General features: G+C 37.5%; 6 protein-coding genes and 1 long non-coding RNA gene across 19 annotated transcripts; 5 read left to right on the top strand and 2 right to left on the bottom strand.

The window, feature by feature from the left end:
• The first annotated feature begins 5467 nt into the window (after nt 1–5467).
• LOC139967286 (solute carrier family 49 member A3-like) lies at nt 5468–22216 on the top strand. Of its 2 annotated transcripts, none has more exons than XM_071970910.1 (10): nt 5468–5865; nt 10034–10197; nt 10554–10712; nt 13363–13656; nt 14282–14416; nt 15314–15430; nt 15613–15765; nt 18449–18606; nt 19292–19449; nt 20515–22216. In XM_071970910.1, the coding sequence occupies exons 2-10, from the start codon at nt 10087–10089 to the stop codon at nt 20688–20690; spliced, it is 1461 nt and encodes a 486-aa protein (XP_071827011.1). In that variant the 5' UTR covers nt 5468–5865; nt 10034–10086; the 3' UTR covers nt 20691–22216. The 2 variants fall into 2 exon arrangements, with proteins under 2 accessions (XP_071827011.1, XP_071827010.1); XM_071970909.1 differs by having other exon boundaries at nt 5469–5865; nt 9992–10197.
• A 3642-nt stretch (nt 22217–25858) lies between these two features.
• Nucleotides 25859–46074, top strand: LOC139967283 (solute carrier family 28 member 3-like). Its single transcript, XM_071970899.1, has 11 exons — nt 25859–26111; nt 35041–35130; nt 35460–35743; nt 36503–36659; nt 38687–38881; nt 39634–39795; nt 40441–40697; nt 41022–41190; nt 41424–41585; nt 42172–42352; nt 43334–46074. The coding sequence occupies exons 1-11, from the start codon at nt 26004–26006 to the stop codon at nt 43453–43455; spliced, it is 1887 nt and encodes a 628-aa protein (XP_071827000.1). The 5' UTR covers nt 25859–26003; the 3' UTR covers nt 43456–46074.
• Nucleotides 30313–35040, top strand: LOC139967285 (uncharacterized). The gene is made up of 2 exons (XR_011792960.1): nt 30313–31898; nt 32045–35040. It is a non-coding gene; the product is annotated as an uncharacterized lncRNA (long non-coding RNA).
• A 133-nt stretch (nt 46075–46207) lies between the features above and the next one.
• On the bottom strand, nt 46208–58978 carry LOC139967284 (sideroflexin-1-like). Of its 8 annotated transcripts, none has more exons than XM_071970905.1 (9): nt 58852–58978; nt 55573–55788; nt 54807–54977; nt 53296–53394; nt 52344–52419; nt 51834–52047; nt 49964–50063; nt 49583–49630; nt 46208–47122 (listed from the first exon to the last, which is right to left on the bottom strand). In XM_071970905.1, the coding sequence occupies exons 2-9, from the start codon at nt 55764–55766 to the stop codon at nt 47026–47028; spliced, it is 999 nt and encodes a 332-aa protein (XP_071827006.1). In that variant the 5' UTR covers nt 55767–55788; nt 58852–58978; the 3' UTR covers nt 46208–47025. The 8 variants fall into 8 exon arrangements, with proteins under 8 accessions (XP_071827006.1, XP_071827005.1, XP_071827007.1 ...); XM_071970904.1 differs by having other exon boundaries at nt 58782–58927; XM_071970906.1 differs by having other exon boundaries at nt 58778–58901.
• Nucleotides 58979–67232: 8254 nt separating this feature from the next.
• On the top strand, nt 67233–79159 carry LOC139967277 (RING finger protein 24-like). Of its 2 annotated transcripts, none has more exons than XM_071970894.1 (6): nt 67233–67502; nt 69921–70054; nt 71046–71085; nt 71780–71812; nt 73232–73311; nt 75133–79159. In XM_071970894.1, exons 2-6 carry the CDS (start codon nt 69963–69965, stop codon nt 75233–75235), a joined length of 348 nt encoding a protein of 115 aa, XP_071826995.1. In that variant the 5' UTR covers nt 67233–67502; nt 69921–69962; the 3' UTR covers nt 75236–79159. The 2 variants fall into 2 exon arrangements, with proteins under 2 accessions (XP_071826995.1, XP_071826994.1); XM_071970893.1 differs by lacking the exon at nt 67233–67502 and adding an exon at nt 67569–67718.
• Nucleotides 79160–87658: 8499 nt separating this feature from the next.
• LOC139967276 (3'-5' exoribonuclease 1-like) lies at nt 87659–95704 on the top strand. The gene is made up of 6 exons (XM_071970891.1): nt 87659–88451; nt 90469–90587; nt 90853–91069; nt 91590–91673; nt 92454–92563; nt 93230–95704. The coding sequence occupies exons 1-6, from the start codon at nt 88020–88022 to the stop codon at nt 93501–93503; spliced, it is 1236 nt and encodes a 411-aa protein (XP_071826992.1). The 5' UTR covers nt 87659–88019; the 3' UTR covers nt 93504–95704.
• Nucleotide 95705: 1 nt separating this feature from the next.
• LOC139967275 (probable E3 ubiquitin-protein ligase HECTD2) lies at nt 95706–130724 on the bottom strand. 4 transcript variants are annotated; one of them, XM_071970890.1, is made up of 19 exons: nt 130706–130724; nt 129224–129438; nt 126501–126745; nt 124263–124365; nt 121422–121567; nt 120946–120991; nt 118957–119066; nt 118000–118148; nt 114972–115095; nt 111976–112072; nt 109320–109427; nt 108108–108240; nt 107536–107624; nt 106822–106983; nt 105937–106011; nt 104451–104538; nt 103029–103251; nt 102385–102528; nt 95706–101530 (listed from the first exon to the last, which is right to left on the bottom strand). In XM_071970890.1, the coding sequence occupies exons 2-19, from the start codon at nt 129311–129313 to the stop codon at nt 101410–101412; spliced, it is 2253 nt and encodes a 750-aa protein (XP_071826991.1). In that variant the 5' UTR covers nt 129314–129438; nt 130706–130724; the 3' UTR covers nt 95706–101409. The 4 variants fall into 4 exon arrangements, with proteins under 4 accessions (XP_071826991.1, XP_071826990.1, XP_071826988.1 ...); XM_071970889.1 differs by lacking the exon at nt 130706–130724 and adding an exon at nt 130679–130694; XM_071970887.1 differs by lacking the exon at nt 130706–130724 and adding an exon at nt 130361–130658.
• Nucleotides 130725–144179: the final 13455 nt, after the last annotated feature.

The raw sequence follows: 144179 nt of genomic DNA, 5'->3' as shown, positions 1-144179 counted from the left end.
AAACTATGAAAAGCGCCGGTGAAGAGTAAAGCGATAAAACAGATTGACTACAAAATCTACAATTTGAATGCTAAAAAGTGAAAATTCCAATTGAAGTTACAACCTAAAAACCAACACGACAGAACATCATAAAATCTAAAAAAAATCCCAGAAACCATCTTTATAGTGCTCTTGGAAGAGATGCGTTTTCAGGTGTGACTTGAAGGAGGTTAAGTCCGTGATCATGCGAATGGTATCTTCTAGATACATCTAACACTCCCGATAAGCGCTTTTGCTTAGTGCCGCTTAGGCTTATGGATTACAACTTTCACGTCGTTATGGATCACAACTTTCACTTCCAATTTAACATTTTTAACTCAGATTTGGAATGTTTTGAATTTAGAAAAGTCATTGCAGATGAGAAAACCGTAGATTGCTCTTGGATGAAAAACCCACCTTCCTATGACCCGGCCGGATTTCGAACCCGGAACCTCCCGATTTGCTAACCCTCATTGCTTCATATGTCACCGCCTTTACCCACTCGGCCACAGCACCAGTTTAACCAGCGAGTACCTTTAAACATATTTGTCGAGGCCTGAGAATAAACCTGTTGTCTTTGGTAGAGATCAATCTGTATGCTGAACACAATTGATAAAAGTTTCATCTCAGTCATCAGCTGCTGGTTCGAGCGCGAGTACAACCATTACCTTTAACTTCACATCTGTCCAGCATGCAGTTTCAATATTCTCTTTCCTCCATGTGCATTGTCTGTCTGCAAGGGTCCACATCTAGGAATCGGATTCTTTCACCAATCACACAACCCAGCACTCGCATAAAACAAAGGGTTACATATCTTGCACCACCTCTATGGTTATTTACTTAATTTCTTGATGATTCTTGAGTATGCAATACGTTGGTTAAATCAAGATGTACTTACTTTCAAGAGACGTTTATCTCTCCTCGGGTCTTTAATCCTATAATCGCCTCAATCTCCCTTTCATCTTGGTACTATCCGTTGTTCTGACTGATGTGGGTTTTTTCATTGTTCAATGGTCTAATTTAGCTATCGATCTATCTGTCCCTTTTAATTGTGTCCATAGTCTGTTTTCGTTTCAGTTAGCAAGAATAAGATCCTGCTAGGATTGACTTGGTAGACCAAATATATTATACCCTCTGGAGACACGAAACAGTGAAAACACCCCCCTGACCAAAAGCAATGATTGCCTACAAAGCCGTTACGCTATGACGGCATCGCTCAATGTGACTGTAACGAACTGGGACCCAACAGGCGGAGTGTATAGCCTAGTGGTTAACGCCGGCGTCTCCCAGTCATGAGATCCCCGGTTCGATTCCCCGCCGACAGCAATGTGTGTCGTCTGGCAAGGGTGTTGTTCAATAACAACTTCCCGACATGGACGTTAAATGGATGTGTGCCGAGAGATTGGCTTCGGTCAGCTTGCGAGTCTACAAGCCTCCATGGCTTCTTTCGCGAGTTCCTGCTTGCGGGAAGATCACATATACATATACATATAACAGTTTTGTTTTCGATATCAGCATAAATGGTTTGTTGAATGATGATGAAATCGCTATTACGGTCAAATCAGAAATTCAAATGTCGTCTTCCCTTTAAACTAAAACAACTGATCCATTGGATGTGCCAGCCTGAACAAATATAAAGCTGCACCCAGAATATTCGTCTTATTTACTGCGCTATAGGCATATATACACGCACCAAGTTTACAGTCCATTGGTCTAACAGTCTAGGAGAAGTTTGCAACAGACTTTATCACACAATGGCCAATATATAACCTTGCGAAATTTGACGTTTCACATTTTTTAATATGAAGCAAACTTTAAGGTCAAATATCTACGCGTTTTTTGTATAAGACCTCTTCGCCAAATTGCAGGAAACTGCATAATGGCCAAAAAAAGCAGTGTTTCGGTTTTAATGACTAACGATTGTATGACCCTTAAACGTCGCCAACCACGGATGTTCAGCCCATGCCCAAACACGCCTACCAAGATTAAATCCACAGACCTCATATGCTGATTATATAGGAGTTTGCAAAACTATTGTATGCACACATTTTGACCTCCATTGATCTAAAGCCATTTAGAGGTTTATATTCATTAATCGATTTAGACTTAGTTTTATTTTTCTATATGAATTTGCGGGTTTGTCAGGTACTTGCAAAATGGCACGAAACTGAAAATTTCGGTTAAAATTACCTTTGACCTCTGACTCGATGACGTCATTGGACACGAATGCTCAACAACACATACCGAGGCACACATCCACCACCTTTTAAGTCAATCGAACTTAGTTTCGGAGTTCGTGTTTTGTTCATAAACATTTAACACACACATACACCTTCACCATCGCATGAGAGCATATTTTGTCTATATCCGTTTTTGGAAACTCATGCAATATGCTTTTGGTTTATATCCCATGTTTTATTCATCCCCTTCGATTCCACTTTCGCCGCTTGAATTATACAGTGAAAGAGAATAATTGTAAATATGATTGTTTAACGAAGATATTATGCCTGTATCCTTCACCGGATATATTATTTTGGAAAGGCAAAACTTAACGGTTTGCGCAACAACAATGTCCTTGAAGGAAGTGGTCGACATGACGGTAATCGTGTTATGCTTTGTACGGTGTGAATGGTACGCTTCTACTAATGACGTCATGTTATTGAAAGTGACGTAAAGCTGCGTCATGCATCGCTAAACAAATATGTACGGTAGCCGATACGTTCGTAGTAGTTGAATTCAGTTACGGTTAAGAACAAATGACCACATTTACCGAAGAATTAGAGAAATTCACACCAAAACCTATCATGCCACTTGGCGATAAGGGGACTAGGGTTGATAGTGGATCAAGTTTTCTGGTTTTCTTGCTCATAGTCTACTTTACATGACTCTTTCATGTATGCCAGGACTTTCTAGCCCCAACACATATATCAAGCAGCTTCTCGGCTTTTTGGCTAAGATCATGTGTAGTATCTGTTTCCTTTCGAGGGAGAATGGTGATGCACACCTGACGATGATCACACAGTCACAGTCCCGATGCAAGGGGACTAGGGTTGAGAGCGGATCAGACGATCGGTAGTTTGGATTTCGTGCCCAGGTTCTTTCCTGGGTGACTTTTCTTAAAAAGTATTGTATACCATTCTTGCATGCACTTACTGTGCAAATCGATATAGAGTACAATATCTCATCCCAGGACATAACATGAAGGGATGGGATAAAATAGGGATCACCTTACTTCCTTCTAGTTCCATGTTGGAGTGTGGTAATATAATGGATTTGGTATGGTTGATCGTGTTACCTGCTAGTATAATCCCGTAGGAACGATAATTGGATTGAATCAGAAGTAACGTGGATTCCCTAATAGAACACTGAAATTAGATGCATGTATTTGCACTACCAGTATAACAAATATCAGAACGGCTAGCAATAAGCGTATTTCGCATGTAAAATATACCAAGGTAACATTGCATCCAATGTATATACATGGTTTCATCAGTTTAGTTGAAGCCTACTGTGAATAAGAGACAACCGTTAATCAGTATAAACTGAAAGTGTGTTATACACCGTAACACATGTTAGACCTGTCAACAGATAATACTGTGGTAAAAGTACTAACAGACGAATTCATTTCTTGAAGGCTGTTTCAACTAATGACTGGTTAGGAGTCTAAACAACTGTCCCAATTTTCGACTAGTAAGTAGGCGTATAACTTGTTAACGGATGGTTCAAATTGCAGATTTTAAGCGTTTTGCAGTAAAGTGTCATCCACTCTCTGTTAAAATGTGGACAAAATTATTGGCGAAACCTTTAGAGTAGTCTGGTTAGTCCAGTCATTATGCATAGGATTGTGTGTTAAGTATTTTCTGTTTGTAAGTCATCAATAGCAGCTGTTCATAGATGTAACATATGCTAAGAAGTTATAACACACATCAGTTTTAACTGATTAACGGGTACTCACATTTTTGACTGATAAAGCCATGAGAATCCGGTGAACATTTCAATGCGAAATTTTAGTCCAAATTATTGGCGTATGTCAGGAGGGGCAGGCGCAGGGTAATATGATCGCCCAAGCTAGAACTGTTGTGTCCAACTTTCCCCTCACTTTTGAGATAGGCAAAATATCATAGTGGTGGAAACGGGCCGAGGGCTCAGCTTCCTCTGCTTATGAAAGTAGGACAGAATTCAAAAGGACCGTGTTATAACTGGACGTTGGCGATACTATTGCCTTATTACGTTTATTACGCTATGATGAGTGTATACAAGGAGTGTTAGCTCAGTGGTTAACGCCCGGTGCCTTCCAATCATAAGGTCCCCGGTTCGAGTCACCAAGTTTAATGTATGTCGTCCAGTTACAGAGTTGTTGACAATTGACAATTCATAACCATGGACGTTAAATATGAATGTAAGAGCTAGACTGACTTCGGTCAGCTTGCGGCTTTGAGAAGCCAGTGAGGCTTATTCGCGAGTTTCTGCTTGCAGGATGATCTAAAATACAGTACATACATGATAAGAAATAACCAGCATGAAATGAAATTACTTTACGACGCTAAGCAGCGACTTGTACGTGGGACACATGTAACTTACAATTCACGTTGGATGGCCAATGATTCAACTTACTGTTTCAGTGGGGTCATTTTGGAGTACTTTTGCAATTCGGAAGCCCATTTCAGATTGAAAAGCTGTGGATTTCTCCTGGATGAAAAACCCACCTTATTTTGGATGGCCATGGTACGAACCCATGACCTCCCAAATGCTACGTTGCATTGCTGCTAAAGCCCCGGCCTTCATATCAATCAATGAAAATGAAGCGCCATTTAAGTGATGAAAGTGGAAATCCAAGGTGGCTTTATTTAGTACATTTATTTCAGTGAAAATAAATTATGCAACCGGTTTATTTCTCCTGACCGTCCGAGTCCTTTACATCGAAGTCTAGGTCCTGCATATAGTCAAGTTCTAGGCTTGCTCCTCTTAGCGTAATTTGAGAAGCGAGATGTTGATGCAGTCCATTTACCTTTAGACACTATCATACTGTATACCAAAACGAATGACAAAAAAAAAATCATTATTTGATTTTGGTACTAGGGCCACTTTTTGTTTAGCTGTGTATAATATATAGTCCGATACACAATTACATCACATACATCACCAAATCAATGTAGATACATATCTGTATCAGTTGACGAGAAATTCAACTGATTTCTGGAACCAACACTTTGGAGATTTCGGGTCATCAGAAAAGTACACAGAACGAAAATTACAATAATTTGTATCAATTTTTCTGTAAACGCTTCCAATTTTAAAAATTATTTGCTTTTCTTCAATTCCCCTTACTCTGCTTATATGTTTGTTTTCCCCCTCCCTTATATTTTTTTGGCTCAGCACACAAAGGGTATACAAATCCAACAGGTATCATCAGTTCACTGTAATTGACGTATTTAGTGTTTATCGTATTCTAGGGCCAAGTATTATGCATGAGCAATCACATTGTCAAAAGTATAACCTTCACAGTGTAGCAAAATGCACGTTTTGCATGTATGAGTCGGCCTATATACACCAGAACGGACTTTCTGCACGTCAATGGGCGTTTAACAGTTGCTGTGGAGGCTATACCGGTATTACAGTATTTTCTCGGAGGATGCCGTGAACAGCTGAGTCGTTCCAAAGTGCATCGGCCTATTCAATGATATTGCATGCCAATTATATACATCAGCTTTATCTAGACAGTTACTACCCAATGATGTCGTGTAGTGAATAAACAAGTTAATATTCAATACCCTGTCCATAACTCCCGTGGTCAACAGCTTATTACGTAGTATTTACCAACAAGTTTCAACGACGTTGGGTTTTGCGGTAAGGTTAACTGCATATTATACTGCAACTCCTGGCAAAAAATACTTTAATTTCATGACTTTATTGACGGTTGTCATGAGCTTCTGATAGGTTTTAAGAATTAGCATATAGCTAACTTGAATTCTTATATATAGATTTAAGAGTACATAATGTTTTTCAACTGAATAGGAATAGTATGGAATATTGTTTTTGGTATACTATAGGTTTATACAATACATTAAGATGGGGGGATTCAAGTAGCAGTGTACAATATTTTTCTTTTCCATTTAAAATGTACAAGCCTATAATTATTGCGCACGCTGGTGGGGGGGGGGGGGGGTGGGGGTGGGGGTTTGCTGTTCGCGCTAATTTGTCATCTCATCGCTCCCATGATGAGAGAATGCGATATTTAAGTTCATTTGTCAGTTCCGCCCATATACAGCAATGTCAGTTGCCATAGCAACAGCTGCAATGGTAATAGTTAATTTTCCCATTAATTAATTTTTTATTAAAATAGTTAATTCACCCATGGTGGGGTACCTTAGGGTGACCGGAGGTCCATGACTGAGGGAGGGCCAAAACGTGTCGGTGTGTGGGTACGTGTGGGTACCCGCGATGTGCGCGTATCTGTGTATCATATGCCTATTGGTTCAATTCTGTGACAAAAACTCCTAAACGGCTGGCTCAATTTTCTTCGAACCTGGTGGGAAAGTACCCTTGTGTCTCCCAGACGTAGCCTATATTTTATACCAGTACCCAGTCCTAAGTTACAGGCCACAGAAATGTGTATAAATGTCTGTGTTATAGGTCTTTTGAAAATGAGGAGCATAAACCTCCTTGAGGGCTCCTCTGGAAAGCAGTGCTTCTGCACTGAGCAGTACTAACCTCATTAAAGAGGACAATAATAAAAAAAATATATAAAAAACCTAGCCTATGCCAAGCCTAGATCTAGCTTAGGCCGCACTGGCCTGAACCTTACTGTTACGTTTAGCATGGCAAATGGTTATTTCAACTAGGCTACAAAGTACAATCTTGTGCCTGGCCTGGTCAAGTAATGTTTGAAAACTTGCCTTAATTGCATGGCTGGCTTTGAAATTTCCAGAAATGTCTTCGTGCCACATAGGGTTAGAACGGCGGTGACGCGCGACGGGATGATAGCGCATTGAACATGGGAAAATCGCAGTTTTGTGACGCGGATCACCTTCGAGTCCGGGTCAACCCTATAACTTGTAAAAGCGTTCTGAGTGCGCGCGATATATATAGTGCATTGTGCGTAGGCGTGTAGCATTCCCTGCGTCTAAGCGCACAAGAGGGTAAAGTCGACCTACAGTCTAGTACTAGTCGACGTCGTCGACAAGCATGTATCAAATTATCTTCACACGGCATTTGAATTTCACTGGTTGACAATGTGTGGTAATCTGTCTAGTGTTAAAAGTTTGTATAAAATGAACAAACATTTTCCACAATAGTTCGATCACTGTTAAAAGGTTAAAAGTATGGTTCTGGAGTCAGGACTCCCAGCCTAGTATTGTTAACAAAATAGTATTGTTAACAAGAGTATTGTTAACAATAGTATTGTTAACAATAGTATTGTTAACAATAGTATTGTTAACAATAGTATTGTTAACAAGCCTAGTATTGTTAACAGAAATCATTTAGACGTGTTAACTGAAAAAATGGTATTGCCTTTTTGCATAGCTATAATATTAAATTTGTTAATTTGAAATCAGTGTTTTTTGTCTATGAGATATGCAACTCCGTGGATTGCCCTCTTGTTTCATCCTTGTGATGGTTTGATATATCTGGAAACGGAATTTGTAATTCAGGCGTTCCAGGCTCTTTGCGTCTCACAATGAACACTTCCTGCAGTGATCTTTGCTGAAGGTGGGAGCAATGATGACACAAAAAGTCACGATATGGGAATAGATCACTTGTTTGTTCCCAAAGTTCAATGGTTCCATACACAGACGTACTTAATAATAAAAAGTGTACATATATATGTACCAAGTACTAATTTTCTCGTAACTAATTAGTAACTGACATCAATTAACTTATCAAAGGTAAAGTCATATATTCTTATCTATGATTTATCAAAGATAATTCGATCTATATTCACCTACAGCACCGAGAAGGTGGTTTATTGACTTAACTATTGATGAATTAGTGCCGCAATGGCTTCTGCATTAACTCTAAACAGCACATGCATGCAATGTAGGAAATGGCAATTATGCTGTTTGAAGTTCAACGTTGAAAAACGTCATAGTGACCATACATACATAGTCAAGTAGTATAGACTGCTTGACTGTCACGTAGCATGGTGGGCTCATAATGGACGCACTTAAGGATTCGATTAACGACAAGGGCGTAGGAACCGGGGGGCTGGGGGGCGCCAGCCCCCCAGTGAAAAATATGGGGGCGGAGTCAGAAAACCCCTTTTTCATTTCCAAATGAGAAAAAAATCTCATTTGAAGCACCAAATTGCATCTAAGGCCAGATGAAAATGCAAAATTCTTTACAAAATGGAGTGGGTGTTGCAGTGTGCTATATTGCACCAAATTGCATCTGAGGCCACCTGGAAATGCAAAAAAAATCCAAAGGGGAGGGGGACACCCACTCCCCTTAGACCCCTCCCCAGGCCGGCCATCAGTCTTCAGCCCCCACTCAAAAGTACGGCTTCCTACGCCACTGATTAACGATGTCTATCAAAAGAAAAATCCAAATCACTCAACTGTATGCGTTTTTCATACGTGTAGTTCCTTATAAATGTAATGATCTTAAATATTAATTGTTCTGTGCCTACCGCAACGTACAATTGAGCAGAATTTGACCACAAAATGTCTGCCGTGTCAAGTTCTTTCATACCCCTAAATTGACACATTCGTCGATAAGCTAACTGTAGTTCAGGGTAAGTACACATCCATTGACTTTGGATGCTGTTTGCTATGCTCTGTACCTCTAAGCTCAGACGGGTCAGTAATTTTGGTTACTTTTAGGGAGTAAAATTTCCAAAAGCAGAAAACACGTGCAAAACTGGGGGAGGGTGTCAAAAGCTTTAACAAAAAAAGAATTTCATCAGCATATACCTGAAATGGATTTAAACTCATCAATACTGTAAATCTGCTTGACTGCAAATCGTTTAGGTTGCCTGCTGTATCGTTGCTAGTAATTTTTGAGGGTGCGTCAATTACGAAGGTGCGTCAATTATGACGCCTTTGCTATATACCGTTAATCGTAAAGGAATTTCGAATTGAAATTGGTGGCATGCATGTAGGGTTAATTCGTGTTTTAGACTAACCCTATAGATAACTTGTCTATGCCATGTCAAGAAATCTTGACTGTGAATAACAACGAACGCGTCACATTCAACAGACACCCACCGCAATACTATAGGCCTACGTTTACGCATATTCTACTTATCTTACTGAAAATTGCATATTAAGTTTGTTGTAGGCCTACTACAATCAACACAGAAGCGTAATGCACGTATCACAGCTAAGCGCTCTAGACACATACAAGGATGAATATTTCAGAAATAAAGGACCTTACACGTTTCTGGGTCACACGTTTATTCGAGTGCAGAGTGGAACCATTGTATACTGAGAGTTGTGGTCACATTAAAATGATACTAACTCATTATTCTTGTCGCTGGAAGCAAAAGTTATTGTTTTTTTTTAATTAAAAATGTTGTTGTTTATATTGCACTTGATATTTATGTAACCATATATAAATACGGAAAAGATGTATCTGTAGATGAAAGCAGAGAAATACAGTTATATAAGCTAAGACGTAAATAGTAGTTCAAGTAAATCTGAGCTAATAGAGAATAAACAAACAAATATTTGATACCATGGCAGCCTTTACCAGAAGCTTTCCAATATATATCTTTGAAACATAAAATCCTTGCATTATAGTTGTAATTATTTCTTTTCCTTTCTTCAAGTACTCAAATATCTTTTTACGTGTACTTGGCTTCCTATGTCCAATGGTTTATTTGTGGATTTCAATTTTCTTTGCTTTTTTTCAATTCTCGATTTGATTGCGTAGATCTTCATAATCACAGATACAATGCCAGCCAAGTCGTCGGTCTTAGGTAAACTGAAATTAAGAGGGTGATTTTACAAATTATTTATTTATTTTCGAATTGCAGATCGGAGGTTCATTTCTTTTTCTTGTGCTCTTGTATGTGCAGTCTCATATTAGTTATTTCAGTATTTACCAACAATACACCTGAAGACATACAAGATGGCGTCTGATCCTAAAAGCAACCATCAGATCGAGACGAACTACGTCACGTATCCACAGCGATGGTTTGTGCTTGCCACGGTAGCAGTCCTTAATTTTTCCAATGCTATGGTAAGTTCATTATAATAGTAATATCTTCGAGCTTAAGAATATTTTAAACAACTGAGTACAAGGGAATTGACTACCCAGGTAATCCTTAGATATCATCGCTTTCTATACTATACTCTGGACAGCAGTTTCAGCTATATATACTTGTCGAATTTGCTTTTCCATTGTTTCAGGGTGTGAGGATGAGAGGATTTGATTAACAAATGAGAAAACGAAAGGGAAGATGTACATTATAGAAAATAAAACATCTGAGTTAAAAATTCAGTCCACACAAAAGAGTATAAATTCCAAATAAAGAGCCTCGATTGGTCACTCATGCCTTCATGTTTAACAACTAAGTTTGTTGTTCCATTACACAGGCTTGGATCAATTTTGCTGCTATTACCAACTTCAGCGCAGAATATTTCAACGTCACCACAGACCAAATCAACTGGTTATCAATTGTCTATCTCGTTGTTACTATACCAATTGGATTTGTGTCTATCTGGGTAATGGATAATCTTGGAATACGATCTACGGTAATAATATATTGTACAAAATATGCATTCAATAGCAAAGATTGCCTGCCAAGGGTGTTGAAATCCAACGCAGTTTGGAACAGTCAAATGGCGGGGGGGGGGGGGGGGGAGAATGTTTTAAATGATACACGTCTTTACTCGACTTTAAATATCTTGCAGATTTTTAATTCTGAACAATAGTAACATTAGAAGGCATTGATTTTTTGAGGGACCATAATCGAAACGTGTTCATTGTCAGCTAATTATTTCTTATGAATTATCAACGACAGTATACCGTATAATATAACCACATATTAACTGCGTGGTTGTAGTCCTGCAGTCGTACAAAAGACCTAAGGCTTGTAAAGATCAAGCATCAACAGTGTACGTCCAGTGCTTGCTTTCAATGCAGGATTATGCAGGCACTATTTGTAAATCTTATACATGTAGCCACAGTATCGTACGCCCGTTTTGGACAAATATCCACCCATCTATCCTTTTATCTATCGATCCATCCATCTATCGATCCATTTATCTATCGATCGATCCACCCATCTATCGATCCATCCAGCTATCGATCCATCCAGCTATCGATCCATCCATGTATCCAGTGTTTGGTTTTAAAAGTAGGCCAGTGAAAGTCTCAAAATATTTAACATAAAAGACGGTCACCGTCTGTATGGAGACATTTGAATGTAGCTTTGATACGAAATGTGCATTTTACTTTTCGGGTCTTTTCATGAGGTTTCCCGATATATACTTCACAGAAGATAGACTTTTTAATCATTAGCTATAGACCTAATCTGTGGCTATACCTAGCATGTTTCATAGCCTTGTGGTAGGAATTGTCAAGACTACAAATATACAGAACAAACAGCAGTGTCATTTCTGTAATGTCACTTTCAGTTGAGGTTTATTTCATTTCACAATTTATAATCATAACTTCCTTTCAAGTTAATATTATTTTGTTGTGCTAACCAGTTTAGCGTTATATTCAATGACTCACGCAGAGTACCTACAAGCAATGTTCAAGGTCCACGTCCTTGTCACCAGTAGTATTCCAACCTTACACATTAACGTATATTAACACACTCAGATGCTGTGAGAGTAGTCAGATTTGACACAGACGTGTTGTCACGATGTATAGGCCATTCCTTTAATCTGTAGGTAACCTGTTCCTGTAATCTTAAAGGAGGCTGTATGGCTCAGGCATAGAGTAAAGAGAGCACCCACTAACAGAGTAAAAATATTTTTTTCTAAAATGAGAGGAAAAAAGAAGATGAAATGGCAAATGTATATCTGAAAAGTATTAAACTGCATTCTTAATTTTGGTTCTTTAATTGTTTGTTCCTGATCTGTATCAATTGGTATTAAGTGGACATACACTTCTTTTGTATCCTTTTATGGATTTGACCCCTGACATTCTGCAAAAAGTTAGATGATTTCAGAAACGTTATGCCTTTAACATTAATAAGATAGAAGCAACATATCCGCGTTTTCTGTCGCAATCATTTTACTGAACTACTGAGGGTAAAGTTGTCCCTCGCCGCAAACGAAACCTTTAGTGGGCTACAGCGTAACTCTTAGCTGCGCAGAGAGAAAGAATCTCCAAAATGCCGACGTTTGATAAATAGCCGCAGAAAAGGAAGGGTTATGAAGTTATAATACAATTGATAGGTCCACTAGGGGTTAGATAATGTTATATATTAAATATTAATATTTCCTTCATAAAGTTTATTTCCTGGTTACTTTGACGTTTGATGTTTTGATAGTGACGTATGTGTACCCTTCCATTAAGTATATTATGATATAGCATCAATATGATTGAAAAGTTTTGGTAATATATTCCGTCCTTGAGTATACTCAGTGGCACTTGACACTTGTTTCCTTTAAGGAAGACTCGAGTCCTTTGTTTTATATCTGAGTCATTGCTTTGTCTCGTAATCCTCGTTCAACTCGAGTTAAGTGATGTTCTAAACCGATACAAGTCAAGTCATTTTCGTTTTGACTAGACTCAACTTATTTAGAGAAGTTTGGAAATGATCGGTCAATGAAGTGTAACGAATTAAGTCGGCTTCAATTGTTTTTAAAAGCCTGGTAATGTAGTGTGGATGAAGTTGCGGAATCAAGGGTGATTGCACATATCCTTCACATATATGAAATCCAGACGGTTTACAAAACCCGCCAGTGCGATCTACTACAGTGACGTTCTTAGCTCACTAACATTGAGTAAAACTGTAGAACACCACTTGGCAGAGACTAATTTTTCCTACGATTCCTACATAGTACAAAGGTCTTTAAATATATACTGGTGATAGGAAGCTATATAAGTTCACCATGAAGATACAGACGAATTGTATAAGTTATGGCATGAAGGGGATGTGCTGTCAATTTTAATAGCTGCTCAAAACAATCTGATTTACAAAGTATGCAGCCTATTGCCTGCCATTAGCCTATACATTTCAGTTTGGAATCTCGCCACGTGTGCAAGATCACCGAATTATGTAGCAAACAGAAACGTCAAAGAAAAGACATTTTGGTGTAGCGTGTTTAGTTTGTGTTTATTGTTCATGCCAATATGTAATATACATTGAGTCGAACTTATGACATACGCAAATATTCAAGTGTGCTCAAAACTTGATTAATGGTTAACGTGATTTTGTCTTAATAGATCCTAATTGGAGCATGGTTCAATTTCGTAGGCATCGCGGTGCGATGCTTTAGTGGCCTTTCTGGCATATCCGATGATGCCAGATATCCCATCGTTATGACAGGACAAACCATTGCTGCTGTTGCACAGCCATTTCTGTTATTCGTACCAACAAAACTGGCAGCAGTGTGGTTCGCTGAAGATCAACGAGCGATTGCTAATGCTATTGGTTCCATGTCGAATCCATTTGGAATTCTGATGTCATTCCTCATATCGGCACTGCTTGTAAGCGAGCCAGACGATATACCACTTATGGTGAGTACAGGAAGAGACATATGCACGTCCTTGTAACTAAAGAATAAATACTACAAAAACAATTACCAAGGGTCACTTGTGGGGGTGGGGAGGGGCCGCGGGTATGCTATTACACCCAAGATGGCGGGGGTATGCTATAACACACCTTTTGAAGAATACCGCTGCTTTTGAATGCAGTCAATAAATCCAAATTTTGTACTGGATATATGCCGAATCCCACATAGGCCTATATATATATATATATATATATATATTCTAGAGATAATACTCATAATGAACATCCAACAATATCGACGATGTTGTCAAAGACCAAAGCAAATACTGGTTTAATGTGTCCTTAACCTGTCGTGATAGGCTGGTCTCTGGCGTTTTGTAGGCACGTACACTCCAATCGTTATGAGACACAAGTATAACAATTTTGCAAGGGTTTCAATCGGTTCGCGGCGTCGTGTTTATCTCACACCGATTATGATAACCCTCCACAAGTTAAGGATAGTGTTTTGATGTACATGGCCTTGAATTATTCCTCGTGTCTGTCTTTAGCTACTGGTATGAATTCGAAGGTAAACATCTTTGCCTTGATGTCATTAATTGATGTTCATTCTTGCTGTTTTTATATTCTCAGCTCTTAATTTACCTAATTCCTGCTGTGATTGGTGTTGCCATGGCGACATTTGGTGTGTGCAGTAATGAACCACCGACGCCACCATCTGCCAGTGCAGACGAAGAGGGGGAATCGTTTTACAAAGGTTTTCTACATGTAGGTACATGGATACTGCTACACGTATACTTCAAAGCATCAAAGGAATGTTGAATGTTCATTATACATTGTTTACTTTTAACAACATTTGATTAGTTCAATGACTCATATGCGAAGGTGTAAGGTAGCGATTAGAGAGTCCGCGCCACAACCTATACGTTCCCGGATGAAATCCTCACCAGGAACCAAATTCCTTAGATATTGTTGCTGTGCATCGATATCGAACCGCGTCTTCCCTTGATTTGGTAATTCTGGTTCGCAAAATTGGGAAATGAGGTTTCGAAACAACTTCGTTCACCGTGATGAGCTGAACTGCAAGATAAAATGGGATGTTTTTACCTCAGATGAGGGGGGGGGGGGGTGGGGTTCACTCTGGTCCGTCAAATGTTGACGTTAGATGGTGGAACTCGAATGGCAGGAATGCATATGTAATTTTCTGCACACTTATCGAAAAGAGAAAGCTAGGTGTAAGTCAGTGTTCACCTACAATTATCACATGGATAGAGAATATCACAAGGATAGTGATTATCACATGGATTGAGATGATCACATGGATAGTGATTATCACATGGATTGAGATGATCACATGGATAGAGATTATCATATGGGTAGAGATTATCACGTGGATAGAGATTAAAGCATGGGTAGAGATTATCCATGGATAGTGATTATCACATTACAAGACTTGGTAGTTGTTACAAATACAGTCCAAAAATATTCGAACAAATTCCTAAATGTATGTGTTAGTTATTTAATTATATATATATATATATATATATATATATATATAATTAAATAACTAACACATACATTAACTAACACATACATTATACATATATATATATGCTTATATATCGGCTTATGATAAACCATATACTTGTACCTCCATATTCACAGTGTATCAAGACTCCGTCTTTCATTATTTTGTGGATAGCTTTCGGCGGCGGGTACGGTGTCTTTAACGCAATTAGCACCTTTTTAGAGCAAATCGTATGTCCACTTGGGCATGGAGACGTAAGTATAAAATAAAACTATTATATTCGCAGTAACTATATTCACATTTTGTCGTTTCTTTTGACGATGTAATTTCACCATAGTCACTAAGCTGTATCGGTGGTCACAACACTTAACGCTACAAACTGGCATGTACGTATCAAACGAAACTGAGTTTCATTTTTCCTTCTCTCTCTCTTCAGGATTTTGCTGGTATTGTCGGCGCTCTGATGCTTGGTTGTGGACTAATAGGAGCCTTCGTAGCTGGTTTAATTGTAGATAAGACTCACAAATTTACTCCAATTATGAAGTTTAATTTTGTGTTTGGTGCAATCGGTGTGGTTTTTTTAGTAGTTGTAAGTAAACTTTTGTCTTTGATCCTTCATTTTTATTTTCGTAAAAATATTATAACCATTCGTTCTGCTTCAAAGTTTCGGAAGAACAGCTGTGAAATATGTGCAGTTTGAAAATGAGTATGTCAGTGGTATACATCGTAGTATATCAGTGGTATATACATTGTAGTATGTCAGTGATATACATCGTAGTATGTCAGTGGTATACATCGTAGTATGTCAGTGGTATACATCGTAGTATGTCAGTGGTATACATCGTAGTATGTCAGTGGTATACGTCGTAGTATGTCAGTGATATACATCGTAGTATTTCAGTGGTATACATCGTAGTATGTCAGTGGTATACATCGTAGTATGTCAGTGATATACATCGTAGTATGTCAGTGGTATACATCGTAGTATGTCAGTGATATACATCGTAGTATGTCAGTGGTATACATCGTAGTATGTCAGTTGTATACATCGTAGTATGTCAGTGATATACATCGTAGTATGTCAGTGGTATACATCGTAGTATGTCAGTGATATACATCGTAGTATGTCAGTGATATACATCGTAGTATGTCAGTGGTATACATCGTAGTATGTCAGTGGTATACATCGTAGTATGTCAGTGGTATACATCGTAGTATATCAGTGGTATACATCGTAGTATGTCAGTGGTATACATCGTAGTATGTCAGTGGTATACATCGTAGTATGTCAGTGGTATACATCGTAGTATATCAGTGGTATACATCGTAGTATGTCAGTGGTATACATCGTAGTATGTCAGTGATATACATCGTAGTATGTCAGTGGTATACATCGTAGTATGTCAGTGATATACATCGTAGTATGTCAGTGGTATACATCGTAGTATGTCAGTGGTATACATCGTAGTATGTCAGTGATATACATCGTAGTATGTCAGTGATATACATCGTAGTATGTCAGTGGTATACATCGTAGTATGTCAGTGGTATACATCGTAGTATGTCAGTGGTATACATCGTAGTATATCAGTGGTATACATCGTAGTATGTCAGTGGTATACATCGTAGTATGTCAGTGGTATACATCGTAGTATGTCAGTGGTATACATCGTAGTATATCAGTGGTATACATCGTAGTATGTCAGTGATATACATCGTATAGTATGCCAGTGATATACATCGTTGTATGTCAGTGGTATACATCGTTGTATGTCAGTGGTATACATCGTAGTATGTCAGTGGTATACATCGTAGTATGTCAGTGATATACATCGTAGTATGTCAGTGGTATACATCGTAGTATGTCAGTGGTATACATCGGTCCTTATATATGAAACTGAAATGATGAGTGATTGACCTGACATCTGATGGAGTACTTGCAATTAATAGATACGTCCAACTTGTGGGCAGATAGACATCGGTTTAGCAATGCTCATAAGATGAAATGTATTGCCACGCTAAGTCGGTCAAAGATTCCGGGGGCTGCCAAATATTCCCTTCCGAGGTCTGGTGGGTGGTATGGAAACAAATGCGGCTTGGATGGTTGTACTTTAGTAACGACGAGCCTTGAATCTCCTTATTACTTTAAAAAAAATAACACATTAGATAAACGAGTAAAGAACGAGCGGTGAGTATACTTCGTAATCTATGACTATATACAATGAGCCACGGTATACAGACAATACATCGGCACGAAACCCTCAATATCATTAAATAGAGAGACATGCACTAAAACGAAATTGATTACAGGCGTTTACAACAAGATATCAATACCGAAGTAGAGCCCTATAAAACGATACGTATATAAAAGTCTACAGAAGACAAATACAAAACAGATACACATACGACTACAATGGTCGGAGCCTGGAGCTACTACCGAACCGAACGAAAAGACTTCCTCACAAGTTCCGGGATCTGATTCAGCTGAGCTGGTGAGCAGACGTCACGTGACCTGTAATACTTACGTCACTGTCCACATGGAAAGCAAATGTGGCTAAAAACAGTGACGTAAGCCTAGGGCGACCTATATGATGACCAACGGCATCACAGTATATGATCCATTTTGTATAACCCACCGTCCCCTAACCATTTGCACGTAGCTAAGAACACGTGCTTTCAATATACATATGGCTATATAACTGACAGTTCAGGGAAGTAACAACTCCACAGGGGCTGTTTTACTATAATCGGTGCCTTCCAATCATAATGTCCCCGGTTCGAGACACTCCAAGTTTAATGTATGTCGTCCAGTTAAAGAGTTGTTAACAATTGACAATTCATATAATCATGGACGTTAAATATGAATGTAAGAGATTGACTTCGGTCAGCTTTGCGGCTTTGATGAACCAATGAGGCTTCTTCGCGAGTTTCTGCTTGCAGGAGGATCTAAAATACATACATAATAATACATGTATTATACCTTGCACCATCGTACAAACATGTGTTGACTGCAAACGATATTTACATTTTTAAGTTTTAATTTGTACCACGCATCACCTTGTGATTGACAAACGGTCGCTGCAAGACCAACCTCATCCCTATATTTTCCAAAGTGTAGGAAAGATCGACCATGCCAGAGGTTTGTGTTCCGGGAGGGTGTATACTACCCCCTCCCTCCCCTCTCATGTTGACGTCCTTGTATCTGTAAATCCACACAATACGTTTTGACATTTTATAGAAACCCATTCATGTGATTTATACCTTTCTTTCAGTTTTCAAATTTTCCAGAACAAGGTGGAGGACTCGCTTTCGGAGCCGTCTTGTTCGGCACCTTCGGTTTGGCTCTGTTTCCAGTTGCGCTGGAATTAGGAGTAGAATGTACATACCCCATAAGGGAAGGAACCAGCTCAGGACTTCTTCAAATATCTGGGTAAGAAACCTTGACACAGTCATCATTGGTATACCTTAAAGATCAGATGTCAATTCAGGAGGGGATGGGAACGCGGAGCCAATAGAGTTTAGTCTATGTAACAGACAATATCTAATTGGGTGCGGCAAGGAGGGAAAGTTTCTTCTGGGGAATTTTCATATTTAATTGCTTATACTTAGCAGCACCCCATATTTATTAACACGTTTGCCCCTGACTTAACCATTTAATGTATGGATTTATAGTATACGTTGCAGAGAAATTTCTGTCTTCATTTCTTTCCTGTCCAGTTCTTTCCCTCAGTTTCCCGAGTCCTCATGGGATATTATCGTTTGACTCATCTGTCCACTTATCTTCTAAATCTCTTGCTGTTAACTACATTCAAATGTATAAAATAGCAGTGATTATTTTTCTCACGGAAAAGATGGTAAATGCATATGTTGAAATTCCAAACTTTTACTTTGCAGTAGACAATAAATTTTGTTACCGCATCTCAAAGTCTTACGACCACGGGTTGGGTATTCAAACTTGTGCCCCCCCCCCCCCTCGAAAGATCAGTTTCGTGCAACCCTTCCAATTAATGGACTCTCCTTAATACTTCTTTTTCACAACTTTCATCGTTACTTATTAGAGTGTTGAATTGAAAGTACAATCGACATATTTATTTCTATGTTTGTTTAATTTGCAGTCAATTACAGGGTATCATTTTAATCTTGATCGCTCAAGTTGCTTCTGAGTCGGTTCCATTGAGCGAAGCACCCGATATACAAAAGTGCATCGTTGTCTCGGACACCCCAGGAGCAACCGTACCGCCAAACCAGTTAAGTGTTATCCAAGATATGACAGGTAAACAGATGAAAACCAACCAATTGTCTTCTTGGCAGCACGAGTTTTTAACGAAAATTATAAGTTGTAATAGACCGGTCCCTTTCAATCATAAGGTCCCGAGTTCGAATCACTCCAAAATTAATGTATGTCGTCCAGTTACAGAGTTGTTGACAATTCGTAGTCATGGACGTTAAATATGAATATAAGCAAGGGCGTAGGAACCGGGGGGCTGGGGGGGGGGGCGCCAGCCCCCAGTGAAAAATATGGGGGGGCGGAAGTATCGTTCCGCCCCCCCCCCCCGCTCCGCAAGTCAGAAAACCCCTTTTTCATTTCCAAATGAGACAAAAATCTCATTTGAAGCACCAAATTGCATCTAAGGCCAGGTGAAAATGCAAAATTCTTTACAAAATGGAGTGGGTGTTGAAGTGTGCTATATTGCACCAAATTGCATCTGAGGCCACCTGGAAATGCAAAAAAAATCCAAAGGGGAGGGGACACCCCCTCCCCTTAGACCCCCCCAGGCCGGCCATCAGTCTTCAGCCCCCCACTCAAAAGTACCTTCCTACGCCACTGAATATAAGAGACTGGTCAGCTTTGATAAGCCAATGATGGCTTCTTCGCGAGTTCCTGCTTGCAGGAGGATCTAAAATACATACATACATACATTGACACTTATTGAAAGAGTTATATGTATTTGCACCCACAGTATACAGTAAGGTAAATTTCATGAATCATTTAAGGTACAGTATACTTTCCTCAAATGTGTCTCATTAAATTATTCCAAGACATTAAGAATGGAGAAATTTATCAGTCCACCCTGCATTTGTTGAGTTTGATCCGTTGAGTTGATCCGTTGGGTTGATCCGTTGAGTTGATCCGTTGAGTTGATCCGTTGGGTTGATCCGTTGGGTTGATCCGTTAAGTCGATCCGTTGAGTTTGATCCGTTGAGTTGATCCGTTGAGTTGATCCGTTGGGTTGATCCGTTGGGTTGATCCGTTGGGTTGATCCGTTGAGTTTGATCCGTCTACCCTTGTGTTTCTATACATTTTCTTTCTACAATTGTTGCCCTCTATTTTTGACAGTGCCTTTGTATGTTATCGGAGGATACACCATTGTAGTGTGCTGTGGATTTGTCTTACTATTCCGAACGAAATACAAACGTCTGGCAGCCGAAGGTTATGCAGCTGGTAAAAAAGAGCCGTCTTCAGTAGCTAAGAAAGCTGGCGTGGATAACATGGCAATGGATGTCGTTACATGAAGAAGAGGCAAGAAAGCTTCAGATATACAGAAGGACATCGGTCTGTTTAATTAAGTGGTCCCCTTCTGATACCTCTTTAACCAATGTGGATCTTATCAATGCACTGTTTGAGAAAGAGCAGGTTGGTTTATATATATAAGAAGAACCCATTTTTTTATGTTATAGCTTATGCTACATTTCAAGTGAATAATGTCTGAAATATTACCAGGAAATACCAGTCCCACGACAAAGGTATGGAATAAGAGTATGAGGGGGTGGGGTGTCTCCTTGGTAACTTCAAGTTCTCCTTAAATCAGTGGCCTTGGAGGGAAACTTCAAAATTGTACGGTCGTAAGGAATGATTTCGTCACGGTAACATTATTAAAGCTTTCGTAAACATTCGACATATGTTTTCTTGAACAATAGATAACTGCAACGATTTAATCATTGCCTCTTCGGCATCGTCATACAATAACGCCGACACACGTGTGTTTGTGGGTGACAATCATTTTATTGTTTGTACATTACTGGTAAAGAATCTCATGAGAAAGAAATTTGGAACATTTTAATTTGTAAAGTGCCTGCAGGTCAGAGCTAGTGTTTCTACAAATTGTTTTGACGAATAATTATAATAATAATTATAATCAGATCAGAATATTGTTGTTCGGGCTTTCCTGTGTTCAATGAATAGGGATTTGTAATACTACATGAATGTTCAGCCATGATATAGCTATTTATAGGGTTAGCTTACGGTCTCAGCTAGACGCCATGTTTGTAGGAATACTGGTGTCGTTTATAGGTCAAAGGGAAGTTGCAGAAATTGTCGAATGGAATTTGAATACTTGTCGCATCTTGTCACAATTAAAAATTGCAAATAATTCATGAATTTATCAATTCTCTTGTACTATGCAATGTAAATATTAATAGACAACATATTAGCTCCTTCAATTCAACTAACTAAGCTCACGTTTAGGATTTTCTAGTCCACATTAATTGGACAGTTGCATGGAGTAGAGAATCTGGCACACACATTGGAAGGTACAGCAATAGATATGACTCGTAAACGTGGAATGAGAATATATAGGAATGTTTGAAAGTTTAAGGACGATGGAAATGTGACGAAGTGGATACCGTAGATTGAGCTTACATTTCATCATTGTGGGGTAAAGGTGGATGTCCGAGAAGAAATGCACAAAGTAGAACTGAGACGGAGATGCATAATTGAAGGAGTATCGAGACAAATATATAGTTTCAGAGGCACTAAGGAAAGATAGTTGCAGAGAGATAAGGAAAGGAATACAATTATAATATATTTGAAAGTCAAGTAAACAACGAAAGAAACGGAAGAGTTACCAGGTTTACACATTCTCTCAATGAAGGAGCCTTTTCATATATTTTGGTTTATGTTTTATTATTGGTTTTAAGTGTACGCCTTCCATTTAGATTTGAATGCTACGCATCTTTGTCGAATTTTATCTCATTTGAACAATTTATCCTACATTAATCATTATCGTTATTAAATAAACATCAAAAATTGTGTATAAAGAGCAGTTGTTAAGTGGTCTGTTCGTGAGTAATGAGGCGGGAGCCCAAAGGAACCTAGCCTAGCTAGAAAGTTAACCAATGTTCATTTTATATAGCAATGGTCCATGTGAATGTCCATATTAGGTAATGGACGCATATGTGTGGTCAATAGTGCCACAAGAAAGGGACCCAAAAATTGGGCTAGATCAGCCCGTGAGTTAAACTGATGAACCAACTGGGATATGTACGACATAGTCTTAGGTATCACGAATGACCATTACCAGATATATTTAGTGGTGGGGTATGCCCGCCAGACACCACCAGAATAATACCCCACCCTCAAGAATGAGCTAGATAAGCTCATGAGTTAACCTGATGAACCAACTGGGATATGTACGGCATAGTCTCAGGTATCAAGAATGACCATTGCCAGATATTTTGAGTGGTGGGTAATGCCCGCCAGACACCCCAGAATAATGCCCGTGCACCTTATAGAAAATGAGCTAGATAAGCTCATGAGTTAACCTGATGAACCAACTGGAATATGTACGGCATAGTCTCAGGTATCAAGAATGACCATTGCCAGATATTTTGAGTGGTGGGTGATGCCCGCAAGACATACCAGAATAATGCCCCGCCCTAAAAATGAGCTATATAAGCTCATGAGTTAAGCTGATTAAACCTACTAGAAAATGTTTGGAATTGCTTCAGGTGAAACTTCACTGAATATGCTCAGTATAACTCATGCACGTGAACGACCACCGACAGACTTTATATGTGCCACTGCATGCCCCGAGTGGGCCCCTCCACCCCCCCCCCCCCCCGCCCCGCTCATCCCAGTACTCGACTTCATCTGAGCTCATGAGTTGATAACCCTGGTATCTTATTGGTATGCACCAACGCATAGGGGGGGGGGGGGCAGCAACTGCCCTCATTATGATAGAAGTGAACTGTTTTTCAATATAACTTGGTATATCGGCCTGATTTTCGATTGATGAACTTGGTGTTTCAACCAATAAACCTTTTTCTTATTTCCGAAGGATACACTTGATTCTTCGTTTGATAAACTTGCTTTTCGAATTTTCTTGCTTTCGAAACACTTCATGTGCCATACGTTAGTATCATTCATCACACTGAGTTGAGAGACCAAAACCAATCGCCGTCTGGAATGAATCTTGGCACATAGGTTTACATTAATGTGGAAACTGCCAAGAGAGTTGCTCGCGCATATTAAACCGTCTTCAGTGGCTGTTATTGCAATTACATAGGCAAATTTTTCTAAATTATTATGAGCAGACGTCTCTCTTTATTTCGACCGAGCGGTGTTTTAAATAATCACATTTTCATTTATTGTTTTCGAACCCATAAAAATCATAGAGCTGTATGACAGGAAATCACATTTAAATATTGTCGGGGAGACCCCAATGCAAGATCCCGTCGCATGTTCGGGCTTCGCCTTCCCACGCCTGCCCACGCCTTCTTTATTCAAATCCTGGTTCCGCCTTAATTGGGACTACTACTTGTGTGATGGGAAACCCCCGTCATTTGTTATAGCCTATATACACAGGGCTGTGTATTGTGCTACCCTATATACTGGCCCTCACAAATGGCCTAAGCTGATTGTATAGATACCATACACTACATCGTACATAGGCTACCCCAATAACATTCCTTACAGTGAGGAAGTTATAATAGTTTTTAAAAAAAATTAGGGATGAATATACATTGCACATAAAGCCTGATATAGAAGTTTATTATACTAGTAAATGGGTTAAAAATACTTTACTTGTTGGCAAGCCTATATATCAAAAATAGAACATCTTCCATAAAAAACTTGTCTATGTTACTATCAGTAGTGAAATCAGTGAACGATTGATCAGACCATTGGTACATTGTGTAAGCTATATCCTATCATTAGGTCACATATGGGTAAATTATGATATTCCTGCTTCCACCCGTTTACACTTGGAACACTGTTCATCAGACTTCGACGCAACAATATATGTATTTGTATGTATTTTAGATCCTCCTGCAAGCAGGAACTCGCGAAGAAGCCTCATTGGCTTATCAAAGCCGCAAGCTGCAGCGAAGTCAGTCTCTTACATTCATATTTAACGTTTATGATTATGAATTGTCAATTGTCAACAACTCTGTATTTCTGTAACTGGACGACATACATTAATCTTAGAGTGACTAAAACCAGGGACCTTATGATTGGAAGGCACCGGCGTTAACCACTGAACTAACACTCCAGGAAGTGTGAACACTGTGTGCATGGGCGGCGATCATGGGGGGGACGGGGGGGGACATGTCCCCCCCCCCAATTTTTTTAGGAGGGGGGATATAGTATCTAATATCCCCCCCCCCCAATATTTGGAGGCATAGTTTTTTTTTTAAGCATATGTTTTGTATTTTTTTATGATATCGCTAGTAATTTCAATATAGGAAATGCTTAGATGCAACTTACAAGGCCTGGGAAGTGCCATTTCCAGCGATCTGGGAGGCATTTTCGACCAAAATTTTCTTTTGCGCTTCGCGCCAACTTATGGTGGCGCTACGCTTAGAAAGTCTGGGTACAAGCTTTGCCCCTCCCTTGGCAAATTCTTCGCAAGGCGCCTGTCTAACCGTGTCACAATTTGTTACTATATATGACCGAAAGTAGTTTTTCCTTTTTTTTCTCGAAATGAATAGCTAGACGGACCGCATCCGTAATGAAATTTGGTTTGCATCTTGTGTATGAGTGTAAGTACGTACAATCACATATATGATCCACATCGATATGGGTTCACTGGGTTTCCATTTGGCCTGTTTCCTATAAGATTTCTAACCGCAGGTGCGTAGCCAAGGAGGGGGGGGGGGTGGAGACCGCCCTCCCCCTCGAGCATACTTTTTGGGTATTTTCTATGATATCGAAGTTTTATAGTAGCCGTTATAAGAGGTTTTAATATTTTTACACCAATAATTTGTCTGAATTTTCGCAAATATCATACTTCCCTCTACTCGTTCAATTTTGACCGGTCTGTTAGGGGTTGAGGGGGGGTTTTCTATATTGGTTGTCCATAGATGAAATTTGTGCAACATTATGGGTATGTTTTGAAGTGAATTTATTATTCAAATTCTGAACAAATAATGGGCTTAAAACCTTGAAAAGTGGGACTGACGGGTATTGTGGGGCGTTACGTAGAATTACCTACAAAAGCAATGATCCACAGGAGATGCAATGAGGTCCAACATGATGTGTGACTGGTGACAATCTTGAAAAAAGGCTATGAATGAAAAAAAAAACTATTAGGAAAAACTTGGTTCTCAGGCAAAAGTGTACATCTGGTTGGTCATTTTCAAGCCCGAGAAGTGCCATTTCCGGTGATCTGGGGGGCTATCAAAACCAGAAATTTTCTTGTACGCTGCGCGCCAACCAATGGTGGCGCTCCGCTTTGATAGTAACTCCCCTGCATCCAAGCAAATGTCCCCCCCCCCCCAATATTTGAAACAGATCGCCGCCCCTGACTGTGTGAACCTTTTAGGTCAAATCAGGGAGTTGTTATATAAGAACGTGACGAAGACCGCTTGTGTGAAATATCTATTCAAAGCTTCCGTACACTGATTCATTCACACCTTTCCACGATTCAGTTATACGTTGATTACGCACAATGCGACGTAAATAAACATCAACATAACACTGTGTATAGCATGAATTAGAATGTGTACAAACTAGAAAGTGTCACACGTGGTCAGTTGGGTCAATATTGTTCGTTTAGAATTTTTAATCTGAATTGTAGTACCTTTGTGTGTCGTTTTACCCCCTTCAAGATGACATCAGGTGAAGAAAACTTTGAGAAAACCAAGTACGAAGAGCTTAGCATCGAAGATTCGGAAGAAGAAAAACGGTCGAAATGTAAATCCATTGAGAATAGTCAGGTTGGTAACACTACTAGTACTACTACGCTACTACTACTACTACTCGTGATAGTACTAGTACTTGGTAGTGGGTACTGGTAGCCTAACTGTTATGTTAGTGTTACAGTTATGTTAAGGTAGGCGCATTCTGCCTTAGTTATACTTAGGCCTAGTCATAGAGATTACCTGGGCTAAGCCTAAATTCTAAGTAATTATAGAATAGCTCGTACTTTCGAAAAGCATCATTTTGGCTGGGGACCACATTAATTCCAAATTTGAGTTTAAATGTTGAAGTGCATGAGTCTTCAAAGATGAAGTTAGCACTATACTGGAAGACGAAGAACGAATTGGGAGCCACCCAACGTGTAATCTGTAATCCATAACTTAGCGCTTGCAGGTTTCTCCCACATTTGTGGTCACCCTTAAAGGCATTGAAGACTCGCCCCAAACCGCGTGCGGCCATCTGAAAATGTTAACTTTCCGTTGCTTGCAAGTGACGTTTTGTCCGTGTCGCTACAAAATGCAGACAGTACAGCAATGAAATGTGATACCTTGTTATCTTTAGCTGGACCTTTGATGTCCATCGCTGTATCGTTGTACACTGTGCTGTGTGTGCGTATTAACCGCAGCTGTATGCAGTGACTGTACACTAGTGTCTAATTACCGATGGTTGCAAGCTGTGTGTGTGTAATTTTCTGGGATGGATGGTGGTGTCTAACACTTCTGTTACACCTCATTCGAAACTAGGTCAGATTACCGGCATTAGACGTTTGTTTTTGCGCGAGTCTTCACACCCTTTAAGGCTTAAGCGTTGTAAAAATAACAGGCGATTATTATTATTATTATTATATGATATATATTAGTTATATTCAGTGGCGTAGCCAGACTTTTCCATCTGGGGGGCAAAGGGGGGGGGCGAAGGGTCTGATTGGTGGGGCAGACTAAGCTAGTACAAAAGACTTACTGTACCAAACAGTTTGCATGACAAACTGTGGCAAATCAGGTATTGTGTCAGCAATGTAGGGTACAGATGGTCACTCTAGTTAGCTGACGTTTTATGTTATTTCCACATAGGTATTATTAACGATAAAACAGATCACTGAAAAAGTCATCAATAATTCTCTTTAAAAATCTGAATAGACTATGCTCTTTCTGTCAGTATTCAAAGATGATCAGCATGATAACTGACTTGCCTGGGAGTGTAACCACACCCCCCCCCCCAATCAACAAAAGATGTTATCATTCCCCCTTCGGGCCCTTCTTTTGCACTTTCTAGGGCTCACTCAAACAGTCTTGCGAAGGTTAATTTGCCTATTCTGATGACTGTCTGCGAACTTATCGACGAATTTCGCGCCCTATAAGGTGAACATATTTTGTGACTGAATTCGGGGGCATTTAATGCGTGACTGATATGGGGGAGGGGTTTAAGGGGAGGGGCTGTCCTCCTCTCCTTTTGAAAATTTTCAAGTGCCTAAGGTGCTTAGATGTAAAATGGTGATACATTGAAGCACTTTTTAAATCAATTTTATTTTCAAAAATGTAGCTTTTTCTTAAATGAAATCCATTTACTTTACATGGTTCTTTGAGAGCTTGTGATTTGCTCATGCTCACACTATAAGTGTCGTTGTGTCGCCGTAGTTGCCATTTATACGGTCGAAAGAGTGCTAGGCTAAATCGATCTAGCATATTTTTAACAGTGTCTCCACCTGAAATACTGGTTATAAGTTCCGTTCTGCGACTGCACACTTGACTAAATTTTGTTTTTACAATTATTTTACTAATAATGTGGGATATTTTCGAAATTCCTGAACATTTTGACGAATCAGGGACATTTTCGGGGACACTTGTTCATCGGGGACAGCACACTGTAATCGGGGACTGTCCCCGAAACTCGGGGACGTCTGGTCACCTTGGGCCTATGAGCTCACTACGGAAACACAAACGTATATAGACTACTAGGCTGTTCTGTGTTGAATGTACCTAACCCAAGAAACACATCGCGATTGGTCATGTAGGCATAGCAAAACATGTTGAAAGTTTCAGTCAAAATGCAAATTGTTTCTAAATACTGTGATATATTCTGCCATACACGTCACTCACGTGTGAATCATTTCGGAACACAATCCAGAGATCAGGGATAACCATGTGAACATAAACTGAACGTAGCCTCCGCTTGTGAGTGCCGCGGAGACCGTTTAATTAAATTGCCAACCCGTTTCCACATTTGACAATACAGAGACAGTGGCGTTTTTTTGCGCTGCTGCTTGGGTCAAATTCTTTTTCAAGGCAATGTTCCCATGGAAGTGATTTTTATTTTGGCCACCCAATTTCGCAGATAGAGAACTAGGTAAAAGGTAAAGAATAAAAATTGCATAAAAACCATGGTAATATGCACATAGGCCCAGCAACATATTTAGTGTGCATTCAAGTTTTTTTTCTCAGTCTATAATTCCATTTGGGGGGGCAAGTGGGGGGCGAGCATTTCAACTGGGGGGCTCCCACCCCCCTGCCCCCCCCCCCCCCCCCGCTGGCTACGCCACTGGTTATATTACTGTACTTCATAAATGCAATTCAGAACAACACATCTTTTAGTAATTAAGTAACACTGTAGTGTAACAAGATAGGCCTACTTTTAAGTTTTAGCTTAAAGTACTACTAAAGGCATTAAAGACTTGCCCCAAACCGCGTGCTACCCTCTGAAATTACTTTCCGTTGCCTGCAAGTGAAAAATTTTTTTTTGTCGCTCCAAAATGCAGACAGTAATGAAACCTGATACTTTGTTATCTTTATCTGGACCTGAAATGTCCATCGCTGCTATGTAAATAGATAGAAAACTATATTGTCCATTTCAGAAAACAAAAACGCAAAATGATTTCCCGTCGACAGTAAACATAAAACAGTAGTGAATACAAACAAAACCATACAATAAACAAACTATAAGTGAACAACTACGAGAATAAAACTAAATGAGCAGAACCAGAACAGTAACAGAATCAGCACAGAGGGCTGCAAGTGACAGATCACACCCTGTAGCCAGATCGCTTTGCACGCGAAAACAAGTGTATTGCCTCAGGTAAGAAAGAATTACGGAACCTGGATGTTTTAGTATGGGGCACCTGTAATTGTAGCCTGAATCTGTTGAACATGATAAGACTGTAAAAAGGGTGTGTATGATCTTCTTTTATATTATTTAGTTTCTTTTATCAGACTCTCTTCATATATGGATGAGAGTGATGGAAGGCTTGACACCAATACAGCGTTCAGCTAACTTCCAAACACGTTCCAGCTCTGCCCTGCACTTCTTCGGCATACTGCCAAAGAAACATATATACATACTAGATGTTAGAACACTTAGGATGATTGACTGGTAGAATAATTTCATGATCGTATACTTAACTCTGCATTGTTTTAATTTTCTAAGGATATACAGTCTTTGGCAGGCTTTACCCTTAACAGCTTTTATGTGAACATTCCAATTAAGTTTATTTTCAATATACGTTCCCAGGTACTTGTACAGGTAGCTTTCTACCCTCTCAACTACTTTGCCATCGATTATGACATGATCATGAACATTATTGCCTTTCCTAAGATCAAACATTAGTTCCTTAGTCTTACTTATATTTAACATTGACAGACTGTTATTTTTACACCAACTTACAAACTTCTGTACTTCACTAACAAAGGCAGAGCTGTCATTATTATAAAGAAGACCAGTCAGCACGGTATCATCAGCATATTTGATAATATTGCATTGGTCACTCGATACTTTACAATCATTTGTGTACAAGCAGAACAGCACTGGTGAGAACACACATCCTTGGGGGGCGCCCGTACTAATGACACACTGGTCAGATCTGGAATCACCAATTCTAACCATCTGAGGTCTACAACGCATATAATTGAGGACCCACAGAACGATGTTATAGTTCACTTGCATGTCTAACAGTTTTGTACTAATATATTGGTCTTAATATCTGTGTTAAATGCACTGGAGAAGTCAATGAAGATTGACCCCACAGACGTCTTGGGTTGGTCTAAGTGCTTCAAGACACCATGCAAGTAAACAAGTATGGGGTCATCAACACCTCTATTGCTTTGGTAGGCAAACTGATTTTTATCTAGAACAACACCTTTTTCAGCAAGAAGGAGTTTTAGTACCACTCTTTCCAGCCATTTCATGATATTTGACGTGAGTCTACACTTTGTTGTGGGTAATGACTGTAGCTTATGTGTGCTTATTTTCTGGGTGGTGTCTAACACTTTTGTCACACCTCATTCGATCTAGGTCAGATTACAGGCAACAATCATTTCTTTGTGCGTGAGTCTTCAAGTCGCAATGGGGAATTCCATTTGATAGGAGATATTTACCCGATGATCAGTGCAATAAGGATGAGGCTCTTGCTCATTTATCGGATCATTTGTTCAATATGCATTGCTCTGGTGCTTACCTTATCGTTGGTTGAATACCGTAAGTGAGGCATTGGTGCTTATTGACCCTCTCTTAGGTTCCATAAGGGGTGCCTATATACTCAATTGTAAGTTAAATAGATGCTTAATTTAATGCTTATTTCGCCAATCTTCAGTAGGTCAAGGTCTTAGGCCCGGATCCAGAGCCTTATTAACCGCCTCCAAACAAAATACATACAAGTTAAACTAGTTATTAGCCCAATCTTGTATGTATAGTCCTTAGTATAATCAAACCAATTTGTAGCCTAAATGTGTAAACATAATAATAATAATATAAGAATTTGTAAAGTGCTTTTATCCAGTTAAAAAAAAACTGCTCAGAAGCGCTGCAGGAGCAAAGTACCCAAAATGGACACAACCGGTGTTAAACAAATGGATACGCATTCATGAATAAGAACGTCTTGAGTTCTTTCTGGAAAGTTGACACATGCTGGATTGTTTTCAGATGTATGGGGAGACTGTTCCAGAGCTGTGGAGCTGATCTAGCAAAGCAACGTTCCCCATAGGTGGAATTGCGAACAGTAGGAACAGCATATGTTGTACGCTTGAATGAAGTACCCTGTTAGGTCTGAATTCTTGGAGAAGCTCTTGTAGGTAAACTGGGGCTAAACCATTCCTTGCTTTGAACACAAGGACAAGAATTGTATTTTCTTCATTAACTAAAAGTGTTCTCAATTGAGGTGGAATCTTGTGGTTTGAAGGAAAGATACAGCTGTGTATCATCCGCATAAAGATGGTATGAAAGATTGCGCGCTCAAGCAATATCTCCAAGAGGTGAAGTATAGATGGTAAACAACACTGGTCCCAGGACAGAGCCTTGGGGATTCCCCATATTGCAGGTGAACTTTTTGTGATGTACTATCATTAATTTTTACAGCCTTAGACCGTAAAGATAAATAAGACTAGCCAAGCAAGTGCATCTCCTGCGATGCCGAAGCTAAGTAGAAGGATTCTTAAGAGTGTCGGTTGGTCGATAGTGTCAAACGCTGCTGATAGACTCTAATAGAACAAGGATGGCTGCTCCTTGTGAATGAACTGACTGAAGAAGGTCATTTTGTTCACGAACAAGAGCGGTTTCTGTACTATGTCCGTGGCGGTAAGCGGACTGCATCACTTCAGCATTTCCTGTAGCATTCAGATGGGCAGAAAGTCTCTTAACTATGACTCTCTCAAGAACTTTAGAGAGGAAGGACAAATTGGAAACAGGCCTATAGTTCTTCAACACAGTGGCCTCCGACTGAGGATTCTTGATCAGGGGTGTAACTAGTGCATACTTCAGTGCAGGAGGTACAAATGAACATGCCTCAGAATGAACTGTTTCACAAAAGAACAAAAGTACATGTCACCATGCGGAGTATTTTAGTGCACAAACAATACCATGGTTCCTGTTTAGTCGAAATAGACAGTACTTTAGAGACATTTGATGTCAAAGTTAGCAGATTCTCACTGACCAGAAACGTGATGCATAAAAGCTCATGAACGTACAGGTCACCGTGTGACATCATTCTGCAGAGTGTACCGCGAAACAATAACAATGGACTTTCCAGGTACTTCTCGTAAGAAAGTGAACCATTTATTAACTTCACTCCTACAAAATAAACATGCAGCTACAAGAGAAAGAAATGGTTGTTAGAATTGTTCACACATTTGTTAACTAATTTTTGGCACAATTCTTTAATTAAAATGTTATTGTGCATCACTAAGTTAGCTCCGTAGGTTCTGCTTAAGAGAACTTATTCACACAGGCCTATTGTACAGTGAAGACTTTATGATCTTTCTTTCCTGCAACTATGGGGTAAATCACCGCCGAAGGTAAACAATTGAGTATGCACATTAAAGTAACGGGGCAATTGTGGCAAATGAGCTTAGGCATATTTCAAAATTAGGGCCACTTTACCTTTAGAGAGCCTCTGCGTAGACAATACTGCCTGCAGACGGTGGGAAACCCCGGGTTTCGAGAAATTCCTTGCAGGTGCTACTTACAAAATTAATCCAAAGCCTTCAACTTTTATCATCGGTTTGATGACTGGGAAACGAAAAAGAAACTTATACTTCGGTTTTCAGAAGCATATTTGCAACTTCCTACCTCATAATTCATTGGCTTTTTGATATTAACAGTATACAGAGTGTCGCTTAGGCGTAGTAATAGTGCTGAAGTGAATAGCTTGATCAAAATTTTTCCTGCACTCACGTGAGCGCTTATAAAATTTTGGGGAAAAGAGCAATTCCTCGTCCAAAAGTGCTAGGTTTGATCAAGTTTTACCGAGTCCCAACAAAAAATAATACCATGTGCCATACATCAATAGAAAGGTACAATTGTAAATTTTCAATGTAACATCAATTTGAACGGATTAGAGGATGTCGAAAAACCACCAGCTATGCCTTTTAAATAGCTGCAAAGAATATTGGATGCAGTTTTGATTCGTTAAAACCCTCAATTAGTGGTAGACATATTGTAATAAAGTTTACATATTTGTTGCTGGTTTGTTACAAAAACTTTCAAGCACAAAGCACTTGCCCTTTTGTATTATATAAGTGAGAAAATTGAAGAAAATGTTTTCATTTTGGTTGCAATAAACACAAGGGATAGTTAAATGCTTAGTTAGGATACGCTAATGTCTTTTCTACATGAAATCAGTTTTATTTATCACACAATGTCATCCTTTCATTTCTGCAACCAGTTCGTGACTCAGTTGGATTACATTTTTCTATTTAAGACTTAAAGTGTTGAAGGTAGATGATCAGAGTAACAAATCACACAACAGAAGTTACGGAAAGGATCTCGGCTAGTGTTTCTCCAAATAAATTGCTAACACATATTTTAATGCATATCAATTTGGTGGGGAAATTGATCATTCATTTAAATATTAAGAATCCTTCTGAAAAATAATATGCTTCTACTCATAATCATGACATTAAGTGTCAGAAACGTTTTGTGATTGTGACGAAGAGACCTTAACATTATATGATGTGTGCAGTCACATTATGCTAGGTACAAATGATTTACAAACTTATAGTAAGAAAGCAAATAGCGTAGTGTATTCTGTTTCCACTGTATATGAAGACGGAAAATATGACCATGTTTACAAATTCTGCCTGGGCCCCCACCAGGGTGTTGCCCTGGTACCCCCTAAGGCAGTCCCTGGACCCTCAGCCGGGGTTTGAGTGCTTCACGCTCCAATGGCGTTTTCGGCACCAAATGTTCTCTCAAGCAAGTTACTACCTTATACTATCAAGGAGAAACCCTGAGTATGTGCTTTCATTGGAGGACTGTTTGATTCTTGGTATCTAGATTTAAGTGAGTGCATCAATGCCATCAAACCTACTGTAGGCTTGTTGTGGTGCTTAATGCCATTGGACCTACTGTAATGAGTTTGCAAACAGGTTGTAGTGACATACAGTAGAGTCATTGTTGTTAGATTAAATTAGTGAGTACTGTAAGTGAAAGGTCCTTCATCCACTTCTCAACCATATATGACACTTGAAAATCTAGGATTAGGCATGACAGTTAGGTTTAGGGATGCACCGGATATCCGGTCCAGCCGGACTATCCGGCCGGATAGTGAGCAATTATCCGGTTCCGGCCAGATATTTTGCAAAATCCGGCCGGATCTTTTTCAAAATCTGGCCGGATCTTTTTCAAAATCTGGCCTGAATTATTCCTTAAAAAGGTGTTGGTATTAACTTAAATCAATGTAAACTATTTCCAAAAATTAATAAAAACATTCAAAGTAAGGAAAAATTAGGTTTAACATGTTTACTTTAATTTTCTCAATGGTCTGACCCACTGTTTCTAAAGATCCAATTAAATAATCTTTTTATTCAGTATAAAGTATGAGATTTGTGACATGTAGCTTCCCGTTTTAAAACAAACTTCATAAGTAGTATGCAGTATTTTTCCAGCAAACAAATTTACATACTGTATCAAGCTTGTCAACAATTATATTGTAGTTATTTTATTAAAGAATGTAGATTACACCACTTCTAGTCATATTTAATCTCATAAATGGGGTCTTAATTTCACCTTCTTTATAATATGCGTATACCTCACCTAAGATTTGCTCCTTGTTTCATACTTCTACTTCTTATTAATGATATTCTTTTGTGTAATGACCGGATTTCATGTTCTATCCGGCAAAATCCGGTTCCGGCCGGATCCAAAAATTTGGATCCGGTGCATCCCTAGTTAGGTTTTGACAGTGTATAAAAACCAATGAACTGCTTAGCCTCTTGACATCCTGGTTTCTTGAGTGAGATAAATTGGCCATGAGGGGGACTTAATGTTCCTTTTATAAGTGTTTGTGTATAGCCTGGAGGGTGGAATGTAATGCACCTCTTCTTAATTGTATTGAATCATTCTGTAAGATAATTGGAATAATAAAATCAAATTAACTGTACAAAAGAGCATGTGGTTAAATGTTTGTGCCATGTGACATACAGTTAGTATGCAACTTGATAAATAATTTTGTTTTATCGTTATCAGGCTGTTGGAGCTTGTCGAGATGACTCGACTGATGTGGAAGCGAGGATGCCAAAGGAGGATGACAGTCACCAAGGCAATAGCATTACCAAAGTGAGTGAACAAATATTGCAGCCTTGTAATACTTGTAATGCCGTGAAATGTTATAATTTCATAATGTAGTGAATGTTAATAGGATGATCCAAGGATTGCCATTAAGTTTTCCCGATATAAGTCCATTTAATCTATGGCAATCATTGAGCATCTGAATGTGATTAATAGAAAAATTAAAAAATCAAAATAAAGTGTGTCTATTGTAGTGAACTTTCATACAAGTGTTCTGATTGGAATATACTGTATAGGTAGTATTGTTTGATACTGTACATGTATGTATGTATTCATGTGCGTAGTCCACAGTAATGTAATATTTCTTTATGTTGCAGATGATTGAATATGTGGAAGAAGCAGTTGGTGCACTATACGACGACAATAAAAAGACTGTCCTCTGGTGCCTGAAGGCCGGTATTCTCACATTGTATCTGGGATTTGTACTCTACGTGCTGTTCTTGGATTTCCATCGTGCCTTATCCCTGCTTCTTCTCACCATGAGTGTTGCCGCCTACTTTTCCATCAGTTTCCTCTGGAACCAGTTTAGTGATAGTCTTGAAAAACAGCTTTTCCTGCCGATGCAAACCTGCATCAACCAGCATAAAAAGACCACCTCTTTGTGAGTCCCCTATGAAATATCAAAGAAATGTGTTCCAGATGTTATTTCAGATCACATATGACTGTAAGACTTAAACTTACTTGTCAAATTTAGAAAACATGCTCAATTGTCCAAGAATGCGGGAGGCAAAAGGTGTCTCTCAATTAGTGCATTCTAAGATATAACTTGCAAGCACCTTTCCTAATTGACCAGAAATTGTACAGTACTTGGATTCAATTGGCTATAAATATAGTATATGTAAGTTAGTAGCCAAGGTATAAACTGTTCCATTTGTAATTGATATAGAAAATGAACCATTTAGTGAATCTTTCATTTGAATTGGTGATTTAAAGTCATTCTTTTCACATGAGCCAGTCTTGAAGTAGTTTTAGGATTGAATGCAAATCAAATCTGGTCCATCTGTGTAACAATGGACTAATGAAGGGCAAAGTAAACAATAGGTTAAATTGCTTATGACAGCATTGATCGTTCCTGAATTCCTGGAATCAATAATAAAGCTCTCTACTTGTCTAATTTTATAAGTCATGACCAATGCAATGCCCCAATTTGAATTTCTTTAAGAGGTTTGACTTTAGTTTCGCTGCAAGTAACTTAAACCACAATTATGGAATTACTACACCCCTCTCTTACCTGTCTCCAACTCTACATATGCACGATCCTATCTACCTTAACTACATGTCCTTTAAGCACTGCCCTCCTCCCGCCCCCCCCACTTCTTCCTTCCTAATCTTCAATTTGTATCACATATCTTTCTTTCAGCTTGGTCAAATTTTTCATGGTAGTATCCATGGTTACTCTCCTAACCGCCTCTGGAGTTTTCACTCTTATTATTCGTGAACCCATTCGTCTTGTATCTGCCTTTGGTCTGGTTATGCTGCTTGTCATCAGCTTTGTCGTTTCCAAGCGCCCCAGTCGTGTAAGTAACATTTCTTGCTTCTCATGTTTGACAGGGTGCAGTCTATACTTTGGGCAATATTTATATATAAAGGTGTGATGACCAGCAGTTATGGGTACTTTAACAAGCACTGCTGCCTTAAGATTCCTATTTGCTACCTGGGCGTGATACTGTAGTGGTGTTAAGAGTTATGACTGAGAATTATGCATAATTTTGGTTCCTTGCTATTGAAAGGCAAAAGAAATGTACTGTATGTGATGGTGATGTGATGATGTGATTGTTTGTGTTTGTGTGTGACCCCTAAACATGATAACTCACCAACTAAAGCTTGCATGTACATAAACTTCATACTTGGTATTTTGTCAGCATTGTTACGAATGCTGGATTCTGCATCCGGGACGGAATATGTTTTAGCTATTGACTCATAATCTTTAAACTGCTTGCGTCTGGCATAATTTATGCAAACTTCTTTTGACAAACAAGTACACACTCACACACAACTAGGCCTATGCACATTTTGGAATGAGAACATTTGTTTCTTTTCAAATAAAACAAAACTGCTTCTCAAAACAACCAACTACTAGAGATAGCGAAGTTTGTGTTATATAGGCTATCATATGTGTGCACTCAAATATCATAACATTAGGCCTTTTGACACACAGTTCAACTAAAAGCGACCATAGTATGAAGTTATAGTTGAATTGTTTTTAAGAATATCATGCAATATTTGAATCATCGCTTTCCACAAAATGTTATGAGTTGAGACAATTTATGAACTTTGGAAGCTAACATCTCTGATACTAAAAAGGATTTTTCATCTCAAATTATGTTTGTTCTCTCCGCATTGAGAGTTGCTAAAGTAAAATGTACATTCAGTACTTTCTTCATTGAAGACTTCTTTGCAGTCCCTTTGACAACTTAATTTTTTTTTGTGCAGAGTTCATACATCATCAAAAGTAACCATTGAAGCTTGACTTTTTAATCGACAATTTATTTACATTGTGTAGTGGGAAAGGGGTCAGAACTGGCTAGTGTTGGGCTGGCTGACTTGCCTATAGTGGTTGGGGAAATGGAAAATTTTGAATAAAATTGCATTGGTTAACTGCCAATGTCAACTTATGACAGGGGTTTATAAAAGTTGTGAGCAAGTACTAGGCCTGTTAGGGGTATTTTCTTGTGTCGTCAGGATCTATAAGTAAGTTTTTCTACAAAATTTAAGGGGCTCAATAAAATCAGTTAAAAGTGCAGTAGTTTTATTCTTGCATTGTCTCTCTATGCACTGTATAACATTTTCATAGACAAGGGAGTTGTATACCATACAGTACTTAGTATGCAGCATGAATGTTTAGGCCAGCATATATTTGGTAACTAGTCTAGGGCAAAATTTCCTGCTTTGGAATTTGACAATAATTTTGTTGTTGAATATTAGTTACAGGTTTCATCATTTTGCATGTTATAGGCTTCCATTGCGCAAAAGACATTGCATCCCAGGGACGCAACTTTTAAAATCCTAGTAACAATACTGATTTGTCATTAAGACACTACTGTACCTCTTGGTAAGCTTGTAACTGGTGTTGTCATTGGTTGATGTCAATGGTAATTTGAGGTGGTTAAAAGTATGAAACAATTTGGTAACAAGCTATACCCAAAAGTAGTGTTGAGATGGATCTTATAGTAAGTTGACTGATGCCTCTTCATGGGTGGTAGGTTTGAGGGTCAAAGGTCATCTGGGGTCAACTGTAGTCAACTTTTGAAAACCAGCTACATCATAAAGGCCAGCTTTGATCAATGTTATACTCGGTACAAAGCTGCCTCATACTTGTGTAAGTTAAATTACATTGTTAATTTACATAAGTTTATGAAAGAGCACAATATTCACTATGTGCAAAATAGGCCTGTACGAGGCTGAGGCATTAGGCTTGATTACTACATTGTCAAAAGGTTCTTAAATATTGCACATACAGTTTGATGCAGTATTATTTTCAAGTGCTCAAGAAATCACAAAACTGTTTATAAACGTTCTGGTTTTATTCTCTTCTACCCGTTAGATTAAATGGAAGACAGTGATATGGGGTCTTTACCTGCAGATAGTGTTTGCAATCTTCATTCTCAGAACACAGGCTGGTTTTCATCTTTTCAAGTGGATAGGTTTACAAGTGGAGATATTTTTGAACTATGCTCTAGTTGGGGCAGACTTTGTTTTTGGACCAGAGCCTTTGAAAGTGCATTTCTTTGCTCTTGTTGTAAGTTGAATTCACTCATACATTTCATTCTGTTAATATAATTCATACATTCTGTCAAATATAATTCATACATTCCGTTAAATATAATTCATACATTCTGTCAAATATAATTCATACATTCTGTTAAATATAATTCATACATTCTGTCAAATATAATTCATACATTCTGTCAAATATAATTCATACATTCCGTTAAATATAATTCATACATTCTGTTAAATATAATTGGTAGCAAAATTAAAGTGAGTTAATAGTAGCATCTACCAGACATTGGTGTTTTGGCAATTTCTGCTGATCAGTCAATTTCACTTAATGAAGTGTAGAGGGGGTGGTTACAATGTTACTGTGCATTTAGATAAATGGACTTTATCCATAAACAGACAATACTTATTGATATTTTGCATTCATATTTGTTTTGTTTAACTTGACAAGGCTGATGTTTCAGGGGATTATCGCTTCACTTCCAGTAGTATGTTAATGCACCATTGCTGCTCTCAACTAACCTGCTTACTCTATCTAATTATTTTGCTTGTGATTTCCTCATTTATACAATAATGGGAACCTTTCTCTTGAGATCCCTTGCCTGCTTTCTGGTTGGTATCAGTCAAGCTGGGTTGGGATTCTGGTGACAATGTTTGCAAGTGACCCCCAATGATCAAATGATCAACTGAATCACCAAAAAGTTACTGCTAGATGTAAATACCAACCAAGTCTGTGATGAACTCATTCAAACTGCTTCAATCTCTCATCAGGTACTCCCAGTTATCATCTTTGCTAGTGCAGTATTTTCTTTGCTATTCTACTTTGGGATCATGCAGAAGTTGATCAAGGCTTTCGCTTGGCTGATGCATCACACAATGGGCGTGTCTGGAGTGGAAGCCTTTGGTGCAGCAGCCAATGTGTTTTTGGGAATGGTCAGTGTTTACATAATAGTACCTTCTTAGAGTTTAACTACAAGTGATATTTAGATTTGTGTCATATTCTCAGAAAGTTGATTCGTTGAACATAGCTTCTAAACACTTATTTTTCTTCAAGAGAGCAGTGTGAGTGGAGTTGATAAGTTAATTGTGGAGTTATCTTAGTTGATCACTGCTGACATATTGTTCAGACTCATTTGAAGCAGACGGAATCCTGAATACATGACATCAGTGAGATGCACAATGAAGTAGACTTGTAAAACATGCATCATTTGTCTTTTTATTGCCACTGGTTTACTTTCAGTGAGAGTCTAAGATATAAACATGGTTTTTCAGTTGCCCTTACTTTGTTAGGGCTTTCTGTCAATGTCACACCATCTACAGTCGATGTTATCACATAGTGAATACAAAAAGAGAAAATCAATTCAAAGAAGTATTATATTTGTTATTTATGATTGAAAAAAAACCATGCTATTTGCAGATATGTAATTAAAGCAAATGGTCAACAGCTCATGACTTTATATATTTCTACCTAGTTCATTGTGGCTTTTAACATCAATCCATTCCAAGTAGTGGTTGAATGTTTGGCATACTAGTCAATTCTAGTTCGATAGTAACTTTCCATTTTCCTGTTGATTGCAGACTATCGTTCCATTGTGCATTAAGCCTTACCTTGCTGATATGACTACATCTGAGATACACTCCATAATGGTAGGAGGGTTTGCTACCATTGCTGGTAGTGTCCTAGCAGCTTATGTTAATATGGGTATAAGCGCTGCTCATCTTCTATCTGCATCCATTATATCTGCCCCTGCGGCCCTGGTCGTGGCGAAAATGTTCTACCCAGAGACGGAACGTCCCAAAACAGCGACTATTGCCACCGTTGATATTGAAAAGGTGTAAGTAATTTTGATGCATTCAAATACCTGGTTTTTTGGGATCATGTTGTATCTCGCAAAAATACCTTTTATGAACAATCATCTCTTTCTCTATTTCTACATAAATATAATTTATTGTATCTTTCCTGCAAAGAATTTAGTTTGCTAATCCACAGATAATATTGACTTTACTAAGCTCCTTGCAATGGGATTCTTCACAGAGAACCAAGGAAAGAATAAAGGTTTTATTTATTTTTTGTATAGTTTATGTATGATGTATCCAATGTATTTGACTTTTTATGATTAAGTGTTTACAGAAGGTGTTTTTTTTATCCCATTTTACAGAAAGGAAAAGAACTGTTTGGAAGCATTTTGCAACGGTGCTATCGATGGCACAAAGATATGTGCTTGCATCATTGGTAATCTGATTGCCATTGTGTCCTTATTGGAGTTTGTTAATATGACCTTACTATGGCTCGGCAACATGGCTGATATTGAAAACCTCTCATTCTCGGTAAGTTCTGTTTTTTCAACATTCTGTTTCAGATCTCCTGCTACATTCTATTATCTCAGTTGACTCGGCCAATGAGGCTTTTGCAATATGAAAGTGTTCGTTTGGCTGTCATAGATAGACCAAACCGACCGGCAGCTATTATATTACACAATATTATAATAACGTTTGTGAGTGTTTGAATTCTTGTGGCCATTAACACTCAACTGTTGAAATCTTTTCATCCATTTTTGCAGGTTGTATGTAGCTATGTGCTCTATCCTTTTGCCTGGTTACTTGGAATACAGGGTGTCAGAGACCGTAGGAATATAGCCAGCCTCATAGGAACGAAAACCTTTCTTAATGAATTTGTTGCATTTGAGGATTTGCAAGAACACATCGATAACAATACGCTTCTGGTATGTATATGCAACACTCATTTCATGGTTTGATGTCAATCCATGTGTGTGATGAATTTCTGTAAACATGTCTCTGAAACCCAAGTTTGGATGGATCATTAAATTTGCATGTACATGCTAACATGCCCCATATTCCCCCTTCGACAATTTTGTCAGAATTCTAGTGTTCCTATGTCATATGACTAAAGCTAAACATACTGGGTTGATCAGCTTTCTAAATGCATGTTAAACAGGCTTGTTTATTAATGTTAGTTGTTTTATAATCCCTATAACTCCACTTGCGAGTCTCATAACACATCCCTGGTCTTGATGAAAGGATGCTCTAGATACTTACTGGTGAAAGCATGCATTTAATCACCATTTAGAGTTTCTAAACACTGAATAATTTGCTTGTAGCCATATGGAGGAAAATATTCTCGTGCCTGAGAAATATTGAATTCCTGTGTGATGAAAGAGTGCACTGTATTATCTCCAAATATACTATATTGTCATCAAGTTTGCCTATGGAAGCATTTCTGATCGTTGCCCTGTTGAGTATGTGTCTTCGAAATTCCAACAAAATCCATTTTTTCCTCTTGCAATTTAGCCAAGATCCCAAATTATTGCCACCTATGCTTTGTGTGGATTCTCTAACTTTGGGAGTGTTGGTATTCTGATTGGTGGGTTAGCACCATTGGTTCCTGGAAGGATCTCAGAAATCTCTGGCCTGGGACTTCGAGCCCTTATAGCTGCTTCCATTGCTTGTCTCATGACAGCATGTATTGCAGGTAGGGAATCATCTTCTTGCAGTCTAGTTTTTATCATTACAGGAATTGTGCTAGGCTAAAACAATAGGTTTAGAAGCAGTTCCGTTCTATTTTTGGGAACTGCTTCTAAACCAACAATAAAGAATGTTCTCTTAACATTACAAAGCAACAAACTGCAAAAGTTAAAGGCATTGAAGACTCGCCCCAAATCGCATGCGGCCATCTGAAAAAGTTAACTTTCTGTTGCTTGCAAGTGACGTTTTGTTCGTGTCGCTACAAAATGCAGACAGTAATGAAACATGATACCTTAATTGTTATCTTTAGCTGGACCTGAGATGTCCATCGCTGTATCGTTTGTATACTGTGCTGTGGGTATTGACCACAGCTGTATGTACTGACTGTACACTAGTGTCTAATTACCAATGTTAGCAAGCTGTGTGTGTATTTTCTGGGATCGATGGTGGTGTTTAACACTTCTGTTACACCTCATTCGAAACTAGGTCAAATTACAGGCATTAGACGTTTCTTTTTGCGCGAATCTTCACATCCTTTAAGTTGGAACTCTAATTTGTCAAATGTGTTCAAGAGATGAAATAGCATCTTTGTCAAACTGTTTTGACATAGAGTGTGGCCTAGTTGTTATTTCTCAGATTTTAGAGTTTCACTCAGTGTAAAGTGTGTTCTCCACATTTCCTGTGTATTGTGGACACAGATGGGCTGGGAACTGTCACCAAAGAAGAACTGCATTTCTTAGCTGATCAAGCTCACTGTTGCAATGTGACGTTGTTGTAAATCTTGTCACCCTCAACAAACTATTTGAAATTACAAGTTGGTATTTTGTTTTTCAAAATCAAGAAAGGAAGGAAAATAGTACCCTTTTCGGATACTTAAAATTTGACTTTTGGAACTCTCCAGAGGAATAAATGCAGCAATAGTAGCTCTTGTGTGTGTATCTCGCTCCACAAGTGATGAGTGAAATTTTTGTCTTGTTTTTTCTTTCAGGTGTAATGTATGATGAAAGCATACAGCATTTTAACTTAGATGGAAATCAGACAACAGCAACAACAGAGCTGGTTTGGACCACAGATATAGACACGACTTTGTTTACAACACTTTCAACCTAGTAGTGAATATATGGGTGTCATTCCATGTCAAATCACAGATGGCTGTTGCTCTACCCTCTCCAAAAATTACAATCCTCTTTACATAATTAAAGCAGCATGAAATATGCATTCTGTGAACATTTCAGTTCATTGCTTACAAATTGTCCGATTTATGACCGTTCAAACTTTGCAATTTGCTGGCTATGTGACATTTTCTTGATTTTTGAGGTCTGGAGCAGTTTGTAGTAACCCTCTCCAAACATCAGCAAACCTTGGTCATAATGAGTCACCGCATGATATAACAACTTTGGAGTTGCAAAACTCAAATATATAACACAGAAAATTGTTGTTAACTTGTGTTTGTATAACCTTCAAGAAAGTCACGTAGCTTGAAGCAACACTTCAGGAGTAGTTCAATCACCATTTTTTTTTTTTACACAACTGGATATTTTGGCATATTTAACTTAACCAAACTCCACAATTGAATGTTGGAACATCCTTATGTTATAATCACTCTGTTGATTTGATATGGAATGATCCATCTCCAAACTTCACTGATAAAGTAAGTCTTTCCTTGCTGCAAAGATCTGTGCAAAAGTGTTCGCTTAGGTTTTCAAACATCAGGATGAAAAATGATGTGTTCTACCATACTGAGCCATCCATTTCTAATTGATGAACCATTTAATTTAATAGCCATGTGCAGCACTTTTTCCTTCCATGTAGCAAGGGATCACCCAACCCCCTTCCCCCTCCCCCTGCCCTTCTTCAGTTGAAACCCAGAGATTCATGAGCATGTTTAATCCTTAGAACAACAAATTAGTGTATTGTGCCTGAATGCTTAACTTCTCAAGAAATAGGTGTCTTTTGTAACATACATTCATTGTAATGTTTTTCAAAGTACATGTTGATGCCTTGCTGGAGGCATAAGGGATCTATGTGATGGTGATGCCATGTGTTTGTGACACTTGCTTGTAAACACCATAACTCGACAATCATACATGTTATATGTACACATCTCATTGAGTACAATAACCCTATTCTTTTCTGTGAAGTTCAAAATCTGAAAACTGTGTAAACAGGATAACTCAAAAAGTTCATCTCTGTTGAACTTCATACATGGTATATGGTTCCTGCTTGGTATGTACGAAGAACCCTATTGAAGTCGGTGGTGGTCAAAGGTCATTGCAGTCAACATAAGTCTTGGGTATGAAAACCTTGTAAACATGGTAACTCAAAAAGTACATGTTTGTTGATCTTGGTTTGTGGATCCAGCTTGGTGAGTACATGAACCCTACGGAAATTGGTAGTGGTCAAATTTCATATGTGGTCCACATGTATTCAAGTTTCTAATCCTTGTAAACATGCTGACTCCAACAAATGACAGTCATTCAGGAAATGAACACACACAAGTGGCCGTTATCAGTTTTCACACTGAGCTTCAAGGGGTCAAGAGGTTATCTCAGATGGTCTCAAAGAGGTCTTATCCTGAGCTGTGATTTACAATATATGACTGGCTGTAATTTCACATTGTATAAAACAATGTCATGTAACTCTCATTCATTAATAACAATTATTAAAGTCTACATAGGCTGTCTTGTTCTTTGTAAGTTTTAATAGTAAGTGTGCTGTATAGTAGTATAATAGCTTAATATAAAATATGAAAAGGTTATACAATATCCCTATAGTATATTTTATTCTGGAAAACAGCATAATTTATTTGTGCAATGTAGTGTTAGTTTCTTATGTTAACCTCTCAGGACCCATCCTGCTCTCAGGACCAATGTTAACATAGTCTTAGCATAATGCAATGTTTCTTTTGTGCAATGCACTTGAGGCTCTGCTCATATTTTCTTAGTTTATTTTTCATTTTTGTTTATTTTAGTTTATTTGATACTTAAAGTAGCATAGAATGTGTGGTGAACTACCTATTCAATAAATATTTATACATATTCAATCAACTTAGCTACTTTCATTTCAGAAACGAAGAAAAGGTTGTTGAATTTAAATAGACTCATGCAATCCAGATTAACAATCATGATGAAATAAATCTAGAGGGCTGTCTCTCTTTAATCGATATCAGTCTTTATTGTAGTAATAATCTTTACTACTTAGGTTTACCTGCTAAAGTATGAAGAATTTTATAAATGGTTTTATTACTTCATTTCTAGAATATCAGATAAGTCATGAGAAATGGTTTCCGGTGTATTTGCCAGCTAGTTTAAATTGAAGCTGTTACATGATCTTTTTACCTATTTTTACCTATTTTACTCATGAATGATGGCTTCTTCTTTACTTGTCTAGTGTAGAGTTATACTTTTAAGTGTAAACTGAATTTTTAAGGTTCATGTATTTTAAGTTGTATTTAAGTTGTATTTTAAGTTGTTTATCATGTGTCATGTTTATCATGTGTTGCAATCATTTGCCAACAGTTGCTTATTGAATGCAGCCTCTGTCAATTTTTTATCATGTATATACCATTTTATAATACTGCACTGTTATGTCTTAAAGCAGTGCCGCCAATTCATGGGATTGCAGGGTAGATAATCTCCATCCCTCATGCATTTATGCACATTTTTAATCCAATTAATTGAGTAATATGGAGTTTGTATTTGATACAAAATATATATAACAAACCCACCAGTTTGAAATGTTACTTGTCTTTCTCAAGGAATATCATGTCTCATCACAGTGTGATAGTAGTCTTCAACCAAACACTTTTGCAGAATAGAGATATTTCAAGACCAAACACAATGAAGGAGTAATAGCAGTAACAAATGTTTCCTTTTATGTATTGCTTTATATTACTTATCTCCATTACCACTTCTACCAACAAGGTTATCTAGAATGTTTTCAGTCATTATTAGTAAAGTATGCATTCCATGTAATGTATGCATGCCAAGTATTACACAAACGTGTCTGAAAACCACAAGATTATTTCTCACTTTTTTTATTGGTTACTTGCTGTAGGTTAAACAGCATTTGCATATTTAGTTGGCTGCTAGCTTTTAACATCCATCTTTATATATCCTTCTTGAGACTTTGGAAGAAACTGATTATTTATTTCATTTCATTGGCATAACAGTATGTCTAGTCTATATAACTACTGTACTGTATTTGGGTTATCATTGTTCAGTGCACCCTTGAAGACAGACCATTGAGATATCACAGAAATAAACACATGCACAACTCATCAGCAAATATTCAAATTAATACGAAACAACCCACACTCGTATATTACGACTTCCTTTATCGTTCTCCACGAATGCAAATTGTCACAATTGGGAACAATGATGTGCATCAGGTTCACATGTTTGTATCTGATTGTCATCAACATCTACCTTTTACAAACTCTTTAATGCACAATTGTACTAAGGGGAAGTAGCATCACACATCAAGTTTAAAATATATTATATGGCTTTTCATGCGAGCAAACTGAACATTGAAGCTGACACTACTTTGGTACACCTGGGAATGATCATTGACTGATGATTGGCAAGAAGGATGTTCAGGTTCAGATGCAGGAGTCTTTAGAAGATAACTTGGCTGATGTCAGGGCAGCAGGAGAAGTGATGATTTAGGAGGCATCCTTCATCACAATCCTTTATTGAAATACACTCTGTCTCCATTTAAGCCTCTCTTCTTCATCTCCTCTTGAAGTTCACTTTCCAAGCTAGAGACAGCAAGTGAGCTGAATGAATAGGGAGCAAACAATGAAGAAGCCAAACTTATTTAATGGTTTTAAATATCTTTGATCAGCATCAATTTAATTTGTAAACTTATTTTTCTGAATAAATGGCCCCTATCTCTCAGAGTATATCTGCAAGCAAAGGCTACATAACTGCATACACAAGCCCTTCGTAATTCTAAATTTATCACTGTAGCAAATTAAATAATATTTTACATCAACTAAGGTTTATTAACAATTCACTTAATTTTGGCATGTTTTGTACACAGTATTTTTACCTCAAGCCATATCTGTAAATATGTGACATTTTGCAGGGAAAATATGCAGAGTTGAACAAGTAAGGGTTTGCAAGTTTCTTCCAAGACAAGAAAAAACGCAGAAATCACCATAGTTTTTCTCTGACAGAAGAAACGAGGCTTCTTCCACTAAAATTATTAGAAACTCAAATAAGTGGAAAATAACTGTTAAAACACAATTATTTTTTGTACTGACTGATTACTGTACAATTTAATAACTAAACAGAACTGAGCCATAGGGTAACCCAGAGCACAGATACAACTCAATAAATCAGCTAATAAACCACTATACTGTAAGTCTTAGTGCATAGAGCTACTGCCCACAACTTCCTGCTTAGAGCCAGGAGATAATCTTCTTTCCAAATAAACATAAAGTTTCAATACATTTCATTTTGTCCTGGATTAATTCACACAGCTGGTCCAGTTCTGTGTAATTGTAGGTTCTTAGGCCCTACATAAGTTTATAAGCCATCATATTCCACTGGAGAGATTTAGGAGTTAACTACTGTGGAGTGGGTTGAGGGAAGGCAATGAGTTGGGGGAGAAAGCAGAGTTGTGTACATGAGCTATTAAATTTGCATCTCGGTAAAGTTTGCACAAACTCTTAGTACCATATATATCACGTTCAAAGATTCTAAGGGGACAAGATGTGTGCAGCCAGTCTGCTTAGTGAAAAACTATAATTTGTTCCTCTCAAGAATTCATACAACATATACATTGTCACATTTTAAACTGCCTATCAAGGTAAGCAACAACTTGCACGTAAAAGGGGTTTTCAAAGGTGGTGTATTAAAAGCAAAGCATATAGAGGTCTACTGTATGGGTATGATTATACACTGACAGATGTGTTTTACAGAGATGGACTTTAAAGTGACACTAAGTATTAATTGTAATCTATAAGACTTATCCACATTGTAATAGAGAGACTTTAAATAAACTTTATCTTCAATTTTCATGATCCCTAATTGAATTTTTTTGGCTTCCATTAGTAGTTTGTTCACATAAGTAGTTTCTTCCAGACGAAACTGGAAGAAACCAGTTATTTCCAGTTTCTTCCATTCTTCCGGAAGAGACAGGTTCTTCCAGAAGGAACCAAACCCCGTAACAAGTCACTTCATTCTATGGTCATGTTGAGTCTTTACCAGTAATTTTCTGAATTTTAACCAAACCTTTTACTTATTACAACACTGAATATATGAAACCAGGAAGCAAACCAGCTGTTTGATTCCTTGCCACATCTTACTGTACATGAGAACATTTAATGTAAACTGCACAGACAGTTCTTATACTTAGTAAGGTGGATTCACATAACCAGTGAGAAGTTAGCAAACATTTAATTTTGCAACTACTGGGATTTACAAGAGTTTCACTTTGACATTTGATGACCTCAAATGACTATCAAACTACACAGAATGATTATTGAACATAATAAGGTGGAGCCACATAGCAAGTATTTTCAAGGAAATTAGTAATTGCTTTTCTGAAACTTACACTGATGTGAACAGAACATCCATTTCAGAAAATTTACAATATACTAAAGAACAACATAGTCAGTAGCTGCCATAAACTTGAGAATTACAATTTATGGGAAAATAAGTACAAACTACATCAATCTGCCACCCCTTGCTGTTAAATAGTGATGTTTTCTGTCTAATAATTGACCATCCCATATTTCTTGATTCTTTCACTTCTGTTACTTTTTGGTTGAAATTTTACAACCATCTGTTTATTATTGCATAGCGTACAAAAATGATGTTTTACTGCATTGAAACAGGGACCAATAGTTACAAAGTTGCATAATATATCAATTTCACAATAAACACAGGTATGAGTCTGACAACAATTTTCATCAAAATAATAGATTTATTAAAACAGTATACACTTGAACACAAAATATTGCCACCAAGAAGAAACAAAAAAACAAAACCACTGAAGAAATATATGAATTGTTTCTAAAATTAAATTGAAGTGAAAATAGATGTTAAGCCAAATATTACAAGTTTTAGGTAATAATAATTCTTTCTTTCATGCAACTAGAACAGTTGATATCACTAGTGCCATCAATTCCTAAAATGTTATTGATCATGAGGTTATTTTCTTTTCAAGTTATGGAATTGTGTTTCTAAAATCTGCAAAGAAAAGAAGTTTGTCTAATGATATAACATACCTCTTCTGAGGGAACAGTGCACAACACATTGGAGTTGCAAACAGCAGTCTGTAAGAGAGAAATATACCATGGTCTCAACTACTGGACACATTACAAAACGACAGAGGATAGGTAAACAACAGTTAATAGAATGCTGTTTAAGCCACAAACTAAATTTTAGTGTATATACACATGACCTTGTTGTACCTGAGAGAACTTTTGAGGAGAAACCCTGTTAAGCACATCACAGAGTGTCATGAACAATATAGTTATTGCCTTTAATAATGATTGCCAAGTGACAGAAATTTTTAAGGACGTTTACATCAAATGAAGGCTGATTTGAAAAACAATCCAGACGACATCAAAAGTAAGGAAACTGCAAAAATACTTGAAGATACTCACAATAGACCAACAATTCCTACTTGGATGGGGGCATTAGCCCAAGGATACCGTTTCAGAAATGTACCTTTGTCCAGTTTGTTCATGATAAAAGTTGGTATAACTGAAGGAAGAAACGTTAAAAATAAATTAAAATATTTCACAAAATAATTTCTCTCCTTATATTCCTACTTCCCAGGGGTCTGTAATACAATAACAGGACTTTTATCCTTAACTTTTTCAACAAAATTTTGCCTAGGCATAAATAACAGTTTTGCTGCATCTGTTATCTCGTGCATGTTACTTAATAACTTTCAGAACACATTTCTATTGCCCAAACTTAAATACACAGGGTTGTCCTCATCACATGTTATTATACCTACAAACACCAGTAGCTGGTTGTTTTCAACAAATGTTTGCCCTTCAATCTAAGCTTGACCTCCTGAACCAGGGTGACGACCCTCCCACTAGATACCACATAAAAGGAAACTTGATACCATACAGTATTAAAATACCAAATTTTTAAAGAGAATTGTTAGAAACACAATATTGCCACACAACAGTACACATGTGTTTAATTTTCTGTTTGTACCATTGCAGTCATAATTTCTTTGCAAACGAAAGAGGTACAAAATGACCACGATAGAGGCACCCAGGAAATTGATGCTTGGCTTCTGAGTACTCATCATCCCCAGCAAGAGGTCACACTTTTATGATTTAGTGTACTTTGCAAGGGAACTTTATTATGAAGGTGAACTATTTGGGATATATCGTCAAAACACCCTCCAGGGAGTGGAAACGTTGCTGTGTTTGCAGAACAAATGAACTTCTCAGAAGGGAACTGGCTTCAGGTATGTAATGTAATGTAATATAAATGAAATCTTATATAGCGCACTACGCGCGATGCATCTGTGCGCTTTACAAACAATCTAGAAAATACAATATACAAAATACAAGGTATGAAGACATGCTTTCAATACATCATCTCTAAGCTGTTTTAATTTGCTACATACTGTGTCATACCACAAGCGTTTCCCTGGACTTTTAATGCATCTGTACACATAGCACTCAGTTTGGTAAATTTTGATAATAATAATAATAATCAGCAATTATTTTACGACGCTTAAGCGACCACAAATGTGGGAGAGATCCGCAAGGGCTCATGGATTACAAGTTCCACGTCGGGTGGCTTCCAATTCAACATTTTAAACTCAAATTTGGAATCTTTCCAATTTAGAAAGTCATTTCAGATGGGAATACAGTAGATTGATCTTGGATGAACAATCCACCTTACTATGACCCCAAACCTCCCGATTGCTGAGCCTCATTGCTTCAAATGCCACCGCCTTCATCCACTTGGCCACAGCAGCGGTATAAATTTTCAACTGGATGTGACTTTTGCTGACCTTGGACCCCACCAATGGCAATAGTGATCCTGTACTTATTAAGTAGCCACGAGCCCAAGTATGACATCTTTCAACATTCACCTTCTTTACTTGTGTTCACAAATACAAACACCCAACTCACTCACACTACACATACCAACTTCACTGCAATGGTTACTTGCTTGTCTCAGAAAGGGTCAACATGGCTTGGACATATATCACAACAAGGTACAGCTCCTTAAGATCATTAAATGTTATAACAGTTCCTTTTGGCCACTATATAGAACATGATTTTAATACGTAGGCTAAAGGAAGACGCAACCGGCAAGGTGTATCACAAATCAAAGCAAAAGTTGCAGTCAACAGTCAAGAAAACTGCAGACTGTAGCTACAGGATACATCAATCATGAACAGCTAAGATATTGAAGCATATCTTGAATGCAAAAAGGAAGAAGAAGTGATATTTATACCTTTTCAATTCTGGTTGGAATACATTTGGCTGTACTTACCCATGCCTGGTGAAGCCATAGCAACCCTGGAAAAGACTACTTGTGTAATAGCTAACTTAGCAGCTGTTTGAGAATCTCCTATCCTGTTGCCATCTTCATCAAACACAGGAATACCACACCTGATCTCCCGCATCCTCATCATTGGTATATTGATGCAGTTAGCTGCAGCTACAGCTGCAAATGGTACCAGGCGTCCAACTAGTGGTGGCGCCCTCTATAATTGAGATGGATACAAATCTATCTGCATATTTCAATCACACTCCTTTGCTCTCATTTTTTTCACTTTCAAAAAGGGGAAACTACCTAACAATCAATAAAGGCTAAGATACATTTTAAATTTTCTGATATTTTAAATCCCATACTGAACGAAATATTTGATATCAATAGCATTAACACTCACAGCAAACTTTGAGCAAACCTACTTATCCTATATCCTGGTAATCTTTTAAGTAGAATTGATGAAAATGTCTTTCTGAATACTTCAACATAATAAACAACTGTTAAACTGACCTTCACTAATGAATTTAAGCTCATGGCAGTCGTAATAGCCCCACCAGTGGCCAAGCAATAGGACAGTCCAAGCTGGCTGAAAAGAAATGTTATGAAGTAGTTAAATTACACAGCTCAATTAAAATCAACATGCAAATGGTTAACACATCAGCAATGCAACTCCACAACTCTTCACAATAAAGTTCTCAAGCAAGTGTGGTTTTAGTGGTTTGGTAAAAGTTTTATTGCAATCTTGATAGCCTGCCACTTCCTTATAAATGGTCATTACTGAGAAGATCCCCCTCTTAACTACAATTGGTCCTACAGGATCAGTAAGGTACCCAAAATGACTTACAGACTTTATGTGGAAATTATTTGGAATTTGATTTAAAAGGCATGGCTGGTGGTTTTTCAACCAACATCCTCTAATCCGTTCAAATGTATGTTACATTGAATATTTACAATTGTACCTCTCCATTGATGTATGGCACATTGTATTATTTTCTTTTGGGACTCGGTAAAACTTGATCAAACCTAGCACTTTTGGACAAGGAGTTTGCTCTTTTGCAAAAGTTCCTAAGCGCTCACATGACTGCAGCTCACCCTGTGACGTACATGTGCAGCGTCGGTTGAGGAATAATTTTGATCAAGCTATTCACTTCAGCACTAACACTAGGCCGATACGACACTCTGCGGTACTGCTAACATCAAAATGCAAATGATTTGTGATGTAGAAGGTTGCAAAAACACTTAAGAAAACCCAAAGGTAAGTTTCGTTCCATTTCTTTCCGTTCCCTGACGATATGCGTTTCCGGTTTGGATTAATTTTGCAAGTAGCACCCGTCAATTTGAGAGAAAAGCAAACCAGAGAGCTGAGATCAACGTATACTCTACCGAGTTATAAGGACGAAGGGCTACACAATTGAATAGTGTGTTCATCCCAGTTACAAGAGCTATTAGGAGTTTACATTACCTGACTGGTATTGGAGAATCTCCACTTCGATTCGTGTAGTTGACAATTGCATTAAACGACTGATTGATCCACTGCCAGAATAATACAGCTGGAGTTGTCCTGATTGGAGCAAACAGCAAAATTAAAAACACATCAACATCATACTAATCACGTCATGTCGAGATTGTTCTAAACGTTGGTATTTCAAAACGTGGGTCAACATGGGAAGATGTTGCAAAGTGTTGCAAAACGTGGGAAAGTGTCCCTAACCGTAGACTTTCATAAATCATTATCACCTTCAAAACTGGGATGGTACTTTTCTCTCAAGACGTCAGGAGTAAAGTTAAACAATTTGAACAATATATCATAGTTTTCATCCAGACTCTTTGTGGTAAGGTACAGTAGCAGTTATCATGTTGACAAAGATATTTCAAGGCTTGTTACTTGTAGTAAACTTTTAACGAACTAGTATAGGAATTTGTGGATGAAGAGCGGATTACTTTGTGCTGGAATGGCCGCTAGTAAGATAAGTACAGAACAATAGCAGAATATGTTTGGCAAAACTACAACACCTATATGGAATAATTGGATTATATTCCCAGATTATATTAAAATTGTGTTGCTGTGTTGAATTACCAGTTATGGAGAGTGTACCAATTGTCTTTACATTGTTCTTGTTTAAGCCCTTATTTTAACTTCACTCAGCTGTTGAAACTACATGTATAAGAACGGTAAGCTAATACAACATCGATCTAGTTGACTCTTGTTTAAGCTTGATTAAAGTCTAGAACTAATTCACTGACTGTAAGAAAAAAGTATATTTAACATTGGGGAAGTTCAGGAAATAAATAATTATTCGATACAGGGTTACCTGTATGTTTCAATTCATTTTGTGTGTGTTACTGCTATGAAGTACGCAGGTGCTCATAAACCTTCTTTACATGGCTGCAATTTGAAATTTCTCATTCACCATATTTTTTTATTTGAAACTACATCAGTTTGACCCTTACTGCATTTTGTTTTATATTAACCCTGTTAACCCTGGCATCCTCCCCCACCCCACCCCCCTACCATAGTATACATAGGCCTGTAGTATACATGGAAGAGAAAATCTAAAACTAACATCAAGAAAGAAATCGCTTTAGATTTTGGAGTAAATTACAGATCTGAAAAAAATTATGAATGAAATTTATACATAGCATTCCGTATTCATAAAAGAAAACCAGAAATAAAATCCTTAGACAGAATTTACTTTGTCAGAAAATCCAGAGGTTGAAGAGTCTATCAAATTCAGAAGCCTAAAATCTTCTTGTTAAATGACTAAAAGCCTCCTACCTATGAAGTAATACTGGACACAAGGGATCTACCTAATGTTTACAACAGCCAAAACATGCAATACTGTGGTCAAGTTAATTTTAGAAACAAATCCACAAACCAACATAATCAAAAGACTATGGTACCTGTGTACAAAAACCGCAGGATTGTAGATTGATGGCGTTATTATCTTTGAAGACAAAAAAAGGAAAACTTACTTGTAAAAAGTCATCATGCATCCAGTAATGGTCATGTTCATTGGTACCTGGGCAGACATTCTACCAATCAAAAACATTTTCTCCCCAGTATCAGGATGGAAAGCAGAATCATACTGGTATTTTGCTCGCCACAGTGCTTCAAAATCAACACCTGGTAAATCCAATCCTTGCCTGATAAGAAGTGAAAGCGTAAGGAATAAATTTACCAACATTGAAGTTAACATGTGTATATCTTTTAAGATCTGTGAAACATGTCAATGTTTTAACAGAAGATATCACAATGTATTATTTAAGAAAATTAAAGAGGTTACCAACAGTTCATCAAATTTGTATTTCCCGCTAATAATATTTCCTACAGTTTGCCAACATTGATTTCTGTGGCTCATAAAGAGAGAAAAGCAGTACCGATACAGTTTGCAACAGATTCCTCTAAAAACTTAATGTTCACTCCAAATCTAGCACGCAAAGTATGACATGCTTACTGAAATCACTTCAAGTGTTGGAATTTATAAACACATGAAGTCTAGAAACCACACAAACCAGTGTTGGAAACAATTTAGAAAAGAAAATGTTGGTAATATCATACCTATGATATAACCTGGAAATCACTTTCCACATGAATGGACAGTAGCTTAAAGCTTTCACAGAATGCCTAATTGAAGAACACACAATTGCTGCAAATAGCTATCATTTGTGAATACTGTCCAGACAAATTGATTGACGAACACACATGGTAAAAGAAGCGGTCAGTTTGTTGTTGACTTACTTATAAGTTGTTACAATTTGCTTAGCTTCATCCAAATCTTTGCTGGACAGTAGCAGGTTCATTGGATTGGTGACTGTAAAGAAATGCTTAGCACGTCCTACATAGGTACTTTGGTCCCACTTTGGTTCGTTCAGGTTCACTCTTTCCACTGGGAGAGCTTCTGTCTCTGTGATGGCTGATTCAGTGGCAGCCATGTTTCAACCTACTGTTGATCTTCTACAGAAAATGAGAAAGCAGCTATATTAGGGGAAGAAGCAATTAGGACTCACATAGACACTTAAATGGATATCACTTCTTGTCGTACCTGGTGTCCTCCAGCTTGACTGCAGGTGTCACTCATCACCAAATGTATTTCTAAATTAATGAAATGCTTCCACAGCCAATGTAATTCTATTCTAATAAACCGATATTGGCCAGTCTGAATAGTGTTGGGAATGCATATAATTATTAACAGTACTGGTTAAACATAGCACATCGAGATGCCATGCTTGTGTGAAAACAGGCTAGCCAGTTAGTGGTAAAGGTATTCTAATTTTAACCCTGGTACTTGAGTAAACTAAAGCTCCCTAACACAGTTTAATAGTTCTCCTTTCTGAAGAAAGAAATTGAACATCAATTGTTTTAAGAAGTAATCGTGATTAGATTAGTGATGTAAATTGTGAAGTAGTATATATCAGTGAATTTCATATCTGTAATTAACTAAAACATTTCTTTCCTGGAAGTGTTACAAGTCAAGTTTCTGTTTCTTCTTTCGTTTTACTATGCAATATCGTCGATACGAACAAACATGTAATTAAATCTGGTAATATTTGAACAGTCGAGAAACAGTAAAACTAACATATTACACAAATCATTAGTACAGTAAATCAACAGTAAACCTGACAAACCAACAATTATAATATGGTTAACTAACATCCTCTGTTGAGTAAGCACACTGATGCTAGCCTTCTTTATGTAGTGTGATCAATTAAGGCTTTGAAAGGGCTATCGTTGAGCCACTGTGCTACTAGTAGTTCTAGGCCTAACTTAACTAAATTACTTTTGTAAAAGGGTGTTTGCTTATTCACCTGATCACAGTACATGAGCTGGGTGAGAGACTCACCAAGCTAGATAGGAAAACATTTGTGTCTATACATCCCATCTAAACAGTCAAAAGTGATCAGAAGCATTATACTTTCTTAGTTTTGACGTACCTAAAGAAATTTAAATATATTTAGCAAATTTATATACTTGTGAGGACTAAATGGTGCATTTTAAGGCATATTAAGGCTATCTATTAGTTTTATACTTAGGCGTAAGTTAAATGCAAGGTTGTCAAATAACTAACACTTAAAAATGTGTTAGGGGAGGGGGTTGGAAGGGGTGGGATCAGTACAATCCACCCCTGTTGATCTGTTACCTCCCGACAGGTGGATACATAAGCGTTACAGGAGCAATAATAGCACACCCGCCACTCGAAATTTCCCTCTAAAATCGAGTGGCTACTTCAAGTTTTCCAAAATAAAAAAAGTCAAAGGTTTTCCCAGGAGTTGCTACACTAAGTGGATTAGATACGTCATCAAATACCATTGCAGTATTATATTTATGATGAGAATAACCCATAAGTGACCCCAGTCATTTCCTGCATGAGTTAAATGGGAGTGGCTACACCACCTCTGTCGGCTACATCGAGTAGAAGTCTTTTGTTACACGAGTTAAAGGTGTTAAGAAAGTTTGAAAATATTTCTAGGCTAGGTCAAAAACGTTCCCAAGGGAGTGGCTACACTGGCTTCATCGGATACTTTGTCAAATACCCTCCCAATATAAACTGAGATTCGTTAATCTTTGTTGTACCGTGTAGGATTTATGTGGGCATTGTGTGACCATGCAGCCGGCTACACCCTGGACTTAAATGTTGGTGGGATATTCTATTATTGTACTGCATTACATCAGGTATAGTAAAGGCTTCATAATTGACACACATTTTTAATTGACGCACCTTCAAATGCTCAACGATACAGCAGGCAACCTAAACTTTTTGCAGGGAAGCAGGGTTACATGTATATTTAAAGAGTTTGAATCCATTTCAGCTATGTGCTGATCAAATTGTGTTTTTTATAAGCTTTTAACACCCTCCCCTTCAGTTTTGCATGTATTTTGCGGATTTGGAAATCTTACTCCCAAAAAAAAATACAATATTACCACAGCATGATACCTCTACTCTTTGGGACCTGACCTGCCTGAGCTAGGGGCTCAGAGCATAGCAAACAGCATTCAGAGTCAATTGATGTAAACTTACAAAAGTTAGTTCTAAAGCTTATCAAGTAATGTGTCAATTGAGGGGTATGAAAGAACTTGACATGGCAGACATTTGTGGTCAAATTCTGCTCAATTGTACGTAGCATATAAGCACAGAACAATATTTTGAGATCATTACATAAATTTGTGAGGAAACACACATATGAAAAACACATTCAGTTGAGTGATTTGGATGTTTCCTTGATAGACATGGTTGGGCAAATCCTTAAGGCTTAAGTGCGTCAATTATGAGCGCTATATTAAACTAGCCAATAGCCTAGTATTATAATACTGGGTAAATAAGCACCACTTACAGTAGTTAACTGACGATCAGGTAAATAAGCAACAATGAATTGCTTATAAAGTGGATGCTCAAGTAAATAAGAGCACCATTATTATTGAACCGACGATCGGGTAAATAATCACTAGAGACACTGTTATTGATCATCGGATCGGGTAAATAGCTCCCACCTTTGTAAATCCTAGTAGTAGTAGTACCTAACGTTAATAACAATGTAGACTAACTTCTGTAGAGTAGGATAGGTTTCACACGTTCGGCCTAGCCTAAGCATAAGGCCGGTAGCCAATAAATATAATATGATAAGTTTAGCATTTGAGAGCCCATTTGAGAGCCCATGTCTGTTTTCCTACTACCGTTAGTTCTCCTAAGCGAGTAACATGTCATTACACAGAATGTCTTTAAATTCCGATTGCAAGTCTATTCTCGTGCACTGCAGGACTAGGCTCATGTACTCTTACTCGTACTCCAGGCCTGCGGTATTCGTATCATTTCTGCAATGTAGTCTTTCCTGTGCGCGCTTGCGTGTATCATGACGTGTGTGCAAAGATCGCTCATTTGGAAACCTGAAAACTGACTCAGCTGTTGCGTTATGGTAGCATACTCAATATAATTGCCCCATTGACATACCCACCCAATCGTATTACACTTTTACAGATTTTATCCCTGCTCTCAGATATGGATTTCTGGTCAACCTCGGTTACCTTATACAATAATGGTGACACCACTGTGAAGTTAGTTACTTATTCCGCGTTCCTCGTTCGATATTCGCGATAATAAGTAACTGCTATCGATTCAGTTACTTATTCGACAATGCTATCAACGTTATACCTATGGCAAGCCGAATGCTATCTTACAAGATGTTCAAGATTTGGTATTGGAAAAGCCAGATTTTAGCCTATTTTCCATAGCGTATTTTCCATAGCGTATTACACATAGAAAAACCTCTTTTTTTTGTTGGAAAATACGCTAAAATCTACAGACGATATAGAAATGTCTCACATTGCGTTTTGCCCGGTCTAAAGAATACTTGACCAATTAAAAGGACCACTACACCATCACTTCTTAAATGAATGAAACCGGACCATGGAAATCTGTTGGCCCTAATAAAAACCAACACGCCTTGGATCACCTAACCAATGGTTCATACAAACTCACACGGTAGAAGTGTCCCACGATGCATTTTACCTCTTGCAAAGAGTGCTTGGCCGATTCAATTGACCACTACACCGTCACTTCTTAAATGAATACAAAGGGACCACGAAAAAGCTTTGGGCCCTAATTCATTCAGCATGCTTCAATAATGTATACAGTGTGACAGTCGACTAACGTTTTGTGTCACATGTAGTGTTTAAGAGTATTTGAAAAACACCTAGAACTAGAACGAAATCTTACACGTTGAAAGTGCATGCTAATGTATTAAGCTATCTCCAGGTACATAAAATATGTTCTGGTCCATTTGCAACATGCATGATTTCATCAAAATATACATTTTGGATGAGAAACCCAAAAATTAACTTGATTTTTCACTTGAAATCTTCACATACAAGGTTTTCAACGTTAAAATAGTACTCCAAAATACAAATCATGTATATTCGAGCTCAACCAAAGACTAAATTTCATGTTAAAACAATCATATGTGAAACTCTGGTGTCTCAAACTTTAATTGATACCTTCCTCCTGTTACTACATACTTGGGTTTTCCTAGTTTTGTTGTCCAAAGTTAAAGAAAAGATCTCCATGAAGCCCAGTTATATTTAAAGAAAATACTTTTTCGATTTAAAAAGGATCACTTTCTAATAATTTTACATAAAAAGGACTGTAAAATTGGCCGCTTAGTTGTCAGTTTCTCTACCCCAAAATTTAGGATTCCTGTCAGCACTGCACACTAAGTTAATGGAGTTATTATTTGTTTGCTTTGAAGCCCGCCCCCAAACCTTAAACTGGCCAGGGCATTCTTAAAAGAGGATAATAATTAGGTCATTACTCGATGGACTTCGCTGAAATTCATATGTTTTGGAAAATGTTAAAGTTATTCATTGATATAAATTTCGTCATTAAACTCGACGGAATTAAATTAAATTAAATTTTGCCATAAATGACGTTTTTTTTTACATTATCCTTGCAATGCGATGTACAAGCTATTCAAATCAATCGTCAATTTAATATTTTAATACGTTCTTTATAACAAAATTACGTTTGGGAAGATCCAATATCATTAAAAAAACCTTGAGTTTTTTAAATGTATCTAAATTCTAAATTTGATTCGACAAATAACAAATTTTACTGAATAAGTAATCATCCAATTATAAAGAAATACATTTAGGCTTTTGTAGAAAAAGTGTGAACGATACAATATGAACTGTAAATAAAAGCACACAGTGTTATCAGCTAAGAGTATAGTGACTTTATCTACAATATATCAAGTTCATATCTTTAGTTGGACATATCCCTTCAACAATATTAGCAGATGGAACTCAGGAATAAACTGCATTCGTAACAATACAGTTACCATATAGTTACAAGTGTTTGGGAATGCGGCATATTGCAAAAATACCTATAAAATGACAAAACTGGTCGCGCGCGAAACTTGGCCAACTCGAACTCCTTTTCCGCACTCAACACTCTCCCCACCCCCCCCCCCCCAAATAAAAACATCCACATGAACATTTCTGGTTACGCAACTGGGCATACAGTAATTCTAGCAACACTCCTGACAATGATTTAACAAGAGTAAGATGTGGCGGGTTTTTTTCACTATCACTGAACAAGTTCAATCTATAATTAGTAAAACACTGGCATTTGTTTTGTAGAATGAAGCTGTTCTCCAGTATTCAACCATTATTCGTTTTAATGAAAAGGACTATTCGTCTAAGTTAGCTTAGACTCGGATAACGGTATATAATTGGAACAGTGACTGAAAAATCCGTGTTTGATTATAATAAACTATTACACCAATTCAATGGTTCCATTCATAGTTGAATAAGTAGACAAAGTTGGATACGACAGCCACAACCACTACAGTATCCTTCACATGTTTAATACATTACGAGAAACGTTAATCTATCATCCACATATGACATATTATATGATATAGGCAAGTTTGCTCAGTAGGCAGTAATATTAATTTAAACTCCATAGACGAACTTGAAGAGATTCACAAAGATGTTTTTATACACATATTGCATCCATCCTCATTCACATATTATTTTTTTGCTATGCTAAGAGAAACCTGTACGTTGTTAGTAACCCTATACATGATAGCTTACAGTGACAGCCTTATTAAAAATCCGAAGAAACGTGAGCGATAAAATTGGAAATATCATAACGAAAAAGTTGCACTGTAAAACTGTAGTTTATTAAAGTAAATTAAAGTATAAATTAGATGTAAGAAGAAGTTGAAATGATATCTGTTTACGTCATAGTCATAGGCGTACGGGACCATTTCAGTTTGGGGGGGGGGCAAAACTTTTTGTGCCCGAAAGTTCCCGTGACACTATCTAAGCGGAGCGCCACCATCGGTTGGCGCGTAGCGTACAAGAAATTTTTTGGCAAACAATGCCTCTCAGATTGCCGGAAACGGCACTTCTGAGGCTTTGCAAGTTGCATCTAAACATTCTTTATTTTATAATCTCACGTTTTAGAAATTTACACTTCCCCAAAAATTTGGTAAATTAGAGGAAGATAAAATGGTAACATCACTTTGAAGGGGAAAAATGGGACAGTATATTTTTGAAGCTCCTATTTAGTTACCTTATTTATTATTTTAACACAGTACTCAGCTACCTCCAGAAAAACATACATTGTTCAACGACACGTAGGCGGGATAATGTCGCTGTGTCGGGTGAGACTGCAATTTGTCTCACAAAAAAAAGTATAAAATATAACAAAGAATATATGATAAACCTGTACTTCTAGGCTTGTAGGCACTCCCCCCCCCCCCCCCCATCCATGAAAAAGAAAATGTTTCTTATATACACTCATGTTGGGGATGTCCAGGTCAAGGGCGGCGGAAGCACTTTTAATCTGGGGCGGGCACCGACATGAAAGGGCACTTTGCAGAAATTCGATTGGACTGATGCAGCCTTATATTTAATACCCTTTATAACTCTTATTGTATTATCTTATTTGTGTATACACATCACTCCATCAACGCCCCCCCCCCCCCAAAGGAAAATATGAATTTTTTTCTTGTTAATATCTTAACAATTTTTTCCATTTGAAATACAGCTTTGAGTTTGACTCACAGAAATTCATTAAAAGTCACGGGCTTAGCCAGGATTTGCAAAGTTGTATGCACGACTATCTGAGAGGAGCGCCACCATCAGTTGGCGCGCCCTTGGTCCAGGTATACAATTGACTAGTTAGAAGAAAAAAAATTGATCGTGCAAAAAGCGTGGTAGCCCAGATGAACTGCGCTTACCAGGTGCGTATCCAGGGGGGGCGTTGGGGGCGCGCGCCCCCCGGGTAAGAAAAAGAGGAGAGAAAAAAAAGAGAAGAAAAAAGGAAAAAAGAGGGGAAAAAAGAGGAGGAGGAGAGGAAGGAAGGGAAAAGAAAAAGAAGAAAAAGAGAAAAAGGAGAAAAGGAGGGAGTAAAAGAAAAACGCGAAGACACCGGGGAGAGAAAGAGGAACAGTGACATCATTACAGCGCTGAAGGGTAGCCAGTGACGGATCAATGATTTCGTAAAAGTGTGACTCACCCTACCCCTTACACCGACAACTCCATTTTTTGACGTTTCCATTTTCCTCTCTCACTAATGATCTATATATGTACTATATATGGTCTATCATAACGCGTGTGTAGAATTGTGCTATGAAACCAACTGTGACTGGTCTCGAACTCGACCGTGTCGTCGGGGAACATGACGCATTTTGGGATGGGGGCGACCGCCCCCCCCATTCAGCATTTTTTTAAATGATATCGCTAAGTAATTTCAAAATAGAAAGTGCTTAGAGGCAACTTACAAGGCCTGGGAAGTGTCATTTCCAGCGATGTGGGAGACATTTTCGGCCAAAATTTGCTTGTACGCTTCGCGCTAACAAATGGTCTTGGGTAGTGCCATTTCCAGCGATCTGGGAGGCATTTTCGGCCAAAATTTTCTTGTACGCTTCGTGCCAACCTATGGTGGCGCTACGCTTAGATAATTTGCCTACAGGCTTCGCCCCTCCCTTGGCAAATTCCTCGCTACGCGCCTGTTCGAATTTGTAACGCAAACAGCAGATATCACATCATATCAGTGAGCATGAAAACGTGTTCATGTCAATATCATATAAGCAAGCATCCAACATTACATCGCATGCCATCATGTACCCTACGGTCCGTTCAAATTGCGCAGTATTTCGCGGGATGCTAATGTAAACAACGACATGTCTCATGTAGATGTATAAAAAGCATGGAGGTCCAATTATGTCAAAACTCTCTTTTACATTAGTAATGGCGAATTAGGGGCTGCACCCCCGCCGCGCAGTGGCGGAGCGTCCATACGGTCGGGGGTGGATGCTCCCCCCCCCCCCCTGACGGACTCAAATGGACTGCTGGCGCCTTTTTCAGCTCTTTACCACTTTTTACTTATTCTAGATTATTAACTTTTTTATTGCGCTCTCATCTACTTATTGACATTTCTCACATTTTGTTGCTGTAATTTGGCGATGACACCTATTTATTCTTCGTTTATCTGCAAATTAGCCAGGCCCGGAAAGGGTCATTTCCGGCGATCTAGGGAGTATCTTTATTCAAAACTTTTCTGTACGCTACGCGCCAACCAGTGGTGGCGCTCCGCTTAGATAGTGTCGAAAGCGCTCCTACAGACCATTTTCGCCACTCCTGACCAATACCCCTAGCTCCGCCACTGCCGCCGCGCCTCCTACGCCTATGTGTGTAGTGTTCGGTTGAAGGAAATATCTGCTATTTTTTCATTTCCTTCAACCAAGTTTTATAATAGCCGTTATAAGAGGTTTTAATGTTTGTACACCAATACATTAACTGTGTCTGAATTTTCGAAAATTTCTGACCAACATTCTGCATCACACTTCCCTCTACTCGTGCAATTTTGACCGGTCTGTTAGGGGTTGAAGGAAGTTTTTCTATATTGGTTGTCCATAGATGAAATTTTGTACAACATTATGGGTATGTTTTCAAGTGAGTTTATTCACGAGAAATGTGAATTTTCAAATTCTGAACAAATATGGGGCTTAAAACCTTGAAAAGTGGGGCTGACGGGTATTGTGGGCCGCGACGTAGAATCACCTACAAAAGCAAAGACCCACAGGAGATGCCATCAGGTCGAACATGATGTGTGCCGGGTTGACAAACTTCAAAAAGGTTATGGATGGAAAAAAAAAACTATTAGAAAATACCTGGTTCTCAGGCAAAAAGTGTACATCTGGTTGGTCATTTCAAGCCCGAGAAGTGCCGTTTCCGGTGATCTGGGGGGGTTTCAAAACAAGAAATTTTCTTGTACGCTGCGCGCCAACCGATGGTGGCGCTCTGCTTAGATAGTAATTCGCGCCCCCCGGGTTAGAAAATCCTGGATACGCGCCTGCTTACGGTGGTGTTACACGGAAATATTCGGGCATCATGATGCTAAATAAATAAAGAAGATTTTCTTTATTTAGCATCATGATGCTAAATAAAGAAAATCATGGAATTGTCGGGCAAAAATTTGAAAAAGATTCGGGCAAGCTACTGCATATTTATATATATATATATATAAATATTCGGGCAGCCTAAGAGGAGAGAAAAAAATTTTCCTCTTAGGCTGCCCGAATTTTTCAGGACTTTTGCCAGAATTTCTTGTCCTCTGGAAATTTGGGGGCAGTCTGCCACCCCCCCCCTACCCCCCGCCTCGTACGCCTATGGTCATAGTTTACATACGGTAAGCAAAATAAGTTTGACTTAAGTTAAAGGAATTCAAGCTTAAATAACTTTGACATAATTTTATTACACCGAAGATTTATTCATCCCACTTAGCTTACACTTTTGTTTAACTAGAAAGTGGAATGAAATTTCATTTAAGCTTAACAATGATTCACTTAAGTGGAGTTGTATTTGACTTAGGACTAAATGAAATTAAGCGAATTAGAGTTTGAAATTTAATTTCAAATATCCGAAATCCAATCTAAAATTCCGAATTAAATGTCAAATCGGATTTCCATTTGTACGCCCTGTCTTCTATGGCGTATATTGAAAAGCGTATAGTTAGTTTACTAATGGTGCTATCTTCAACTGGTTGATAGATAATGCTTTTTAGTTTCCTCTTCTTCAAATTAACTATATCTGGTTCCATCATGGTCACACCACAGAAAATATATATTTCTGTCGACTACGCTCGCACCATAGAAATATATCGCACACAATTTATAGTTTGCATTGGCAAATGCTGATCATTGCAAGAAAAAGTCATTGCGACATAGTACGAAAGCCTAATGGTGCCATTCGAAAAATATTTTTAATTCGTCAGAACAAAATTTAATTCGATATTACGAATTATTAATTCGTGCCTACGAATAGGAGCGGCGATTTGTTTCAAATATTGAGGGGGGGGGGGGCATTTGCTTGATTGCAGGTGCGTAGCAACTCTCATCCCCAAAATTTAATAGGATATATATATATATATATATATATATATATATAGGCGCATATCCAGGATTTTATATAACTATCAAAGCGGAGCGCCACCATTGGTTGGCGCGGAGCGTACAAGAAAATTTCTGGTTTTGATAGCCCCCCAGATCACCGGAAATGGCACTTCTCGGTCATGAAAATGACCAACCAGATGTACACTTTTCCCAATAGTCATAACCTGTTTCAAGATTGTCACCAGTCACACGTCATGTTCGACCTCATCGCATCTCCTGTGGATCCTTGCTTTTGTAGGTAATACTACGTAACGGCCCACAATACCCGCCAGCCCCACTTCTCAAGGTTTTAAGCCCATTGTTTGTTCAGAATTTGAATAATAAATTCACTTCAGTACATACCCATAATGTTGCACAAAATTTCATTTATGGACAACCAATATAGAAAAGAAAAACCTTCAACCCCTAACAGACCGGTCAAAATTGAGTAGAGGGAAGTATGATGAAGACCAATCATACGCAGAATAAGTTTTCCATAACAACTCCCTGGTTATACCAATAGCTAGACGTCTTGAATATGTCTAACAGTTTTCCATGGTCTATCAACTCCCTGGGTCGACGGTAGAGATCAGCGGAGTTTTTATCCATTACAACTCCCTGCTAAGATCATGTAGCACTAATAAGACGGCATTTTTCCGGTCTAGGACTAGACCATAATGTATATGGACTAGACACGCCGAGTCGTTGTGTATTCTAACCAAAGCGCAGGTATGGCAATCCGTTTTACTTTTTATCGATATTTGCTGCTATCAACAATTATTTGATGATATCAGCAATTAATTAATGATATATATCATGTCACCAACTCACTGCTGATGTTATCAAATCATTTCATGATATCACCAACTAACTGTTGATATCTACAAATATTTGCTGATATCACCAATTATTTGGTGTTATCAACAAATAATTGCTGATATCAGCAAATGAATTGGTGATATCAGCAAACCATTCAATGATATCAATAATCATTTGCTGATATCAGCAATTAGTTGTTGATATCAGCAATTAATTGTTGATATCAGCAATTATTTGCTGACGGAGGATAACCATACCACTGCAAACCGACATATTTAAAATCGTTGATAGAAGTTGTAGGTAAGCGTCCAGGATACAAAATTTCGTCGGTGATGGTTAGATTATACTTCTCAGTTCCTCAGCAGTAACAGGAAACAGTTCATTAAGACTGTATATTTTGTAGATGCATTTACTTCCATATCGGTGAGGATTTGAGATTGTTTAGGAAGAATTTCGACATAGGAAAGCACTGGAATGATACATTAGGCCATTGATCACCCCTGTTGAGAGTGGAGGGGTAGGGTTCAGGAGGTGTCCAGGGAGAGTGGAGCTACAGCGCAGAAAACTTTACTCGAGAGTGCGACTACACGTAATTTGATATGGCGTTTAGGCTCTTCGGTAATCTCACTTGTTTGGTAATCACGATAACCTGAGTGCCAAGGGTCATGTTTACAAACCATTTAACTATAACGTTACGAGAGCACCAAATACCGACTTCGCAATCGAAATAAGAGCAGAATAGTTTTGACTCTAACTTACAGCAGAAGTTTACATACCCGGGAAGAAGAAACCGGGGTAGCATTTTCGATCGGAGTACCAACGTTCCGTAGGAACAATTCTTCTATGGGAGACACCAATTCATGTGTACAACTACAAGCCTAAGTAAACAAGGCTAGTCCCACTTCGTACTAAACTTTGGTAAGACTACTGTACGGAACGCGTATATGTAAATGCCTATTGTCTTATTGACCCATATACACTCTACGTAACAAACACTTGCAGAAAAAGGTGGTTTATGGGAAGCAAACCCAACTATAGGCCTAGCCATTTTGGGGCTTATCAAGGCTAATACAGTAGACTAATAGAGATCTGTATGATGGACAACAGCTAAGAAAGAATGCTGCTCTGATGATTGTGAGCTTCGTTTTCATAGTTCATACGTGGTTTATAACACAAGTTAGGTTGCTGCCATTTGTAGAAGTATGATGTCATATTGTAACTAGCTAAGTTAGGAGGAGAAACATTTAAATAATCTATGGATTCCTTGCAGAACTCCCCTTTACGCAGCAAATATCGCTACAAAATAAGCACATTTTGCGCTAACTCTTCATAACTTTCTAAGTGTAGCACTCAGAAAACTCATGTCATTTTGAAGAATATTGTGTCCTCTTTATGATAAGGTGTTGTTATTTATAATGCGTGTTAACTAAACCGGGCCGTACTTTTTAATCTGAAAAAGTAAAACCCACTTCGGAAAGCAGTGAACGTCTTCAAAATGTCCCTATCTCTCAATGCTTACATCGAGCTTGCTGGGAGTGTGATTGCGTAACCAATTTCTTTCCTATGCCAAAGACAAGTTTGTTGACTCTTCTCTCTAGTGATGTAAAATTCGACTTGATTGGTCAATATTAAGGCTTGTACTTTTCACCAGCAAATCAAAAGCATCGTAAGAAATTGTGTTAAGTCCTCCTTTACTCGGCTAATCTGAGCACACCACAGTGTGCAGTGTTCTCACAGCAATTTCAGAGAGTGAAAACCGAAAAGCTTCCTGTGCGTATACCTGTACAACAGCATTTAATTCTCCGACAACGGGCCGTTTATAGAGCAAAAGTTTCCATATGTGTTCCTCGGATTTCCTTTCATATTTTCATGGGAATTGTAAACAGTTTTGACACTGAAATATGCCATCAGGTCATGTCACTATTTGCCAAGGCAATTTCGATTATCAAATGTAAACCAAATAAAGTAAGGAGACCATCAAAACTTACTTAAAGCATATATGTGACAATGTATTGGCCACAAATGTTTACTAATTTAAATGATGTTCCAAGAGGTTCATAGTAACAATCACATGTTAGCCTCATAAAAAGATGTATGTAAAACATTGTAATTGTTAGTGTTGTTGCATGACTAATTTTGAGTAGGGTAATGCAACAAAGCACTCTTTTTGTGAAAGTTTGCTTTAGACTTAGAGAATTAAATTAAAAGGGAAAGGTTGCATTTGAATAGTTATAACTACAGATGTTCTATTGCTGCCTTATATAAATAGCAGTTTATGTGATACAGTATACCAACTTGGCAAGTCCCAGATATCATGGGACTGACATATCATGGCAATGTGAAAGATATTCCTAAAAATGTATTGGTTGAGACCGGGTAGAGATAACTGATCGGCCATACTTGTTGCATTATTGTAGTTTTAGATCTGTTGATTTTCTCTTAGTTCCATAGTGCTTTTCAACCTTTGCAATTAATAAGTGGGCAGGGCTTACCATATAAATTATAAAATGTCAATATCTCTGCAACCGTATGTCCATTATCCAATATAGTTTATTCTTAGTATGGTGATGTATAACTACATAGTAGTATGTACATGTTCTTTGCAACAACAATTTTTACCTCATTAATATTCATGGGGGTTACATAGTGGGGCTTAATGGGAAACTTTCAAACAGCTTGTAAACACCTTATCTCAACAACCTTCATACTGGTATTGTGATGTTGGTACATAAATAAGCACATTTTCATGACGTCTCCAACTTAATAATAATAATAATAATAGGATTTTATGAAGCACAAAATGTAAAAGCCTGTCAGTGCTAAAGAAAGAAAATTCAAACATAAGCATTTACAAATAAGTGAGTCTTTATGTCAGTTATATTTATCAAATTGCAAGAAATGGCATTTAAACACAAACAAGAACCATATATGTTTTCATTGTTGACATATTAGGTTTGTCACACTACATTAATACACTAATCAACCGTGTTGTTTTTTGGGTGAATATCATGAACATTAATCAGTGAACATTAAAATTTTTAATCAGATATCTCTGAAATAGTACATGTATAATTAGCTTTATACATGTACTTGGATAATACAATGAAGATACATGCTTATGAGATCATAAAACTTGACCTCATGAATATTCACACATGTGTATGTAGGTCACTAAATAGACTTTGTCAACATGATAACTGATTCCTGGTACCTCCCTTTATATGTTGCCGCATTAGTCAATAGATAATATTTACATGCATGTGGCTAATTACCACACTATGAATATATAATTGGTAATAGAACCACTAAATGTTTTTGTTTCTTGGTCATTCTCAGTTGCGATGGCTATTACTCCATCATGGTTCTGATCAGTTATTGATGGATATGGATCTGAAACATGTTCTCCCATTTTTCATCATCTCTGGATTCATCGTCCTGCTGAATGTGATCTTTTGCTGTTACCTTGCAAGGTTAGTCTGTTCGTAGAATTGACAAATTGACAAAGGCTTCCTTTTAATATTTTGTTGGACGATTGCTGGCCAATCGGGAATCGAAACAAGTGGTGCCTATTGAGTCTTGAATAAAACTAGCAACTTTGACTTCCCAACAGCATATTGTGCCGTGGACATGTAAACTTAGCTAGGCCTTGTGGGTCTTGACCCTTCTATGCACTGGTTTTGAGCCAGTAGGCCAATTCACTCAAGTTTGCTCTATTGTTGATGTCAGAAAAATCAAACTGAAGATATATATGCAACACCCTAGCTGATTGAATTGATCTCTTGTGCATCTTGTTTGAAGTCAAAAGGTATTTAAGATCATGAATAGTTTGAAAATCATCTCTACCTTGTGTATCATGCCAACAATAAAAACATATATTATACATGATGCAATGATAGTAAGGTGAAAATAATTTTCCAGGAAATCTGGCATGTCTGGTCACCTTAAATTAAAGCAAATTTAACCTAAATTAAGAGAGAGAAAATTTTGCAACTGATAAAAACAACATTGAAATACATCAGGAAATACCTTCATTTAAGTATAAGAACAACTGATTCTAACATAATGTATGCTATGTAGCATTTGTGATACTGAAACTTTGTAACCATATGTAGCTTAAAGTTATGCTGTAGTGGCCCCAAATATGCTAGATATGCAAATATGGTCACCTTTTGGTCAAAATTCTTAAACTGTTTTTATTACAACCTTCAAGGAAATTTTCTTCACTAGGATATTCAGTCATCTTGTGTGTTCCTTAAAAATGTCTGAGAACAATTTGGAGAGTAAAGAACTCCAGGAAAGTACTTTTTGAAAACTTCCAGCAATTACAGCGTGCCATAATTTGGGGCCTATTCTGACTACCTTTAACACTGAGATATATAAATCAGTATTTTAAAATATTATCATTTCCTGTGTTTGCTTGCCTCAGATTGAGACTTGATTTTTTCATTTTCTTTTATCTAGGCTTAAGAGGGAAGGAAAACCTGACACAGGCTACAGAGAAGTAAGTTGTTTTATTAATTTTAATGGTTATTAGTTATTAATAGTTGGTAAACTTATTTAAGAAAATATTCATACAAGATGATGGGCAAATTAAGTTATGCTAGTTATACTTAACAATAAATAGCATTTAACATATCAGGCAATCAGTTGCTCTAAATAGCTCAAATACAAATTTAGTAACTGCTTATGTTGTCAAACTACAAATCACATTTCTGCTTCTATTGATATGCAGATGAAATCCATATATAATTCATTTCTAGAATTACTTAATATTGTATTTGGACCAGTATATTGAAACCAGTATATTGAAAATTAAAACCAGTATATTGAACTGACAATTTACACTAATGCTAAACATTCAAGCACACTGTTAAGTAAAATCCCTACGTATGGGTGGTGTTAATGGTGTTTGATGAGTCCATGTTCACAGTAAGACATACTTGAAGGTATAGTGATGTCAATGGGAATCTGTTAGATTTGCTTTTTTAATGATGTTGAGTACAATAGCATTTGGCTTATATCAATCAGCCAACTATTACAAATATAAGAATAACATAATAAGATGAAACATTTATGTTCACAGAAGAAAAAACAAGTTATTGCAGCTAAAAGCAATTATTAACTGCTCTCTGCCATATGAAACAGTTGATGTGTTATGGATATGATTTTTGATAAATATTGTATATTTTTTTTAGGTGAAATACAAGAAGAAAAGAGTGTTAAATGAAGTAAGTTTGTTTTACATTTTTGTCTTAGAACACATTACCTTATTTCTACCTCTTTTTGAACACACCAAGTTTGCAACAGTGGCATTGTAGATCTTAGAGAAATGCCCGATTGATATGTATGTATGCATTTTACATCCTCCTGCAAGCAGAAACTCGTGAAGAAGCCTCATTGGCTTATCAAAGCAGCAAGCTGACCGAAGTCAGTCTCTTAGATTCATTCTTTATGTCCATGATTATGAATTGTCAATTGTCAACAACTCTGTAACTGGACGACATACATTATTCTTGGAGTGACTCAAACTCGGGACCTTATGATTGAAAGGCACTAAAGGCGTTAACTACTGAGCTAACACTCCTCTTACACTATGCTAACACTGTAGTTTGCACAGTACCAAAAAGTTAAATCCCACCTGCATGTGAAAAAACTTGCAACTTGATTGAACTTAATACTTGGTAAACAGCTGGCCTTTAGTTAGTACAGGAACTCTTGTAAAAATGGTGGAGATTGAAGTTCAACAGAGATCAAAGTATGAAAACCTTGTCAACAATAATTCCCATAGTGCAGTTTGGGTAAACTTCAGGCATAGTATATTGATCTATGTTTAAAAGAATTGTCTGGTAGCCCTTAGAAGTTACCTTAAAAAACGATAAATAATTTTCCAAACATGTTTTCAAAATATGAGAATGCTTACAATTTTGTAATCGTGTAGGATGGATATTTCAAATATACTTTGAACAGTACACAACTTGACGTCACCTTCGCAAATGCAGATTGGGACATAACCCACGATCCATACAGTTCCTACAGTAATCACAACGTCAACCACCTTTGAATACAGATTAATTTCTGCCTTAAATTTCAGTGAAATTTCTTATAAATTATATATGTTTTAAAAAAATCGTTAAGCCGTCATATATGTAGTCATCAGGATTTTGTGATTTTTGTATAACACAAGGTAAGTTTGAACAGCAGACTCTTCGTTGTTTACATCGCGCTGTCCAGCTCCAACGTGAAGAATGTTCACATGTAAGCTACTTTAACGTTTACAATCGGACAGTTCTGCAAAGTCTAAGCTTCCTGGTACTATATTCTGCTCTGACATCGATTCCGCCAAGTTTCATATTTTGGTGTTTCAAATACTTTCCAAGTTTCCTTTATTGTAAAGTTGATCTGTGAATTTTATTTTAGCGATTTCGAAGAACAGTTAATGAACTGTGGTTTGAGTATGAGAGTGTATTATGTGCAACGTTATGTAAGTATACCAACTGGACATGGTAGGCTGTATACGTTTGCGATGTGTACGTAATATATAATCGGCAAACACCTGTGAGAGTACACGCGAGAGTGTATTTGCTGTGGAAATGGGAGTGCTAACATCAAGGCGCTTCAACTCAGTATTTTATCATTTTATTTCATAGACATGTGCAGTTTGCCTAGAAGACTTCAGATCAGGCGAAAAGATTGGCTATTGTCCATGTAAGCATGGATTTCACATTCTGTAAGTATCTTCATACAAACTTCTTTATATATATTTGCAAATTGTCATCAGATGAGACTCTTACAGTAAAAAATTCTGATCTACAAAGCATGTCTTTGGCTGTAAGTGTATAGCGGTTCAAAAAATGGATACTTTATTCTATATTTTTGCTACTTTTGATTCCTTGCTGAAGTTACAATGAACATTTGATTTCATGATGGTGTCTGTTTTTGTGTGTATGTGATATCTTTTGTAAACATGGTATCACAAAGTAAGGCCCAGTTGAACTTCAGTCTTGTTATGTAGCTGCCCCATTGGTTAAAACAAGAACCGTACTGAGATTGGTGGAAGTTGAACGCAGCAAAGGGTATCAAATGTCAAAGTCGGGAAACTTTTCAAATATGACACTGTTAACTCCAAAAGCAGAGCTTGTATATTATGTTTAAGAAGAAATAGTTGAGTTAAATTGTTATGGCAAATTGTCAATGTAACTGTCTGTCTGTCTGTATGTCCACTTGTCCTTCATCAATGAGGAAAGGCTACTGCTCTCAGGTCCTTTGCTGAAGTTATATCAAACTTGGTGAGGTTGTAATATATATTAGGGGATAGGGGCTAATAATTTATCAAAGATCAAAGATTTCTTCTACGGTTTACATTGATTTTGATGAAACATTTTGACAGTGATCAGCTCAGATGATGGATCAGTGACATTATCGTTGATTGTTAGGTCATTGGTCATGTGGGTCCCCCTGATCAGCTAAACATCACACCCACCCCCCCCACCCACCACCCATTAAAAAGAACCAAATATTAGACATCATCATTGGACAGAAAACAAAGTGTTAAGCAAGGATGTCTTTGTCACACAAGTTTCATTCAGAATGCATATATGTGTTAAACAGTTACCTTGTATCAGAGATGAGCTGCAACATTACTGATGCTCTAGTTATATATAAAGTATCGGTTGAACTTCATATGGGGTGTGAAGATGCCCCTTGATGAGCACATGGACCCTCTTAACATTGGTAGGGGTCAAAGATCATTTGGGGTCAAAGATATGAAAAACCTTGTAAGCATAAAACAAATGTTGAATAAAAGCATATGTGTAACATGTACAGTAGGCTACATTAACCTTTGTGGACAAAAGAATGTTATCGTTCTATGTGGATGTCAAAGTCTGAAAACCTTGTAAAACATGATAACTCTGTACAAGTAAAGTGTTGGATAAACTTTGTACGCATAATTTGGATCCACTTTATTGAGCATTGCAAAGGTCAAAGGTCATTTTTGGTCAGTAGAGTTTAAACTTTGAACCTAGTAAACACAAATACTACAACTGTAAAGCTAAAACAAATTCCAAACTAGGTATGAATTGTATATGTACCTAAGTGAGTACAACAACCCTACTTTTGCTTTGAAGGCCAAATATCAGTTTAGGTCAAGTAAAAATTTGAAAACTTTGTAAACAGGTGAACATGAGTGCAAGAACCTTGCTGATCAGATGCAGTTTGCCATGGTCAAAATTTGAAGTCTTGTTCTGCAGTGTTACAGCCAATATCTCCTGCTGCAAGGCATCAATATCCTATTGGTCTTTCTTGCTTAATGGAAGTAAATTCTCAAAAGAGAACATTTTTTTTCAAAGCTTATAATTGTAATACTTCGTATAGACGTCCCATGTTATTCTTTATTAATTGATAAATTACATCATTTTCAGAAGGATGAGTGTATTCAGGGTTTGCTTGAGAATATCTTGATTTAGATACCTTTTAAAGTCCCTAGTAATCTTTTTGGAATTGTGTATGATTTTATTAATCAGTTATTAATATTTTATTTTTTCCACAGATGTATTTCTAAGTGGCTAGAGAGTAAAAACAGCTGTCCTGTGTGTAAAGCACCTCCTAAAACACTGAGACCAACAGAGAACTCTTTCCTTGTGTTAATATAGCAGTTTGCCTCCAAGGTGAAAAAAATACATTGGGACTGGCACTTGATTGAGCTTTTCTTGTTTATTGTTTTCTTTGTAATTAACCATCTCGATACCTCATATTGTTACAGGGTAAGAAAGAAAGTCACTGCCGTTTGCTGCTGAGGATGCAATGGAAGTTGTGACCATTCATTCATTGGTTAATAATCCAGAATGAGTTCATTTCTAAAACAAATCAGTATTTGTTTCTGTCTTCCTATACCAAATACCAAACAACATTTTTGTCTAGACGAATACACTAGTTAGAACAATGTTTGGTATTAATAATATCTTCTTTGCTATGATAAAGACTAGTGCTATGATTATGTATAGTCTGTTTTGGTTTCACAATCATATACGTTTGCAATCATACGGGGTGTTAGCTCGGGGTTTTAGCTCAGTGCTTAACGCCGGTGCCCTCCAATCATAAGGTCCCCGGTTCGAGTTACTCCAAGATTAATGTATGTCGTCCAGTTACAGAGTTGTTGACAATTGACAATTCATAATCATGGACGTTAAATACGAATCTAAGAGACTGACTTCGGTCAGCTTGGGGCTTTGATAAGCCAATGAGGCTTCTTCGCGAGTTCCTGCTTACAGTACGATCTAAAAAATATATACAAAAAAAAATACAATCACATGCTAGCATAGGTATCAGTGTTAAAGTACTCCTGTTTATTTATCTAAGATCAAAATAAAATTAAACTGTTAGCAAACTGCTTATCCACTAGAGAGCCTGTGTAGGAGAATGTGTAAAAGTAAGTTGGCCTTACGTTTCGATCCTAGCAGGATCTTCTTCAAAGGCTAAAACATATTTATCTAAGACTTTACTGTAATGAACCAGCACATCATCCTAGGACTCAGACAATCAGGACTCAAAGACTTGGATGAAGACTTATAGGTCCAAAAAATTAACCTATTATTCAATTTACTTTTCTTGAATATTATATATCAAATCTTTACACTAAAGATTCTAATTTTTCATCTGAAATTCCCAGGGAAACAATTAGTCTCATATATTTCTTTAAATTTTAATTAAGAAGGTGCATCAGTCAGCTGTATAATTCTGATCTACATAGTACATTCACTCAATTTTCTTTTTGAATAGTACCAAAGTAATTGAGCAGTCGTTTACTCACATGTGTAAGGTTGTTTCCATCAGGACATGGTAAGGAGGAGTGGGGCTTGATGGGGGAAGTGATGGAGGAAGCAGGTGATATGATATTTTATAATAACATGTTAAATTTCATTGTTTTTCCTTCCAATTTGGTGATTATACACAATTATCTCTGATCCTTCCTGTGTTGCACTAATATGGAACACATTACAAGTTTAACATGAAATGTCCAGGGTCAACAGTTCTGTTGAATGTGCTGAATTAATTGGTTAATGCAGATACTCCATAGAAAAGGTAAAAGGTTGAAGGTCAAATTAAGTGAAAATTGGTTTTATGCTATATATATTGTCAAAAACTCCTAAATAATAGCAAATTTTCTTCAAACTTGGTAGGAAGCTGCCCCATGGTGGGAACTTGTGTCTCGCAGACTCTCACAATGAAAGCTTTTTTTTTTGTTTTTTGCTGTAACTACAGGGGAAAGTATTGAATTGATATGCAACCGTTGCAGGTTATAATGGGCTGATTTTCATCACACTTCATAGGAAGGTTTGCTATGGTGTAAGGTGACCAATTCAGTAGACTGTTGCCAGATTTCATGGGCTGTCCCTGGATTTCCTGTACTGTCACTGAACATTCCCAAATTTTTGAAAAGGCCCAGAATAATGTAAATTTGAAAAAAAACTGTCTGTTTCTAGAAATTGAATTACAGAAATGTGGGCATCTGACCATCAAGTATTCAGTAGATAGTGTGAACGAATGTTAATGTTATTTTGTAACTGGATATCTGATAGACTATGTGTGGAAAATCCACATTGCCAATTTTCTGGAGGAATATCAGATATGTTTGCACAAATGGACACACGTTTTAAACTAGGCTGTAGTTGTAAGTTATAAGAGAATGTTTTTTATAATTAACAAACCCTTGAACAGTTTCTCTGAGCACTGTTAAGCTCTACACCTCTTTTAAAGGCATTGAAGACTCGCCCCAAACCATGTGCCGCCCTCTGAAAAAATTTAATTTTTCCGTTGCTTGCAAGTGAAGGGTTTTTCTTGTCGCTACGAAATGCAGACAGTAATGAAACGTGATACCTTGTTATTTTTTATCTAGACCTGAGATGTCCATCGCTGCTATGTACACTGTGTTGTGGGTATTGACCGTAGCTGTATGTACTGACTGTACACTAGTGTCTAATTACCGACAGTAGCAAGCTGTGTGTATTTTCTGGAATCAGTGGTAGTGTCTAACACTTTTGTTACACCTCATTCGAAACTAAGTCAGATTACCGGCATCAGACTTTTCTTTTTGCGCTAGTCTTCACTCCCGTTAAGGTTTTTTAATAGTTTTCCTTACTTATCCTGGAATTTCTTCTTTATGTTTGTTCAAGTTAAGTTGTTTTTCTGGTCATAGTATCAACACAGCCTTTTCTTCTCAAATAAGTAAATGGAAGAGACATGATGGTAGGTTGGAGGAGGTGAAGAAACATTTTTATTTCCTGCTTTATGTTCATTTCGGTAATGCCTGGTGTCTACTAGTAATAAAATTGCTTCTTTTTTACAACTAACTTGATGCACATATGTGATATGTCTGTTTGTGTGTATGTCAAATGATTAATACTAGAAAAGTAACAAGGAATATTGGTGGTTATGGAATGTATTTACGTACTTTATTTAAATAAAAAGTTCTTTTCTTTTTTACTTTTGTATGCAAATAATCCATTATAATATTCAATTGATGTGTTCTGACACTTTTTCATGGTTTTGTAAATATTTCATTGGCATATAATGTAAAATGATTAAAGAATATAAGCATATGAATTTAATGCCTTATGAATTATCTATTTCTTTTTCAGCATCCTGTTTGATTTATTTTAGGATTAGGCAGGGAATGGGGTGGGTATAGGTTGAAGAGGAAATTAATGTAATGTAAACAGTGGCTTGTTCAACGGCCCAGTCGAGAGCTAAAGATGAAAATATCTATAAAACAGAAATGTCTTCAGCTGGGATGAAACATTTAAATGAGGTGGCTTTCCTGAGGTGAAGTAGGATGTTCTTCCACAATGTAGGGGCAGCTATATTACGAAATCCTTCAAACCACATAAAGAAAGTCTGGTCTTTGGAACTTTAAGAAGTGCCTGATTAGAAGACCTCAAGTCACGGGATGGTTGATATGGGCTCAATGAGTTCTTCTGGTAATTCGGGCCATTCCATTCAAACACTTGTAGGTGAGAAGCAGCAGCTTAAATTCAATGCGGGCAGATATTGGCAGCCAGTGTAGGTCTTCAAACACTGGTGTTATATGACTTAGCTTAGTAATTGTTGTCACTATTCGTGCGGCGGTGTTATTATTATTAGGTATTTGATAGAGCGCTCTACAAAAGATCACAGTGCTTTACAAAAACAAATATAAACTATACAATAAAACACAAACACCAAGCCTAAACACAAGCAAATATACAAACATAACTCAGCAATAAATATATATGTTTTCATCAGACCTTTGAAGATCGTGACGGAAACCACCACTCGTAATACCCACAGGCAGCTGGTTCCAGAGACGGGGACAAATAACTTGAAAAGATTTATCACCAGTTTTACGCTTTGAGCGTGGAATCATGAGTCTGCAGGTATCAGATGAGGACATGGGCGTCAGCAGGTTTCAGAAAGTGGGGGGACACTATACTATCTAAGCGGAGCGCCACCATTGGTTGGCGCGTAGCGTACCAGAAAATTTTGGGTACATAAGACCCCCTAGATCGCAGGAGACGGCCTTCCTGAGTCGTTTTTAGTTACATCAGAACCAGATCTGTGAGGAGAAATTTTGTGTCACAAAACTAAATTCCGACAGAAAGTACTGGTAGAAAGATGCCGTTCTGACACCAAGGGAAACGAATTACACAGCGTCCATCTCAAACGAAATATTTTCGGTAGTTTGGTATCATATAATACCCTGCATACAGGCAGAATACTGTCTGTAGGGCCTAAAATATATGATATTACCTTCCTGGTGGGGTCTTCTCTGATTCACAGTGTAGGGCAAGGGGAATTCCATTTCTGGCGAGAAGGGGTGCTTCCACAAAACACTCTAAAACATCGTTCAAACATCGCACAAACTTTTATCAGAGGTCTCGGGCGAAGCGGGGAGGGTGAATATCGGAGGAAGGGGGATAAAGGGCCAAGCACTGTTCTAATTTCCAGTGCAATTTATTGATAATGATTCTTAAGTTAGATTCTACTTGAATCAGCTCAGCAATTGTGATAGAAAATCGCGCATATGCATGTGATTTTTTTAATAACTGCTCTGAAAAGTGGGGGGGACAAATGATATGATATCCCCTCCACTTTTGAAAGTGGGGGGGACATGTCCCCCCCCCCGTCCCCCACCTGTTGACGCCCATGGATGAGGAGCAGAGTCTCAAACCATCAACATTTCTTAGAGGAGCATTATACAAAGAAAGAAAATCAATCAGATAGCCGGGAGCCTCACCATGCAGAGATTTAAAAACATTATAACATACAAAAAGATTTTGTAACTTATCCTGTCCTTAACCGGCAGCAAGTGTAAAGTACACAGAAGCTGGGGGAAGAGCGACGATCATGTCCGCAAGAAAACACCAAACGAGCAGCTTTATTTTGAAGGCGCTGAAATCGCATAAGATCACTTTCCCTAGCACCATATAATAACGAATTGGCATAATCATTGCGCGACAGGACCAAGGCACTCACGCGAAATGAACGTACGAATTCTCCACAAATTCCGAATATGAAAATTAACACTCTTACAAACACTATTTATATGCTCAGACATGCTCATGGTGGAATAAAAAATGACGCCCTGGTTCCTTACAGATGATGATCTATGAATAGAAGCATCACCAAGCATCAACTGAATAGTGGACAGGGATCCTAATATGTGTGGCGAGGCAATGACCATAAATTCAGTTTTGTCTTGATTGAATTGCAACTTGTTCTGACTGAGACATCCAAATGTTTATCTCAGAAATACAGCCAGAAAGCTTGCAAAGGGCGACCGCCCCCTCCCCTTGAGCATATTTTTTGTACGATTTTATGATTTCGCTAGTAATTTCAAAATAGAAAATGCGTAGATGCAACTTGCAACGCCTGGGAAGTGCCATTTCTAGCGATCTGGGAGGCATATTCGGCCAATATGTTATTGTACGCTTCGCGCCAACTTATGGTGGCGCTACGCTTAGATAGTTTCCAAAGCCGAATCTACGGCTCTGATAATTTGCCTACAGGTTCGCCCCTCCCTTGGCAAATTCCTCGCTACGCGCCTGAATAAATACTAATACAAACAGGCAACCAGGATCATGTAACCAGTGCGCATTAACTGATCAAACCAGCTAGTGAGCTATACTATACCCTTATAGAAAGGTGGTTTCCAGGTACTGGAATGCCAAAGAGAAGATGTAAAAAGGCAAACGATGCTGACATCATACAGGTTTCTAACATCATTGCTCGCGTCATTGCCTCGATCGATACTCTGGAACATTTCAATCGGGTTTTCACTTCTGGGACGTACCCTGATGCTCTTAAAACCGCTAAAAACCAAATTTTCAAGAAAGGAGACAATACTATCGCTGAGAACTACCGGCCAATCAGTCTATCACCCTAATAATATTTCAGACACAATCTTTGATGTCAGTTTTACATATAGTTCGGTGATTTCAGTATGCTACTTGCCTGAAAGCCCAGTCAATCTTTCCTTATTTTCCACGCGCAATTTGCAGATTTGTCGAAAAATGTCAATGCCGGTGTCAAACTCACAAAAGATATGTCATGATATTTCAAAGTAACTTACCAAACTGTTTTTTTTTTCTATTTCACTAAACTATTCGATGACCATATCAAGTCATGGGATCTCAAAATAAAGGATGTTGAGAAAACTTTAGAGCAACTTGCAAGGCCTGGGAAATGTCATTTCAACGATCTAGGAGGCCTTTTTAGCTAAAAATTTCCGATACGCTGCGCGCCAACCCATGGTGGCGCTCCGCTTAGATAGTAACAAGACGCCCTCCCAGGAAATGGTCAAGCCCCCCCCCAGCGCCCCCCCCCCACTGAAAAAATCCTGGCTACGCCACTGACCAGCAGCACTGTCTTATTTCTATCAAGAGAATGTAAAATGTTACTCCTCACCTCAAGGAGGGCAGTCTCCGTGCTGTGGTGACTCTTATACGCACTTTTGAATATTTCATCAAGGTTGTTAACACTAACATGGTCAATTACTTGATATGAAGCAGCCTTTTCAATAACTTTACCAATAAATTTGATATTCGCAATAGGCCGGTAACTCTTTAAAGCATTATGTTCTAAAGTGGTTTTCTTAAGAACTGGCGTAATAATAGATTGTTTAAGGGTAGCGGGAAGAACACCAGATAAAAGAGAATTATTGACAATTCTGGTAATGGTTGGTAACACAATTACGAGATTATGCTTAATATGCCATGAAGGAAGCAAAACTAAAGAACAAGTTTTACTTGGCAGCAAACCAATTATTTTAGCAATTTCCATATTGGTAAGATGTTTGAACCCGTTGCAGTGTATTCATTTGTGCATTTGTAATTCCATAGAGCACAGAATTACCGTAGTCAAGTCGAGATGTTATCAGGGAGTGCACTAACTGTTCAGTGGCTTGTCTAGTTAGATATATTCTAATCTTGCTGATGTTGCGCAAATAAAAAATAAGTTGATTTACAGATGTGTTTTATGTGTTCATCCATATTGAGTTCAGGATCAACTATTACTTCAAGATTGCAGACTGATCTTTTATCGACAATAGTTATATGTTGCATTGACTGATGCTTAGTTGTGTTACATCATGTGCAGTTCTGCTACTTGTTGTTTTCTGCCACAAATCAGGACTTCAGTTTTATCAGTGTTCAGTTTTATGTGATTGTGGGTCATCCCTGACTGAATATCATCTAGATGCAAGATTGGACCTTTAGTATGACGCCCTCGATTGGATCCGTTATGTTGGGATCAATGACGAGGTAAAGCTGAGTGTCATCAGCGTACATATGATAGTGTTAGCTGATGCGTACGAATGATATATCACCTAGTGGAGATGTGTATAACGTGATGACTGTCCCAGTACTGATCCTTGGGGAACTACACTCAACAGACGCAGCTTCTCAGATCAGTGGCGGCGGAACCGGGGGGGGGGGGGGCTTGGGGGGGGCTCAGCCCCCCAATGAAAAAGTTGAGGGGGCAAATGCATGATAAGCCCCCCCGATATTTACCAAGGCACCGAAACGTGCATATGCCCATATTTCAATGCATACTTGTCGATCTGTCCGATGCACACGTATACTATCAGGGGCGGATCCAGGATTTTGAGAAAGGGGGGGCCGACATCCCGATGGTAGCACTTTAGTAATCTGCGTCCTGGGGGAGGGGTCTAGGGGAGGGGCCCCCTCCCCCTTGGAAATTTTTGGTTAATTGTGAGTGCTTAGATGCAAAATGGTGAAACATTTCGCCAAAAACTAGAAAAACCAGAAACGTTGCAGACACGCTTTTTTGTGCACATATTTTTTCTCGATAGACACATTTAAGAACGCTCAACAGTGCATGTACAATGCATACACTATTATTGCGTCGATTCGTTTTTTCTTTTGCGCGAAAATTATGACGCCAGATTCACCCCAAGAAAAAACATAAAACAAGACATGTTCAATGAGATAATTATGATATACTTATTAATGAAAGGGGGGTGTAGGCGGTTTTACACTATCTAACGCAACGAAGTCGCCAAGAACCTGAAGTATTTTTAAGGGAGGGCCCGATAATAAGCGGAAACGGATCACCGACCGAAAAAATATCGGAATTTGTGGACTATTTCTTGCTTCCTATTCAGGGGCGTAGCGAAGGGTTATTTGTTGGGGGGGGGGTGTGGAGAATTTGATTTGCCGAAGGATCTGGAAGTGGTGACTGAAATGGGGGAGGGGTCTAAGGGGAGGGGGTGTCCCCCTCCCCTTTGGAAAATTTTTAGTTTTGAAACGTCCTTAGATGCAATCTGGTGCATGTTTTAAGTCAAATTTGGCACCGTAGAATTTCCATTTCGATATTATTTTTATGGCAGTCGGCAGAAGAAGAATTAATTGGGACCAATTATCGAACTGTGTTTTCTCTTTCACCGATCGTTGAAATAGTGAAACTTCGTGATGAAAATGTTCAGAAAACTTTCCGGTAATGAGAAATAACAACATTCATTGATATACAAGCGAGAAACGTTAAAAATTGTGTACAATTCGTGAGCCGTGCCCTTAAGTTTTCCACGGAGAACGAATGACATCTGCGATGACGTCATTCTGAACAGAGGATAATAACAACACGTTGCACACGATAGCACGACTCATGGGCTACGGCCTATACGGAAGCCTTTAATTCCATTTCTTTCACTGAGTTGCCGGCGATTCTGGCACTCGCTTAGCTGAACCTGGCTACAGTAGCTATACTGACGGCCGTGACATTATCAGTTATTTGCCGAGAGAATTTTAACTTGCAGGCGTCGGGTGATTGGATTGGTGAATGAGTTTATCAGATGAAGAACTGGAAAATCGAAATAACCGATAAAGAAGCTCCGTTCTCTTTTTCTCTATTCAGCTTTCCTGCTTTCTTCCCCTTCCGCTCTCTTCACCTTTTCTCCTTTTGCCGACAGACCCAAAATTTGCCGACAGCGACCAAATTATTATATACACTACCCCCCCCCCCCCCGCTCGCTACGCCCCTGCACGCGGAATTATCCAAACTGTTTCCAAAAGAACCGATTCTAGCCTATACAAAAGGGCCCAAAATCTCAAAGGTTTACTTGTTAACTCAAGGTTTCATACTAACGAAGAATCAGCTGACTCTCAAGGTTCACACGAAGCTCTTTTAGATGCTCTTATAGCTGCACTATGAGTCCATAAAAACTCGTGCACAGAAAAGAGATGCATTTTGAGAACGAGATGCCCAGGCCGAATATAAAATATTCAAAGGCTACTACTGATGAAGCTCCTCCTATAAAGTTTGAGAGCAGAAACCGGTCTAGTTGGTCATAAGAACCTACACTAGTCTCTCCTACTATTAACAGTACACTCAATTCACCTAATAGGTGCAATTATGTTTCACCACGAGGAGCATGCTATAAGTTCATGTTCCTTGGGCCCTCCCTTAAAAATACTTTAGGTTCTTGGCGACTACGTTGCGTTAGATAGTGTGAAACCCCCTACACCCCGTTTCATTCAAATAATTATGATATACTTGCTAACTGTGCATTGATTTTCCCTGACAGTAATAGTCAGCACTATAGTACTGAGCCGTATCTAATTAATACGTGATGTCGCGTAGGCCTGGTAATTGCCTTAGTTTCAAATTTGGAATAAAAACGATCGCGTTTCAGGGAAGAGCAGCTGGATATATATTAGGCTTTTCTTTCACCAAGTTATGCCTATTAGGAATTTGAAGTACTCCCACATAAAAAAACGCAACTGATTTCCAAAAAGGGGGGGCCGGGGCCGGGTCGGCCCCCCCCTGGATCCGCCCCTGACTATATAGGTGTAATAATTTGCTGGGGGACGCTCGGCCCGTCCCCTGGCTATAGACCACATTGTCACCCCAACCGCGTCTTCACGCCCCGTGAAAAGTGGAAGCAGTGAGTGTGAGTACCGGTAAGCGTAACACAACTTCGTCTTAGGCCAATGACTTACCTCATTTCAGCTAGTTCTCCAACATCCCCTTACTTAGTGGCGGAGCGTCCATATATACAGTCAGGGGGCGGATACCGCCCCCCTGACGGACTCAAATGGACTGCTGGCTCCCTTTTTACTTTTTTTACTTATTCGCGATTATTGACTATTTTATTGCGCTCTCATATACCTATTGACATTTGTCATATTCTGTTGGTGTAATTTTCCGACAAAATGGCGACGACACCTATTTATTCTCCGTTTACCTGCAAATTAGCAAGGCCCGGAAAGGGTCATTTCCTGCAATCTAGGGAGTATCTTTACTCAAAAATTTTCTGTACGCTCCGCGCCAACCTGTGGTGGCGCTCCGCTTAGATAGTGTCGAAAGCGCCCCTACAGACCATTCTTGCCTCCCCCCGACCAATACCCCTAGCTCCGCCACTGCCCTTACTACACTCAAAAACGTCTTTGCGAGTACACTACGAGTAATAGCTACTCTCTTAAAACACCATCGAATATACAAATTACAATGTTTTTACAGACTTTTACGTGCAATCTGAGAAATTGCAGGCTTGAGACCCATATTTTAGGGCTAGGTATTCGCAGCATAAAACACTCGGGAAGTGCCGTTTCCGGCCATCTGGGGGTTTGAAAAAACCCAAAATTTTCTTCTACGCTCCCCGCCAACCGATGGTGGCGCTCCGCTTAGATAGTCTCCACACATTAGCCCCCCCCCCCCCAATCATTTTTCCGTTCCGCCGCGCCTGTCTCAGATGTTGCTCCATTTACACATACTGACTGAGTTAATAACTGTCCGCGGATGCCAAACCTGTGTTCGAGGCGATGCAGTAATATTGGTGGTTCACTGTTTCAAAAGCTGCACTCAAATCAAGTAACATCAGAATAACCACAGACCCTTGATCTGTTGATGTTAGAATGTCACTTTCAACACTTAGTAGGGCCGTCTCCGTGCTGTGGCATGAACGATACGCTGATTGGAAGGGTTCTAACATGTTGTTCGTAGAGAGATAGTTCTTTAATCGGTAACATTGTGTTCCAATTGGTTGTGAAATTGCTATCATTGTGACTGTGAGAATAAAAAGTGGATGTTGCCAAAGCACATGGTTTATGTGCCATCCTATTGTAAATGTGCATTTCACTGCAGTTGTTACCATTTTGTTTTTGACCCCCGCCCCCCGGGGTCACTAAGGTTGGACTACTGGGGGTACAGGCAAAAACCTTTGTCCCAATTACGCAATGTCTCGAATTTTTCAATCGTACAATCCTCAAACATCATGGACAGTAATACCACAATATGATATATTGGCCTATATATGAACTGTATTTCACAGAAACCGTTGAAATTTAGAAAGAAAATATTGAAATTTATAGAGACATCATAAATGTTGAGATATTGTCAAAATATCGAGATAAAACATCAGAATTTAGAGAATGATGGCTTCTTCGCGAGTTCCTGCTTGAAGGATGATCTAAAATACATACATACATACAAACAGACTTGAAGCATAATTTTGAGGTGGCCACCATTAACTTCTACAACTAGAATGTAAAATGCATTGAGTTGTCGATGACTTCAGTCCACTATACTTCTGCTTGTTATTACATGAACCAGAACTAGCTGTTACAATGGCCCGAACCACCATTTTGGCTCGGGTACCTCCATGGTTAAATACATCATGAAAGGCATTGAAGACTCGCTCCAAACCGCGTGCCGCCTCTGAAAAAAAGTTAACTTTCCGTTGCTTGCACGTGAAGTTTTCTTCTTGTCGCTGCAAAATGCAGACAGAAATGAAACGTGATACCTTGTTTTCTTTATCTGGAACTGAGATGTCCATCGCTGCTATGTACACTGTGTTGTGTGGATATTGACCGTAGCTGCATGTATTGACTGTACGCTAGTGTCTTATTACCGACGGTAGCAAGTAGTAGTAGTAAGTTGAGTCTCGTCTATCCGACATGCTCAGTGATTAACCTCCGCCACGTATCACGATCTTGTGCAAGGTTTATTGCTTCCTCGAAATTGTTAATGTTAATTACGTCCTTAAATTGCGACTTTATTTTTCCAAGCAAGGTAGTCATGGACATTCCTACTGGTTTAGCAGTATGTCCCAATTGGGAAGCATTAATGCTTCTCTTAAAGCAACCTTTGCTGGAGCGTCCTCCTGGAGTCTTGCTACATGACCGAAAAATCTCAATCTTCTATGTGCGACTATGGATGACCAAGGTGTTTGGTTGGTTTCATTGTAGAGCTCATCGTTTGATAACCAATTGATATCGGTCCATCTAATGTTGAGAATATTACGAAGTAGTCTCCTTTGAAAAGTGTCAATTTTGCGATCAAGATCCTTGGTTGTGCCCCACAGTTCGCAATTGTACAAAAAAATACTCTTTAATAAAGCCTCGAAAATCCTAAGCTTAATGTTTCGGCTTATGTTTTGGCTTTTGAAAATACTTGACAGTGTGTTGAAAGCACCGTTGGTTATACCAATTCTTCGGTCCCCAGCAAGCTTCCAACATATTTACACTTCTTCCAACGGTAGCAAGCTGTGTGTGTATTTTCTGGAATCGATGGTGATGACTAACACTTCTGTTACACCTCTTTCGAAACTAGGTCAGATTACCGGCATCAGACGTTTCTTTGTGCGCGAGTCTTCACTCCCTTTAATTGATTGAACGATATATAAACTCCTTTTCATGATATCACTGGAATCAGTTAACGATATAATTAGTTTAATGATATTATTAAATCGCGAGAAAGCGTAAATCAGCTTGACATACTGAACTAAAATAGTTTAGTGATAGAGACACCGGCGTATGCAATGGACCTGGGCTTGTGATGCAGTCTTCGCGGAACTACGCAAACACATGCATTTCAAGGCCCAAACTGCAAGAAAGTGTGTTCTGTCCATAGGTTCTGTCATGCTCAACTATCTGAGAATTTGGGATGACTGCCTCAACAACGATTGCCCGTGAATTTGCGAACAGCAAGATGTTGATGCAGTTTTCTCTTTCATTTATTGTGACATCAGTTATTTGTGGTTTATTCGTGATTATTGTACTGTATTGTCTGACTTTAAAGAAATTCAAATCAAAGTCTGAGGTTTCTAAAGTTTGGCATAACGTTACAGTTAATGGTCGCCCATCACGTAAAATTCGAAAGCAACGTAGCGTTAGGCATAAGAAGAAGATGGCATCTAGCGCTATTACTCAAGCCATGAAAACCTGTAAGTCAGAACCTATAACAGAAAATGAGCAGCCCACAAAATCAGCAAGCTCCACCAAAGCATTGAAGCGACATTCTCCTGAGGAATGTAAAGATGTTTTCAACAATCCTTCGAACAAGAAGCAATCTCCTAAAAAGTCAAAGGTGATTCGGGTAAGTGAAGCATGGAAGTTTTGGTATTCTTAAATGATTTGATAATTTTGAATGTAAGGGTAGGCCTAGATTGAACCTCGTGGGTATTCAGTGTATGAAAGCATGATTTCTGTAGCTTGAGCTTGTGATAGCTTGCTTCAGTAGAGACCTGCAAACCTTTGACTTACTGTACATAGGAGATTTACAATTTTCCATCCCGCATTGGAAAATATTTGGAAAGAAATAGGGAGAATTGGGCCAAATTCAGCAAGACCAAATAGCCATATAAAAAGAAACATGTTAGGGTTTAACATGTCGCCTCTGCAGTATAAAGGCCCGGTCACACTATACCGATTTTTAATCGGAATACTACATGTATCCGATTTTCCCAGAGGAATCGAAACAGCCTGTTTTTCATTCAGGTCTTCTAGCCACAGTGATAAATGACCTGATTTGCTATCTGTTGAGCCATTCTGAAGTGGAATAGCCCTCTCCTAACTTATAATATTGACTCTGTTTCCTTTTATCGGATAGCTATCCGATTTCTCTTCCGATTTTTATCGTTTTTCGATGTGACGTCACTTCAGAATGCAGTTCCAGAACCCCTCAGATTTGGAGTAGGTACATTCGAATATTCCACTGCATTCATTACATTCACTACCACAAACCTCACTCTTCGGCCTAAAATCGGAAAAATCAGACCGTATTCCGATAAAATATCGCTGTAGTGTGACCGGGCCTTTATACTACAGTATAGGGTCATACTAAAATGAATGATGAGCAACTGGCAATTGACTGTAAAAGCATTGAATAATAATATGCAAAAGGTATGGAAGCTGGTAAGAATCATGCCTGAGAATGTAGCAATAGTTGATTTCTCATAGTATAGATGGGAAGAGCCAACACAGTGCATGAGTACTAAGGAATAACAAAGAAAAACAATAACAGTAAATGGCATGGCAACTAATAGGGAGAATATAAGACAGCAGTTGGTAGGGAATGAAACGGCAAAGGAAATGGTGATTATTTCCATAGATGAAATGATATGGAGATTTACTGCAGTGAGTGTCTAAACTACTGGATGCTGAAATTGGAATTAGAATAATGCAGATAATTTTCCACCTGTTTTACACAGCTTGACTTTCAATAATTTGTTGTAATTGTTTATTCGTTTAAACTGTTGTTTAAATTGGCTAAGTTGAAACTGTTTAAATTGATAACTACCTCAGAGAACCTAACAGAAGATCGATTTAAATTAAGGACAGTATTTGAGTTGCACTGTGTGATTAAACAAAGACATGAAATATGTCCAAAATATTGGCATATATAGTTTAAACAGACCATCCAAGCAATCAAGGAAAATAAAGAAACTTCAGGCAAGGAATCCTGTTAAATGCTTTCCAATATTAAAAAAAAAAATGACCTGAAGTATAAAAAACGATAATAGGTGGTACACAATATCCATTCAATAAAACCGCACCACTTGTTTGAACAAACCAATGAAAGTTTATTAGCCTAGGTAATGCATATTCAGTAGGTCGAAACAACTAACAACTCATCGTTGATACCAGACAACACAACAAGTAAATATGTAGTCTACACATCGTATCCACGCACTACATGAATAAACAGTATGTGGGTCATTCCGTGGGCTATAAAAACATTGTCTTGTGAAATTAGGTGATTTGATATGGAATGACCCATAATGGCCTATTAGCAGATTGAGGTATTGTAAACTTGTGCTTAATATCCATACCCTACTGTGTTTATACAGTAGGCATGGCCTAACTATATGAGTGCATTTTTTCAAAAGAGCTTTATGAATTGTACAGCTTTTGTTAATCTTCACAGGTATTATCTGCACCTGTAGGGTCATTACTTGGTGCATTGAAAAACAGGAACAATGCCAGGTTTTAATTTCAAAATAATGAAAAACAAAGCCTGACGATGTGCCAATGTATTCTTTGTTCAAACACATAGTGCAAGTTTAAATCTAGAAAAGTATGTTATTTCATTTAATCAATGTTTTTTTTTGTAGGAAACTAAGGATTTTAACCATCCAGTTTACAAAAGCATTTCCTCACAAAATGGAGAGATAAACAGGATGACCCACCAGCAATTGATATCAACTTTGAAGCAATTTAATCTTGATTCCAGGTTGGTATATTGTATTACTGTACAGTATGTAGCAATTATTTTGTTTTCAGCTATGAAAGTCACTTGAACAGGACATTTATAGACTATAATAGCAACATAAGTTTGGTAGACTAGTAGCTCAGTTTGTTCTTCAACAGATTGATTGTAGAAATGTGCCATTGAAATTTATGGAGATGAGTGAAATATTAGATGAGTTCAAAGTTGCAGCCTCAGAACTAGTTAAACTGAATAAGCTATTTAAAGGTAACCTTTTTCTTTTCTACAGTGGATACCCTGACATTCTCAAGAAAAGGCTGAAGCTCTACTATATGGAATCTTCTCTGGGTAAAGCAGGACTGGATTCTCACCAAACTGCACAAAGTTTTGATTATCTCTGTGTCATCGACTTTGAAGCAACCTGTGAACGTCAAAACCCAGCTGATTACCTTCACGAGATCATTGAATTTCCCATTGTTCTAGTTAATACAAAAACAAGACTGGTGGTAAGAATAAATGGAACCCCTCACAACTTTAAAGTTTACTGTAGCTCAAAAGATGCATTCATAAATTTGCTTGCATGATGTTAGTTTGATTTTCAGATGAAATTCAGAGGATCTTAATAACTCTTACAGATGGTAGTGTTATTTGAGAAAGCAAGCTCAAAGAATGATCAAACACATGCAGTTATTAATCACAAAGACAGGATAATATTATCCAGAATAATGATGTACCATAAAATTAGACATTTAGTATGCAGGACAATTAATGCCAGTTAACTAATAGTGACCTAATTGTTGATGTTCGATCACAAGATTTATTTTGGGGAGTGCCGGTATTAGTTTTGTGATTGCATATTTGTAATCTACACATTCAAAAAGTTTTTGTTTTGTGTTTATTCTGAACTGTTTGTTTGATGCATTGGTTCGTTCGCTTTCGAACTTTATTTTTTAGAACATTACACTTCTTTGATGTTGTACAAAGTTAATTAAAGTTTATTTAGGTTTATTATTTTTATTTCCTCAGGAGGATACCTTGATGTTATTCTGTAAACCATTACTCAACCCAAAGCTGTCAGAATTTTGTACAAGTCTCACAAACATAACACAGGTGAGTGTATTGGTTTGGTAAGCCAGTTTGGTTGTTAAAGCTAGCCTATCCTATGTTATCCTATGTTTATGGTTTTTGATATGGTTGCATATTCAACTCAAAGTTAGCATGTGAAAGAATTATACAGTTTGTTTAATTTAGAGAGATCACTACACATGATTGATGCAGGTAGTACTGGTGTGTTATAATCTCCTGCTAGGTTCAAGTGGACTATGCAGACACATTTCCACTACACATATGATTAATGCAGGTAGTACTAGTGTGTTATAATCTCCTGTTAGGTTCAAGTGGACTATGCAGACACATTTCCACTACACATATGATTGATGCAGGTAGTACTAGTGTGTTATAATCTCCCGCTAGGTTCAAGTGGACTATGCAGACACATTTCCACTACACATATGATTGATGCAGGTAGTACTAGTGTGTTATAATCTCCCGCTAGGTTCAAGTGGACTATGCAGACACATTTCCACTACACATATGATTGATGCAGGTAGTACTAGTGTGTTATGATCTCCTGTTAGGTTCAAGTGGACTATGCAGAGTGCAGACACATTTGCACTACACATATGATTGATGCAGGTAGTACTAGTGTGTTATAATCTCCCGCTAGGTTCAAGTGGACTATGCAGACACATTTCCACTACACATATGATTGATGCAGGTAGTACTAGTGTGTTATGATCTCCTGTTAGGTTCAAGTGGACTATGCAGACACATTTGCACTACACATATGATTGATGCAGGTAGTACTAGTGTGTTATAATCTCCTGTTAGGTTCAAGTGGACTATGCAGACACATTTCCTGTTGTATTAGAGACGGTCAACCGGTGGATGAAACATAAAGAACTCGGGTCCAAATACAAGTTTGCCATTGTTACTGATGGGTGAGTTGAAATATTTGTCTTCTATTTGACAAAGATAATTTTTGTTTTACCTAAGTGTATAAAATCAATAAGATGTTTTTTCTTATATCTCTGAGAACATTTGATCAATAAAGTATCATTACATTTAACATTTTGCTTACTTGTTGAAGGACACAGAACCTATGCATTTATGCTGGTGTGTTTGTTTCAACCTTGTTGACATTAAGAAGAAAAGCATATCATCAGATTTGATATCCAAATGGTCTGTTCTGAGATATGAAGGCTTATTGCTTTGAATAGAGTTGAATGGTCAATTAAGTCCAAGTTTAAAAGCTTATAATGTGCAATTAATTCAAAGTTGGCAGACATCGTCCTTGTCGTGTGGAAACCCCACATTTAGTACAAAAAGCTAGATGGTTTTGTAGAGTTTGAAAAATTACTTCTGGTCAACATTGCTTCAAAGTTAAATAAAAATCAAATAACATGCATCATACATAGTATATAGGTCCCTTTGTTGATTTAGGTGAGGATATACATATTCAATACTTAACAGGACATTTTGTGTTGAATTTACCATCCAAAGAGCAGGTATCTAAGCATATGATCTGTTACTTGCATTCACCAAAATTGCACCATGAAATCATGCAAACAATAATGCCCCATTAAATTTATTTCTGTTTTTTTCAGACCTTGGGATATGAACTTGTTTCTGAGGGTGCAATGTAAACTAAGTAAACTCAAATTTCCATCTTATGCCAAAAACTGGATCAACCTTAGCAAAACATTTAGTAGCTTTTATAAAACCAGCAGAGTCAAGTTAGAACTCATGTTGAGAAACCTGGGCATGGAGTTTGAAGGCCAACCTCACAGAGGTATCGATGATGCAAAGAACATCGCTAGAATAGCTGTGAAGCTCATGGAGGATGGCTGTAACTTGGTCATCAATGATGCCTTGACATAAGAGAAGGACAACACTGGAACTGACAATTCAGATTATCTGCAGCAGCATTATGCTTTGATTTGTCATGAGCAGATTGCTGGACTGCAGACTCTCAATGATGCCTTGGAGGGAGAGAAGCAAAATGTGAGACTGAAAGGAGAAAAGTTCATATCAGAGTCATGAGAGCAAATCCCCAGGAAACAGACATTTTAAATTAAATTCTATGAACCTCTGCTGACTTTTACTTTTTACTCTTCAGATTTCACTTTATAAATGGTTTTGTTGACTTCCGCTCTGCTTAACTTTAACTTGAAAGATGATATATTACTGTTTCCAACCTTGTTTTGATGGATGTCTTAATTGATAATTTGGTAGAAACGTATATGAAAGCAAAGTAAGCATGTTCCTCATGAGTTTGAAATACATTGTACCAATAATAGATGCATTAGTTAGGTTCTACTTCAAACTGAAATCTTTTGTAAGGAGGACCAATGAACAAACAGCTATTAACTTAGCTATAGCAAGACATTGATCTTTCTAACTTGGTTTTCAAGATACAGTACTCACTTTTAAGATGCGTAGATGTTTCCAATACTTTGAGGAAATTTTTTATGATTTAAGATTCTTAATCTAAGCTAAATGCCATTTCACAAATGCTAATTACTGTATAAATATCCTTTGGATACAAATAAAAGAAGATGAAACCAAGATCAAAATTGTAATAAAATTCAACTTTACGGTTGCCTACCTCTCCATAGTTCACAGAATGCTTCTTTATGCAACTTTCGTTAATTTGATGATACTGTTGATGCAACATTCTTTTAAATGTTTAAGGTATCAAAGATCATTGTATACAGCTGCACAATCTTTTTGCCCCCATATTGACCAGTTGTTCATAATTACTGTTGAAGGGTTTTAAACCATATTTTCTTTGGTAAGTTGAGTTTTATCAACTACAATAGCTCTCTGCACCCATTGATTCTGTTTGCTTAAAGGCATTAAAGACTCACCCCAAACGGTTAACTTTCCGTTGCTTGCAAATGACGTTTTCTTCTTGTTGCTACAAAATGCAGACAGTAATGAAACGGGATACCTTGTTATCTTTTATTTAGACCTGAGATGTCCATCGCTGCTATGTACACTGTATTGTGGGTATTGCCCTTAGCTGTATATATTGACTGTACACTAGTGTCTACTTACTGACGGTAGCAACCTGTGTGTGTATAGATAGATGGATGGATGGATGGATGGATGGATGGATGGATGGATGGATGGATGGATGGATGGATGGATGGATGGATGGATGGATGGATAGATTGATTCTTTATTCAATCAATGAGCAATAAAATTACACATCGAAAATTAAAACATTTTCTGGGATCGATGGTGGTGTCTAACACTTCTGTTACACCTCATTCGAAACTAGGTCAGATTACCGGCATGAGACGTTTCTTTGAGAGCGAGTCTTCACACCCTTTAAAGGCGTATTCTGTTGACAGATAGATTAACATTCACCATGAAGACAAATATATAAAACAAATTCTAGTTTTCATCAAATGCAAAAAGAATCTAAGTGATATGGTGATGGTGTGTAATGTTCTAGTTTTGTCTGTGTGAAACCATGATATCTCAAAAAGTACATCTAGCTTGAACTTTTAATGTAGTATGTAGTTTCATTATTAGCTCAAATGTCACTAGAGACACAGTTCTTGGACAAACTTCATACCAATTATGTAGGTCCAGCTTAGTAAACAAACTGTTATTGATGTCAGAGGTCATTTGAGCAATAGGTTTGAATACCACAATGCTATTCAGCTTGCATGAAGTTTTATTTTTTGTGGAGTTTAAATACATCACTTCAAGGTTTTCTTTGTGGAGGTCAATGATCATTTGATAACGTCTGCAGTGAAAGAGCTTGAAAATGATACTCAATACAAAGTTAATCTGGAATGAACTGTAATCTTAGCTGGTGGATGCAATCAGCATTGATCAAAACTCAAATATTAGTATATGAAACCTGATGAGCTATCTTTAGGTGTGAAGTTTCTTCTGTTGATAAATTCAGCTCACCATGTTGTTGCCAATTCCCTTGTAATTTTTTGTTTATGAGGAATTGGTTTTTATCTACTTAACATCTCTTTAAAATATGTCATAACTCAACTTAAAAGCCTTTCAATTTATACTTCATAACCATACATCAGAATAAAAAGCACAAAGCAATAGTTTGAAGTCAAATTGTACTTTATTTACAGTTACTCAGTTTGTGTGTATACACGTACACTATGTACTTTATTAACAGTTGTGTGTATACACGTACACCAGGAAGATGAAGAAATCTATTTACAAGCACTACTACATAGTATAGACCTTTTAACTTGACAGTGAGATATTAAAGATTGATTATTAAGAAGTTGTAGATATATCTGGAGATTCTAATATCTTAGTGGTTATAAATATTTAAGATCTTGTGTATAACTCTACTACTCTAGTATATTCAAAATAATATAAAACGGTTAGCAAACTGCTTATCCACTAGAGAGCCTGTGTAAGAGAATGTGTAAAAGTAAGTTGGCCTGATGTTTCAATCCTAGCAGGATCTTCTTCAGAGGCTAGTATATTGTAACCTGTTGATATCCATAGATGGAGTAAATTATCCCAATATGATCTAACCACCACAACATAAAAGATGTTCAATCTCACAATCTCAATGGCAGCTTTAAATGCTCAGAAAGAAGGTAATGCAATTGCGCACAATGTTAAACGTTCATTACTTAAGTAAGAAATATCACTTCCTGTAATATACTTTAAATGAGCATTGATAATTTTTATTAAACTAAGCACAATGATTGGTTGGAATGACTGTTATTGATCATCTCTTTGACAAATCATATTCAATGCTGCTATTATACTATTTTTCAGTTTGCAGAGAGTTCCAACTTTTTGTGAGAACTTAGACATGTTTCTGTTAACACTCTTTTTTTCTGAAATAAGCATATTCTTAACAAAGTTCAATTTATTAATCTTTTAACTCCAATAAGTGATACAAATGTCCTAGTTAATGTAATTAAATAAGTAGACATCCTTAATGATTTGCAACTTAGAGGTTCAAAGCATTTATAACTAAATAAACTGGCCTTTCTTGATTAAAAGTCAAAATTTCATCTTCATTTCAGGTTTTGTGGAAACATTTGCTGCAGTTGCACATCTGAATTAATATCTTGAAATAAATTGATTCATGTTTCACCTATACCAACTAGAATATTTCATCACATTCTTTCTAGTAAAAGCAGAGTAAAATGTTACATGGAAAGACATGGTGTTGACAACAAGAAACACTCATGTACCTATGTTTCTGTTCTTCTCCTATGTAGTGTTATTACATGGATAATCTTAATGCCACAAATTAAAGTACTTTTTGCCCACATTAACATAAACTTAACAAAGTGCAGTCATGACGGCACAGCTTCCTTCATCCCCTGGTTAGTCATGAAATGTAATTAGTAAGAAAAAAACAATGGATGTTGAATAACAAATAGGAAACAGTAGTAGAATCCAAGATCATGGTCACTATAAACAGATTATCCATGTATGTATACAGGTATAGTATAGTAGTAACCATCTATCCTCTGCTATCTTCATACCATCATGGTTAGTTAGGCATAGACATGTATGTGTTTTAGATCCTCCTGCAAGCAGGAACTCGCGAAGAAGCCATCATTGGCTTATCAAAGCCGCAAGCTGACCAAAGTCAGTCTCTTAGATTCATATTTAACGTCCATGATTATGAATTGTCAACAACTCTGTAACATGACGACATACATTAATCTTGGAGTGACTCGAACCGGGGACCTTACGATTGGAAGGCACCGGCGTTAACCACATGTTGCATTCACAGAATACAACCCAGGTTTATGCATCAAATATTACTTTGCTAATACAAAACTCATTTTTGGAGAGACTATTTGTAGCTAGTTGATCAAGTCATCACTAAATGTAATATACAGAACTGGTGTCATCTGATCAATGTGTGGTCAGATTAGACCAAAGATGATCTTTCATAGTACATCCTATAGATGGTTAGCATAACAACTTTCTTTTGTAAAAACACAAGTCTATTCTCATAAACAAAAAGTAAAACAATGGTGACAGGTAACATCAATCCCTTTGTGGTTCCCTATTATGTAACTTCAGTAAAACATTCCCATTGTTATTTAGGAATGGCCATTCTTACTATTGCTGGAATAAGACCCATAAAGAAATCCATACATGTGCAAGACATCCCCAAACATTCACATACTATAAATTTAAGTTACTGTCCCCAGATCATTACAAGTGTTCCTAGAGTCTAACATGGTACTTGTTTAATTGCTCTGAATAATTGAAATTTCAACTGTTTGACCTTTCGTGCATTAAATTACTGCTTAAACGTCAACTACAAACATAAAACTCATTCACACTTACTGGCGTACAGGTAATGACAACCCAGATCAATGAATAATTTAACAGCATGTAGTTTACATTCAAACCATAAAATCATTAATAACAAGACCTCCAGTTACTTTGAAATACTTTGGCCTTGCATTTCTATATTGGACAATATACTTGTTCAGGAGGGAGGTATTACCAAAACGTGGGCATTTGACCTTTAAAACAGCCAAACACTGAGAATCCCTTATTAATCAATCCACTCTTTAAATGTACAGTTTGCATAGTTTGAAATGACACATGTTAAGGTTTCCCACATAAACTTGTGAGTATAAAACAAATAAAATTGCAGAATGATGTAATATATGAATGCTTACATCTGGCTTGCTGTGGTCAAAATTATGCTTGATGTGGACAGACAGAAACAGCCAAATTGACATAAATAATTAGAGTGAAAAAGCAGCTACAGATCCACCTACAATCAGGCATAAATATCTTTCATCTTGTAACACTTTGTTCATCTACAATCAGGGATAAATATCTTTCATCTTGTTACACTTTGTTCATCTACAATCAGGCATAAACAACTTTCATATTGTTACACTTTGTACATCTACAATCAGGCATTAATATCTTTCATCTTGTTACACTTTGTACATCTACAATCAGGCATTAATATCTTTCATCTTGTTACACTTTGTTCATCTACAATCAGGCATAAATATTGTTCATCTTGTTACACTTTGTACATCTACAATCAGGCATTAATATCTTTCATCTTGTTACACTTTGTACATCTACAATCAGGCATAAACAACTTTCATATTGTTACACTTTGTACATCTACAATCAGGCATTAATATCTTTCATCTTGTTACACTTTGTTCATCTACAATCAGGCATTAATATCTTTCATCTTGTTACACTTTGTACATCTTCAATCAGGCATTAATATCTTTCATCTTGTTACACTTTGTTCATCTACAATCAGGCATTAATATCTTTCATCTTGTTACACTTTGTACATCTACAATCAGGCATTAATATCTTTCATCTTGTTACACTTTGTACATCTACAATCAGGCATTAATATCTTTCATCTTGTTACACTTTGTTCATCTACAATCAGGCATAAACAACTTTCATATTGTTACACTTTGTTTATCTACAATCAGGCATAAATATCTTTCATCTTGTTACACTTTGTTCATCTACAATCAGGCATTAATATCTTTCATCTTGTTACACTTTGTTCATCTTCAATCAGGCATTAATATCTTTCATCTTGTTACACTTTGTTCATCTACAATCAGGCATAAATCTCTTTCATCTTGTTACACTTTGTACATCTACAATCAGGCATTAATATCTTTCATCTTGTTACACTTTGTTCATCTACAATCAGGCATAAATATTGTTCATCTTGTTACACTTTGTTCATCTACAATCAGGCATAAACATCTTTCATCTTGTAACACTTTGTTCATCTACAATCAGGCATAAACAACTTTCATATTGTTACACTTTGTTCATCTACAATCAGGCATAAACAACTTTCATATTGTTACACTTTGTTCATCTACAATCAGGCATAAACAACTTTCATATTGTTACACTTTGTTTATCTACAATCAGGCATAAATATCTTTCATCTTGTTACACTTTGTTCATCTACAATCAGGCATAAACATCTTTCATCTTGTAACACTTTGTTCATCTACAATCAGGCATAAACATCTTTCATATTGTTACACTTTGTTCATCTACAATCAGGCATAAACATCTTTAATCTTGTAACACTTTGTTCATCTACAATCAGGCATAAACAACTTTCATATTGTTACACTTTGTTTATCTACAATCAGGCATAAATATCTTTCATCTTGTTACACTTTGTTCACCTCACTAGTTCTGCTGTTTTATTGCTTAACGTTGTTGCTGCTTCAAATCTCACCATCAAGTCAAGGTTTCTTTTTAGCGAACAAATTATTCCAAATCGCTTCTCATTACACACATTTCCTCATAGTTTTGTACTGGTACATAGATTGTACATAGGTTGAAGTAAATATCAAGACTGCTGCAAGTGACTTTGTCACAGAGCCAACAAGGTGTCACATTTCTTAACGGTGACTGCTTTGCCAGAACTATTTGAAGACTTCTTCTTAGTTTGTTATTTACCTTTCAAACTTAACCAGAAAACCAGTTGGCTTTGTGATTCCTTGCCTTATAATTTCAAATAACTATCTGACTAATGTAAAGCAAGTTAGTTAAATTTTGTCCAAGAATTAAGTGAGAACCAGACAATATCACATATTTCCAGTCCTTATTTGTAGCACTCCCTTGTGGGCATTAACCATTCAAGGATTTTACAGTACAGACTTTTTATTCCAAAATGTTTCAAATCCAGAAAGAACAGTCCTCCTATTTGACATATAGACAAATAGATGTATTAATAAAATCAGCTCTGCCACTTTGCAACCATCACTTTAATAATTGTTATTAATGAGAGCTTTACGTGACATTGTTTATACACTGTGAATTATTTTCACAATTTAGCCAAAGCAAAAGTCATCTAGTATAAATCAAAATGATCAATTTTCCCACCATTTGAATGGACCCCTAGAAGCTCAGAGGGTAAAAACCAATAAGGGCCTGCTGAGTCTTCAAGTGAGTGTGTTTATCAACAGATTGCAGCAGAGTTTATTCCTGAATGTCTTTGTTTTGTTGAAGACTTATTGAGCCCCTTCACTAAACTGAACTGAATTTCACCAAACTATATTCACCAAAAGAAAATCATTGCATTGGAGAATTCACAGGTTAATTGTAGCTTAAATTTGTAGTTATCATGTTTAAAAGGTTTTCAGACTTTGCCACACCTGCTGATCTCATTTAACCTTTGACCTCCACCAATTTCGATAGGGCTCTTGCACTCACCGAGCTGAATCTACAAACTAAATACAAAGTTCAAGAAAGATGTACTTCTTGAGTTACCGTGTGTACAAGATTTTATTATTATTATATCATTGGATAGGGCTGATATTATTATTATATTTTTTATTTTTTATATAGCACTTTATACCAGTGATAGGTCTCAAAGCGCTTTACAGATATTATATTACCTCTGGTCAATGATAATCTGTCCCAGCGACAATCCCTCCAGGCGGCAGCAGTTATATACTGCACCCAATGACAAGTTACCTCACAGGTACCCATTAAACCCACCCCTGGGTGGAGGGAGGCAAGTGAGATAGAGCATCTTGCCCAAGGACACAACGTAATGAACTAGGCAGGAATCGAACCAGCAATCCTTGGATCACAAGTCCGACGCCTTAGCCAATTGGCCACCACGCTCTGACTGGATAGGGCTGGAAGTTGGAGTTTGAATTGATAGGTACAAGAACACATGCTCACATCGTACAACAGAATGGATGTATTGTAGATATAAGTCAGGTCATAATGAATGGTCATTCCTTACAAAATAGTAGACTACCGTATAGGTAGTTCACTCAAGTCCAAAGCCCTCTGCATTAGATATGGCCACAGTTAATTTCTGCTTCAGCTGTCGTCTACTTCGATAAGGAGGCAAGATAAGTTGATTGAAACATGTATGGGACATTGGAAGCCTGAAAGACATAAGAAAAACCAACAAAGAAAATGAACCAAACACAAAGCTGAAAAGATTATTAACCCTAATTTGGAACCTCAGAAGTTAGATATGACAACTTCTGAAATTCATCTGAATGGGTTTGCTATATCAGATGTTATTCCTATCAATTAATGGATGTGGTGTTTAATCTGACTGTATTATAATTAATTATTTACATTCACATGTAACCATAAAATCCACTGGGTCTGTGATTTCTTGCTGCCATGTTAAATGACAATATTTAATGGGAGCGAAGACTCGCGCACAAAGAAACGTCTGATGCCGGTAATCTGACCTAGTTTCGAATGAGGCGTAACAAAAGTGTTAAACACCACCATCGATCCCAGAAAATACACACACAGTTTGCTACTGTCGGTAATTAAACACTAGTGTACAGTCAGTGCATACAGCTGCGGTCAATACCCACAGCACAGTGTACATAGCAGCGATGGACATCTCAGGTCTAGATAAAAGATAACAAGGTATCACATTTCATTACTGTCTGCATTTTGTAGCGACAAGAAGAAAACGTCACTTGCAAGTATCCTCACTAAGTGGGATTGTCATGTCAAGTATGAAGTTAAATGCTGTTTACAATCCTTAGCATCACATAGGTACAAACAAACATGCACCTATAATAATCTTTTGAGTGTCCATTCCTTTTACTTATGGCAAGAATACAAAAATCACAAATTTCAAAGGTTTAATAGGAATGAAGGAAAAAGCCTGGAGATGATAAATCACACGATCCTGTGACAACAACTGTTAGGAACATGAAAACTTAGCATAGAAAATATGTAGAAAACTTTGCCTCAAGGCACATGTACTCACATGTTAGTAGATGTCTCCACTTTAATAATCTTAAAGCTCATTTCTCCCATTCCACCTATTGGGATACGATCACTACCAGTAGCAAACAGTAACAGCTTCTTTTGCAATTGGTGAGGGAAGCTCTTTGAGATTTCCCAGAAGTATCTACAAAGAAAAAAGAAACTCAAGGAAGTAGAAAAGAAAGTTCTCAATCTTTAGTATGAGTTTACTTGAATGTTTAAATAATTTGTGATCATTTTCTTGATCAACTAAATATGCTGAGTAAGAACACAAACAATCTAAACACACATGTGCCTGTGAACAGTAAATGCCTAATGGGAAATACACAAATATTAAAATGAGGATCAAATAACAAGTTTGATTCGATCCTCAACATTTTTGTAGTCTGACACTTTTCATGTTAGTAATGAACACATTTGAAAGCAAAAACAAAATTCAAACTTTTGGACCTTTCAACCCAATACTTGAAATGAAACTTGACTAATAAAGCTAATGATATAAGGGCCATCAAATTTTACTGTTTGACAGCTTTAAGAATGAGAATCAACTCAAAAAATCTTCACCACAGTTTTAACCTGTATTTGAATAAAACATGGGGCATTGAGGAAGCCACCAGGATTGTTCTAAACATTATTACCACATACCTTACAGTTGCATCTTCTTTGGCGTAGCCCTCATACTTGGTGACTTTCTCCAAGGCATCAAGGTCAAGGTGAGGGCTTCCACATACTAACATCTCTACTTCTTTGGGCTGCAGCATTATGAGGGCATTTGAAGCACACACACTATGGAAGCCATGATAGAAGGCAGCAAACTGACGATAGATGGACTTAGTCAGGATGTACTTCACATACAGGCCTACATACTCTGCAAGAAAAACAGATCAATTCAAAAATAAGTATCAAACCATTTTGATGATATTTTACACTATTGAGGAATGATAACTTCCCAGATCACATGAAAAATCTTATTTAGTACAAAACCAGTTTTAAAGGTGCTAATTTCATTTTTAAAAGAAGATGCAGGTAAATCTTCACTGACCGTACGGATTGGTTTTGAGATGCACTCAATTTAACTTTGTTCAGAAATATGTTAACTCACTATTTAACAACTTTAAGTGAGGGAGATCTCAAACTGTTAACAGAAGTGTGTACATTTAAGATTAGGTTAAAAGTATTGTAGACCTTACAAGTTACAGTGCTTTACACTATTCATAATTTCTGGATATGGATCTATGTTGAGTTAGATAATAGGCTGGTATTTGTTTCTGGGCAGTGCAGTGGAAAGCTAGTACTGTACATTGTGGCCTGTTGTTGTTGTTAATAATAAAACAGTGTCTTGGTCTATCATGCCAGCATTAAAGCAGCATAGTAGAACTAAATGTTCTGCAATACTTTCATGCTACTGTAGGTGGAGTAGTGCATATAGGCTTTGAGAAAGGAATTTGTATGAATTAAGCTGTTCCTTCTAGTCAGCATAGCCCCTTTCTGTCATGTACCATTATTGTTTTTTATTTTCTTGATTGTTACTGTAAATATTTGTGTCAGGATTTCAACTAAGCTTATTACTTTTGACATACTGTAGCCACAGGTTGGTGTCTGGTTGTGTTGTGGTGTAAATAGAGTTAGTACAACTGTTGGTTAGTATCATAATTTCTATGAAAGATCCTGATCATTCTGTGGTTGTAGACGAAGCGTCTCATAATAATGTACCAACATTAAAGTAGTTTACCTGATTGTGGTCCGGTGAGTTGAGAGTATCGTATATAATTCCTTAACTCATATCAAACTAAAGCATATAAATCTAAACGTGTTGATGTGCTAACTTTTCTTAACAAGGTTACTCTTTTGTTAAACAGTAACAATGAAACAACAATCTGGCCCCGACAAAACAAGACTTAGATATCAAAACCTGTAAATCTTACATTTATCACTAAAATCATTTTTGACAAATTAACTGTAAGCAAATTTTAAAGTTGGCAATATGACATAATTGGGCCAAGCAAATGGTGTATAAATTAAGCAACTACAGGTTAAATGAGGTGAAAAGTACAAAACAAATTTTACCTTTCCTAGTCTCATTTGTAACTGGTATATTTGCACCATCAGGTTTAAGCTCAACAGTTTGATAGCTTCCAAAAACTGGAACAGATATCTAGAATAAGAAAAGAAAACATGATCTCATTACATTAATCAATTTAAATTAGAAATATTACACCATTGTATACTTTCTGTATCATGGCTGATTGGAAATAAGTTATACTACAGTAGCAATTATAACTAGAAAGCTAAATGGCTTAGTGATTCCTTGTCGCAAATCTTGTTCTTGTTCAAATAAAATAAAACTGTTAGCAAACTGCTTATCCACTAAAGAGCCTGTGTAAGAGAATGTGTAAAAGTAAGTTGACCTGACGTTTCGATCCTAGCAGGATCTTCTTCAGAACAGGCTGAAAAGGCCTTTAGCCTCTGAAGAAGATCCTGCTAGGTTTCAAACGTCAGGCCAACTTACTGTTACACAAGAAACAAGTTAACGATTTGATTTGGTCTGAATTTAATCAGCCATCTTGTGTGTGTCCATTCATCTAGTGCTCTAATTGACTAAATCATTTACAGTACTGTGACTGTGGTGGTGCAGCTATTGAAGAGTAAAATGTATTATTTATATGTCAATACACTACATCCCTCCTTTTTTCAGAAAGTCAATTACATGTAATGCATACTATATTTGAATATATCATGTGATTTTAAGCTAAATTACATGTTTTTTGTAATCCTTTTCTTACAGATATGAAACAAGCAAACATATTTACAAAGAACTCATCCTTTCAAGTTGAATATATGTATACACTGCATTTAAACAAAACAAAGTTGCATTTTATTTACCCTCTCCTGTGCATGCATAATTATGTAACTGCAGGGTTTGTGAAAGTATTTTCCATTAGTACGAGTTGTGTCTCTACAGCTTCTATTGATCTTGCAATTTGCTGCATGAATTCTAGTAAAGTCAATGATGACCATTTAGTGGTTTAACGTCTCAGTTCGGTAGAATTACACTTATATATCACTAGGTCTCTGAGTTGTTCCTGCTTATGATCAAAAGCACATTTTTCTGCTTTTCTGGTCACTTTCAGCAAGGAATTAAACCCAATATCATAATATTATTTGCTTTGCTCTAAAACTAACCTATCTCAAGGAAATCACTTCATTCACTCTTGTCATTCTAGCACCAAAGGTGTCCAGCCAATAGCTTCCTAATCTTTCTAATCATCTCTTGTTCTGCTGTGTACATACCCATATTTCAAAATTGACATGCTCTCTCTTCCTCTCATTTTCCATAGTGCTCACCCTATTGCATGTTTGTTTACACTAGCTATTTTATGCTCTATGTATCTTTGTTGTTCATGTAGTCGTTATAATTGATATTCAATATTAGTTCACTTCTTTCATCATGATATTATAATACTGCACCAGAACAAGCCATAAATTATGCAGAAATTGTTACACCTGCACCAGCACAAAGATTAAATAAAGTCCATGAAGCTTTCAAATTTACCTGAAAGTCTGTACACAAGTCCTCTTCAACATTTCCCTCATAAGCCAATAGTTCTCTCAGACCATGAGCTAAATCCTGTAGAGTAAAAGCAGAACCATCGTTTGTGGGCATATCACTACAACCAACACTGTTAAACCATTCCTTTCTAATTGGATACATGAATAACTTTTGCTTTATTAATAACTTATTAATTGTACGTATGAGTTTAGATCCTCAAACACAATTCAACATTACACTGAGTCTTACACGTAGTGACTCAAATATTACTTTAACAGTTCCTATCAGACCTTAGAAGGTCTACATGCATATGATTCATACAGTAACATACTCACTAGAACCACCATATCAATATGCATAGAGATATTATCAAAGTTAGGCAGTAGAATTGTCCATATATATACATAGTAAACATATTAAATTCATGCTGTGAACTAAAGCAACCAAGCAACCTTGTTTCATGTATATTCACTATTTTTTAAGACATGAATAAAGCAACATACACTTTTTCATGTAGACTCAAGAAGCTTGTTTTCATATTGTTACAAACAACCAGAATGCCGACAGATTTGACTAACCATTGTATAATAAGCATGTAAGCTTTACTTACAGAGTAATTATGCTAACAAGGCTTTAGAGTTTGACTTAAGTGGCCTGGGATGAACTTTGACATCTATAATAAAAACAGGGTTCTTGTGCTCAATACGATGAATTCTTAGTATTCCAAACAATGATTTTTTTTATAAGTTATCTTGCTTATAAGCCTTTCATACATCCAAAGACACACAAGCACATGCCACGCCATCCCATACATGAAGGATTCATAAACAAAACATCATTACAGACTATAAATTAATAAACGATATATATAAAGCTGTAAGTTCTTACTGGGTTAACACTGCTCAAGTCATCTAAGGTGACATCACATTTACCAACTTCAGCCCTAGGGTTGTGGTAAGGAACAACTGCTGGGCTAAGAAGCTTTTTGTAACAGATCTGAGGGAACCTTATATCCAGGATGATACTATTGTAGACAGCCAAGCCCATTAGCTGTAAGTTTATGTTATCGTTAAGGTGAAGCACTGACAGATGAACAAATACAAATGATAATGATAAAAGTTACATTTAATATCATTTACATTTATACACAGTCATATTTTCTAGTTTGCTTTTTAGTTTCCTTCACATTTATAAATTTCAGATCATTTCTTACAACACCATCAAATTTGAAACTCAAGTATCAGTGTGGACAGGGATTGTGCAATCACAATGGTGACAAAAAATAGGACTTTGAAAAGATTAAAAATGAGTCATGTTTTTAAAGAAACAACACAAATAGGAATAAAAACCTATTTACATAGAATCAATGATACTTGACAAAGAAGGCGATTCAAAATTAGTACATATAGTATAACTTTAGATAACACTACAATCTGAACTGCAGTGCATAGAAGTTAATGTTGTAGGGCATACTGACTCTATTATACAGTGTAGTACATACTGTAGTATAAAGGATAACACTACAATCTGGATTGTATAACATAATAAATGTTGTTCATGATTTGACTACATTACATACTGTTAAGTATATTTCAAGGATACAACACCAACTAGGTTATACTCTTGATCACAGTCAGTACATGCTGGATTGAGCCAAAAGCAGTGAGCCTTCCGGTTGTAGATGAACATTCCTGTTTGTGAAAGAGGTAAGCCTTGTAAGATGTACAGTACAGTAAGTAAACAATGGGTTCATATAAAACCTGCATGGTCACAATGTTGGGCTATATATAGTATAGTTTTCAAAAACAACACAGGAAAGTGTGCAAACCAATGTGCAGAAACAGCAGCTTAGGTCTCCTTCACTAAAAATCTTGCAATTTTCATTTTCTGTCTGACAAAAGACAGAATCATCTTTAAATTACTTTTAACTTATTGGGTCTACAAGTTTAGCAGAGTTTGATTTCTGTTGACACAAATGGCCTTTAACTTCCACATTGTACTCAATATTAGGTGGATCTACCTTACACAGAGTTTCATTTCAACTGTGGAGGTATTTTGTCAGCTAGTTGAATTATCTTCCAGAGATTAAGTACAAGAGGATCAAGTAGAAACTAACACTAAAGTAATATTAATATTATTAACAATCAATTTTTCTATGGTCATGGTTTAATTACCATATTCCTCTCTGAATATCTTCCTTAAAAGGAGTAGAAACCATTCCTTGGTTAGACCTCCCATATCAAGTCCAGGCTCTCCTGCAAATGATACTCGCAGCTTCTTCTTCAAATCTTGTTTTTTATTAGCAATCTGAGAACAAATTCAAAACATTCAAATGATTGAGAATCCAAATATTCATAATCATTATAGTTGTCCATTTGTGCCAAAAAGATGTCAGGATTGGGTGCTACACTCAGAGAGTTTATGAAACTTAGCATGGTATGGGACAGTGATGGTTTTATATATGTGAACAAAATATGTTTAATTCACCACAAACAGTAGGAAGAGGACTAAAGTTTGGTCAAGTTCACTTATTAAACAGTACACTGGATTTAACACTCATACTTCTTCCTGTGTCACAGCACACTATGCAACAGTAAAGTACTTCCTCCAGCAATATATTATAGAAGTTAAAGACTAGATACTGTACAAAATAATTCACTGTGTGAAAAGCATTTGTAACTACCAAATAATGTTGCAAATACAATGTTGGTTAGGGTGTCCGCATATTAATCGGGAGGCCCAGGTTCGATATTTCAAATCCCAATATTGGCCTATACCTCAAACAAGTGATCATTAGTTCACTTAAAATCATGAAAGGTGTCTATATGTGTTAATCTAATGAAAGACCTAACTCATGGTCAAAGTAACTAGCAGGTCAAACATATGCTGCTTTAAGGTCATGCTTTGGTATAAAGAGTAGATATCAGTGGGTTCATCTGTTTCTTTATGCATTTACAAAACATCAGTGCCAAAATACTGACACATTGACAAAACATCAGTGCCCAAATATCTAAAATTGACACATCTACAACATGTGTTTTGTTTCCTTCTGTTGTTGCTTGCCTACTAACCTGCAAATAGATGTGAGGCTTTCCGAAATTTGAACACCACTGAATTTATTTGTCCTGCTTTTCATTTGATGAGAGTACAGACATTTCTTTCAGTTGTACAATTGTGCTGTTAACACAAGTAATGCATATATTCTTATTTTGTTTCTCTGTATGGAGGTGTTTCTTACTTCCTTAAAGACCTAACCAAACAACATTGAAGCATGATATGGAGAAACCAACACTGGCGATATAAATACAAATAAAATACAATGTATGATCATCTCTGTCTAAAGTTTCTACTTTTGTTCCTGCATTCTGGTAACCTGTTAATCTTACCTCATGAAGTGAATCTGAGACAAGATGAGATCTTCTGACTTTAAGGTTCAAGAATAACATGTTCATGTTAGGCATTTGTCTTTGTTGAACTGTTGCTACCAAACTTCTCTGTAAGTTAATAAAAATAAAAATATAATAGCAAACTGTCAGGGCTCTCATGCTTCCCTGCATGAACACCAGCTGTCCAGATGACCAAAGCAATTGCTACTTCCATTTGTACATGTTTAATAGTGCTTTATACCACTAACACTCAGACAGACAAAATACAAGTTTACTACAACTGCCATTTCATCACTTCAAAATGCCAAGAAAATTGAGTTAATTTTCAATGTAAGGTTCATATTCTGTAAAAGAAAACAATATATGGATAATTTTCTCTGCAGTAGTGAGTTCCTTGAATGCATGATCCTTGACTGTTGTTAGAATTGTTTCAAATTTATGAAGGATCAATGAGAACTAAACACTAAATTGCAGCTGACATTGACAGTAACATATAGGTATAGTTATTAAATATATACTTGTATTTATGATGAGGTTGAAAGTAGGTGTAAACGAAACATCTATTTCTTCATTTGTGATTGATATCTTTACTGCATGAAGAGCACATGTTGACAGTTCTTGTGCTTGTGAAAGTCAACATATTATATTATTATTTCTACATAAAAGCAAAAAAAAGTGGAATAATTCGATCATGTCACATCTCCAAAGCATGTAAGATGGTAAAATATGGATAAAGCAACAAAAAGAAATCATTGGCAAATACACATTTGGAAAGGGTTGAACCCTTCTTGTTCACTTGCTAAAATACAATTTATATACATTTCTATACATATAAAGGATGTTACAACCTGTATCGAACAATAAATATCTGTATATATATGTTCAACACAGGTTGCAAACGGTCTACAGGGGATGACAACATTCCTTACTGCTTTCGAGCCTCTTGACATACAATCAGTGTCCATGGCCTACAGTAGTTAGTTAGGGTGTCCGTATATTAAGCGGGAAGCCCAGGTTTGAATTCCAGTGGAGGCTGGAACTTGTTTCACTGTTCTGGATTTTCCAACTCATTACAATTTGAAATGATTGTCAGTAAATTTTCATTATGTAATCAAACTAACAAAAAAGGAGTATGCTTGCTATCCCTGCAATACTTTTAGGTAGTGTTGCACTGATATTGCACTATTCACGTTGCCAATAACTGATATTTCAAACCCAATATTGGCCTATACCAGTCCAATACCGATAAACAGAAGTACAATAACTATAAACTGACATTAGGCTATATCCCTCTTCATTTAAACTTGCCTATCTTGATCTTAAATGACATAACCGATTGTTTATTCATTATTGTGTCGTACTAGTAATACTGCATTCTTAATATGACTGAATATACATAAAACTATGAAAGATTTGTTTTCGTTTTGTTCTTTCTTTAATTTCTTACCACCCTTTTTGTTTGCAGAGAGACTACAGTATATTACTATATGCCTTCACAAGTTTGGCTTACATATTGCACATGTTATACAAACCAATATTATTCTAAGTGATATATTGTTTGTATCCTATGATGATGAATGAGAATGCAAAGTTAAATGCTGTTAATCTTCAAACATATCACATAACTGTCTTACCTCAAATGAAACAATTGCTTCATTATAATTAACAGTTCACATTTTCTAATGTAAATATTTTAATGCACAATTAGCAGAGAAAGCATCCTAACCTGAAGAGGTACTGCATGCACTTAAAATAACAGGCCTTCAAGAAGTATACACAAAGCATGCTGGTCCTGCTCAAACTATTTAACATGCCTGTATGTACAAGTTTATCTCATATTCAATTCCCTATCAAAATGTCATTAACAGCTAATGGTATAGTCTTCAAAATGTTTGTTTTATACACATTGGTAAAGCAATAATTTGACTTGATTTGTCAAAATTACAGGTTGGAGTACTTCATTGTAGTCAATGATTTATATTTGCTAGCATTTCCCCAAGGAGAGGGGGAAATGGGCACAGCACTGTGACTGCTGCCAGCGGAAAACTGTTTAGTAGTTTGAAAAGCCAAACAAATTAGCCTATACCATCATAAAATATTAGTGCTGTACTGTACCAAGATTGTACCCAAACAGGGCTATTACCTACACAATTGATGAATATTGTTATGTGCTGTATTGTGGTTAGGGGTGATTAAATGACTTATGTAACGCAGTTAAACATTTTTGTACCACAGGTAGGCGTACCTACTGCTAGGTTATAAGAGCAGCGATTTAGGTCTTGAATTGCCTTGATTGCTGTCAAACCCAAAACATTTTCAACTCAAACTGACAAAAGCTTGTTCGTTTTGAAAAATCAATATCGGTTGCCAACTATCGGTAAATTACACAAATTTGATCAATACCAATATCACAGATATGGGTCAATAAAGATAACACGTGCCAATAAAGTAAGGCAACACTACTTTTAAGTATTATCTATGCAGCAACCTATCAAGAGAAAAGACATTTCTCTTCCATGTTTGAACTATGAACTAAAAGAGAAAGCTATTTACTGGGTTCAGTAAGCTACTGGTAAGAATGCATGATAAATCAATATTAATAAATATAATAAATAATACATATTAATTAAAAAAATAAGAATGAATTAATACTAACCCTGGCTGTCATAATCATTTGCTGCTCGGAATCTTTCTGCAAGATTGTCCTCTTTCCCTGAAGACTCAGAAGGAATGGATACTGGCAAAAGGTAAACCTATTGAATAATCAAACAGTAAATTAATTTACATAAGATTTTTAGACAGGATGACCAACAAGTTGATACATTGCTCATGACACCATGAAGTGATTCCTTGCTACATTTCACATGAGACCTTTAAACAGTAACACTGCACAAAAGACTTTGTGTTTACCATTACTGACTTCATGTGTTGAGCAGCAAGGTTCTTGTACTAATGCAGACCTACATATTGAGTATCAAGTTCATGCCGGCTTTACATTTAATAGTTTTTATGTTTAAATGGTTTGCATATTTCGGCTTCTTGTGAATGCAAATGACCTTTGACCTTCACAGAAAAAATTAGGATTCTTGCAGATCTAAATAAGAATTGAGTATAAAGTTAAACAGCTTTTACCAGTATTTTTACTTATTGGTTTTACAAGGTTTTCAGAGTTTGAGCTCTGTTAACTCAAATGACTTTTGACTTTCACATAGTACTCAAGCTGAGATGGATCTACATAACAGGTATGAAGTTCATCCAAGCTTGCAGCATTTATAACATGTTTAAAGGTTTTCAGACTTTGACCTCTGTTGACCTCAAGTGGCTTTGACTTCACCAATTTCATTGGGATTACTGTACTTCTAACAAAGATCTACATTCCAGTATGAACTTCTACCTGTATTTAGGTTGTTAGGTATTTTGTTTACCTTCACCATGTTACAGGTTCCTTTAACTTTCACAAGGAATGAAGACATGTTATGGGTACAACGTTTGTCTGACTGATAAAGGAATGAAGCTAAGTATGCCACATATCCATATAAACAATCAAAAAGCTATGAAACATGAAGAAATCATGTTTTAGGCTTTTTGATTTAAAAGCTATATTATAAACTTAAGTAATAATGCTAAAGTCTCTATTTGTGCTGTGACAAACATCAGACCAAAACATCCTTAAACTTAATAAACATTTTGCCATTTTCTTACAGTTCCAACAGAAAAACTTCACCCATACTTGACCTAAACTTTTCCTTCCTAATCTCATGTAAAAAAAATATTGAGATTCATTTTGCCATAAACACTTTACCAAACTACCATTCTTCCATTGCTCAACAATACCTATTACACTGTTGCTAATGACAAAAAACACTTCCCTGTGAGCTGGTTACATGCTGACCCAAGAGCTATTCATGGCCATTTCAGTATGCTCAGAAATAAGAAAGTAATGTCAACTGAGTTGTCAAAAATTAGGACCTAGATATATATTTACCAAAAGTACCCATTAGAATGTTGCACATAGAGTTGGAAATAACATTGAGAAGGTTAAATCTGCTAAAAAGTAACGGCAAGAACTATATAACCAGAAAACCAAGACGACTCTGTGATTACTTGCCACACATTGTATGCAAGGCTGGTTTAGTCTACTGAAAGAAACTTGTGTCTTTCTGGAAGAAACTAGGAAACCAGCATTAAAGAAAAGTTGCAGCTCCCGGGTTCTATCTGCAGTCTATTAAATTCAAATCAATAATAAACTAAAGTGGATGCTAAATCAGTGTGGCACTTCATTGTCATGGAACCAGTTAAAGGCATTGAAGACTCGCCCCACATCGCCCTCTGAAAAAAGTTAACTTTCCGTTGCTTGCAAATGAAGTTTTCCTCTTGTGGCTACAAAATGCAGACAGTAATGAAACGTGATACCTTGTTACCTTTAGCTGGACCTGAGATGTCCACGCTGCTCTGTACACTGTGTTGTGGGTATTGACCATAGCTGCATGTATTGACTGTACACTAGTGTCTAATTACCAACGGTAGCAAACTGTGTGTGTATTTTTGGAATCGATGGTGGTGTCTAACACTACTGTTACACCTCATTCGAAACTAGGTCAGATTACCCGTATCAGAAGTTTCTTTATGCGTGAGTCTTCATTCCTGTTAAATTATTAACCTGCACTGACCTCAATTCTGGACAGAGTACTTAATCTGTATGTACACTACCATGCCACATGTCTTTGCAGGATAACAAAAGATCACCTTTCAACGAGTGCAATCACTGTGGTTCTAACTGGAGGACTCACTGTAGCATTAGTTACTGCAGTAGGTACATGTTGTTTGATGCACAAAAATCTCTTTAACAAATATACTTACCTTTACCTAAAAATTGTAACACAGCTGAATTACTTAGCCCAGCCGCTCTGTAAGATGGATCCACATACTACCACATATATTAAATTCATCCAAGTTTTACTCTTGGAACTTAAAAGTTTTAACAAGATAACTTCTACTGAACTCAAATGACCTTTGACCTCTAAAAAAAAAAAAAAACAGAATTTTTTTACACAATAAGGTGGAACTACATACCAAACACTCATCCAAGCTTTACTTTGGAGTCATGCAGTTTTGTCAATTTTTTAGACTATTACCTTTGTATTAAAACCTCAAATGACCTTAGACATCTGTAGAACTCTTAGGTTCTTGTACTCCATAAGAGGACCAAATATCCAGTATGACGAAAGTCCAAGGTTTACTTCTGGAGTTACCATGTTTACAAGGTATTTAGACTTTGACCTCGGTTGACTTTTGACCTTCACGGAAAATAATAGGGTTCTTGTACTCATTAAGGTGGATCCAATTACCGAGTATAAAGCAACTCGAAGCTACAATTTCTCTAGTTATCGTTTTTACAGCCTTTCAAGACAGACTTCTATTTACCTCAAATGACCTCTGCAGAAAATTTAGAAGGATTTCATAAGCAATATGGTGGATCCATATACCAAGTATGAAATAAATGCAAGCTTTACTTTTAGAGTTGTGTTCACAAGGTTTTGTATACCTATGTTGGCAACAGTTATGCCCAAGTAGCAAAATGGAAATAGATACTTACAGAGTACTGAGCAGGCCAAATGGAGGCAAATTATATAGTAAACATATTGTTCTTACCCATCTTTGTTAACTGGATTCTGCCAGGCATGGTATTCTTTCATGAGATCAATGTGATCCAGGGTGGTATTGTAGAATGAAGTGTATGGAATCCTTGTTGGGTTTGTCGAGTTATTGGCAGCATCTGTTAGTGACATAATAATAATAATAATAATAATAATATTAATAATAATAATGATAATAAAAATAAATGATACTTATATAGCGCCAAATCAGTAGACAATAGTTACTGCTCAAGGCGCTTTACAGAGAAAGCAGATTAATTTACAAAAGAACAAGTGAAAAGATGGGTGTTACGTAGACTTTTGAATGTAGAAAGTTTAGAGCATGTTCGAATGTGATCTGGTAACTTGTTCTAGAGATAAGAGCCAGAGTATTGGAAGCTTCTGTAACTATAGGTCTTCAAGCATGGTTTAGGAACAATTAAATACAGTTTGTTGGAGGAACGAAGTGTGCGGGTTGGAATATATGGCAAGAAAAGTTGCGACAGAGACACAGGCTGTTCCAGATGATGAACAAAAAAGGTGAGAAGAAACTTAGTTTATACTAAATTCTGTAGCTGATAGGGAGCCAATGAAGTTCCTTCAGAAGTGGAGTGGTTCGGCATAGCAGAAAAAGATTAATTGGTTCAAGTAACCAGCTCTAGCTCACACTGTTTCAATATAAATAGGAGACTGTTGAAACTGATAGAATTAATTTGGCATTTACCACAACCTATTTTGGATATATTGATTTATTATCTGTCATATAATATATTCCAATATTTCATTATAATGAAAAGACTAATACGGTAAAGTACATCAACTGTACACCATTCAATACATGCAATCCTATTAAACATACAGGATAAAGACAGGTGGTCAAGGTCTTACTACATGGCATTAAATAGCTAGATTGAAATATGAAAGCAGTTTGAACTAGTTTAGCTAGAAAAAACAATAGAAACATACAGAATGTATATTATCCGTTTTACCAAAACAATCAGCTTGTTATTTGTTACTTGAATACTTTCACTTTTTGGTTTACTTACATTATGTCTAAGTAGTAGTCAAACTAGTATGGGTATTTGTGTAGTCAGCAGAGAACTTTGTGGCATCACTTATGAACGTTTCCAGTTAATGACCCTAACATTACAACATCTGAACACTAATATGCCTGTTATATGGTAAATAAAAAGGTGAAAACATCTCTGGGAAGTTATTGCTTGTCTAGTTGGTAAGTTATTAAACCATTACCTACCAAAATGAAGTATTTTCTGATAAATTGGCTGAAACAGCAATATTTTAAAATAAACTAATTTTTAATAGGATATCACTTACACTAAATAGCTTTAATAACATAAGGAAAGAGATTCTTTGATATGTACAGTATGTGTTGTATTCAGTTTGGGTACCAATCACACTCTGCATTGTTGAATCATTACTCTTGAAAGGTTTAAACTTTTGACCCCTGTTGATATTTGAGCCTGGATGTTGACTTTACTGTATTAAAGGGACATTTGAAAGAGACTATCACAGAATCATTGTGTCACACACAGCTACAAGCTTCATACACACTACTGCTTCAATACCCACAATGCCAGTGTGTGGTGATAGATTCCCAGCCTGCAGCGCAAGTGGTCATGCACATGCAGAGAAATAAATGATAAATTTTAATGTTTACATTTAAATGTTATTGCATAAAGTGTCATAAAGATTTACACTTCAAAGAAAGCATAAATAAGAGTTTGCACTACTTTTGGAAGGAATCTTAATTTTTACTATTTAAATGGTGTATTTGATGGCTCAGATGAAGCCTCCTATAAATATCTAATCAAGCTATGTCTAGAACTTCCATATGACATCTAAAACGGCAATGTATTAGTAAAACTTTTACGCTTATTTTGAAAGTGCAGACAGAACTTTATAACCTGGTAACACTAAGAAGTAAAAGGTTTTACTCAATGTATGCTATCATGGCAGGCAATCAGCAAATAAAAATGAATCAGCAGTTTGAATGTTGAACAATGTCAAAGAAAAATAAATCTTTACAAGTTTAGAATAATTTCATACTTATTTTTAAAGGCATGTAGAATATTAAAAACACAACATAATACAAGCAATCATTAGCACCAAAATGGACCAATAAAAACTCATTAATGGGAAAAGAAAAAATCTATGAGAATGTTAAACAATGAACAGTTTCCATAGTAACAATTGAAATCAAACAAGTCTCAGACAACCATAACTTTGATTGATTGCACTAATGTACAAGGCAACCATCCTCCAGTCATATCACTTCCTTTGAAAATTGCTTAAATGTCCAACAAACAACTGATTGTCCTCTGGCTGTAAATGCTCAGCAGAGACTGATTTTTCATTGTCTGACATCAATATTTGTTTAAAGTTGCTTTCTGTTGGCAAGACAACCCCAAGCTTTTCATTGTTTTCTAAGTTTTGTCTGGGGCTAGAGCTACCAATGAAAGATAAATATAATATCGGTGTTTCTTCAAACATGGGAAACAAACGGTTATCCTTGAACATATGCAGTTAAGAACATTATTCTGTTGGCAACTCTTTTGTAACATTTTTGTTCTCTTTTTCTTTCACATTTGCTTGTATGCTTGGTTGGTTTGCCTCCAATATGGGATGTCTGTAGCAAATTAAAAACATTGCTAGTATATATCTCTTGATCTACTGTAAAAACAGCATTATCAAAACATGTTGCATTATATGAATGGAACTTGAAGTTATGGATTGTCTTGAAGATACATGTGATAATGTACAATTACGAATGCTTTCACATAGGATCAAAACAGTCCAAAATATAGGTCGTATAAATAGATTTCAAGATACAGGTCATGATACAATGCTTGTAAAGAATACTACAGTAGTAACTAGATAGTGAAGCAGGACTGAATCTCTGAACAATTAAGTGCAACCTATTTCAACTTCCATTAGTACAGTGTGGCAGACTTAACATAAAATATTGAACCGAGTGACCCGGGTGTATGATTGTGAAAAGAGTCAAAAGAGTTGAGTGGACTTACTGAATAATGCTAAGACTTTGGCAACTGATGGAATCCACCACGAACATTTGGCAAGAGGAGGTAGCTCCGAAGGTTCAGGAGGAAAGAGACGGATGGACAGGAAATTCTCCAGTCTTCCCAGAATTAACTTAAAGCTTTCCTTTGGCAATCTAGAGGATATGAACATATTACAATAGATTCGTGCTGATAGTCGACTCTTTCTTTTGTAGTCAATTAATTGCACAGCTCTTCTCGGGATTAATGCGATCACTCGGTTACAGTTATGACGTCATCACTGTCATTTTTACATTGCAGAAGTACAATCAAACAAATCGTTTCCATGGTGCACTGTCTTTATTTGTTCTTTTGTGTCTTAAACATGCGGTGTCTAAATCATGATAAAACATCTACTGTACCAAACGAAAACTGTGAACAACTTTCAATCTACAACGTTTCATAAAATCCTTCATGGTTAATCAAAAACATTTGAATGAATCTACAAGGCTACAGTATTACAACTACTAGCACTAATGAAAGCAATGTGCAACAATGAATAGATGTAACATCTTGTAGCGGTGTGATGATTAATATGCAAGACTTTCGAGTAGAAGGACGTTCAGCATTCTAGGCTACGCTCTAGCCAAGCAGGATAGCAGGCAAATATTTTGCACATTGAAATTAAACTACACCGCAATCGACACACTCGATCAGACATCCGATATGTGTGAACTAGGCCAGTAATGAAGAAATTGTAAACATGTTTGAAGAAATGACAAATACTTCAACATTCTATATGCATGAAAGAATCAATGAAAGATTGTGTGGGAAATCACTATTTCCACCATGTGTCATAACTGAAATGGATATTCACTAACACAACCGATAACATACTCCTTCCTGCCCCACCCACCCTCTATGATTCTATCCACCTTGAAGCATTCACACTCATTTAGATTTTATGTACCCATTTATACATACCGTTTGTACCATTGAACAAGACAATGGTGCTCCTGATCTGATAAGTTTGCAATCTGGCGCAAAAGATGAGCAAATATCACATAGGTGGATGGAGTATTAAACTGAGGATTCTAGGAATGAAATGAGTAGAGAATAATTATGATGAAGCAAGTACATGTCATGAAATGATACATACCATAGAGAGTGCTGGACCAGATGAAATACAGAAAATTGCATGCTTTAAATTTATCTCCATGGCAATAAGGACTTCTCCAAACACCAAGTAACAACTGTTGAGAAGCATAATCCTAATTAGAAGCCTTGATTAATGATTTGAAGGAAAAAAATAACCTCAACACTGACTCTCACTAAAATTACTACATAACAGTTATAACACATTGAGTAGACCTGAAAGTGAGCAAATATTGAACAAGTCTCTCTGGGACTATGTACTCAAGTTTTTTAACACAAACATAACAGAATTCAGAGGTTACTACAAGCATTGGAGGTTGAAAATCAATGTTGCCATCACAGTAAATGACAAACAACCCATTGCAATAATTAAACTGTCAAACAAGAGCCCAACAGGCTGAGGGTTCCTTGCTTAGTGAAATATTGAAGCGTTGTATGTCATTACCCGATATCATAATATTAATGCCCACAGCAATTAACAAACAACTGTATTCCAAGTTTGGATATCATCTGATTTTAAGGTTGTGGAGTTATTGCAAATCTAAAACTTTTGTGCCTCCTAAAGAAAGGAGGCCTGATAAAATTTTGCACCTAAATGGTTCCAAAAGTATCTGGCAAGTCAAAGGCAAAGTGGCTAAAAAATATATTTGCCCCCAAAAATTGAGCCCAAAATATATGAGCCCAAATGGTCCCAAAAGTATGGAGCCCCACAAATTTGGGCATAAAGAATGTATCCAAAATGCATTTGAGGTGTAAGTAAAATTTGAAGCCAACCAACCCAAAAATAAAAATTGGAAGTAAATTTGGTCTCACCCAGCCCCAAGATAATGGGGGTCTCAGATGGTCCCAAGAACTTAGGCATGCATGTACCAGCTATTAACCAACAATTAACTAATTACCAAGTTTGACTTGAGGTTGCGGAGTTATTGCAATGTAACGATTTGTGTTTGACCCTATAACCTCATTAATATTCATAAGGTCTGCGCCAAAAACAATAGGGCACACCTTCTTACTATTGTACATCTGCACAGAAAGTATGACAAATATCTATCGCTCCGTAGTTCAGTTATCGCGGACCCAAGCAAGTGTCACAGGTGAACACACACACACACACACCAACCAGACTGCATAGGTTCCTTTGCTTTGAACAAGAAACCAAAAATAACTACACACTTCCCAGCAACAGTTCCATAATCTTTGCATAGGCCCACATTAAATCCTGATAAATCTTCTGATGTTATTTGAAATTTGTGTTCAACAAAATTAATCTCCTTAACACAACATTTGTTAATTTCTCTTTGCAGCTGTAGGTTAAACTGAGTGAAGATTGGTCCATGCAATATATAGATATATATAGAGCTATGCAAAATGTATCCCTCGAAGAAGACTTGCTATTTTGGGGCCATTTGCCATTTTGGTAAAATCATTTTCAACCTCTAAGCATGTATCTGCATAGGTCCTTAGGCTATATTCTGAATCAAACTAACATATTCACACAAAAATGATGATACAGGTGTACAAACGTTTTATGAATGAAAATACTGATAATACATCGATGAGGCTATACTTCTCACATATGCCAAATTTGAGGAGTTTTGAAAGATTGCTGTGAGCATATGGCAAAGGTAATCATGTTTTCTTGATACCATTATACCATGCAGATAAAGTGTATATTTAAGACCTCCACATTTTAAAATCTGCAGACCTTATGCGTCCTTGCAAATCTACAACTTAAAATATTGTTTGTAAATTTCTTCACATACAGAGCAACTACAAAGATTTCCTACAGTACCATATTAATATCTAATCAATATTTACCTGTAATAAAATGAGGTAAGCCCTTAGATCGGCTTTATCTCGTGGTCTGGAAGATACAAGAAAAACTAAACGTTTAACAATGAATCAAAATGTACCTCAGTTCATACATCATAATAAGCACTGAAATTACATATTGAATATGCATGATTTAGTCTTTTTCTCAATTTTTCTTCTTCTATGAAACTTGCAATACACAAACTATATTATATCTACTTATCATTCCTTGCATATACAGCTTGCTAATTAATATATTAATTAACAAACAAGTGTACAAAGCAGAGCTCTCTAACTCTTTTACAATTTTAACATGATCAGAAGTGCATGTTTTTCATGACTTAACCACAGTTCAAATTATGTCACGTGATAATACAAAGCAAGGGCTTTTTGAAATTGGGTAACAAGGCATGTGGTGTAGATGAAAGAAATTTTAAAAATATGAAAGTTCAAACCTGAAAATGTCCCTTGTTGTTACTTACTTTTTCATATCTTTTAATAAACTGTTTATTATTCCTTTTAATGTCAGCTTTTGGATGTCCTGTGGTAGATCAAGGATGTACTTAAACACCGAGTGCAGGTAATCCATGCTTAGTCCACAATCCTCGGCTGGTTTCTCTTTGTAACTCTGAAATATCAAAGTTAAATGAATGAATTAACAATGAATACAACAACTGCACCTCTCCTGAACTTCATTGACCAATCTTGTTACATCAATTGAGCTACAGTATTGAGTTAAAATTGTGATACAAGGAGAATAAATACCTCCAGGCTACCATTAGTAAACTGAAAAGGTAAGTGTATGATTGTCAGAATAAGATAAACTACCTGAAACAAAGAAGTGGGATCATTTGCAATGCCTGTTATAAATAGGACTTTAAAGTAGGTCAGTAATTTAGTTAGGAATCCTTTTAACAGACTACTAAAGAGATTACACTTATTAAATCTCTCAGACATGAGTAATGCTACTGTATCTTGGGATGCTCTCAGAGTGAATGTGACTTAATTTATTCACTCACTGCAGATGTGATTTTACACATAATAATCAACACTACTGATATTGATATGTTAACAGTAATGCATCAGGGTTTACTGACTGATGGCAGCATGCTAACAGTAATGCATCAGGGTTTACTGACTGATGGCAGCATGCTAACAGTAATGTATCAGAGTTTACTGACTGATGGCAGCATGCTAACAGTAATGCATCAGAGTTTAATGACTGATGGCAGAATGCTAACAGTAATGCATCAGAGTTTACTGACTGATGGCAGCATGCTAACAATAATGCATCAGAGTTTACCGACTGATGGCAGAATGCTAACAGTAATGCATCAGAGTTTACCGACTGATGGCAGCATGCTAACAGTAATGCATCAGGGTTTACTGACTGATGGCAGCATGCTTACAGTAGTGCATCAGGGTTTACCGACTGATGGCAACATGCTAACAGTAATGCATCAGAGTTTACCGACTGATGGCAGCATGCTAACAGTAATGCATCAGGGTTTACTGACTAATGGCAGAACGCTAACAGTAATGCATCATTGTTAACTGACTGATGGCAACATGCTTACAGTAATGCATCAGAGTTTACCGACTGATGGCAGAATGCTTACAGTAATGCATCAGAGTTTACTGACTGATGGCAGCATGCTAACAGTAATGCATCAGGGTTTACCGACTGATGGCAGAATGCTAACAGTAATGCATCAGAGTTTACAGACTGATGGCAGAATGCTAACAGTAGTGCATCAGAGTTTACTGACTGATGGCAGCATGCTAACAGTTGTGCATCAGGGTTTACCGACTGATGGCAGCATGCTAACAGTTATGCATCAGGGTTTACCGACTGATGGCAGCATGCTAACAGTAATGCATCAGGGTTTACCGACTGATGGCAACATGCTAACAGTAATGCATCAGAGTTTACTGACTGATGGCAACATGCTAACAGTAATGCATCAGAGTTTACTGACTGATGGCAGCATGCTAACAGTAATGCATCAGAGTTTACTGACTGATGACAGCATGCTTACAGTAATGCATCAGAGTTTACCGACTGATGCTAACAGTAATGCATCAGAGTTTACCGACTGATGGCAGCATGCTAACAGTAATGCATCAGAGTTTACTGACTGATGGCAGCATGCTAACAGTAATGCATCAGGGTTTACCAACTGATGGCAGCATGCTAACATTAATGCATCAGAGTTAACTGACTGATGGCAGCATGCTTACAGTAATGCATCAGGGTTTACTGACTGATGGCAGCATGCTTACAGTAATGCATCAGAGTTTACTGACTGATGACAGCATGCTAAGAGTAATGCATCAGAGTTTACCGACTGATGGCAGCATGCTAACAGTAATGCATCAGGGTTTACCGACTGATGGCAGCATGCTTACAGTAATGCATCAGAGTTTACCGACTGATGACAGCATGCTAACAGTAATGCATCAGAGTTTACCGACTGATGGCAGCATGCTAACAGTAATGCATCAGGGTTTACCGACTGATGGCAACATGCTAACAGTAATGCATCAGAGTTTACCGACTGATGGCAACATGCTAACAGTAATGCATCAGAGTTTACCGACTGATGGCAGCATGCTAACAGTAATGCATCAGAGTTTACTGACTGATGGCAGCATGCTAACAGTAATGCATCAGGGTTTACCGACTGATGGCAGCATGCTTACAGTAATGCATCAGAGTTTACCGACTGATGACAGCATGCTAACACTAATGCATCAGAGTTTACTGACTGATGGCAGCATGCTAACAGTAATGCATCAGGGTTTACCGACTGATGGCAGCATGCTAACAGTAATGCATCAGGGTTTACCGACTGATGGCAGCATGCTAACATTAATGCATCAGAGTTAACTGACTGATGGCAGCATGCTTACAGTAATGCATCAGAGTTTACTGACTGATGGCAGCATGCTTACAGTCATGCATCAGAGTTTACAGACTTTTGACAGCATGCTATCAGTAATGCATCAGAGTTTACTGACTGATGGCAGCAAACTAACAGTTATGCATCAGAGTAAACTGACTGATGGCAGAATGCTAACAGTAATGCATCAGAGTTTACTGACTGATGGCAGAGTGCTAACAGTAATGCATCAGGGTTTACTGACTGATGGCAGCACGCTAACAGTAATGCATCATTGTTTACTGACAAAAATATGGCAGCATGCTAACAGTCATGCATCAGAGTTCACTGACTGATGGCAGAGTGCCCATGATCAGTACTACTGTATTACAATGACATTGAACAGCTTTATATTAAAACTATGAAACTTTGAAATCTTACCTTAAAAGTAATATTCAGATGAGCAAAGGAGCTGAAAGTTGTTTCAAAAAATTTGAGAATCTTTTTATAGTCTCCAGATGATTTTGCTTTATCCAAGTCAGCTCTGTTGAAGTTGAAATTATGAAATAAAGTGACATTCAAGCTGCTAGTCTTGCGAATGGACATGAATATAATTACATGGCACGGTACATTAACCTAATCAACTAAATACACTTTCCCATCAACCTAACCTTCAGAAATTGATTTAATTTTAGAACTGCAACACCTACAGGTACAGTATGAACACATGCATGGCTCACTTTTCACCCAGAAATTTAGATGCCTTCAAAAACACAGCAAAGTCAGTTGGTTGAAGATAAACCGCAAGCCAAAAGTCATCACCAGAAAGAGAAACACACAAGGTGTTTTTGAAAACTGTGATACTATAGGATCTGATTTCTTAAATGGTACAATAAATTCTGAAGGATGAAAAATTGTGAGGAGTCTCGGGCCATGAATGTGGGTAGAAGTAGGTACAGTATTCCAAGTTTGATAATTTTGAAGGTTAGGTAGATATAAAAGTGCATGCCTTGATTGAAAACAGTTACATTAAGAAAAGGGTGACTTAATCACAGTGCTATCATATGGCACCATCATACCAAGTACCTGGTTCACCCAACCTGTACTTTTGGAGTACTTGTTTACAAGGTTTTCAGACTTTGACATCTACTGACATAAAGTGACCATTGACCTCTTTAAATAGCAATACAGTACTTGTACTCACACCAAGGTGGATGCACATTCTGAGAAGACGTTAATTGCATCTTTACGTATGAGTTATCATGTTTAAATACCAGGATTTCTAACATTGAAATCTATTGATCTCAGTGACATGACTTTCCCAAGAACAAAACCAGGTCAGAACATTCTACGGGGCACCTACATACCACATATGAGATTCATTAACGCTAAAATAATTGAGTTAGCTAGTTTACAAGGGTCTTAAATTTTGCTTCCTATTGACTGCAAATGACCTTTGACATCTATCAAAACGGCTCCAAGTGTAGTGCAGCACCTACAACTCATCTACGACAATTTCACCAATGCTACCAATGTTCAGTATTGCTTGTTTATAAGGTTTTCAAATTCTGGCCACTAGGCTGGCAAATTCTCAAGACCTATGACCAAAGTTCTCAATAACGAAAACACGTAATTACATATCCAGTGTGAGATTCACTTTCAGAATTTGATGACCACAAATGACCTTTGACCTCCACCAAAACAATACCACAATATGCTAGTAATCAGCAAACAAAACAATAGGCTTCCTGAATAAAATATACATGTCCAAATGAAAGTTTAAAATCTGTTCAACCTTCCCTTCTTGAGATATCGTGTTTACAATGTTTTCAGAATTTGAGCCCTGCTGACCTCCAATGACCTTGAGCTCCACTAAGAACAATAAGATTTTTGTATAGCTTACTATAATGCATCTATATAGTAAGTATGAAAAGTAAGATTGCTTCCTTACTTGATATTGTGTTAACAATGTTTTGAGTTTGAGTTCCAACAAAACCACTACGTTCTTCCTCTCAATATGACACGTACATCGACACACCAAATTTGAAAAGTATCCATCATTCCTATCTTGAGATATCCTGTTTACAATCTGGGCATCAGACACACTTGCACCCATACACCCCCGCGCATACACCCATATTTTACGTTAAGCCCCACCCACTCATAAATATTCAGGAGATGAGAATCAAGATGGATAGGCCACTTCTACTCATAATGAGGCATCTATCTCCCAAGTATCACATTGATTCAAGTTGTGTTTGTTGATAGTGTTTACAATCCGGTTTTGACAATTTCCCATTAAAGCCCCACCAATCTACACTACAGTAATTTAAGGAAAAAGTTGTTGCAAAGAACAGAGAACCTTACTATGTAGTCACATCACTCTACCGAGATTGAACTAAATCCGACATATAAAAGATATTGACATTTTAAGAAATTTATGTTAAGCCCTGCCCACTCATTGAAATTCATGATATGAAAACCACAAACAATAGGGCACATTTACACATCATAGGACATCTACCTACCAAATATGATATTGATTCAACTTGTTTTTGTTGAGATATATCGTGTTTACTAGCTAGCCATCATATCCACCACACGCACACCACACATACATATGCCTGCATGATTACCAAGGTTACTAAGCCTTTGGCATTGTACCCTTTTTTTTTTTACCTGAATTCCTTGTGAGTCTTTGGCTTGAAACCTTCCAGTGACAATTCTGGACTTTTCACGGTTGATGTCTTTGGTTGGTTGACCAATCCCTGCCCTGGGGTTATGGGAGGCAAGAACTCCTCGGTAGATCCAGGCCTTCCTTTGGCAATCATAATATGACTCGATTTTGATGGCTTGTTTTTACCTCCAATGGAGGTAAGAAAATTGGTTATTCCACTGAGGGGTCCACTTTTTCCTCCATTACTCTGCAAAATAATGAACTCAAGTCCCTCAGGCAGATCCATTCAATAAAACAAGACAATTATAAACAGAACCTGCTGAATTCTGAGACAACTGCATAATCAATCTGCTCAATGTTATTCACTTGAATATCTGTGTGTCTTGAAACAAAATTCTGTTCCCATGACAACTGAAGTATGAAAGGAAAACTGACTTGTACAGTAGTTAAGGTAGCTCTGAACAAGAAATTACTGATTCCATTTAGTTCTCAACATTTTATATAAAGTGTAAATTTTATTTAAAGTGTAAATTGGAGAGTTTCAAAGTTTTCAAGTTTGACTTCATTACTTGAAATGAACAAATATTCAAGTTAACGATGTTTAATTGCTATTAAAAAGCTACAAATACTGTGTAGCTACCAATATCAAAGCTTACCTTGAAGATTATTAGCTGAGGTACCATGTTGTATCTGTAAAATACTGCAAAACTACCATGCCATATGGTCAAAGCTGCTTTCAATAAGCTAACAGACTTCACAAACAATATGGCTACAACAGCAGCCCTACCAATTTTAGGATTCTTCTCAAATCTTGTACATGTATTGATTGAATATTGTATCATACAGTATATTGGTGAAATAGACCTCTACATTGCACATCTACATATACGCTGTCATTATGCATACCACACATATGTGTATATATAGATTTGGTGCACAGTATCTTTATCGACATTCAGTCAATAAATTTTTGTGAAGGATAATGGCAAACACTTTTAGACCTTTTCTTGCAACGAAAGAAAGGTTCAGGAATCAATACTTGAAAGAATTCAGAATCAATACAGAAAGAATTCAATGACACTGGTATACATGGAGCAACTTTGGATGTCTGGAAGCAACTTACTGCAAGGAATGGCAGCCGGGAGAGCTGTGCCAGGAAATGTCATAACTACGTTGGGGAGCAATGAGTAACAATGTCACTACATTGAGTGACAGTTTTGATGTTTATATACAGTAGTTCCCACACTTCAAACAGAAAGCCAACAAGCTTAGTGATACCTTGCCACATTTCATTTAGGAAGATTCAATGTTAAGTGTGCACACAACGTTCTTTTACCGCATAAGGTGAAAACAAAGTTCATCCATACTTTATTCTTGGAGTTTTAATTGATTTTCTGGCTTTGACCTCACATAACCTTTGACCTTCATACAATACAACAAGGTTCTTGTGCCATGCTTGGTTCACATCCAACTTCTCATTTGGAGATATCATGTTTTAAATAGAGGCGTTTCAGATTTTCACCTGTTGACCTCATATGACCTTTGGCTGCCATTGAAAACTACAGACAATGCTTGACTATGCTAATGTGGCTCTAAATACTAATTTCAATTTGCAACATGTTTATTATGCTTTATACCAGCCAGAGTAGACATTACCACCTATTATGGTGGTGATACAAAGAATTCAAAATTTTCCTTGCAAATTTAATCATCAAAGATCTTTCTGTTCCAAGTATTGCATGATATATGAGACCTTCACTCATAAAAAATTGTTAATGGCATGATACAGACATTTTTGATGTACTTTTTCAGTATTCCAAATTTCTTGCAAATAATCATTTAAGTTATCATAAAAAAAATCTTTTAGAGCTAAATTTTGATTTGCTTAAAGTGTTAATGCTACCATGACCCTGTAAATATAACTATGACTCTGGAATCATAAAACTGGGCAATAGCTTAGTTTTGATTTCTTCTGACAGGAACTTTGTGCATGTCAGCATGTTTGATGCATAACTCAGCACATGAAAGTGAATATATTTTATACATTTCACACAAGTAAACTTTGCAATATATACTGTTTCTCCCAATGTTCATAAGCTATTAAATATAACCATTAATATATTGTTTTAATACTTTTCTTATGTGCAAATCATTGCATGATCAAAAAAGAAACAGTCTTTGAGTTTTCCCTTAAGCTTAAAAACAACGTATACCAGTTGAAGAGATTTACCATGAATATATAGCAAGCTCCAAATTACTAGTGTACCTCGATGCTGTTTTCATGGCCACTGCAAAGAATGGGATGTTTTGTCTTTCCATGTACAGTATCACTGTTTAAATACACAATTAGTAATTGTGCCTGATGAGTTGTTATCAATGCAACAAATTTGAGTTTGTGCAAATTCAAGCAATATCTCATGTTTACCAGCTAAGGTGTACAGGGGAATGGTTGACTAAGGAAACTGCCTCAATGAGATCATAATTACTTTTAATTCTATTGTCTTATCAAGAATGTTTGTCCTAAAGTGACTTGTAGTATGTCCCTGTATGACGACAAAGTGACTTAAGTCACGTATACCTAGGACAAACGTTCTTGGCCATTACAAATACAGTACTAAGTTATAGGACAACATAGGTTTATAAGTACTTATATGAAACACTAATAAGTTAGACTAATGCGAACCAATGTTTCAAGTATTAAGGTACAGTATGTATGTATGCTTACCACTTGAGAGGGTGAAGTAGGGGGGCTCCTACCCAGTGGTGGCAGAGTTGATCCATTGTCACCAGTAGCTTGTGACATATGGGTGATCATTCAAATAGGTAGCTTATAAATGTTCACCCTAAAACTTGTCTACATTACGGTTTCTGCAGGCTACTTTTAGCAGTATACAACTGGATGTTCCTCTTCCAAATTACATATTCCTTTGCGAGCTCCACCTGTAAAGAAATAAGAATATAAGACAGCATGTATGAAGAGGCACTGGGCACAAATTCCTCCTCATCTGATCAAGTCATGTTGTGAAAGCCATCATGGAAGCCTATTATGATTAAGATACGGTAAATTTAAACCAGTGGTAGTTTATAGTGACCAGGTTATACATTCCTTGTACTGGTGACACAATACTCATTGCCATGTTAGGAATTTAACTGTCATCCCTATGTAAATACATTTCTTTGTGCCATGCTAGCTGCCTATTGTTAGTTAGTATTTGAGTTGGCAGCATTTTATACTGTAGTATATATATGTTCTAGTGTTATAGCCAAAAGATGGTGCTCTTCTGGACACATGGTAGTTAAGTTGAACAGGTTAGGTAGTAGCCATGTTAGTTTGTAGACCTGTATGTTGTTGTGCTACAGTAGTTCAATTTAAAAAGTTCAGACATGTACTATTAATCATGTTGTCAGTCACTGTTTGAAAATTAGGTTGCAATTATTCAGGTCCCCTTGTATTGTTATTCCCAAGTTAGGGAATGCTTTTAACTTTAAGCACTATACCTGTCTCTACCATCTCTTTGCTATGCATTTTCTGGGCCTGTCACTTGTATCACTTGTAAGTTGTAGTGCATACATATAGTTGATAAAGTATAGCAATCAGCGAAAACAATATTGTGTGACTAAGCCACACTAGTCCCTGTGCTAGGCATAAAGTGCACACAATTTTACAACCCAACTAGCCAAAGTGACTAACGTTAGAGAAAAGAAAGCAAAAGAAAAGGCCTTTTCCTGACACTTTGTTATGATAACATATGAAGAGTGTAGCTGCCTAACTTAGTTAGACTAGGCCCAGACCTTCAGAATTGTTCTGCCGTTCTTTACACATGTGCGATTTATCTTGACGAGGATACACCTAGGAACTTACGGTCACATCCCGAATTGGTTGATTCAGGAATTCAGGACTCACAGGAACAACACTTGACCAAGCTAACTAATAATAACAATTCCGTTGTGGCAGAAACCGCAGAACATGAACAATAATTTCACTATCCGTATATCCGACTTTAAATGCAGCCTACACCAAAGACTCTACACACACCTCACTGTCGATCTGCTGAGTACAGGTTATCGAGCTGATGCTGCTTTGTTGCTAACCAAACTCGTTAAATCGATAAATTGACGTGTGGACTCTATCGCGGTATTCAAGACCGTACGTAGGCCTGATATAAATTCATATTCTAACCTGATTTAGCTCTGTTTACACTTGTACCTTATTGAACTGGATTGCAAAACATTTACGTAATTGCTATGTTCTCTTCAGATTACAAGGAAAGGAAAATAGAAACATTATTATTATTATTCAGGTGCGTATCCAGGGGGGGGGGGCGTTGGGGGCGCGCGCCCCCCGGGTAAGAAAAAGAGGAGAGAAAAAAAAGAGAAGAAAAAAGGAAAAAAAGAGGGAAAAAAGAGGAGGAGGAGAGGAAAGAAGGGAAAAGAAAAAGAAGAAAGAGAGAAAAAGGAGAAAAGGAGGGAGTAAAAGAAAAACGCGAAGACACCGGGAAGAGAAAGATAAACAGTGACATCATTACAGCCCTGAAGGGTAGCCTGTGACGGATCAATGATTTCGTAAAAGTGTGACTCACCCTACCCCTTACACCGACAACTCCAATTTTTGACGTTTCCATTTTCCTCTCTCACTAATGATCTATATATATACTATATATGGTCTATCATAACGCGTGTGTAGAATTGTGCTATGAAACCAACTGTGGCTGGTCTCGAACTCGACCGTGTCGTCGGGGAACATGACGCATTTTGGGATGGGGCGACCGCCCGCCCCCCTCCCATTCAGCATTTTTTTTAAATGATATCGCTAAGTAATTTCAAAATAGAAAGTGCTTAGATGCAACTTACAAGGCCTGGGAAGTGTCATTTCCAGCGATCTGGGAGACATTTTCGGCCAAAATTTGCTTGTACGCTTCGCGCTAACAAATGGTCCTGGGTAGTGCCATTTCCAGCGATCTGGGAGGCATTTTCGGCCAAAATTTTCTTGTACGCTTCGCGCCAACCTATGGTGGCGCTACGCTTAGATAATTTGCCAACAGGCTTCGCCCCTCCCTTGGCAAATTCCTCGCTACGCGCCTGTTCGAATTTGTAACGCAAACAGCAGATATCACATCATATCAGTGAGCATGAAAATGGCGTTCCAGGATGAAAAGCCTCAAAACTGTCCGACTTGCCTGAAAAAATAACCAAAAGTTTTCGCGCGCGAGGCGCGCGTTCAACGTGTAAATGTCAATATCATATAAGCAAGCATCGGTTATTACATCGCATGCCATCATGTACCGTACGGTCCGTTAAAATTGCGCAGTATACCGCGTGATGCTAATGTAAACAACGACATGTCTCATGTAGATGTATAAAAACATGGAGGTCCAATTATGTCAAAACTCTCTTTTACATTAGTAATGGCGAATTAGGGGCTGCACCCCCACCGCGCAGTGGCCGAGCGTCCATACGGCCAGGGGGGCGAATGCCCCCCCCCCCCTGACGGACTCGAATGGACTGCTGGCGCCTTTTTCAGCTCTTTACCACTTTTTACTTATTCTAGATTATTGACTATTTTATTGCGCTCTCATCTACTTATTGACATTTGTCACATTTTGTTGGTGTAATTTGGCGATGACACCTTATTCTTGGTTTATCTGCAAATTAGCCAGGCCCGGAAAGGGTCATTTCAGGCGATCTAGGGAGTATCTTTACTCAAAAAATTTCTGTACGCTACGCGCCAACCAGTGGTGGCGCTCCGCTTAGATAGTGTCAAAAGCGCTCCTACAGAACATTCTCGCCCCTCCTGACCAATACCCCTAGCTCCGCCACTGCCGCCGCGCCTCCTACGCCTATGTGTGTAGTGTTCGGTTTTCGGAAATATCTGCTATTTTTTCATTTCCTTCAACCAAGTTTTATAATAGCCGTTATAACAGGTTTTAATATTTGTACACCAATAAATTAACTGTGTCGGAATTTTCGAAAATTTCTGACCAACATTCTGCATCACACTTCCCTCTACTCGTGCAATTTTGACCGGTCTGTTAGGGGTTGAAGGAAGTTTTTCTATATTGGTTGTCCATAGATGAAATTTTGTACAACATTATGGGTATGTTTTCAAGTGAGTTTATTCACGAGAAATGTGAATTTTCAAATTCTAAACAAATACGTGGCTTAAAACCTTGAAAAGTGGGGCTGACGGGTATTGTGGGCCGCGACGTAGAATCACCTACAAAAGCAAAAACCCACAGGAGATGCGATCAGGTCGAACATGATGTGTGCCGGGTTGACAATCTTCAAAAAGGTTATGGATGGGAAAAAACTATTAGGAAATACTTGGTTCTCAGGCAAAAAGTGTACATCTGGTTGGTCATTTCAAGCCTGAGAAGTGCCGTTTCCGGTGATCTGGGGGGGTATCAAAACAATAAATTTTCTTGTACGCTGCGCGCCAACCGATGGTGGCGCTCCGCTTAGATAGTAATTCGCGCCCCCCGGGTTTGAGAATCCTGGATACGCGCCTGTTATTGTTGTTGTTGTTATTATTATTATAATTATCATTATTATTATCATGATTATTTTATTATTATTATTATTATTATTATTTTATTTATTTATTTATTATTGTTATTACTATTATTATTATTATTATTATTAATATTATTATTATTATTATTATTATTATTATTATTATTATTATTATTATTATTATTATTATTATTATTATTATTATTATTATTATTATTATTATTATTATTATTATTATTATTATTATTATTATTATTATCATGATGGTGATGGTGATGGTGATGGTGATGGTGATGGTGATGGTGATGGTGATGGTGATGGTGATGATGATGATGATGATGATGATGATGATGATGATGATGATGATGATGACAAGGGCGGCGGAACCGGGGGGCACAGGGGGCACGTGCCCCCCCCCACTTTTCCTCAGGTTAAAAATGTGCCCTTTTTTCTACATAAAAATTGAGGTGTCTCAAGTTAGCAAGAAGCCAGGGAACCAGAATGAACACTCGGGAAGGGCCGTTTCCGGCCATCTGAGGGGTTTGTAAAACCAAAATTTTCTTGTACGCTCCGCGCCAACCGATGGTGGCGCTCCGCTCAGATAGTCGTGAATAAAATTTGCAAATCCTGGCTACCCCCCTAACTTTTAGTGAATTTCTGTGGGTCAAACTCAAAGCTATTTCGAATGGAAAAAATTTGTTAACATATTAACAAGAAATAAACTCTTATTCGGAAGATTCCTACATTAGCAACTAGCATGATTTCACCTCATTTTGTCTCAAAAGAAAACTTGTTCCTCGTTTCCCAATTTGCACATTGGATATTGCAGTGCTAGTATGCATATTTTCCTTGAAGGGGGGTGGGGGCGTTGATGGAGTGATGTGTATACGCAAATAAGATAATACAATAAGAGTTATAAAGGGTACTAAATATAAGGCTGCATCAGTCCAATCGAATTTCTGCAAAGTGCCCTTTGATGTCGGTGCCCCCCCCCCCCAGATTGAAAGTGCTTCCGCCGCCCTTGGATGATGATGATGATGATGATGATGATGATGATGATGATGATGATGATGATGATGATGATGATGATGATGATGATGATGATGATGATGATGATGATGATGATGATGATGATGATGATGATGATGATGATGGTGATGATGGTGATGATGGTGATGATGGTGATGATGGTGATGATGATGGTGATGATGATGATGATGATGATGATGATGATGATGATGATGATGATGATGATGATGATGATGATGATGATGATGATGATGATGATGATGATGATGATGATGATGATGATGATGATGATGATGATGATGATGATGATGATGATGATGATGATGATGATGATGATGATGATGATCATGATGATGATGATGATCATGATGATGATGATCATGATGATCATGATGATCATGATGATCATGATCATCATGATCATCATGATGATCATCATCATCATCATGATCATCATCATCATCATGATCATGATCATGATGATCATGATCATCATCATGATCATGATCATGATGATGATGATGATGATGATCATGATGATGATGATGATGATGATGATCATCATCATGATGATCATGATCATGATGATCATGATCATGATGATCATGAAGACGATGATCATGATCATGATCAGGATCATGATCATGATGATGATGATCATGATCATGATGGTGATCATGATCATGAGGGGAAGTGAATCGCAGTCAGTAGTGTTGAAATATACTCACGGTAGATGTGCTACCATATAGTATTACTCTCCTATTTACATCTTTGTCTACCCCCTTCCCCCCCCCCCCCCTTGAACTGTGATACATTCGCAAAGTTTGTTCTGGTCTCTATATAAAAATTCATCAAAGTGCAACGTTTTTTTCCTTCTTCTAAACATATTACTAGTAGTATAGTATGTGGTTTTCACACCCTCTTTGTGGTGGGTAAATGTGGTGGGTAAGTGTGGTGGGTGAACCGAAAGTTAATAGCGCCCCCACTAGGGCAGTCATTGACAATACGTAAACACATAGTGTAAAAGTATTTATATGTTATATATAGGCCTAGGTATTTATTTATTTATAAAAGTATATACAGGACTAGATATCTATATATTTATAAAAGTATACTTGTAAAGTATATATAGGCCTAGGTACTTATATATTCACAAAATTAGGTATTATAGTACTTATATCAGGCTTTACCAGACAATAGTAAACCAATGTTACTCAGAAAAGAAAACAAGATAAGAAGGAATGAGCGACAAGTGAATACTAACAATGAATTAGATAGGAAAATAAGATTCTACTAATATATATGTATATATTACATCAAAGAGCAAAAAAAAAAAAAAAACAGTGAGCAACATGATGAGCACGCGAACACAAAATGAGTGACTGAAGAGCAAAAGAGCGCTTGCTCATATTTAATATATTCAAAAAGTATATCATTCAAATGTTTGTTTGGTAGCTCTCATTTCATCGAATGACTCAAAGAAGTACGGACTCTCAAGATGGAATTTCGTTGTAGAATATGTAACAAAGGATTTTAACCGTCATTTCAATCTTCGTCGACACGAATCCATTGCTCACGCGAGAAGTCGAAAGTCGGGGATGGTAACTGACAGCGAGGATGACACTGACAGTGTGAATGGTAAAGAACGTTATGTGAATACGCGTCGTGCAGTGGCGTCGCCAAGGGGGGGGGGGCAGGGGGGCACGTGCCCCCCTGGAAAACCTAGTGCCCCCCGAGTGCCCCCCATCTGAGTTTTGGGTTGGTAAAAAAATATATATATATTTTGTTATATTCAACTCCCATCATCTGAGTTGGTTTTTCATAAGGACAAAGAAGCACAGTAATTCGTATTTTCTTCAAATGAGCTGCGAAAACATGAACAAGTTTATCCTTGAACGTCGGGTATCGAAGTCGTAACCCGCGCCATCACAACAGGTGTCGATATTTACATTGAATGTGTCAGTGCTCACGCAATACCAGTGGATATACAAGTCCGCTTCGCGAGCTACATGACTGTGAGGAGGGAGGGTACTGCAATATGTTGCCTTGGTCTGAGGTTGACAGGTTAGGAGCTGACGAAATGTGAGAATGTGAGGGTCCGCAGGCACCATACTTGCCTATATTTGTGGACCCATATATTAACCCTGTTGTGTAGGGGGTACAGAAGTCATTTGAGGTCAGATGCTTGTAGGAACAAATGGCGAATGTTCACACCTGCATACTGAGCCATACTCGATGTGTGATCAAACTTTGGATTGCATGGTGAGATCCCTGATAGGAGCCAATAACGATGCTGGAACCTGTTACATCTTAATAGATAATGGGCGAAAACGAGAAGGACAAGAAAGGAGTCGGGGTCATGCACACATTAATTCAACAAATGTAGGATCTATTGATAGGGTTAGGCATAATATCGACAGCATGTGGTTCATATCCTCTGCAAAATTCTGCGCCTTGTTAAAATCATTACCTCAAAAATAGCAATTTCTGGAGATATCTTCAGATCGAATTTAGCATCAAATGTGGCAGCATTTTGCATCTAGCCCATCCTCCGTATGCGAAAATTTCCAAAGGGGAGGGGGGGCAGTGGCGGCGGAACCGGGGGGGGGGGGGCTTGGGGGGCTCAGCCCCCCAATGAAAATGTTGAGGGGGCAAATGCATGATAAGCCCCCCCAATATTTACCAAGGCTCCGAAACGTGCATCTGCCCATTTTTCAATGCATACTTGTCGATCTGTCCGATGCACACGTATACTATATAGGTGTAATAATTTAAGTTAATGCTGGGGGGACCCTCGGCCTGTCCCCTGGCTATAGACCATATTGTCACCCCAACCGCGTCTTCACGCCCCGTGAAAAGTGGAAGCAGTGAGTGTGAGTACCGGTAAGCGCAACACAACTTCGTCTTAGGCCAATGACTTGCTTCATTTCAGCCAGTTCTCCAACATCCCCTTACTACACTCAAAAACGTCTTTGCGAGTACACTACGAGTAACAGCTACTCTCTTAAAACACCATCGAATATACAAATTACAATGTTTTTACAGACTTTTACGTGCAATCTGAGAAATTGCAGGCTTGAGACCCATATTTTGGGGCTAGGTATTCGCAGCATAAAACACTCGGGAAGTGCCGTTTCCGGCCATCTGGGGGTTTGAAAAACCCAAAATTTTCTTGTACGCTCCGCGCCAACCGATGGTGGCGCTCCGCTTAGATAATCTCTACACATTAGCCCCCCCCCCCCAATAATTTTCCTGTTCCGCCGTGCCTGGAGGGGCACCCTCTCCCCTTAGACCCCTCCCCAGGACGTTGATCCGTATCCACCTAAGTGCCCCCCATCAAATGCTGGTGCCCCCCTGTGCCCCCCCCCCAGACTGAAAAGTCTGGTGACACGCCGCCGTCGTTTCGGCGTGAAATACAAACATCGTGAAAGTGATTCGACTGACGACCTCAGTGAAGAGGACGATGACCTGGTGGATACTGAGGAAAGTAATGAACATAAAAGTTCTGATGAGCCGCGTGAAACATCTGACGGTACTGGCAGTAGTGGTAGTGAGGATGATGATGGTGACGATCACGATGACGAGCATGATGAACGTACGTATGATGCTGTGGAGACTTGGATGCACTTGCTCTAACTCAATAAGGCAAAGTCAAAGATATTACATCATGGACTGAAGAACAAAGACCAAAGTGATGAGTATGAGGAGAAGGAGGTGGAGGAGGAGGAGGAGGAGGAGGAGGAGGAGGAGGAGGAGGAGGAGGAGGAGGAGGAGGAGGAGGAGGAGGAGGAGGAGGAGGAGGAGGAGGAGGAGGAGGAGGAGGAGGAGGAGGAGGAGGAGGAGGAGGAGGAGGAGGAAGATGATCATGTGTACGATGCGGTAGAAACTTGGATGACCATGATCCATCTCAATAAGGCCATACAGAAGGTTTTACGTCATGGCCTGAAGAACAAATACGAAAGTGATGATGAGGAGGAGGACGATGACAACGATGTGTAAGTTGTCAAAGAGACGTGGGTGACTCATACAATCGACCTGAGGAAAGAAATATCAACGGCTTTGTATCGTATAGCATCACAAAACACCTATGCGTGCTTCTTTATGCCCCGAGACCGCACCGTCATGGAATATTTCGATTCATTTGGCCGACCACCCACAACCATACCAGGCATAGCAAGGTTTCTCCGAATCGAATTTGTTCGTTACGACACACGGCCATTACAATTTGTATTACTATTTGTATTATCTCTTACATCGGAGTCGTAGACAACGTAATGATATCACTGTTATTTGTATCACATGTATTTTCTTCGTTGACGGTGTGTACACAAATTCATTAAGAAAAATAGTAATACAAAAAAAAAACTGTAGAATCGTCGCTTTCTTTTCATTTTGACCTTGTGTTCAAAATATAGGGTTCTCCCCATGTCCAAAGTGTATAGGGGTCTACCAAGCGTCATGCGTTGTTGTTTCATTGCTAAGTCTTATTTGAGTCAGCTCAATTGTTCATCTTAACTACTCTCTTTTGCACTCTCAGTCACTCATTTTGTGCTCGCGTGCTCATCTCATCCACCGCATCGTGCGTTTTTCTCGGCATTTACTGTTTCTGCTTCACTGTCACCGATGCGACCGGTCCGTTCCAGCAACATATTCAACTTGGGCCTGTCGTGCAGCACCTCCTATCCCAATAGTTCGGTACTGACCAACTTTGAAGTCGTTACATCTAAGGTTCGGTCAATGTGAATAGCCTATTGCGTAACAACTTTTGTACCGGTACTGATTAATTTAATCACGCGTTCTGCAAATCATATTCGTTTAGATTTTAAAGTTACTGAAATCTATTGTCGTTACAAAATATATTTAAACACGTATACCTTTAAATTAAAAAAAAAAACCTTGGCCTATATATGCTTTAACAAGTATACTGTTATGAATACCTATATAGGCTATATTACTCTTACAAGCTAAAACGAAGGCTTCCGAAACGGCTCGAAGAAACAGGAGACGGTTCCTGAAAATGGAGGCCCGCTGGCGATTTTTTTTTCCCAAACAGGTTCTCAATTGTGTATAAATAGTCGCTCATGATTGGTCGGAACAGTTACGTCATAACAATAAAACCCTTCACTTCGAGGTTATCAAAATGTCTGCATCCATTCGTTTCAACGAAGATATACCCGTTCAAAATTACCCGCAGCTTTTCGTAAATTTATGTAGATGTGTTTGGAATTGGTTAATACATATTGAGCACACTAGTATTGTATGATCTACTTTGATCGAAGATTTCTGTGAAGGCATTTATCGATAACATCGCACAGTGAAAGTTTCGTACAGGGGTACATAACACTTGCGATATAGGCCTATATGTAATATAACTGTGTACACAGTGCAGTGACGGAAATACATCATACTGTAGCATGGTGGGCTCATAATTGACGCACTTAAGGATTTGATCAACGATTTCTATCAAGGAAAAATCAAAATCACTCAACTGTATGTTTTTCATATGTGTGGTTCCTCAGAAATGTAATGATCTCAATATATTTATTGTTCTGTGCATATGCAACGTACAATTGAGCAGAACTTGACCACAAAATGTCTGCCGTGTCAAGTTCTTTCATATACCCCTAAATTGACACATTCGTCGATAAGCTAACTGTAGTGAAGGCTTTAGTATACATCCATTGACTTTAGATGCTGTTTGCTATACTTTGAGCCTCTAAGCTTAGACAGGTCAGGTCCCAGAGAGTAGTGTTGTCCATGATATTGAGGAAATGTTGGTTATTTTTGGGTGCAAAATTTCCATTTGCCCCAAAAAAAAGCCTACAAAACCGGGGGAAGGGTGTTAAAAGCTTAAAAATTCCACAATTTGGTCATCAAATAGCTGAAATGGATTCAAACTCATGAAATATGTAATTCTGCTTGACTGCAAAAAGTTTAGGTGGCCTGCTCTATCGTTGCTAGTAATAATTGAAGGTGCGTCAATTACGGGGGTGCGTCAATTATGAAGCCTTGACTATACACCAAACTGTTTTGCGTATATTCATTCAAGGCTGAACTCGCGTCGTGAAGTTGATTTTGGTGTAGGCCTACCCATTCCACGAAACGAATTCCGATTTCAATAGAACGGCTGACGAATCTTGGATGGCGTAAACACGAAACCGATAGAATGTAGCGTATGTATCATAAGTAAGGTCAAAAAGTAAAAGTTAGGGCGTTTGCAGGGAAACCGCGTAACAAGACTTTATTAAGTGTCAGTGTGTAACTCAGTGTATGTCTTCGAACTATCAAGCGTTTGATGCTGACGTCACGAGCAATCTGATTGGCTGAAAACTCCGTAATTGAGAACCTGTTTGGGAAAAAAAAATTCGCGGCCCAGATTAGTGAACTTATTATGATGATGTCCGACACGCCATCAGTTATTTTTGAAATATAAACTATAAGCAACGTAATCGTAAACCTAAAAATTCTGCATGTGCTGGTGATTTGTTTGTAAGAACTGTTACTGTGGGGGAAATGAGTTGTGACATTCAGGAATTTATTTATGCATTAAATTATATGGAACCGGAAGGTTGACAAGTTTGAAAAGGTAAACAGTATAGAACATATCTGCCTGGACCGACATTCACTTCAGGAGTTATAAGCTGTTGATGTTAATCACAAATATATCGTCAAAATACTGTTCATGGCATTTGTTGAAACGACAAACATATTGTTAGAAAGACATTCCTTCCTTTTCTCGAATATACCCCTGCAAGTGCATGTGTACACTAATTGACCCATTGCAAACTTGTGTGTTTTGAAAACTGCACTCTCAAGATGCTGTGACGTTATACCCCTTGGTTGGGGTATGGGTTTACAGTTATCTTTACGCTAAATAAACATTGCCTGTGTTACTTAACATATGCTATGTATGTAAGGTTTCATACTTGTATGTATGCATTAAATTATATGTTTCTACTATAACATATATACATAATTCAATCTGTTGAAATTAGTAAACCACTCAACGATGTGATGGATCGGCGTGTACGAAGGAAGTATTGTCTCCACAGTATATCTACATAAGATATTGCGAGCCACACGCACACGCCCAAACTCGTTATAGATTGTACACAAGACATCCGCGAGCATAATAGCAACAATGGAAATTGAGGAATACATTTACCTCAGTGGTTATCTCGTTCCATTGTAAAGCATATTGCCATACTATGGCTGAGCCTAAACGAATATTTCATTGAACAAAATAAAATAGTCATTTGCGTCTAGAGCTAACTTCCTGAATATTCGGTAGAAGGTTTTACCTCCAAACACGCACAGGTGCATCAACCCCATACATTTGGCAAATAATACAGATTTGTGTCAAAACCGACCAAACTATATGCAACTTGAGCCTAACCCGAATGATCTGTGGACAGGTTGAAACCAAATTCGTGTCTCTGAAGAAGCTATCCATTCCAATAAAATTGCCTAAAACTTGTTTCCCAATCTAGTTCATTGTTGGTATTCACCTTAGTCGTTCATTCATTCCTTCTTTTCTTTTCTCTCCTGAGCAACATTGTTTTACTTAATGTCTGGGTAAGCCTGCTGTAAGTTGTATAATACTTACTCAAATTAAAGTACCTAGGCCTTTATATACTTTTATAAATATAAACACCTAGGCCTATATATATTTTTATAAATATATAAATACACATATATGCTTTTACACTATGTATTATATACGTATTGTCAATGAGTGCCGGATGGGGGCGCTATTAACTTTCAGTTCACCCACCACACTTACCCACCACATTTACACACAACGAAAAGGGTGTGAAACCACATACTCAGGGGCGGACTGGGTCTTAAAACCGGCCCGGGCATTTTCCACCTAGACCGGGCCATTATTCATTGATATGCTACTTACATAGTGATCGCCGTCCTGGGGGAGGGGTCTAAGGGGAGGGGGTTTGCCCCTCCTTATTGAAAGCTTTTGAAGTTAAGATGCAAAATGGTGCTATATTTCTCAATTTTGTAGGTAACAATAATCCTTTAAAAATGACCCAAAAATAATATTCCAGAAGCAACACTTGATTAAACTGAGGAAAGATGAAAACGTAAACAAATATAGACAAAATATATGTTTTAGACTGGATTTTATTTAGTTTTTCAAGCATTTTGTGACAACTTGCTTGAAAAAAATAGATAAAAACCTAGATAAAATTCATTGGCACGGACGGGTTGCTAATAGCACGTTCTTTTGTTACGACCTAACAGACTAACTAACATTGTAAATTTATGAGCTGATTCCCACAGTTAAAAATATATTTCTACACAGCCCTTCTGTATGCTATTAACTGTGAAAATGGGCTGTAATTTTTACCAGGCTCCCCTGCCCAGCGGACCACCGGCCCACCGGGCATTGCCCAAATGCCCGCGTGGCCAGTCCGCCACTGCCCGTAAGTAATGTTCGATCCCTTGAGTAACCCATGCTGAAATTTACTCCGCAATTCCATAGTTTATTACTATCGTATGGAAATATGATTTGCGGGAGTTATCTACTATATATAAAATACCAAACACCCACACCATTTGCTTTTTATTGCCTACGCTTTCGTCAGTTGTGTATTAACACGAGGTTATGATACGTCTTATGTATAAACATGTTGACATAAGTACGTATAGGGACTGAGTATATCAGCTGCTGATATACAATTTACTGGTTTTTTATCAACTCGGCGAAAGTATTGAAGTCATGACCGGTTCCCTATGGTGGTACTAAGTACCCGTATCCATGTCTGATATCGGAAACGAGCAATTTTCTGAGCAGAAGAAGGGGGCCAGAATGATACAAGCTGTTATTATATCTCAGAGAAAGCAACAAACCAACAACAACTATATTTCCGTTAGTTCACATTTAAGACATTCTTTTTGCCTACATCAGTCATGAATAGTTTTACAGAGAGTGAGAGAGAGAGGGGGGAGACATGGAAGGGGAAGGGGAGGGGTGTGTTGGGGGATATTAGAGAACGTCTACCAAAATCACCTCTTCCAAATGTTTTTCAAAAACGTTTGGTATGTTATTGAGATGTTTTTAGCAAATAACTTGGAAACGACTCGACCTCCTTTAAAGATGATCTATCTGTAACCGCTTCGAAATGTACAGCCTGGTTAGTTACGTAACGAAATTATGTCAAATTAAGCCCAGATATATGAAAACTGATTTTCTGATTATAAAAGTTTGTTTATTTACAATTATATCGGCTTTGACAGAAAGTGAAATTTCTGGTAAAATATCTATCAGATTTTTCAATCACACGTGGTAATGTGAAAACTGCATTTCTTTGCGTTGAATTCTAAACATCCTGACAGAAACACATTGAAAGGTTACTCAAAAAAGTAAGGTATCTGATAACAAATTAATGCGTGACTTCACTCAGTGAAACGTCGGGCAGATTGAAACGAGACGGTAATATTAACAAAGATTTACCCATTCAAACAGTAAACAAAAACATTAAATTCGTTATCACAAATAATTTGTGTGCGTGCATGTGTTGTCTGAGTGTGTGTCGGTGTGTTAGGATAAATATTTCGGTGATTTGAATTCTTTCTGGCGGAATCATGTCTTACATATGCAAAGTATACTAATATCTGTTAAATTTCAATTGTAATCTTAGCTACAAGAATTCTCTTTTTCTTTGTCAACTAATTTGGAACAATAGCAGGATTCAAGTTGATAAAACAAGCCAATAATTGCTTATCATGCATTGGAGTGAGCGTGACACATTTGCTTGTTACCCAATGGTAATACCAGTTCCTAATACCATGGTTACGTACATTAGTTTAACCCTCACTCATTCGCACAATGGGAGAATCCCTGCTAAGGAGAATCCCCTATTAGTGAGCCCCTGCCAATCGTATAGTTCATGCGATTGAAAGATTGAAAAGAGGTGGGCCACGGTTGCATTATTCACTGTCTTTCGATCTAATGTCGTTAATTTTAAATCAATAGAAAGAATCAAGCATCATGTAAAGCTCTTTTATGATTGCATAGAGTGTTTATTTTCAGTTGGAATTTCTTACAAGAATGATTTCCCTTTTAGCATTCCTCCCATTTCATGGAGTATAATTCTTGGATCAACGTAATCTCTAATCCTCCAATG

Source organism: Apostichopus japonicus, chromosome 5 (genome assembly GCF_037975245.1).
Source record: "Apostichopus japonicus isolate 1M-3 chromosome 5, ASM3797524v1, whole genome shotgun sequence".
Lineage (NCBI taxonomy): Eukaryota > Metazoa > Echinodermata > Holothuroidea > Aspidochirotida > Stichopodidae > Apostichopus > Apostichopus japonicus.
Note: the sequence above shows the minus strand (reverse complement) of the source record. Positions and strands in the feature narration are given on the sequence as shown.

Coding starts and splice junctions, on each gene's coding strand:
- LOC139967277 (XM_071970893.1), top strand. Junction 70,055..71,045: donor TTTTGCTGTTACCTTGCAAG/GTTAGTCTGTTC, acceptor TCTTTTATCTAG/GCTTAAGAGGGAAGGAAAAC. Junction 71,086..71,779: donor CTGACACAGGCTACAGAGAA/GTAAGTTGTTTT, acceptor TATTTTTTTTAG/GTGAAATACAAGAAGAAAAG.
- LOC139967284 (XM_071970905.1), bottom strand. CDS start 55,766: ATGGCTGCCACTGAATCAGCCATCACAGAGACAGAAGCTCTCCCAGTG. Junction 53,395..54,806: donor TGCATGATGACTTTTTACAA/GTAAGTTTTCCT, acceptor TGCTCCAATCAG/GACAACTCCAGCTGTATTAT. Junction 52,420..53,295: donor GATTCTCCAATACCAGTCAG/GTAATGTAAACT, acceptor ATTTCTTTTCAG/CCAGCTTGGACTGTCCTATT.
- LOC139967283 (XM_071970899.1), top strand. CDS start 26,004: ATGACATCAGGTGAAGAAAACTTTGAGAAAACCAAGTACGAAGAGCTT. Junction 26,112..35,040: donor AATCCATTGAGAATAGTCAG/GTTGGTAACACT, acceptor TATCGTTATCAG/GCTGTTGGAGCTTGTCGAGA. Junction 41,191..41,423: donor TTGAAAACCTCTCATTCTCG/GTAAGTTCTGTT, acceptor CCATTTTTGCAG/GTTGTATGTAGCTATGTGCT.
- LOC139967276 (XM_071970891.1), top strand. CDS start 88,020: ATGACTGCCTCAACAACGATTGCCCGTGAATTTGCGAACAGCAAGATG. Junction 88,452..90,468: donor AAAAGTCAAAGGTGATTCGG/GTAAGTGAAGCA, acceptor TTTTTTTTGTAG/GAAACTAAGGATTTTAACCA. Junction 91,674..92,453: donor GTCTCACAAACATAACACAG/GTGAGTGTATTG, acceptor ATCTCCTGTTAG/GTTCAAGTGGACTATGCAGA.
- LOC139967286 (XM_071970910.1), top strand. CDS start 10,087: ATGGCGTCTGATCCTAAAAGCAACCATCAGATCGAGACGAACTACGTC. Junction 13,657..14,281: donor CAGACGATATACCACTTATG/GTGAGTACAGGA, acceptor TTATATTCTCAG/CTCTTAATTTACCTAATTCC. Junction 15,766..18,448: donor GTGTGGTTTTTTTAGTAGTT/GTAAGTAAACTT, acceptor CCTTTCTTTCAG/TTTTCAAATTTTCCAGAACA.
- LOC139967275 (XM_071970890.1), bottom strand. CDS start 129,313: ATGATCACCCATATGTCACAAGCTACTGGTGACAATGGATCAACTCTG. Junction 120,992..121,421: donor TTATTAAAAGATATGAAAAA/GTAAGTAACAAC, acceptor TGTATCTTCCAG/ACCACGAGATAAAGCCGATC. Junction 106,012..106,821: donor ACTTGAGCAGTGTTAACCCA/GTAAGAACTTAC, acceptor TTTACTCTACAG/GATTTAGCTCATGGTCTGAG.